Below are 108,301 nucleotides of genomic sequence, written 5' to 3'. Positions count from 1 at the left end.
TAAAAGACATTTACATTTCATAGGCTCAGGCTTACAGAAGCCAGACATTAAAACTGCATGTAAAAAATGTTAATCCCGAGGAAAAACAAGGAGGACCAGAGGCAGCAAAATAATTATGCAATGTTGCGGACTATAGACTCCTTACTTCCACCCCCACCCCCACCCCCAATCACATATTGTTTGCTGCAGATGTACCAGACCTTTTATTTAGGTCAATCACAAAAGCTGCCAACGTTACTACAGTACTGAGATAGAGTTATGGGTAAGAAATTAGGCCAACGAATAGAGTTAATTCTGTACAGTAAAGGGATGAATAATAAAGGGGAGTGCTCTAATCAGACTGCTTTTTATGTTTTCCTTTTCATAGGTTGCAACAGGTCTCCGTGAACCATGAAACTAAATAGGTAGCAACTAAGCAACAAGACTTGTATTTAAACAAACGACCAACAAAAGCTTTGAGCATTGCGGTGCCCCAGTTTTTCCCATTCTGTGTATGTTTTAACTGCATGGTGCTCTCAGCTTTCAAAATACCGGGCACATAAAGTAAAACTCCCATATTCTACAAATCAAAATCCAAGGCATTAAATTACCATTAAATTCTGCACACTTAACTTGGTTTGATCAGAGCTTAGGAAAGCAGTGACAGTACACAGAGTAACGATCAGTGTGTAGACCTTGCTACTGCTCTGGTAGAAAGCCCAACTGCTGTAACCTTTTCCTCATCGGGGAGTTGCTCCACCTACTTTAACATTTTGGTTGCCATTTCCTGAACCTTTTCCTGCTCTATGGTATCCTTTTTGAGGTGCAGCAACCAGAACTATACCTATTATTTCAGGTGCAGCTTTATTTTCAGTGCTTTCCCCAAGGTTCCCTAGTGCAGAATTTGCCTTTTTCTCCACAGCTGCCACACACTTGGGTCAACATCTTCACTGAGTAGCCAATTAAAACCCCAAGGTCATGTTCCTGCTTAACTTGAGTAAAGCTCATGTGCCTACACACTGTCTCTTAAATACCACCTTCTGTTTTCACAACAAAAGTGCTGTGTCACTTCTTAAATTTAGATCTTTTAAGAAGTTGTGTGAAATGCACATAATACTTTACTCACTTGGACTTTTTGAAATCTTAATGAATTAACACTGGAAAATAAACAACCAGTTTAATGAGAGCCCATAAAAAAGTAGTAGCAATCCCCACGCCCACCCCCATAAAGCATTATAGTGACATCTACTGGCCAGTTATGCAATTGTACATTTTCATACTTAAAGTGTCTGGTATATTAACACAGTAATAATAAAAAATGTATAACAAAACCAATCTGTATTTTCATATAAATCCCAATTTACCATTCTGCTAAGTTCCTTATTATTTTTCTTAATCACTGGACACCAAAACAGTAATAAGAACAACTTCCAAGTGAGAAGGTTTGATTTAAAGGGAAGAAACTGTGACAAGAAATTCAAAATTTTCTTTAAAAACCTTTACTTGCAAAATTAAGCAGCATGCTATGATTTATACCTGAATTTAAAAAGGCTAATTAGACTGAAATAAAAACCTAAGAATGGCATTTCTATAAATAATGGGGGGGGGGGAGTCTCCACTAGACTTTAAAAGAAAAACATTTGGTAATTAAATACTTGCTACTTTCCATTAAATTGATGAACTTTATTAGCATTCAAACTATAACGAAGTTTGCCCTAAAACATATTTGCAATGCAAAATTATTTTCACTCAAGGAGTGTCTAATAAATTGAGAGCTATGAATTACAAGCAATGCTTTGAAGCAGGCTCGCACATGTATAAAACTTTTTACATCCTTTGCTTGGACTAAGGTATTTATACTACTCAAATCAAACATGCACCACTTTCATACACTCCAGTTTCATGATTTATATTACATTATGTGACACCATATTCCCCACAGCAGCAGCAAGTTTGTCATACATTTGCTCCATTTTCTTTGGATTTCTGATCTTCAATCTTCACAATATCCTGTAGAAAAGGAGGAAATACACTAATGAAGGGTTATATCAACTGAAGCCCTAAGTAATGTATAAATTCATATACAGCATTATTCCCATGCTAACAGCAGGTACTATTTTTTAATCACCTGTCATCAGCCACTTAGTGATTAATAAGAATGGATCCTTGTGTCTTGTGCTTGAAGTGCCAAACTATGACACTATACACTTAAAATGAATACCTGAATACCTAGGAAAACCAGATTTCAATAGTTGCAAATACTAATACAATTTCAAATACTACTCTTTTACATAATGTGAAATCACAGATATTTGTGGGTTAAAGCCTCAGCGCCTAGGACTTGCCGATCGAAAGGTCGGCGGTTCGAATCCCTGCGGCGGGGTGCGCTCCCGCTGCTTGGTCCCAGCGCCTGCCAACCTAGCAGTTCGAAAGCACCTCCGGGTGCAAGTAGATAAATAGGGACCGTAAACTGTGTTTCCGTGTGCGGCTCTGGCTCGCCAGAGCAGCGATGTCACGCTGGCCACGTGACCCGGAAGTGTCTCCGGACAGCGCTGGCCCCTGGCCTCTTAAGTGAGATGGGCGCACAACCCCAGAGTCTGTCAAGACTGGCCCGTACGGGCAGGGGTACCTTTACCTTTACCTTTAATATGCTAGGAGACAAAAACCAAACCTACTACTCTTTTCTCCCTCTTCTTTCCCTCTTCCTCACTTCCCCTCTCCCTCCCACATACACACTTTCAATGCCAGGGCTGGCAAGAAAGTAATATAACTGAAGCAATATTTCAATTTCTTGAAGTTCTTTTGGGTGTTATCTTCCACATGACTCTAAAGGATATTGGCTCTAAAGGATATTGATTATATTGTTCCTCTTGCAATGTGGCTTGACTAAAGAACCACAGTGGGGTCTCCAAGTAAACAGTCAGTGCCTCTTTAAGGCTTGTTTTTTGATGGAAGTGGGTATTCATCATATAAACATATGAAGAGCCCTGCTGGATCAGGCCACAGTTCTGCATCTTATTTGCACAGTGACCAACCAGATGCCTAAGGAAAATCTAAAATCAAGATCTGAGTACAACAGCACTCTCTCTGCTTCTGATTCCCAGCAGCTGGAATTCGGAGGCAAGCTGCCTCTTAAGAGTGGAGGGGAACATAAGCCATCAACAGCTCTATTTTCCATGCATTTTTCTAATCCTTGTTTAAAGTCATCTGAGTTGGTGGCCATCGCTACCTCTTAGGGGAAGAGAGTTCCATGCACTGTGTGAAGTGTTTGCGTTTGTCCTGAATGTTCCAACGTTTGGCTTCGTTAGAACCCAGGAGTTCTAATATTATGACAGGGGGAGAAAAAACTTCTCCTGACCCAGTTTCTCCATGCAATGCCTAATCTTATGCACCTCTTTCACAGGGATGGGGAACCTCATGCCCAGGATCCAAATACAGGCCTCTGTGTGGCCTTCATGACACCCTCCAGGCCACAGCACCTCTATGGTTAGGCAAAGTTTAATAAAGTGCAGTTTGTCTGGTTGCAGAAGCAGGCCTCGCTTTGCCCATGCAACAGATTAGTTGAATCCCAACCAGAATTAGAAAAACCTTTACCTTTTTAAGAACACTGTGTATTTCATCCATAACTGTAGCCAAACTTTTGATTGTCTTATTCAGCTGCCCCTCAAACTGCAAATTTGTATCTTCTGATGCCTTCAAATTCTCTTGTAGCTGGCCAGCATCTTTTTTGACTTCTTTAAGTTCTGCAGACAGACCTTTATTCAGATTCTCCAAATTCAATATAGTCTTTTCATCTTCATCTGAAAACCCCCAAAAAAGATTTTAAAACACTCTCGGTTTTTCTATATTCCTTCAAGCATTACAGAACAAATAGCGTTAAAGATGCCATGTAACTAATTATACAGCTGTATCACCCAGCAGAGCTAGTAATGTGATTTGGTAAGATGTGTCCTCTTTATTCAGGCCAGAAGACCTGAGTATTCATACACTCCACCCAATTCATAGGAATTGTAATTGTTCGGCTTTAAAGTATTTTTCTGTTTTAATAATAAACCTTTCTGAATGTGTGAAGCAATAATTCAAATCTCACTCTCTTACCTGTCTTTTCTTCTAGTGACTGAAGCTTTTGTTCCATCTCAGCTCGGGCTTTTTCACTCTTCTCCAGTTTCTGCAAGAGACTCCCTACATCCACCATAGCTCCATTGTAAACAATGAGGCCAACGTTTTCTTCTGAGCTTCTTGGTTCTTGTTTTATAGCAGGTGATGGTAGCAGCAGCCTGTTTCCTATAGGGGGTTAAGAAATATCATTAAAATCAACGTCACCACCAGACATGACTGGTGAGTTTCAAGACTCCTACAGTAGAAAATTAGCAAAGTCCCACGTTTTCTCAAGAATTCCAGTGTACTCGCATAGTCCAAGAGTGAAACAAATGTTTCCCTCCCCCACATCCTCAGTCCCAACATAAGGAGCAAAATTCCCACTCAGAAAACTTTCAGATCGTCCATAGTGTTGAGATCGTCATGTTGGCAAAATATGGAAAAAACAGGATAGGATCCAAATAGCACACAGGGACTTCAGCTCATTCAAAATGGTCCCCTCTCTGAATTTCACTGCTGCAGCCTTTACTACCTACCACATTGAAGAAAGAGTACATGCTATTAAAGTGACGCAGGTAGAAGATATTTCACCATACATAATGGTAGACATGTCTTCATAGCTAACAAAATTGTGTCACCTAGCATTTCTTCCTGTGGAGTTTCAATTTCTTCTTGATTTTCTTCATCTTTAGAAGTATCTGTCAGTTTTCTATAAAAGCAAGATTCACGAAGCACCACCTTATTAAGCAGCTTCTTAACCTAAGATAGCAGGAGACCAAATTCACATTAATGGTTTGCTCAACAAAGGCATGATTCTCATGCAAAATATAAGCAATACATTTCTACAATACCTTAAAAAGGCAAAAAAATAAAATAAAAAAAATAAAATCTCAAAGCTTGAAATATTTTACAGCAAGAGAGTAATTTTACGTAAATTATTGACAATAAAATTCTTCTGTATGCATGTGGACTTCAATCATTTATCATTTTTTCCGTCATGAACACCCCCTTGTTTCCTCCCTTTTCTCTAGCAAAGAAAATACATATGTATAAAAAGTGACTGGACAAGTCTTATTTCTCTTTATTATACTGCAGTTAACCACAGAAAACGCCCCCAGAGTGATGCAGACTGAGCGCTTCATTCCCATACAGCTTTAGCAACAAACCTGAGCTCGTGAGAGATGCAGTCCAAGTGTGTACAGTATCTCTTCCAAATCCTTTTCTAGAAGGTATCCACAATGGCATTGATCAAAATAAACGAAAGCCATCAGAAGATCGCGGTTAACAGTTATCATCTGTGTTTTGTCTCTTTCCTAAAAAACACATTTTGTAACAATAAGGCTTTCCCCCCTTTTTTATTATCCATTAGTTATTTCAGTATTAGAAAATATGTGAAGTACAGCTTCCTTAAAGGAATATGCATATATATCAATTTTCTAAAGCGCTTCAACACTAAGCACTTTCAAAGATGGTTATACAATTTATGAGGACAAGAGATAGGAGCAGCAGGATCTGACAGAAGTTTTTTCCAGGAGTTAGTTCCCACACTGATTACAGGTCAGAGCTACTAGTATATTACATAATATGGAGAGAGTTTTCACTTCAATTGATTTTTGACAGTATCTCCAGTAAACAAACCCTTCAAGAACTTCAGAACTTAAGACTGATGAAGACAGTTTTGGCAGACAGGCTATTCCTTCCCAGTTCTCTAGCGTCTTCATCGATTCACAGTTAGAAACTCACAGCACTAAATACCTTATCTTTAGAAGCTCTCTCTTTGCAATGCCGGTTTCCCTCTCTTCTGTCATCTCGTCTGTTCATTTCCTCATCATCCCTATCTATGGAAACAAACATAGCATATTCATATTACGTTAGCGCTTTATACTGCTATTATACATATCTTAGAATGAAGATGCACACAGCTCACGTGATGTTAAGGGCATCTTACAACATAGAAAGAAACAGAAGAAGTTCTGTTAACACGCATGTGCCAAAGATATTACTTCTCTTCTGGACCACTTTGGTTCAATAATCAAGTAATAATTGTAGTTTTATAGATTGGATTTTCACATCAAAAGGTACAGAAGTATAGTACACAGTCTGTTAAAGGTAAAGGTAAAGGTACCCCTGCCCGTACGGGCCAGTCTTGACAGACTCTGGGGTTGTGCGCCCATCTCACTCAAGAGGCCAGGGGCCAGCGCTGTCCGGAGACACTTCCGGGTCACGTGGCCAGCGTGACAAAGCTGCATCTGGCGAGCCAGAGCCGCACACGGAAACGCCGTTTACCTTCCCGCTGGTAAGCGGTCCCTATTTATCTACTTGCACCCAGAGGTGCTTTCGAACTGCTAGGTTGGCAGGCGCTGGGACCGAGCAGCGGGAGCGCACCCCGCCGCAGGGATTCGAACCGCCGACCTTTCGATCGGCAAGCCCTAGGCGCTGAGGCTTTAACCCACAGCGCCACCTGCGTCCCTACACAGTCTGTTACTCACTGCAAATTCACTAGTGTAAATCAACACACATAACTGAGGGCTCTACAGTTTTGCCTTTGTCTGCACCTGCCACCTTTTAATTAGAGTAATCATCCCCATATACCATCATCTTCATCTTCAGCATCCTCTGCTTCCATTGGATCGTATTCTTCCTGGTTATTGTCATCTTCCATTTCATCTTCATCTTTAGCATCATCCTTCCTCTTATCTTCTCTCTGTAATTAGTTCATAAATATTAACACAATCCAACAACTGGCAGCAGTAATTTAAAAACCTTCAAACCACACAAATTGGGGGCGATATCCAACTGTGTCTGCCCGACTGGGTAATCCGTTTCTGCTTGTGTAATGTGACTATCCCTTCTCCTCTACCCTGTTCTCCCTTGTATATCTCTAAATCCACTCTAGAAGAAGTCTCAGCCCTCTGGAGCAGATTCTGGAGTGCACAGAGAGGAGAGGAAGGGGGAGTCCATTCATAAAACACTGGATCTCACCCTTGGTGCAAAAGGCTCTAAAACAAATCACAGAGATCTGGGATTCAATCCCACTCCCCTAGCAAGAGGACGTGAAAACGGATGATATTGCTGAAGTTTCTGTATTTCCTATTTGCCCTGAAGAGTGAACCAACAATCAGAAAATTATTAAGCTGAAGCAGTGCTCCAGTTGTTGTCATTGTCTGGGGTAGGGTAGGATTTATTTTTTTTATATAACAATTTGAGCTCCTTGTAAGGGGAGGAAATCAGTTATAGAATTCCTATCAGGCAAGATCTGATAAAATTAACCAGCATGAGAAATAAAATTAAAACTGATGAAATGTAGTAACAAGCCCATCCTTCACAAACCATTCTTAATTTATCAGCTGATTAGTTCTTTCTTCTAATGGCCACTAACCTTCCTGTCATCCCTCTCATCTTTTCTTTCTCTCTCATCTCCAGATTTTCTTCTTTTAGGCTTTGGGTCATCATTTTCATCATCTCGCTCTTCCTTTTTCTCTTTCTTCTCATCTTTTTTGTTCTTTTTATCTTTTTTATCTTCCTTATCTGGAAGCGACAAGAGGGATCTGTATATTCGGACACCAAAGTCCCTTTGAAGCATTTCATTGAAAAGTTCAGCAAATAATGAAACCTGCACAGGAAGCAACAAACTAGAATTAACAAAGCACCGAAACAGAATTACAAACAGTACACTCACATTATTTTTGTTAAAACGTAATTAACTCTGCTTGTACTTTCGTACATTTCATTTCCTTCTACCTCACTTTGTACTATGCCCCACCCTCAATATACCTACAACGCAGGATAACACTTTATACATCTGAAAAAATGGACTACTGTCCATGAAAACTCATGCCATAATAGATTAATCTTTAACATGCCACAAGGCTTTTTGCTGGTTTTGCTAGAAGTGATTAACACCTGAGAAAACAGTTACATAATATTCAACTTCAATACAAGCAGTAATATCAAAATCCCTGTTCATTAAAAGAATGCAGAAATAAAAAATCAACCTTGTTCTTGAAATTCTGCAGGTTTACAATCTTTTCTTTTGCTTAAACAAAATTCTAGTGAGAAAATTCACCGTATCCTCATTTTACAGAAAGGCAGGCTGAAGTTACAAAATATGGAGTTGCCCAACTATATCCCCTGATTCCATGGCAAAGTTCAACTTTCTTATAAAGTAGGCCCCCACTTGAAGATCACTAAGCCACTGCATGTATGGTGCCAGGCTACAGTAGAAGAGAGGCATACAATTGTCATAATTTATTTACTGTAACAGGAGCACAGAAGTCTAGCTTGGTGCAAATCCAATTCAAATGAATGGAGGTTTCACAGCTGTACTGCTGGTAAACAGTGTCCTTTTTTCTTAATCTGACGTAAGTAATTGAGCTGGCCCTGTCTCATTGCAGAACCAAGATGGGGGCATAAAATCAAAAGCTTGAAGCCAGAAAGGCTGCACTCTTAAGAGAACAGGGGCACCTTAATTCATTGTATCCAATGCCGTGTGATCAGAAGGGTGATCACGCAAGTAGTTATTCAGAAATAGTGAGGGGAGAAAGTTAAGTGAAGAGATGACCTCAAAAGAATGCTCTTTGTTATCCTCCAGCCTGTAATCCAGAAGAACACTAAGAGACATAATACTGCAGTCAAACTTTCCGCTTTTGGCTGCCCAGTTAGGATGCACAATGATTGCTGGCTCATCAGGCAAGATGTATCGCCTCTCTCGACGTTGGCGTTCCACTTCCTCTAAGCGTTTCCTTTCTTCTTCCTAAAGATTTGAAAAAAGGAATTTGGAGTGGAGACATCAGAGTATGAACTTCAAATATTTACTTCTTGAGGAGGGTGAAAAGGCAGGGGGAGTGGGGAGAGCCACATACTCAGTTGTTTACTGGACACTTCTATTCCCTTCCCCTATGTGAATGTTATATGCATGCTAGCTGGGACACTCCATGACAGAACCTGGAGAGTCAGCCTAGTGTGGGAGTGACTGGCGAGACCCAGGTTCAAATTTTCACTCAGTGATCAAGATCATCGGGTCAATTTCTCTTACCCTAAGACACCTAAGAATAAGGAGATGAGAGATGATGTAACCAGCATTTGAGGAAAAGGAGAGCATACTTCTTATCTACCAAGCAAAGGCCTAACCAGCACTACGTTGTGGCTGGAAATTTATTTAACTCTAATGTAACTTAACAAGCCCTGTTATTTTGTGTTCTTAGCACTAGCAATGTTTATTGCAACAAGGAAGATGCACATATAAATAGAGATGAAGACATAAATGGCTTAGCAGCTCCTTCCCATGCTACCACCACCTTTCCTCAGGGGCTAGGTAACACTGGAGACAAAACCCTGTAGCTTTTGGATTGGTATGGCAAGAAGTTATGAGAAAGCAGCCCCCCACAACTACAGTATGCATGCATAAGATCAGTCCTAACTCTCATTATGAAGATCTTCCTATCACACATAAACACATCTGAAGTTCAGCTTAATAATGAACTAAACATTTACTAGTGAACATTTTCTACCTAAGTACAGTGGTACCTCGGGATGTGAATGGGATCCATTCCGGAGCCCCATTCACATCCTGAATGGAACGTATGATGCGACGGCGCATCTGCGCGTGCATGGGTCGCGTTTTGCCGCTTCCGCGCATGCGTGTGACATCATTTTGAGCATCTGCGCATGTGTGAGTGGCGAAACCTGGAAATAACACGCTCCATTACTTCCGGCTTGCCACGGAGCGCAACCCGAAAGCGCTCAACCTGAAGCACATTCAACCCGAGGTATGACTGTAAATCCACTAGACTTCTACCTCTTTGTCATCTTCAGATTTCCTCTCTTCCTCCTCTTCATCTTCCTTTTCAGACTTCTCCAATTCTTTCTGTTCTTCCTTCTGCTCTTCCACTTTGAGTTGCTTTGTTAGTCGGGCTATCAGCTGGGATTTCAAGCCCTTTGAGCTAAGAGTTCGGCTTTCTAATTCTTTGCGCAAGTCATTAACCTAGTTGATAAATATTACAGTGAGCATTCAATTCACAATTTAGTATTTATATAATCAAACCTATTCAGAGACAAGCACATCTCAAATTACTGAAATATAAGGCAAGCAAAACTTGGCAAAAATCACAAAGCTTCATTTTTTTAAAATTCATGATACATTTGCCCCAATATAATGTGTATCAGTGATTTTCAAAGATTTCACTCATTTAAAAAGATCAAAGCAACACAAATTCTCAATAACTGCACTACCTTCAGAAAAGAAACAATACTGCAATATTTACTAGACTTTGTAATGTAATACAAACATCCTGAAGTCTTCAGCTATGGTTACCTTCATTGCCTTTGGGTCAAGTTTGGACCAATGAGTAGGAGTAGAAATCTCTTTTGCTTCCCCATCATCCTTCTCCTCTTCATCCTAAAAAATGAAATAAAGTCATCATCCTTCAGAAAGCTTCAAAATGAATATGATTCTTTCTTAAATTCTGCAGCTGACCTGGGCAAGGCCACAACTGTTTCATCAGACAGTCTTCTCCTAAAGTTACCATTTCAACAAAGCCACATACACACATTCTACTAGTTTATAACAGTGCCTCTCTCATCAGCCAATAAGAGCCATCTCTGTGAAACACAAAAGGGTGATAAAGAACAACAACACAAAGATCATCGGGGACACACAGACACTGCTGGTCACCACCAACCACACAGTGTATGATATCCCCCAATTTTCAAACCACCCAAAATACTCCTCATTTTGTTAGACCTTTTTACATTTACCAAGTTGCCAATCAGCCAGATAAGATTCTTTTCAGCTATGTTATTTCAATGTCTTGCCTATTTCAAAATACCATTATTAATATTATTTTTTAAAAGGCTAACACATGGGAGAAAAAATAAAAGTTTTTTGTTTTTTGGTAGAACGGCAAAATGCTTAACACAACTTTTAAAACTGAAATCTTAACTCAATAACTGGTCCCAGATTCCAGCAACTAGTTCTAAGATTACAAAGATTTGTGCATGGAGCGCACAGCTTAAATTCCACTTGTTGCATCAGTATACACTTAAGTTGGTACACTAGCTGTAATTAAACACAAGTAAGTTCTACACTGCTGAAAGCTGGTTTACCAGTCATTGTTACCAATTATGTTCCTCCTAGGTATGTTTGCGGTGTAGCATGTGGTGTGCATTTTGTGCCTGTGTTCCTGCGCCTGTGAGAAGCAGAAATAGAAAAAGGGATTAGCGTTCAGTGCCTGTTCTCCATCAGCCTCCTTGCGTTCACCCTGAAGCTTCTCGACCAGCTGCTGCTTGTATCCTCGGGAGAGGGTTTCCCACTCTGAGCGGGTGGGAAGGCAATGCCAAACATCCGGGAAAAATAAAACCACTGTCTCCACATGAGCTGGAACCGTACGCCCCTTGTGGGTCTCCTCAGGGCGATGGTAGCGAATCTCTGCAAAACGGTACCTGTTGCAAGGGAAGAAGCATGTTGGAAAAAAAATTCTACAATACATTTTACAGAGCCTAGATCACTGTAGCACATCAAGTAAAGCAACTTTGCTGCGACAACCTGAATTTTTTCTAAAGAAAAAAAATATGAAAGCCATATGTTCTCTTTGAAAAACTTGTGTACAACGCATCATAAGACATCTGCTAGGGAATAAATTTAATACTAAAAAAGCTGAAGGCAATTGTTTTTGCACTTGGCACTAAAATGTGCCATTTCATCTGACTCGGGAGGAAATAAAAGATAAAAGTTGAACTCTTTTTTTGTATTTATTGTTGGAAGGTGCTCATTCACAAAGCGATCGACAGCTGATTAACACAAGTAGTAAATTGACCAAGAGAAAATATGGCTGCCCCAAACATCTAATTATTTATAAACACGAGAATAATGAAATGAAGTTTCCTTGGCGATCTCCTCCAGCTATGCGTGAAATGAAAGAATATTTTAACATACAAGCATTGCAAAGTTCAAACAACAAATACAAACACATTATTTAAAGTGCATTGTTCTTCAAACCTTTTGGCACCAAAATCACATTTGCGTTGTCAACTAGGATATCACTTTGAGTAGTTTGCCTGCACAGCTACTACCAGCTGCTGATAAAGAAGTGGTTGATTTTGCCCAAATCATTTCCATGAGGATTTTAAGCATGCTGCTATTTCATCAAAATGTTTTTAAGAATGTAGTACTTACCATTGTGTGCATACACTTAAATCAATCCCTGTTAGAGCCCTGCAACAACGGATGGCAGTTTTAATCAGCACAGATGGGTCCTTCTCCGGCTCAGGTCCATCCAGTGAAGGAGACCAGTGTCCACCAATAGCCATGGCTTCATCTTTACCTTTCATACCCACTAAAAACTAGAGAAGAAAAGGCTACTTAGCACTTTCCTTCCAAGAAAAAAAAGATTATCCAAACTGCAAAAAAAGGGTAGAATCCTATGCTGCAATGATTTCCGACTGGATTCCACTTTCTTCTTCTGAATGCCCTACAGCAGGCTTTCTCAACCTTGGCCCTCCAGATGTTTTTGGCCTACAACTCCCATCATCCCTAGCTAGAAGGACCAGTGGTCAGGGATGATGGGAACTGTAGTCTCAAAACATCCGGAGGGCTGAAGTTAAGGAAGCCTGCCCTACAGTCTCCCAAAACCCTGGAGAGTGATGAAGTCCATTCTGCATTGGATACAACCCATTAAAATTACACATACCTGTTTGTCAGTTTACATGCCATCACAAGCAGTTATCCCTAATCTGCAAGAATGACAGCACAATTCTATACATGACTACCATGGGCATAATCCCAGATAAGTGAATACAGTTTTGCAGCCTAAGTCTTACTCAAGAATGAGTTCAGTTTCGTTTTTCCACATTGCATTTCAGTAATGGAATAGGTTTAAACATCATTACTCATTCATTCTGCAAGACTTCGGAACAGTCTGTCATCATATAAAAATGCTTTAAACAACAGATTAAAATAATATTCTGTACTGTAAAATCAGGGGCTTATAGAATTGTTCAGTGACATAACCTTAAGAGTTTAAAAGTATTTTAGACAGAAACATAAGAAGGTATTTTCTTGGAAGTAGGTTCCAATGGAGAAAAGGAGAACTTGCTTCACAGTAAATATGCATAGGATTATACTGATGGTTTCATGGTGTCTATGGGAAACCCGCCCCCCCATTTCTCGCAAGGTGATGTTATTTGCTTTCAAGACGCAAAAAACACCGGACTAGCTTGGATCTAAAGATTCTGTTGTGTGAACAAAGTCTCACGGAAGATCCAGAGCAGTTTGGGAGCAGGGGGAATTGGCGAGAACCTTCTCTCCTCCTGCTCATGCACAAGGAAAGGGCTTTCTCCAATGCAACAGATCTAAGCCCATTTTTAAAAATGAAACTAGTCCTGTGAATGGTTTGCAAGACCACATGCTTCAGCAGTGCTGAGAGCAAGAAACATGCAAACCATGTTAATAATTTGGATGGGAGACTACAGGGGGCCTCCTGTAAGAATAATATATAAAACACATTTCAAAAGTAATTATTTGTGTCCATATAGGGATTCTATGTCCCCAACATAAAGAAAACTATGTGGAAAGCTTGTACCTGCATCAATTTTCCAGCAAAATTTCTAAGTTTATGTTTGTTTGCTAGAAATGCATATTTTTACCTTTATGAGTCTAGCGGGATGTTGAAAACCATCCCGGAGCTCTTGTGGATCTTCAGCAAGAGCACATGATTTGTGATAGAGATCTTCCATGCTAGGACTGGCCATGAGCATCACCTGTTAAAGTAATATGACAAAAAAAAAAAAAAGACAAGACAAGACAACGTAACGAAGCTATGATTCAAAGCTTGGTATCTTACACTTAACTGCTAAACTCAATAGGTCTAGAATAATGCATAAAGTCAAAAAAAGATACACCTGTTTTGAAGGGTTAAATATCCAAAAATCTCAATGAAATCATCACTTGATTTTAAATTTCTAACATGCCCAAAGCACAAAATAAGACTTGTCTAAATTAGCAAGTAGCCTGCAGATCCAAAGCTTCTTGAATTGCTACATACAGTTCGTTGCAATCTTTTATGCACACACAACATGAACCAAGGGCCCAACTAAAGAATCCATGGAAAGATGTCACCCACTCTGGAATAAAAGAGTTGAAACCGAATCTGATCCAACTGAACTTACTGTTCAGTCAAGATTTGCGACAAAGGTAACATCACTGAAAACCTATGCACAGAAGACAATGGGAATCCCTTCAAAGAAGCATTTCCAAACATTTCTATGCAAGCAGGAATGATTTCGGTTGTTGGGCATACCTTTGCACTGTAAAGATGATCGGCATCTGGTGGATCCAGTACAGAAGTGTTTTTATCCAAAGGATCTACCTCTCTATGCATTACATAGAAATTGCAGTAGTTTCCTAGCTGAAATGGTCTTGACATAGGAAATGCATCCACCCATGTAAACTGAGCATCAAAGAAGTCACTTGGGATGTACAAGTTCTGATATCGCCGTCTCAGTTCCATCATATCACAGCTAAGGCTTTAAACAGTAAGAAAATATATTTTACAACAATAAAAAGAGCTGGGGCTTAAAAGCAAATTAGTAGCAAGATGCAGAATGAGAACTGAGCTCAAACACTCTTTTTATAGTTTTGCTTCTACTTTTGACATTACTGAAAAGCAGCTCAGAGCCATTAGTGTCATCATCTTGGAAGAAAAATACAGTAACGTTATTTTGGGCAATTTTTTAAAAAAAATTTTTGCTTGTTGAAACGTTCTCTGAAACAGAACATGCAAATTTTGAAACAAAAATCAAGACTCACAAAACTTTGGTTCAGCCCTTTGTGGAAGCTACGGTACTTTTTGTCATAGCCATTAAACTTTTATCAAGTATCAGAAATATTAAAAAAATGTTTTAATCAGTCAACAAACAAACAAATAAACCCAACCAACACCATTTTTTGTTTTTAGGGTAAGTTGCTTCTCCAGAAGCTGTTGAACAGTTAGGCAACTGTCAGAGTAAATGGAAATCACTACAGTCCAGCCCTGATCAGGCTTTAGCCGAGGTACAGACAGGTTGGGCAGAAACTCCCTGTTTTATCATGATAATCTGAAAGTACACTATTAAGGTGTATACCCTTAATGTATCATATAATAAGGTACCATAGATTTCTCAAAATTCTATAGTCTATACCAGTCATGAAAATACTGCATTCACATTTTCAAGCCTTTGTTCACCCCTTCAAGGGTTAGAAACATGTTCTTTCAAATTAAAGAGATTCTGAAAGCACTGAATTCTGCACCCAACTTGCAACATCTTACAGATTAGCTAATGCTTTATTGCCAGGTAAACTGTTTCAGCTCTCCACTTTGAAACATATCTGGCTCCAAAATTCCTGTACAATGTCCACAGCCACCCCACACGGTTGTAAAAATGTGTAATACAAAGAGGGTCATTGTGTAGCTGAAAGTTTAAAAAGCACATCTCCTTAATTTACACAAAATATTCTGTCTACAGTGGATGGAGGTGGGTGGAGAAAGAACAACATTCAAGTAAAACTGAGTTACATTAAGTAACTTTAAAGTCAACAAAAATGAAGCTATGTTTCAATCTCTTGGGTTTATTTAATGCATCCTTCTTTTATAGCAGTAAGATACCTTCCACAGAAAAATATGAAATCACAATTTCACACCAAGATAACATACCAGTCTAATGAGAACTTGGAAAACTGGACCGTGTAACGGGGTACAACACGTCGGGGTCTTCGGGGTGATCGTTCCCTCTCTCGCCGAGGTGATCTTTCTCTAGAGCGTTTTCTCTGGGGTGATCTTTCCCGTGACCTACGTCTCTCACGCTCCCTTTCACGACTTAACCATGTGTGAAATATAAATGTCTTGTTTTAGCGTCTACCATTATGAACACAGAGCTCACATGCCTATAACTCTAGAACCAATAGCAACAAACATCAAAACATACAAAACTTCCATTCTGAAATCATCATTAACAAAACTGAACAGTACTTACATTCAAACTTCAAATACTTAAATTATTTCCTGTCTGTAATATGTACAGAAAATTGAGAGGAATTTTTGTATCACACCTTCTGTCATCTTTTCTGTTAGCCATGGGGTCTCCTCTGTCATTTCGCCCGGAAAATCTGGGTGGTGGATCTAATCTCCGTGCTGGCTGAGGCTGTGAAACTATTCGAACAGGGGGCTGTAGCAAACCAGCTAGGAGGGGGAAAAAATCCCACAAGTTCTTAAGAATTTCATATCAGTAAGCAAATTATAACACAAAAATGTAGCTTATTTGTTGGACTATCCGTTTTCATGCTTTTTTAATAGCATAGAACATTTGCTCATTTGTTTTGCAGAAATGAATGTGGCAGCAATCCAACAATCTTTTTTAAGAATAATTTTTTATTAACCGACCAATCACATCAAATCAAACCAAATTACATAAATTCCAAATTACACAGCCGAATTTTAAATTTTTGTTGGGGGTACCCATATTTCAAGTTTCGAAGGGGATCTAATCAACTTCTTGCTTCTTACTGCTGTTTTAATGTCCACAAATCTAATCTTATGATGTTCACAGTACTGTCCAGTCCTTTCTTACTGTTTTTCCACATCTCTTGTTGTTATTTTCATATATTTTTCCTTTCTCTTGGTGACCTCTGATAATCTCCGCAAGCTGGTTAGAACAGTTTGTAATCCTGCGTGGATTTTTTTTTTTATCCAGTAGCTGGCTGAGGCTGTGAAACCAGACGTTTTCCATATAACATCACTTCCATACATCAAAACAGTCTTAGCGTCATTAATCTTCACCAATCTGCATCCTTTCTCAAAACCTCTGAGGAGATTCACTAGGAATGCAGTCTGAAAACAAGTCCTTTCTTCCTCCCGGCTATAAATCCTTTGGCAAGATGGCGACTCTGAATTAATTGCTGCACCATTCCCAAATGCTCTTACTGCTTCTCGATCTTCATAAAGCATACTTTTGGTTAAAGTTTATCTCCACACAGACCTTAATCATCCTGCTTGGGTCAGTTCAACCAACGATTCTAATGAGGAGGGTTTCTTGTAAATCACATAGAAGGAAAGTAAAAAAGGTTCCTCCCCCCCATTCAGTCCCGTCGTTGTCAACATATCCAGCCTTTGGTGTATCTTCATCGTAAAATATTCCTGTTTCTCCAACCCGTCGTCTTCTTTCGCAGAGGTCACTTAAATTAGCAGACTTCACTCACCTTCTTCACTTGAAATATGTGCATTTGCTTCTTTTGTAATTAGTTATTCCAAATTGCTGCAACTAGTGCGCGATCAGAGACAGCGTCCAGGAGAGCCGAGGTCCACACGGGGACATTCTGCCTAGGGCCCTCACCCCCTTCTTTCGAATTAGGGGGTGATTTATGGGCACAGCAGGCAAGGGCAGTGTTCCCCATTTCCTTGGGGCAACAAGGGAGGCTGCCTACTCCCATAACAGCCTCTTAATTACCCCATGTGGGTCGGAGAGATGGTATTGTCGGCCATCTTCCAATGCGCCCCCTAGTGGCCCCCGCAATCCAACAATCAGCTAATAACAATAGGTATAAGCAACATAAGGTTTCTCATATTTAATCCAATGGGATGCATTCATTTAACTCTTCAAATTATATAGGCAAGATGATGAATTTTTCTTCCTCAATGCAAGCCTCATCATACTGGGATATGCAGCTAGTTTCACTTTAACAGAATTCAAGGGGAGGGACACAATTCTGAACAAAATGGTTCAAGAGAACATTATATTGATTGAATGCTTTAAACCTACATTACTCAGAAAATATTAACAGGCTGGAAGATTTTGACTCAACCATTCAGTTTCCAGCAATGTGGGGTGTAAATCAGTGTCCATTTCAACAAAATACTGCTCTTGGTGTTTATTCTGAAGGCCAGTCCTCATTTTGAAGCTGTTTGTCCATCACACGCCCCCTGCTTAACACTTCTCAATATCTGATAGGGAAGCAACTGCACGTAATCAGGCAGTGACTACATGCTGGAGAGTCACTGCTAACCAGTAAGCATGCAGAGACATGCAGCTTGCCCTCAAGCATTACAGTTGTTCAGAAGAACACACAAGATGGGGGGAAAGGGCCACAAATAATTGCCAAGTAGTCTGAACTGGCCCTCAAATCATCAACAATCTATTATTTCTGTTGCTATAACTCCACAATGATTGCCTCATTAAGCACTGTGAGAGGGCAATGCCATAAACTACAACATGAACAACAGATAGAGGTTACTCTCATCAACTGGGCAATCCACAGTTCCCTGCAGCAAAGAAAAAGAGGTCTAGATTTGACTCAAGCTGTAGGAAAGAAGACTGAGCAACAGTACTCAAGAAAATGTCTACCAGAGCATATAACAGCAAGCAATTGTGCCAGATGTCACACAACAGGATGAGCCTCAGAAACAGTGCAAGCAAATACAAAGTCCACAGAGCAGAAGGAGGCCTAAGAAAGAACATGCGGGCAAAACAGATTTAAAACCAAACCAAACAAGGTAACTTCCCCTTAGTTCAGATTGCTCAAGTAAAGTCCAAAACATCAACAGTTTCTATGTAGACACTAAACAGGTTCTCTTGAAGGTTAAGGCTCTACATGAATGACACCCATATTTTTTATTTACCTCTTCAGAAACCACAGAACTAGTCAATTTACCAGCCCTAATGCCAACCTATTTTATGCAAGAAGTAACCACAAAGTGATTATGAATTCTGGTGCTACAATGTTTTTTTAGAGGTACCTTGTTCTTAATGGAGGGGCTCACTTTTATTCTTTAGAAGGATGAAGCATGGTATTCTACAGCTGATGTTAAAATGCATATATATTATGGATACTAACAGGCAACACAAAGTTTAGACTATAGTTATAAACAAAATCATAGCATATCCACGGAGAACCTTGATTACAAAATGTGTGGCTGGGTTCTACATTCCAATGCTATAATAAACCAGTTTAACATTATGAGAATGTGCTATGGTGATTGTCAGGTTTATAAGCTACATTCCCACCTTTTGCACACAAGGTTTCCTGTTGCAGTTTGCAACAAGGCAGTTTCCCATTTCATCTGAATATGGGAATGTGTGGTTTATACATATCATAGCTAGTTAAATGAGAATTGAACTTGGTTAAATAACCATGGTTTGTATAAGCAGTTTTCTGTACTGGGATAAAATTGGAAATTGTGGTTACAAACAGCAATTGGAAGCTTTAACAACTATACCCTGCGTGTGCGGGAATACGCAAGCCTGAAGTTCCCATCACAAGAAATCATGGTTTGTTCTGACTTCAGAATGCAGCATCTCTCTTGCACTTCAGCTACAAGGTAAACTGAAGACCATATAGCCTTGATACTATTCAGTCAGTTATATTCTTCTACATTTTTTTTGAAAAGAAAACTTCCAATATATGTCAAGTATTGAAGAAATACCTTTCTGCTGTGGCTGTTGTAACAAAGGCTGTGGTTGTGTCTGAAGCAAAGGTGTAATAGAAGCCGCTGATATCTGTGCCTGTAGCAGCGACTGTGGCTGCGGCTGTGGCTGCACACTGAATGCAGTCTGCTGTGCAATAGGCTGAAGTACAGGTGGAGGAGTCTTAAGTAAAGGCTGGGTTTGAGTCTGGTTCTAACGAGGAGGAAAAAGGGAACAACTTGTGAATCAGCTTTACACTAAAGGTGCCGACAAGAGTCAGACTGAGTGACTGTATATACCTGATTTGGTAGTGTCTGAATTCTCTGCGCATTCCATTTGAAAGGCATATTAGGGTTATATGTTGCTTCTACCAAAACTCTGTCTCCTACTTGAGGACTCTTCCCTTTCACAGCACTGCAAAATGAAAAGAGTCGCATTATTAGACATCACACTACCATAATTCTCGATAAACTTCTTTCTCTATATTATTTCTCATGCATTTTATCAGTATCACCACTTGTCCACGTATGGTAGAATTAAGTTACCTGAGCTGGAAGAATACATCTTCATCCACAAAACCAAACGTGTCATGTAGCTTTGTAACTACTCCAGTAAAGACACGCTGCTTCTGTGGTTGGCTCTGCTGCTGACTTGACCGAGGTGCTGGATAAGAAACAGTTATCTGTGCTGCTGGCTGAGGAGTAGATAGGCTAAGGCTTGTTGGCAGTGCCACAGCTGGCTGCGTGCAAAATAAAACATGAAATTATGTAAGCATTGACAATCTTCTAAATAGTATAGCTGAAATAATGATAATAATAATTTGTATTTTTTCAGTTTATTACCCATTCTTCACCATCAGGTCCCAACAATTTAAAATTCAGTATTTAAAATGTTTTTAAAAATTACATCCACAAGAATAGGGTGGGGTCTGAAAACATGTCTCAGGTGTCAAAGGCCACACACTCTGAAAAATTATTTTGAACTAAAGTTGCATTGTACGAAGTGCAAAAAACTATACCTTTTTACATTGGGGGAGGAAAAAACAGATAAACCTTGATTTTTCTCCTATCAAACTGCAGTTGCACAAGCTGGTTCAACCAATATATCAAAAACCCCACCTGCTTATTATGGTGGCCATTTCTTCCAAATCATTTCCTCAAACTGTAGGCTTATTTGTATTTCTATAAAAATAACCTCAAACATGAAAACTGTAAATGCACATCAGAACACAGAAATGCCTTCAGACTAGCACCAATCATGATCTGGAAGCAGAGATTGTTTTTCAGTTGCTATGTAATTGATGTTTTCCAAGAACATTTCCAGATTTTGAATTTTGCTTCTATTATTTAGTTTGTATCAATGATCTTTTCGGCAACCTATTCTTTCCTATGCTATATTTTGACCTCCTTAAAGTGGTTATGCACATTGAAACATATGTTTAAAACGTTTTCTGAAAGACTAGCACAGACAAAAATATGAATATCTTACATTGCTGCAAAATGTTTCAGAATTTTCAAGTGCAATATAGGCTGCCTTGCCGGGGGGGGAGGGGGGGGAGGACAGACTGTATGTACCTTTTGTCCACTACTTTTTATGAACATAAAATAATTACTTTCCTGTCCTAAGAAAAGTCTCTTCAAATATCTGTATACTACTTACAGCACAATCCTATGCAGGTTTACTTAGAAGTAAATTTCATCATATTCAATAGAGATTACTTCCTAGTAAGTGTGCACAGAATGGCAGCCTAAGTTTCTAGTCTTAACCATTGGTGTAAATATCAAAAAACTTAAAAGCATCAACAGAAGTCTAAGAGAAAATATGCATTAGAAATACCCCTTCTAATGACATGAAATTAATATCTCTCTATAACAGTAGAACTACAAAGGCACTTATATTTTGGTTTGGGAGGGGGAGGTAATCAAAGGGATAAAGAACACATTGGACTGAACTACCAGTTGTCTGTATTACATGAGACATAATAAAGGTACCATTATGTTTAAAACTTTAAACAAAAGCAGAGCTGACAAGTGCACAGGCAAATTTATTATACAGTGATGAAAGCTTTAATAAAACTAACCTGGGTTAGAAGAGTTTGCTGAGGTTGCTGCAACTTAAAAAATACAAGACCATGAATTACTTTTTATGCTTTGTGCAAGTCCAGCTTCCTCTTTAGCCATATTTAGCTTTGAGAAATAGCTGCAAAATGTTTTCATGATTGCCTATACCTGCATTCTATACAATAGCTGCTCTTTATGCAGTTTTGGCGAACACTTAGCTTTCCACTCTTGCAGAGTAGTCCAAACTCCCTTTGTGCTAGGCTTAGAGGGGATGAATTAGGTGGTGCCCCTCTGCTCAGCAATACTGGTCTTCCACCGGCTGCCACCACCAGGAGGACAGAAGCATCACTTTGCTGCCAGAATGGGTGTATGGAAGGAACGGTGTTTCCGTGCGCTGCTCTGGTTCGCCAGAAGCGGCTTAGTCATGCTGCCCACATGACCTGGAAGCTGTCTGCGGACTAAGGCCAGCTCCCTCGGCCTATAGAGCGAGATGAGTGCACAACCCCAGAGTCGTCCGCGACTGGACCTAGCGGTTAGGGGTACCTTTACCTTTTACTAGCAAGACCCCCACCAGCAGGAGCCAGCCGAAGGTCCCAAATTGGAGTATTCTGGAGGTGGGGTGGGCTGAGCTGGCCCAGGGTATGTTGGATCCTGAGCAGATATCATTACCATTGTGTGATGGCATCAGGCTGCGTCAAGTTCAGGCTCCTGCAGCTATCACCCTACCCCCACAACTTTTGCTCTGGCATGGTAGGGCTGTGGATACAGCAGTGGCTCCACAACTCCATAAAACCACACAGACCAGTGGCTGGGGTTTGGGATTTTCCCTTTTATGTAATACGGGATGAATCAAGACTAAAAATGGCAATGGCAGGGCAAGATCGCCATGTATCAACAGCAGATGTCTATTGTCCAAAGATGAGTCCTTGAAAGCACATTTTCCAACACTACCAATATAGTTATCCCATCCACTAATTCTAGATTATAATGTGCCTCTATTTTGTGGCTCATTCTGAATCGCCCCAGTGGCTGAGGTTCAGGGGGAAGATGTGATACAAAGGATAAGGCAAGACCAATCCTCCCCCTTCTTAGTATCCAAGACAATATATGAGGGTTGGGGTACATCCACTTCCCTCATTACCATACTCAGACCAACTTCTGTCTCCTCATTACTCTTCTCAAAGAACCCAGCAAATGAACCCTTTTTTGACAACAATATAGATCAGTTTCATCACAGCAGAAAAACAGTTTCCAAGATTCCTTAGTTAAGTCACTACGGTTCTGTAGAGATTCAAATATAAGGGCACAGCAATTTGCACACATAGGGTTGCATATCACACTGCATTTGCAGAGATCTGCTCACAGTGAGACTTTCCCTTCCTCTTCGTCTCCCCACATGTCCTCAGAATCTGCTCTGAATTGTCTTTCAACCCTCTGGAGCAGATTCTGAGGTTGTGGGCTGGGGAGGCTGAAAGAGATAAGAGGGGAAAGTTCCATTGAGCAAGCAGAAGTCTGCGGTTGGATACAACCCACTATGATAAGGTAGCTATTTGGGTGGGGAAAATATGCTGGTGTGTGTGTGTGTGTGTGTGTGTGTGTGTGAGAGAGAGAGAGAGAGAGAGAGAGAGAGAGAGAGACTCTCTCTCTCTCTGTGTGTGTGTGTGTGTGTGTGTGTGTGTGTGTGTGTTTTAAAAAATGTACATGGTCTTACAGTTTGTTAGCATATATTGAAATTGCTCAGTCTGATGTGACACTGGGAGGAGGAATATAAGACTTCATTGTTGAATCCTCCACCACGTTATGAGTGTTGGAGGATATGTTAAAGTGAGGCTACGTTAAGTAGGGAGGTATATTGGTGGATAAATGGTTTTACATGTCAGTTAATGTGAACATTTCAATCATTTCTGTATTTAACGACATAAAACAAATACATTTTTGGGCTATCACCCAGAACTGGAAGACTATGGACCAATTCAGACAGAGCAGATAAGAGACTGACAATATGCACACAAAGAGGTGAACAAACCTGCTGTTGTACACTATAGAGGGTCTGCTGTGGTTGTGAATATTGCTGAAAAACAGAATCAGAATTGATAACTAGACAGTACTCCAAAAAGATATATCTGTATACTACAATCTCAGAGAAATGTAAATATGGCAAAACCAAACTGTAGAAATAAAGTTTAAGACAAAAAAGACGATACTTGCATTTCTATTATTTCATCAGCTGAACAAAACAGTATTGTATCTTCTCAGAAAAGCATTTATTGTTTTTTAAAAATCAGTCTAGATATTACAACATGAACTAAATTAACAAATGCCGAGTACAATCTGCTATGAAATATCCATAAGCAAGCCTTAATGAAATGAACAAGAGCTTCGCAAGATCACAACACCCAGTTATGCCAGCTGCAGATTAAATATTCTAGTTCATTAACACATCCTAGTTTGACCTAATTTGGGTTAAACCACAGGGGACAGATATGCTGTAATGATTTTATTAGTGGCAAGCAAAAGGAGCCCTGCATGAAACTTTTCACTCCCTGTGAAGAGTGCCCCCTACTTTTCTGCAATTATTCAAACCACTTTGCAAATATGTGAAGGTGAATTAGGCCATCACTCCTTCACTCAAATCTATTTGCTGTTTGCTAGTTATAAGAGAATGTCCACACATTTGGAAACACATCCCATTGAAAACAGTGGCAAGGACAACATCTGCATACAGCTGCAGTTGATCTACACTACAGTATCAGTAGGATGCACATTCTCATCTATATTCTGTTGCAACTGGTCACACATAACTATGAAAGGTGGGGTACAAATTTAATATATAAATAGAACTGGATCAGGACACAAGTCATTGCTTGCCAGTACTGTGCATCAAGAAATCACCAGCATCGTTTGGCTGGGAACAGACTAATTGCTTTCGCAACAGGCAAATGTTTCTTCTTTTCCTCAAGAATAAAAGCAAAGTGAGGGCTGTGGTACTTTCAGTGACATCATCACGTAGCCAAATCCAATCACGTTGCTATAGTGAAGATCATACTGTGAGGAACGAAATTATGCTATACCAGCAGCATATGTTTGAGAGTTTTGTATAAAGCGACTAACAAATAATAATAATAACCACGAACATACTTAAGAACTAGGGAAAGGCACTAAGGGGTATGTGAATGTGTTTAGGTACTTGCCAAATCCCTTGAAAACCTAACTTTCTCCAAAAATGTTTTAAGCATTAAAATCTGATGCATCACTAGTTTTTACTCTAGTTTACAGAATTGTGATTTAGTGTTTTATTAGCTTTTCCAACGTCTTTTTCGGTACCCATTGTTAGAGAAAGACACTAACAAATAACATTTGTCCCTACTAAAAAGATTTCCCTATTTCTGAGGGTATGTGATATTTTGAGAACACCAAACAGAGGCTCAGTGTAATTACGACAAGAAAGCCCTAGACATGACAGACTACATAAAAACTATATAGCATTCAGTATCTAAACAATAGTAAAATCATTTTACAAATAAAAATCTCAAAGCAGATTATAAAGTTTATCTGGACCTCGGCTTGTTTTACTGAAGTTGCCACTCACTGGCTGCACAAAAATAGGAGTCAGCAGATGCAGTTCCATTTACCTGCTGTAATGCGGCTGCTGCGGCTGCAGCTTGCTGTTGTAAAGCAGCTGTCTGACTGAGCTGATAGTTTGTTGGTGTCTGAGTACTGAGGCCTGCTGCTGCTAATGCAGTTTGTTGTGTATATATTGTAGGAGATGCTCCAAGTAAGGATGGTTGCTGAACACCAAGAGCAGCTGAAAATGTAGGATTTAAGCATTAGGACATCTTAGTTTGGGGTCGGTGGGTAGTACAGTCTCATCATGGTCAAACATGGGGTTTAACAGCACTAAGGATTTCCTCCTGTAAGTCAAAGCTTGTGGGGAAATGGCTCTTCCTTGCACCCCAATATACAGCACATGCACTTTTTATATAGGAGCTGCTGTTCAAATGCAGAAAAGGTTCAACTTTACTTTAGTTTAGAGCCAAAGAATATTATAGCTCATGTTTACTACATGGGGCTTAACACACACAGTTGGCAGGATAGATCCAAAGCAACAAAGCAATGGAGTCTTCAGCAACTCTTCACTTGGAACATAAAACTGAGAGCAATAATAAAAACCTAGCCTTAAAGCTAATAGGTATATTCAGTTATAGGAAATTAAGGATGGAGTATGCTTTATGCCAAGACTTCTTGGTGTGCCAGATCACAGGCCATTTTCAAACCACATTACAGACTTAATGATCTGATGCTAAATATAGATGAATTCTGGATCTTTTGAAGCCAAGGAAGAAACATTTTGAGGAAAATAAATGCAATACTGGCTGATGTATCAAACTGTAACTTAAACATTTAAAGATATAATGTGCTACTTAACAATTAACAAAACAGTATATGATATAAATCATTCTGCATTTATTCAAACAATTGTTACAAAATATATGAAGAATAAAAATGGAGCTGACAACTGATGCACCATAAGAGTATGCAAGCACCTGCTACTGCCAGCTAATAGATGCAGCAGGGGAGAGGGAAGAAGAGAAACTATAACATGGTAAATAACATGGTATATTATTTGGGCTTAGTAGCAGCATCTAAGCCTCATCATGATCATGGAAGAGGTGCTGCACATGCTTAGAGGGGAAAGCCCAGAAATAATTATGCAATTAACAATTTCATTTCATTTCAGGCCTCACAGTTAAAACTGCTCATTCTCAAATTTTACTGGTCCTTCAAGCTTCTGTAATTTAGACCTCATTCAATTTTATTTCCATTTTACCTAAGGGCACTAACAGAAAGCAAAATATTATTTGTAAAGTGACCATATATTAGACAAATTCTGATATGTTCAGCTAAGCATTCTTAGCCTTGAACTTCATGTTCCAAACTCTTAAACACTTACAGAAACTTTGAAAACAGAGTTGGAAAAATACCAGCTGAAGGCCCAAGTCTGTAAAAATTATCAGGTTCTTCCCTTTTAAGCAGCAAAAAAACCACCTTGGGAACAAGGAAGAAAACCATGCTTCTGAAGAAATGTAGCATTCCTGTTTTAATAACTTGTTTGAATGTGGGATACTGCAAAGCATAGTTGGCTCAACAACTAGCAAAATATGCTACTTACTATTTCAAGCTAAATCCAGTCTCTGTATAACAGGGGCACCAATATGTATTCAAAGCATGATGTATTCAAAGCAAATTTCCTGCCCTTTCCATATAAACACAATGCTACATTTAAGAATTGCTGAGTTTTAGGGATGTCACCTAGATAAAATTATTAAATCCACATATATATGCATATGAAAAATAAATACTACTAAAGAAAAAAGCACACCATCTTTATGATAATGCATATGTGTGTGGCAAAATCTTAGAAGAAGCATTCCTCATCTGTCACATCAGAATAAATTATTCATTTAAGGTGTTTGATGGCATGCATTTTTAATGAACTTATTAAAACATTTTTTTTTAAATAGTTCTGCTAATTAAACAGGATCACCTTGTTGGCTGGACAAAGCATTTTAATCAATCCAATTTATCAATTAAAACCCTTTGAACTATTTATTTTATTTTGGTTTCCTCTGACAAAAAGTATGAAACCTTGAAGAATGTCAGATTGAAGCTAAGGCAGTGGTTACTGGTTAAAAAGAAATATAAACGCTGACCTGGTTGAGATACTGCAGTGGCTGTAAACTGGGTAGCCCAAGGGGGATTCTTCTGTCCTCCAAACTGAGCCATGGTGAGCGACAAAATTCTTTTGCTGTTTTAGTCTTCTACAACTGTGACCTATCAAAATAAATAACTTTATGAAAACCACACTAACACTTAAATTATTTTAATGCAAGTCTATTCCAGATTAGACAGACTGGTTTTCAACGCGTGATGTGGCAAATAACGTTTTAAAGTAAATTAACAATAGTACAATTATTAAACTAACCTTTGGTTGGGGAGGATTGCACAAAAGTCATAGGCAAATAAACACCTGGATGTTCTAAGTAAATGCATTAAAAAACCTGGTTTTTGACAAAAGTTCAATACGTAGCTGTAACAAAGACTTCTAGAAGCTCATCTTTCAAGGTGTGGATGCATCTGCAACATAATATGGCACCTTACCAAGAGCAACGCTATCGCTTTGTTCACAGAAGTTTAATTGACTTGCAGACTTTAAAATGGCACCGCAGTTAAAGAACAGGTCTTTGCACTGTAAATATCAGCGATTGTGAACCTAGGGGAGTCCAGCGACTGGAGCTGCTGTGCGAAAGAGCAGGGGAAAATACCAGGTATACTGAAACACTTAGGCCTGAGACAGAAACGGAGACTGCATTCCAAAGCAATATGTATTCGGAGAATAAAGATGAAAAGCAATCTCTTGAAAACGGAAGTTTCCCGAGAAGTTAGCGCGGGAGAGAGAAAAAGCAACGTCCACTAGAAACCTGCACGTAGGCAGACTGAGGTCGCGAGCACCTGACAGCCAGCTTAACTGAGCTCAGTCCGACTCGCTTCTTAGCAATCACACGTCCAATTGTCCTGTGTGAACCACTTGCAAAGAAAACCTCACCGGCAGGATGGAAGATATATTGTATTTAATGGGATACGTTGGTGGGGGGGGGGCGACACAAACAAGGCCTACAAATAAGGAACGAGAGAATGCGAGTGGAGGAAATTCACGGAGTGAAACAAAGAAGTAACTATTGGGTGGCTCTCGCGCTCCCCATGCATGCGAGGCACGCGGGGTGGGGGGCGAGAAGAGGTGGATGGAGGGCGGGCGGGCGGGGACACAGACAAGAGGCCTTTGAGGGCGAAACTGCCAGCCAGCTCTCTCGCTCTTCCTCCTCAGGTGGAGGGACAGGGGCGCGAGGAGAAAGCAGAGCGGGAGACGCGCCTCCTCCTCCTCCTGCAACAACAATGAGGGGCAGAGGCCTGCCTGCCTGCCTGCCGCCGGGGAGAAGAGCCTCCCTCTCTCGCATTGCCCAGCCCGCCCAAGGGCCGCTGTCGGAAACCTCAAGGCTCGTCACTTCTGAAACGGCCAACCCGGCCTCGGCGCCTTTGACGCGCCTCAACCCCGACGACCCTTTACCTGGCGCGGGCCGAATGAGGACTCACAGGGGCCATTTCAAACTCCTCCGGCACATTCCCCACCCCCTCCGACACCCCGCGCACACGGATAATCGAGGTACGGCGCATGCGTCGAAGTGGAGCGCGAGCGAGGACGGGTTGGAGGGGGCGATTCACTCGGGCGCCGCGCACCTCGGTGACGTCTCGAAGTGAGATTTCTCCGCCCCTCCCTCGTACACGTGCTCCGGGAAGATGGGGTCGCCGTCTCCAAAACAAGGAAGGGAAGTAACGGCGCGCATGCGTCAAGGGAAGCCCCTCCCTCCCTAACGATCGAGAAGCGAAGAATCCTATGAGGAAAGCCGTCATTCGATTTGCATTACGTCGTATTCCGTCGCCACTTTGCTTGGCGGGTCATAACAGCAGCGCCATCTTACTGTAGAGTAGGCACCTTGAGGGAATGTCGAGGTTGAAAGGTCCGGGCCTAAAGAAGCGCCTCAGATTCTGCGGTGCCATGAGGCAAACAGAAACGCTTCCTGACGCCCGCTGCCTACCTGAAGCTCAGAATGCACCCCAAGCGTTGAAAAACCACGAGCCCAAAATAGAAAACGAAATGTTACTGCTTTAATATTTATATGTTTGGACCAATCTTACAAATTTCCAGTGCTCAAATGCGCAGTGTCACGCCACGGGAATACTTCACATTTTCTCTCCAACCGCCAATACTGTAGTTTAATTATTTCAGGTACAGTTAGAAATGTCACTTTAAATGAAAGCTGGTGGGTTATCCAGTGTTGAGCGTTCCGTGGACTAAATAAACAGAACTAAACGCCACAAGACGACAACAAAAGAACAAACCACACTGATTTCTGCCACAATATTAATTACTGTATCAGCAACAGGAATACGGTTTTATTTTGAAAGCACTTAGCTACAAGAGACACACATGCTTTTCCCAAAACAAGCATTAGTTGCGAAACGTGCTTATTTTTGCCAGCTATTTAACTCTTTAACGGCAGAGGAGCTGTACCAGATGAAGAAAAAATCTCAGCCAATATAAATGCCACAAAGCATAATAGTACAGCTTTTCAGGACAAGCAGCTGGTTCATCTGTCAAAGAAGTCACCCTTAGGGAATGAACAAGGTTTCAATTTGTGGTTTCCTCCCCTAAAATAATCCAAAATAACTGATCAATTGTGTTTAGCTTCTGTGCAATAGAATAGTGCAAGTGTGAAAATTAATTAAGCAATTAAGACAGAAGAGAACATTGTTAATCACAAACTTCCAACAGTGAAACCATATCCTGTCTTATCTTTCCAAAGCTAAAAAACAATTTAAATTAAAATATTTAAAGAGTGGCATACCATGCAATAATCCTGTTGATTCTCCTGAACTTTGCATTGGCTTTTGATGGGTCAGAGTTTGGAAAGAAGATGGTGCTAGAGAGGTACAGTTCCACTTATTGCCATCTATTGCTATGGGACCTTGCACTGTTCTGCCATGTCTCCCAACATGTTTTGAGGTGACTTCAAATACAGATGACACTCATATCTATTTAGAAATGTAGAAAACTGCCTGGGTGAGTAATATTTTACTAATACTAGTAATACTTCACTAGACTGGGCTTCACTCCCTCAAAGAAACAAACTAGAGTCTGGGGTGCTCCTTGACCCATCTGTGTTTTTGGAGGTACACACTGCCCCTGTGGCACAGTTTGGAACGATAACAATATCAGGACACCTCTATTGTAGCCGCTTACATGGACAGAGATACCCTGACCTCAGCAATCCATGCCCTAGTAACTTGATTACCTGCTAATAACAGATTAATGTGCTATAATATATTGGGCTCCCTTTGAAGACTCTTTGGAAACTGCAATTAGGCTATAATACATTATACCTGGAAAGCATAAGTGCTGGTTTTGATTTCCAAAAGCTTGGTTCCAGGATACTTTAACACTGCTTGTTTTCACATTTGTCTGCATGTATACCAAGATACTCAACTGAGGTGTGGTGGCACCTTAACTGCAGCATGCTTTCCCCAGGAGAACTTGCCTGGTGTATCATTTCAGCACCAGATGAAGCCCTTTTAATTTTCCCAAGGTTTTAAATAGTCTGCAAATTGTTTTTAGGCTAATTTTGTGTTTGCTTTATTTCTTATGTCTTATGTTTTAATTCTTTGTTTTTTAAGTTCCTAAAGTAATTGTGCCTTTAACAGGAGCTTCAGATGCAGAAAATACAAGGAGTAGCTTCCACTCCAGACACTGAGGTGGAATTTAGTTGCATCTGCTAATGCCTGCAGATGAAACTGCTGTTAAAAGCACAGGAGCAGATAAAAGTGGGGAAAGGGCAATCTTACCTGTAGCTTCAAGCTATTACTAAGATGCATTTGTATGAATGGATAAAGTGCTCCTTTGCTGTGTGTACTATCCTTCAGAAGAGAAAATGCCCAAGAAATATAAAAAATAAAAAATTAAGACAATCAAGTGCAAAATAGAAGTATAAAATTTATTTGAAACCATCCACAATGTTCTGTGTTATCAGAAATGATACACTTTGTAATAATTTTTTTTTTTTTTGGAAAAAAAATCATGACAAAAATTTAAAATATATTTTCAATGACAGCAATTTATCTTGCCTTTTTAGGACATTTTTAAAGGAACATTTAAAAGTTTAAACAGATATGACACATACAAGAAAAAAACCAAGAAAAACAAAAACAAAAAACCAGAACAGACCATCTCCACAACAATAATTTTTACACATATGTTTCAATACAATTTAAATGCATCTTGCTACATAAACATGAAATAATGTACAACAACTGCTGTGCACCAAAAAGAGTAGCTTAGTAAGATCTTTCAAGTAACATGCAGTCAAAACATACGTCTTCAAGTACTGCTGGTAAGCGTTCCCTTGTCTGCAGAGAATATTCAAATATATTTTCCCCCACCCAATGAAATGAAGTAGCTTTAATCCTTTTTCCTGTAAGTATTGTGAAATAGTGAAGTGCTTTCCTCCCATTTATTAGTAACTTAAAATAATGGTAAATGATAAAAATGTATTTGCCTTTTCATTTTTCAACCACTAGATCATCTAAATACAGTAGAATGTTAGAGGGAAAATCCACCAAAATCAGAGTTATATCTGTTGAAAAATAAATATTGTATGCACCCCAGTTTAAAAAAACAACAACACACTACACACAAGAAACAATACAATACAGGGAATATTAGTCAACAACAGCTCAAGTTTCTTCTGCTTGAGCATAATGCATTTTCCTATTTTTGTTTTTAGGCTACTGAAACTGAATTTTTGAACATGTCTGCTGTGATTATTTTATGTATTACATTTTGGATACAATCCGCTGAGATTAGTCACAACTAATTCTTAATGAAATCAATGGGGCATGCAACCTGATTATGCATTTTTAGTCAGAAGCATACTAGAAAGGAAGTCCCACTGAACACAATCTAGTTCACTTCCAAACAAACATGCTTAAGCCTATGCACATTTAGCTGGAAGAAAGCACCTTTTAACTCAATGGGGCTAGCTTCTGAGTAGATATGCATAAAGTTATTCTATAACCTCACTGATTTTATTGACACCAAGGCTGTAGTCCTGTGCACAATTTACTCCCGTGTAATCCTCATTGAACTCAGTAGAATTTAGTTATGAGTAAACATTTACTGGATTAGATTGCATAACTGCATTCTTAAATTTACTTAATTTAATTCAGTGGTACATTTCTGAATAAATATGCCTAAGACTGCAGCTTTTACTAGATTGCACCCTTGGTTTCCGATTACCATAGCCATAATATAGTAAACCCCTTTATTCACACAGCAGCATTTCTGCTTTTCTAAACAGCATTCCTCCAACTCCCCTACTCTCCTGATCAAGCTACTTTTGAAACTTGAGGCAAGAAGGTCCTCTATCACAGTTGTACTTCTGACATATTTTTGCAATGTGAAGATTTATTAAAAAAGAAAAAAAAGACAGCACTTCAAAAACTGGAACTATAAGGTCTTAAAATGTCTAACATCAAAATGTTTTGTTGCACCTACAATGAACATTAGATTTGTAATATTTTACAAAGCATTACCAGCCTATCTGGCTTCAACATCTTGGGCACTAGCTACATTCAGCATTGAAGAACACAACAGACAGAATCTCAAAGCTGCCATGTTTTGCTATAACTCTAAAATGGCATTCACAAATGCAAGAACATTGTATAGTCTTGCTAAACTGCAAACATTTATTAAATATTGATATACTATATAGCAGAAACCCAACTATCATAATTGCTTAATTAAAGCGTGTCTGTGTAGCTACATAGCATTGTAACACTAGGCTTCTTTTTAAATGATCTTTGATTACCCTAACATTTCAGGTGCCTCTCAAGCCAGCTTGTATTTGCAGCCTTTGCCACTACAACTTTTAATTCTCATTCATAGTGCTGTTTGCTAAATGAAACTATTTTTAGACAACTAGTAGATTTTTGCTCAATTTCATGATTACATTTTGAGGTTCTGAAATGATGGCTGCAATGGCCTGCACATAGAAACAGTTGAGCAAATTGCTAATTTGCTTATAGACAAACGAAATAGCCACTTCCTAGAGTTCCAATCACATAATTGGCTATAAATCCTTCATTTGTGAACTTTTACATATCACAACTACAGGTTTGGGCAATTTATTTTGTTTTCTAGCATCACCATGTTAAGGTGTCAATCCTATAGTTATTTGTGAACACGTGTTAACTACCACTGTTATTAGAATTAACTGAAAATTACCTTCTACAAATGCTGTTTGATTTGCAACAGGGAATGAAGTTGGGTAAAATGCTATTAAAGCTATCTCAGCAGGTCAAGGAGTGTGTAACATAGCTGTTCAATTAAACATTTGCCAAATGCTGAAATGATTCAGTCTTACCACATTCTGCTAGTATTATGACTCCTACCATCCCATGGAACAAATCAGTCAGTCATCCTGTTTTTTCTTACAGAAGGAATTGGGTAAGGTATGTCTACAGCTGCAAACCTATGTTCTGGATAATAAAAATATATTTATTTTAATATCACATTTTTCTTCTGTTACGGAACTCAAGATACTGAAGATGCTTCCTAGGGAGTCACCCACCCAAGCACTGACCAGGCCCAGATCTGCTTAGCTTCATCCTCAAATTTTCAAAACTGAAACCAACACATAATTGTTGTTACTTGGCCTGTAGTAAAAGAAAGAAAAACTTCAAAGAAAGAATCCTTGATTGATTGCAGAACTGATTTATTTTATTTTTGTTCCCTTGGAGGAATGCTTTTCATTTATACTCCAAATGCCCATTTCACCCTGCAAGACGGACATAAAGAACTGGTGTTTATAAATGAAAATCTGTCTTTATTTTCAGCTTTTGAGAAGAGGCTTATGTTCATTAAATTGAAGCTCATTACATTAGAGAACAATTTTTCATGCTGCAACAGTACTTGTGGTAGTCATGGAGTCCTACGTAAAGCTGCAACAGCACTATTTTGTGTGTGTGGTGTGTATTTTTGAAGGTTTAATTCAATTCTATCAATATACAACACTTGGTTAATTACACTTAAAAGGGGAGTAAGATGAAGATGTGGATTATAGGAGAATACATCTGCTTATAGGGTGAAAACTGATTTATTGTGGTAAGCTTTTGGGTAGACAAGAAGCCTCCCATACCTCTTAAGAGATGTTCTTCAATTACCTGACTTTGAAAGGGACAACTCAAGAGCCACTTAAGTATGACTCTGTGGCTCAGGGACTGGGTACAGCAGTAATGTCTGCCATGTCGATGGAGCGCACTGCCAGTAACTCTCCTGGCAAAAGTCATGTTTGCCTTGGCTGCTAGCAATACTCTCCTGGCATGGTCAGGACCACGGTTAGCTGTACAATTCTGAAGTCAGGGAGTTGTCTAGTTACTCGGATGATACAGCCTTATGGTAACATACAGGTAACTGTAGGGCTAAGTGAGTTATAGCAACATCTTTTTAAATAGTGCCTGGCATTATGTTGGACTTTGTATGCAACAACATGAGCTTCCATATCTTTCTCTAACAAAGAGATATGGTAGTCCTCTGCCAACCCCTCTGGGGAAAGCAGAGCTGGACTGCTTTGGCGGAACTCAAGGGAAGGGATCCCAGGGTGTGCTCTGCTCCTGGTAGAACTCTGACCCAGTTAAGCTTACTCCCTGTTCATCGAGCCTGGACCTGAGCTAGCCTAAGTTTTCTATAAAGGGAGCTTGTCTACAATGGTGGCATGTTGTTGCAAGATTGGCAGCTTTTGATTATTTCGTAAAGGATCTAGTTGCATAGCCACTAACTTGGGGCAGGGATGGGGAACATTGTTCTTGGCCAAGTGAGCCTAGTTTGTGCATCACACTAAGTCAGACCAAATGTCTGGAGAAAACTAAAGCATGAGCCCAGTTTTGGGTAACCTGCTAAGCCAAATCACCAATCTCTGGTCTTATATTTTTGATGTGGACTCAAATAAAATTGTAACAGAAGTCTCTATGCCTTAAAAGTAGGAGGACCACGTTAACAAGCTCAACTTAGCCAGTGAGTTACCCATCATAATTAGCTTCCTGTAATCATTAATAATATAGAGGTTACTGCTATTACAATATTATGTTAAGACACAGATTTATGTACTGATCTATACAGAGGGTAACACAGAAAAACGGGGGTATTCAAGGAGCCACTCAGATACAGAAAAATTAACATATATGGGCTCCAATCAAGGGAATGATGATTGCACTTAAATCCCACTGAAATCAATTTCATGAGCAACTTAACCCCATTAACTTTTAAGGGATTTAAACACTAATTTTTGCAAGCACAAACTCAGTATAATTTGTAGAAAAACCAGACACCACAAAGTAACAGCAGCTAGTGAAAACCACCAACAGTTGCCCGATATTGAAGGATCATCAGTCACCATATAGTGCTTCTGTTAAGATCCTTGTTAGCTGCTTCCTTGGGGGAGGAGGCTAAGAAGATTTCTAAGTTCTGACCTTCAACATTCCAGGAACATAGAACACTTTTCATAGTAACTGTCTGTAGCAAATCAAAGAAGAATGATTATGTGGGAAAGTGGGTCTCTTTTTTACACATTTAGGTGACCCAACTGCAAGTCCCGAATTTCATGTTTTAAGAAATCCTGTTCTAGATAGCATCCTGTTTTTAATTCAGATTGTTGCTGATGCAGGGATGCTTTCAAGTAGGAAGTTTAAGGGTGCACCAAGGTAGCAAGAACAGTTTGTGGAACCTTAAGCAAGATAGCAGTAAAAGCAAAAAAATTCAATGGAGAGACTTGATAATACAAGCAGAGTTTTTGTAGAGCATGGTAAAGCTAGGCTCTAAGCTTCCTAGTCTGAACTAGTAAAGGAGAACACACAGAATTTATGCACCTGAGACCCTCCCCATATTAGCAAATCAGCCAACTATACACCATGTACAAACCTCACTTTACTGCCAATAACATTTTTTTCCTGAGAAATCGGTTGGATGAGCTAGGAATTTAATAAAACAAAATACCACAATTCACAGGACCAAAATGTGATCTATGTATCTCAAGCACTTTGCAGAGCCAAAGCCACTGATAATTTGATCAATAGGAGTTATAGCAAATCAAGGAAAGCATGCATCTTTTACCATTCCATTCCTTTCATTTCCTTGTCTCTAGGCTCCTGAACTAGCTAGCATGGAAGGTCACCAATGAAAGCAATAGGGAGAATCTTAGACTAAACTGCTTTAAAAAGGGATTTGTGTTGCTACAGCAGTCTGAAGATTTTGCTGCTTGTTACAGCCCCAAAGAATCACTATTACAAGACAATAGTATTACAAACCTTTGTAGCTATAAGCTCATTCACAAAATTACATCAATTTCTATGTAAAAATGATAAATATTCTGAAATGCTACAATAAATAGCACACAGCTGTATATACAGTAAGTAGTTGCCAATTTGCACACCGCATGCATGGTTGATACCATCTTCTATTAAAACTGCAGTTAAATCAGATATTATAAAGTAGTTGGCTACATTGTATTCTATGTGTAACAGTAATAAGCAAGAGTATTTCATAAATTTATTAAAAAATAATTAAAATATACCACTGAAATCAGATTAAAAACTTTTATTTCTTAATTTCAATAATATATTTTAAATGTTTTGGTAACCTGATGAATCTAACGAAGTTTTATTAGCTGCTAAAAAGGATCATGCACTTCCATCTTAAACTCATTATATGGAAGGACAGCCCAATGAAATTAACAGGACTAATTAAAATCAGTGGGACTTCCAAGTAATGGATTTAGCATCAGGTTGATAAGTTACATTTTAAATACATATGGTTTTCCTATTTAGCATTGTCATTTTAAGACCTGCTTTCTTCTCCAAATAGAACAATATATTTTCCACTAGTAGCCATGTCAAAACTATGCAGTTCACCAGAGATGTGAAGAGATATCCTAATTGGATGGGTCTATCCTGCTCTTACGGACGCAGGTGGCACTGTGGTCTAAAACTACTGAGCCTAGGGCTTGCTGATTGGAAGGTCGGTGCGACGGAGTGAGCTCCCATTGCTTGGTCCCAGCTCCTGCCAACCTAGCAGTTCAAAAACACGTCAAAGTGCGAGTAGATAAATAGGTAGCGCTCCAGCGGGAAGGTAAATGGCATTTCCGTGTGCCGCTCTGGTTTCACCAGAAGCGGCTTAGTCATGCTGGCCACATGACCTGGAAAAACTGCGGACAAACGTCAGCTCCCTCAGCCAGTAAAGCGATATGAGCGCCACAACCCCAGAGTCGTTTGCGACTGGACTTAACTGTCAGGGGTCCTTTACCTTTTATCCTGATCTTAAGCTTTTGGTGATGTTTATTAGTTAAACCATCTAACTTTACATAAAGCGTGTGTGTGGTACAGTGTTTACCAAGAATCTCAGGGAAATTCATTCATCAATGTTGTATCTGTAGTAATGTGTACACTGCAAATTTTACACAGCAAAATTTACAAGAACAAAGATGTTCTTGCTATAGTAGCATTGTAAGCTGGGTTTTCTTTAAATTTCTGAACTGGGTAAAACTGTGGCAGACTGACATTAAAGTTCCCTATACAGTGGTACCTCTGGTTGTGAACGGGATCCGTTCCGGAGTTCCGTTCGCAACATGAGCAGAACGCAATCCGCGTCTGCACATGCCACGATTCGCCGCGTCTGCGCATGCATGTGACGTCATTTTGTGTGTCTGCACATGCATGAGCGGCGAAACCCGAAAGTCACACACGAGGTATGACTATATAAGCAGCTGGTAACCCTTTCAGGAAAGTCCTTTTTGCAGAAAGATTGTATAGACAGCAATACTAAAAAACAACCCAGCCTTGCACAGATGAATACTGGAGGAATTCACAACCCTATTTACTGTATAAACAGCTGTTATTTTTAATAACTTTTAGGCTCACAAAAAATATACAGATTTCAAAATGCAAATCTAAGGCACACAAAAATACCATAACAATTTAATGTTTATAGATATTCAAGAAGCAGAAAACTGCTGGTACAAAATGATGGTATAATATTGACTTTAGATTATTTACAATCCCTACATATCTTCTGTTTGAACTAATCATAATCTTTGAGCTAACAAAAATGCAGCATATGGGTGGTTTTTTTTTCTTTTTACAAAGTTTGTTTGCTTTAAAAATAGAATGACTGGGTTGAAATCTCGCTCTTCTTATACACTTTATAAGAATGTTATAATTCCAGCTGATTCAATGGGCGTAAAGATTGGGGAAATGGTCTGAATGGCATTGCCATGTGACCAACATTGCTGAGTGGTAGGTATGGGGGTATAATCTGAAATGCAATCATGCTGGCACAGTCTCAGAGATGTTCATAAAACCCCTCCAGGGTTTGCAGGATCATAGATTAGAGCCACAACTCTGAACAAGTTCGGCTTACTTGGGCCCCACAGAAATCAATGGGACTTGCTGTTTGCTAAATTACCACTGATTTTAAGGACACAAGTTGTTAACCCGGGCAGAGGAGAAAGAGGCCCCTGCATCTAGCACCCATTTTATACATAGTGCCGCTGTACCAGATCTGGATAACTTGACAACAGTTTTAATCACTAATATAACACCAATCACATTGGTGTATGTGTGAGAAGCAGGAGCCAGATGTTGTCCAAACACCCTGTTCTTGCTCCCCACTTTGCTTAACAAGTTCTCTGTACTATTGAGAGTGATGATAATCTGAAAGATGGAGAAATGGAGGAGCCCCATGAGTGCAGGGGAGGGAATTTCAGTTCTCTTCCAATGCTCTTTAATCCCTGGATTGGCATACACATCTAACATTTTAAAAAGTAGCTGCAGTGATATAATTGGGATGAATTCCACGTTTACATTTCTGTACGACCAGAATCATAGGCAACTAAGGGTAAACTGAAGAATTCACATATATGTAATTTTTTCCAAACCAAAAAGATTTTCAGATTGTACATACAACCATGGTAGACATTTTAAAAAAACAAAAGCACCATGTCTAGAGAATCTAGACATTATTTGTTACAGCACCACTACAATATCAAGTATGTTATCAGTAAAACTTCAAGCTCTGGTTAGACCTGTGGAATTTATATACACGGTGGAGAATCACAAGTGTAACCAAAAAGCTTACCCTTATGGCCTGCAACCATTGCTCATACAAAACATGATAATTCAGAGCCCACTGATTTGAGCTGACAGGTCCATACCAAAAAAATTCCCCATCTCTAAAATGTAAACTGCTGGTCCTTGATAAGCATGATCCTTATCAAGGCTGATATTTTGATTGTGGTTGGCTTAGTCAATTGAACTAAAATTGAAGGGGGGAATAGAGAAAAGGAGTTGGATGCTATAGTGTTCCAGATCTGGAGTGTCTACCACACCTAATGTTTAATTTACGATGCATTGTCATACGAAAAGGTAAATAATTTCTAAGGTTCAATTCACACAATCTATGTATGGGTTGTAACCTGTTTTTACATAGGTCTACTATTTAAGTAGGTGTGATCAGTCCCATCTGCATTCCTTCATCAGTACTGCACCATCAGTTGTTCTGAGAACATTCAGTGCCCTGTGGCACCCATCTATTTGATCTGTTAGTAACCCCTTTGTCTGGGCATTTCCAACAGTTAATGAAATCCCTGGCATCTAGTCACCAGAAATTAGATGCTGCTGCCTAGGAATCTGAATGTCCTTCTTCCAGGACTAAAAATCTGGTCATCTAGAAATTTGAAACTAGTTGCTAGAAATGTGAAGGTTTTTTCCCAGCTTTGCTTCTTGTCAGAGCTACTAGAAGAGCAGTGTGGGCCATTACTATCTAAGAGATTTCAGATATTTGCCAAGATTGCTTCAAGATTGCTTTGTAGCAGGTTTATGCCTATTCAAGGCTCTTAAGCAAACCAATCAGTTCAGCAACCATGCTTCAAGGATGAAATCAGTAAGCTCTGGCATAAGGTTTACAAATGGGAATTTGCCCTGTAGGACCAAGCGTCCACAGTTCCTGTGTGTGGCTGAACTTGTACCTGCATCTGTAATGTTTGGGAACGTACGTGGCCTTAAGAGAGCATATGAAGCAGACTTTATTTGTCACACTGCAATTGTGCTAGATGAGTAAGAAAGTGAAAGGGGGGGGGAGTGTACAGACCTAATGTGTAGTTTGAACTAAATATGCAACCTAAACCAAAAAAACTTATCAAGTCAAGAGACTGTAGATAGCACTAATAACCTCATAATGTAACGAGTAAGAGTGTGTTCATGCATTAAAGACCAAAGTGCATTTTAACTTAAGATTTTTTAGCAGGACATTGTACAACAATATAAAAACAAAGCCATACCAGCAGACTATTATAAAACCAGAATCTAAAGGGTTTGAATTCTTGCAATGTTTGTGGTACCAGTTGTTGCTAAGGAGGAACCACATGCATACACATGAAAACTGTCCTATTCAGGGAGTTCCAGCCCAACTGGGAAGGGATTTGTTACGTGTTTGCCTGGCAGTGTATTTGGATTTACTTTTCTGGACCTTATTTGGGTATTATATACACTTTAGTGGGGGTGGCTGAATTTTATTTAATTTTATTAAGGGTTACATTCACTTCAGCCATCCCTTTGAATCCACAAGCCAGCCACGAGTGTCACCCCCCCCCACTTGCTTGCATGCATAAATGCACATGTGCATGCATGCACACATAGACGCAGACAGTCCACCACCTGGGCACTTCAACACTGCCTTTTCTTTTCCTGCTGCCGAAATAGGTGGGAACTTAAGAGTCAACAAAAGCTTGCATGGTGGACTGAATCAGGCCCTTGAACTGGGGAGGGGGTGTGTGCTTAGCCACCCCTGCCCTATAGTGCATGAGAACCAATTTAAATGTGGTGTATACAGAACAGGTTCTATATGTGATTATTCTCTTTTTTACTAATATTTTCAATACATGGATAGAATGAGCTGGCATCCATGCATGTATCACGATGGCTCCTCCTGAACAACTGGTAACACAAACAATGCAATAATTTAAGAGGAGCCCTGTTGGGTTTAGAGACCAAAGGTCTATCTAGTCCAGCATCCTGTTCTCACAGTGATCGGCCCCCAAGCAGGGCTAGAGTTCAAAAACACTCTCCCCACTTGTGCTCCCCAGTAACAGAATTCAGAGACATCCTTCCTCTGGCAGCAAAGGGAGTACACAGCCATCAAGCCTAGCAGCCACTGAGAGCCTTATGCACTGTGAACTTGTCCAATCTCCTTTCAAAGCCATCCAAGCTGGTGGCCATCATTACATCTTATGACATCAGATCCCATAATTTAACTATGCACTGTGTGTAAGAGGGGAGGGGGGCATGACAGAGGTGTGAATTTATATGCACCTCTATCATATTGTCCTCTTTATCACCTTTTTCCTTAACTCAAAAACTTGGAAGTGTTGTAACCTTCCCTCATAAAGGAGTTGCCCTCTTACAGCTGCTGTTTGAGTTGTGACAGCCAGAACTAGTTTGGGGTTTTTTACATTCTGCTGGTGTGGCTTTGCTTTTATATTTTGCATAATTTCTTACAGAAGGAAAACTTTTTGAGACTGTCACACATTTAGGTCTTGGATACCCTCTCTTCTCCCCACACCATGTTGTCAGATTTATCAGTTGTTATCTACTGTCTGTTGACTATCAATAATATTTTGTTTTAGTTTGCACATCAAATTAACTGAGATTTAAAATTATTTCCATGCACTTTTCTCTAGTTTTGTTTTTGGTTGAGGCAAGATCATATTTCTGTTTTGTGTTGCTGCAATTGCGTCTCAACAAAAGTTATAATGCAGCTGGGCCCCAAAATGGAGACATAGCACAATACAGACTTCTGCCTACCTGAGACCTTGTTTTTGGCTGGAGATGCCAGGGATTGAACGTGCAACTTTTGGCATGCTATGGGTTCCTCTTTTGTGCAACGTCTGTGTGGAAATTAAAATGAGCCTGTGATCCTATAATTTCCTACCTGGGAGAAAAACCCAATGACAAAGTAGACTTAAGTTCTCAGTAATCACACACTGGGTTGGACTGCATGTTTATAAAACCCTTCATGTGTTGACAGCTAACAGCTGATGAAAATTCTGGAAGATTTAATGAACTCAAATATACTATAAAACAGCCGATACTGCAAATTTCTCTTGTAAATATTTTAGAGTCCTACTTTCCAGAATGCTAATAAGGCAACTTTAGGAGGGCAGTTGCTGATGCAATTAACAGTTCTACCCCCAAGACTCTAGGAACATTTGGTTGTCACATGTAGCTTGCAATGCTCTGCATGAAAGACACACATGCACTTATTGCTGAAACAAACTACAGCAAATCAATTCTGACAACAAAACACCGTAGCAATACAGGTATAGACAAAATGATCCTTAAGCTTATATTTGCAAATCCGAACTCTCTGTTTTATTAACTGAAACAAACCAAAAATTTCAAGGGAAAAAGGTGGGGTGGGGGAAGAGTCTAAAAACCAAATATTCTTAGTATATGTGTATAAGTGTACTGTTGTTGTAGCAGTATGGAACTCTACACAGTAAGAAAAATAACGATTTCTTGGTAGAGAATGTAGAAACCTTAGACAAATGTGATCCTTATACTATTTCAAGTTAACTTTAAAAATAGAAAGTGCTTTTAAATATATATATTTACAGGTTACAACCTCCAACCATCACTAGTGATATTGTTTGTGTGTGGATGTGTGTGGACCATACACGTGCACACACAAACCTATACAGACATGAAAGATCTGTACAAAGATAAATCATCATTGGTTTGTTATCCTTAACTTGGGCTTCACAGCAACGACTGGAAGATGTCGGAGCAATGGCACCATGAAGGAAAAAAAAATCAGCTTATCTTTAACTGTTTCTTGTGATTGAGCACCAAGAGCTGTGTATAGCTAATACTGTCTAAATTGATTTTACATCATAAAAGTTGAAGTATGTTAAAATCTTTATAAAAAGCCCATTTGTAGTAAACAGACAATTCAAAGCACCAAAGTATAAATTCCAAAAGGTAATAAACTGAATAATTCAATCAGGATTAATAACCTAGCCAAAATCATTTAACTATACATTTTTTTTTTTGCTTAAAATGTGCTTGAAAATCACCAGATGTTAAAATATATAAAGTCACAGTTTAAGGAAAAAAATCATATTTTTTTTTTACCTCAGCCTTCAAAATGGTTGAGATGAACAAAGAGTAAACCATACAAGACTTTGTTCTTTAACAGCACCTTTAGGGATTATTGTGTAACACTGCTCCCAAGGCAAGGTTGTACAGTTGCTATAAAAACTTATGCCCAATGGTTATACGGCCCGGCAACTCGAGTGAGGGCATAAGTAGACACCGTTATGATGTTATCATGAGTTACTGTTAATGCTCGGCGCGATGGAATTTGGTTGAATTCATTGTCTTCATAGAAAATCTCTCTCGTGGCACTGGCCTGGTGCACATTCCTGTCATTGGGTTGTACATTGGTATTTTCAGTGCTTGATTTTTCTGCTGCTTTCTCTTTTGCTCTCTCAGCCATCTTTGCCTCCCACAGTGCTATCCCATGTTTTGGCTCATTTAAGTTTTTGTGTTGGTAGAAGACTAATGATATCCGTGTGGGATGATTCCGGTTCGGCTTTTTAATCGGAGTTGTGGCGTGTAGCTCACGGCGTGCACATTCAATTAAGATGGAGCCGTGTGATGGTGCTACAGCTACCCCACCTATGTCATTATCCAAAAAATTATGCTCACTGTCAGACCACATTTCCTCTGCTTTTTCTTCGGACTCTGTGCGCTTTAAGAGCTCGCAACTTGCGTGTTTATCCACAGTGGCAGAATCACAATTTGGGTTCTTGAAACCACCTTTTTGCATTGGACACTCCTGGGAAGAACCAATTTCATTTCTGACTATATCTTCTGGAGAATTTAACGGCACTGAGTAATCACAAGAGCTAGCCAACTGTGAGGCAGGAGAGTTTTCTAACTTTATTTCACAATTTTGCTTGCTGACTACTCCTTGTTCAAGTGTGTGGGGCAAGGTATCTCTGAAGGCTGTGGATTCTGAAACAGTAAGGTCTTGAAGAAATGGGGGCACCCCATTCCTCTTCTCATCCAGCAAAATTCCAGTATGATCGCTGATGGACACATCAAAGATCTTACCTTTGGGTGTCACATGAGGTTTGTTACTACTGCATTGCAAATACCCGTAGGGAGTTGAAAAATCTTGTTGATTATTACTCACTGGCATTATACCACCAGCTTTGTGAGTTAATGGAGAGCAAGAATGTAAACTATCCAGCTTTAAAGGGGAGGAAGGAGCATATTGCTTTAGTACAGAGCAATTTTTAGTAGTGTCTGAATTGTGTTTTATTGTAGAAAGGTGATCACCACTCTCCATTTTTGTCCCAGGTTGCAATGAATTAGCTTTGCTCCCTAAGGAGAAAAGAACAAAATGTTTTAAATATAAAGCTCTACATTTTTCTGTATCTGGTCAATAAAAAAGCAAACTTAATTGTGAGAATATGAATTTCCCTTCAATGGAGGCTTATCGTTTCCAGCAGAGAAGAGGCAGCTGTATCCTGGGTAAGAGTTTTAGCAGTCAGCGCTGAGCTGGAAATAGCACATGTGTGTCTTTGGGAGGGGTGGGGGAAATGTGGAGACTGGTTGGATATGGGTATCCAAAATGTGTTAAAGTAGCCTGCCTTTGACTAAAAAGGACTTCCTACTGAAGTGGCTGAAATTTTAAAATCTCAGCTGATGAAGTGGCTTGCAAACTCCAGCAGACACAGCTCACATGCACAACAGGTATACATTCTCTAAATATCATGTGAAAATTTACTATTAGTAGCTCTACCCAACCTAAATGCAGTACTTTTTCAGGATAAGAAATTAACAGAGTCAACATTGGTCACCTTCCGCTGAGTGCCTTCAGCAACCTACCAATATAGAAATAAAAATAAAAATATTAATATAAACCTTCCTCCTGTAGGAGTCCAAGGTGATTCACAAAATTTTAAAATACAACCACCACAAAAAACAAAGCTTCTAAAATTACATTTTAATACTAAAAAAAAGGTAGCGCAACAGGTGATACTGAAACTCTTGGATTCCATTTGTGTCCCCAAAGTTCAGATGAAGGTGTCTTCGGTTGACACCTGAAGTTGCCAATGCAGGTGTCAGACACACTTTTCCAGGCAGGGAAATGCACAATTGCAGTATCAAGAAGCCCCTGCCTTGTGTTACTTCACAAGATGCCATACTGTTGGCAGGACAATGAGCATGGCCTCCCTCAACTGTCTCAAATCATGGGTCTGCAAGGTATTGGGATAAGAACTCCTTTAAATACAGGGCCTCAAAGCCATTCAGGGTTTTGTGTGACAGTACCAGCGCCTTGAATTGGGCCCAGGAGCTCACAGGCAAGCTGCGCAGTCCTTTAAGGATCAATTACATGTGATCCTACCTTGGTGCCCCACTTAATAATTTACCAGCTGCATTCTGCACCAGCTGTAGCTTTTGGACCATCTTCAAAGGTAGCCCATGCAGAGGGTGTTGCAACTTTAGAATTGTGAGACTGTCAGAATACGAATTACTGATGTCAGGCTGTCGCTGATCCAGGAACATCCATGGCTGGCAAACCAGCCATAGCCGGGCACAGGCACTCCTCACCATTGAAGCCACTTGGGCCTCTAACAACAGCTTTGAATCGAGAAGAAGTGCTCAAGCTGCACACCTGTTCCTTTAGACACCTGTTCCTCCACCCAGAACAGGTCGCCTCCCTAATTCCTGGATCTGAGAACAACTTACCCACATAGCACCTCAACCTTGCCATGATTCAGTCTGTTTATTAAATGTACCCTTGAGATTCTGATTGCGCTAACGTTTTGCTTCATCCCACCCTCAATACCTAACTTATTAGACACACTGAGAGCTTGATTGTTGATTTCAGATTCTGAGATTCAGCCCTACCTTTGATAAACAGATTTCTGTCAGTATCAGGTAACTTTTGAAACGAGGTTTATTGTACCTACCTAAACTTTTTGAAGCTTTATTGGTATTTTCCTGCACTCTGTTTTTTCCCTTTGCAGGAGTAGACAGCTTCTTCTCTGCTAAGGTTTGCTTCTTTGAGTCTGCTTTCTTCTTTTTCGTCGCTCTACGTGGCTCTGCTAGCATTCTTACTTCTCGTGGGAAAGCAGTAAGCACTTGGATTGCCCCAGCTTTTATCTTGGCTTCCAGACCCTCCTCTGTGCCAAATTCATCTGTTTGTGAGATTTTGTAAAGGGGCAGCACATGCAGCTGCTCATCATTGGGTATCACCCCAACCATGCGGTTATCTTCTTTTGTTAATGTACAAACCTAGCCAGAAAAACGGGGGGGGGGATATAATAAATCATCACTTATTTGTTAGTGAAGCAACTTTAGCAAAGGTGATATTTGGGGTGCTTGTGTGAAATATAAGGACATTCCCCTCTCCTTCAAACATCAAGCCACATGTCATGGTTTGAACAACATTGCATGATTTTAGAAACACTAACAGCACAATCATTCACATATCTACTCAGCTGCTTTTCACCTTTAAAAAGTTCTTCTGTCTACTGACTTTCACAAGTGGGGAACCCCTGGAGCAGATTTTGGGCAGCACAGAGGAGAGAAGTTTTGTTGCACTTGTGGAAGTTGTTCTCCACATGCAATGATTTGGTTCCCTTACCTCTATCAATCCATAAAAACTTTTAACTTTCAATCACGGCAACTTGAAGCGCCCCTTGCAAATTACTTCAGCTTTATAAAGGGGATTGCAACATATCCAAGAACTAGAGGTCTACTTAGGGCAGGAAGCCGATTATTTGTTTTGTCTTGCATTTGTTGCAGTTCTGAATTGCTTTTTATTTTATTTTATAAACGTGGCTTTTTTGCAAGAAGACTTTGTAAAGAAGAGCACAAACAATTAAGAACAAAAGCAAGTCTAGAAATAAGGGTGCATTCACAGCTACAGGGTAGCAACCTAAAGAAGCCAAGTAAATAAATTGTAAATGAACAAGCACTTGGGAAACTGAATCCCAACAATGTTGCATACCACAGTGCTTCCATTGTGCATGTTGTGTGTATCCTTATGGGCATGAGCACAAAAATCGATGCAAGCTGTGACACCAGAAAAAGGTCGGCCATCCTTAATCCCAAGTCGACAGTCAGGACCCAGGTGCTCATTTTCCACCTTAAAAAAAAAAATTATTTATTTATTCAATCATTAATTTTGTATACCACCCTTCATCTGAAGATCACAGGGAGGTTCACAACATAAAAATGCAAAATGAAAACACAAAATACATAATAAAATAAAAACAAATTAATAACTGCCCTCCTACAAATACAAATAAATCTTATCTGGAGATAACATTGTATCTCACCAAACACCACCAGCTTCAGGGACAATTTTTCATTTGAAATGAACAACTGGACTGAGAACACATAAACCCAATTTACATGCCATGGAATACCAAAGGTCACATAAGCATGAGATCACTCCTTTTTTGCCCCTTTCTTTAGCCATCAGGAACTAAAAACCACAATTCCTGGCTTAGCATTACTTCCAAACTAGGGGTTGTGGTTTGTTTTGCTCCAACAAAACAAAACTTGCACACTCTAAGAACGAACCTTGTGTTCACAACGTGGTTTGATTGGAGCAGAACAAACTATAACTCCCAAGGATTATGGTTTGTTGCTCTAACCCACTAGAGGAGAGGACTACAGTAAGAACCATTTGCACACTCATGGTAAACCATTAACCATGGCTAACTTGTTAGTGGTTTACCATGACATGCCAACACTGTCATTGTTATGCATTGCTAAATATGAAAGTAAATGCTTGACTTATTTGATGAGAATTGTGCTAAAAATCCTTAGATCTACAATCTAATTAAAACAACATCTGTCAGGATCTACCAACTTCATGCAATACACTGATCGGCAATGAGGATGAAGAATACAACAATTAGTTTTTTGACCCTGTTAGTAAGCAGGGGACACAGCAGCAGGAATTTGAAAGCTATAACACCAGCAGTGCATTTCTTTCTAGAAGTCCTACAGTGTTTAATGAGACATACTCCCAGTTAAGTGTGCATAGGATCGCAGCTTAGCTGTTCTTTCAGCTAGGCCAGTTAAGGTAACAAAAGGCCTTCAACTAACTTGTGCAGCTTTTCTTTCTGCATCACCAGTATTAAAACGATGATGTGTCATAATAGAGATAATGGAGTTTCTTTGATTTTACCTGGTTTTGAAAAGCATCAGGGGCTAGTTTCTGATACAGTGGAGCAACATCAGTGGCTAAAGTTTGCAAATTGTTTTCGAGATGTTCTTCCTAGACAGGGAAAGGAGTCATCATATCATTTTATAGCTTGAGAAGCAGACTAGTAAAACTGTGAAAGCAACATCAAACGTAGATTCAGTACACTATTTAGTCAGCTTCCTGTGGTTTTGGTTACTAACCCACATGTAAGTTTGCTATCATAATGGCAAAACATAGCAACATTCTTGAGAGTTGCTCAAAGGAAGGGAAAAGCAGTCAGCAAATTAATTGCTTGGCACTAAAAGAAGTTCACAAAAGATCCCAAGTTCACTTTCCATTTCCAAGAGAAAGATCTAATGGAGGTGTTGGAAGGGAGTTCACGTTGGCATTAAAATACAAACATATATTTCTTCTTCAAAGCAAGTACCATGTTTGGAAACCTGCCTCATAATAAAGAAAGTGTTTGTATGATGCTTTAGAGTGTTCCAAGCATTTCACACACAATAGACTAGTTCACATGTCAAATTATGCCAAACCATGGCTACATTCCTCCCTAGTTATTTTGCTGCTGCACCATACTGACCTAAGCCACAGTGTGGCTTTGGGTGTTGTCTAAACCAGCTTCACTGTTTAGCTCTCTTCGGACTAATAACAAGCTGTAACCAAGATTTGTTGTCTGGTTTACAATTTGTAAACCATGGACCCAGGTTCATGCTAAGCCAAACTATGACATAGCTCAACAAAGCACATAAGCAAAATAACCTGAGAAGAGCAAAGCAGCCCATGACTTCACTTTAAGCCATGGTCTGGTTTTGCAAACCAGACTATTATTTCAGTAATACTTACAACTGTCCTGTAAAGTAGGTCATAATTATAATCATCCTAATGTTGCAGATAGGAGCAAAGTGATTCAAATTAAGAGACAGGAGCATACATTAGGCCGCCTACTGAGTTAATAGGGGAGGTAAGTATGAGAACTCTCTGGGTGGATTTCAGTGATGCTTTAACACAATCATTGCAGCAGAAATGCTTGCCAGAGGGAAGGATCTCCCCTCCCCTCCCCTCCCCTCCCCTCTCCCTGCACCCTGTTCTCAGGGTTTGCCCAGCACCCCCAAGCAGATTTGGGGAGGGCATGGGAGTGCATGGGGGAGGGGGGAGACAAGGAGACAGTCCTGTTGTGCTAGTGGGACTTGTGCTGCTTTCCATTAATGCAACCACTTAGCTGAATCCTGCCCTCTGGGTCACAGCCAAGGCTATGGGGGGGGGGAGGGAAAGGGAAAGGAGAGAAGTGAAAAAGCAAACACACAAAATAAAAAACCGTTTTGTTTTAAATTAAAACATTACATTTGCTTAAAGAAAATTCACTTAGACCTATGCTAATTTGGCAAGCACATCTGTTTGACCAAACAACTATTGTTACATTTCTCTGAGCACATAGTGGATATCCTTTAGTTTCTCCTTCCCCACCCCCCAAAAGTTTTTTGTCTACTGTCATCAGTCATTCAGCAATCCCTGAACACTGAGCATGCTTAGCTCTCACTGGAGTCTCCCTCGTTCCTCCCCTAGTTTTTTACCCTCCCTATAATTTTTATACTTCGGCAAATCTCAACTTGCAGACTTCTCCAAAACCTTGTTGTGCCATTCTGGCTACATTAATCTATGGCCTGGACACTGAAAACAGAAGGCATGATGATGAATGGCGAGTGCCTTCTCGGTCTTAACGGAACAGTACAGAATACTCATTGCAATCACATTCTCCCAAGTTGATACATTTTTATGACTTTATTTAGGTTTTGCTAGTCTTGTAGTGGCTCAGTAGTTGAAGCAACATACTTATTTGCAAGACGCTCAGCATGACACTCTGATCCAGTGCGATGACAATCTCACTCTCTTCTGTGAGATGGGGGGAAACCACGCATATACCCCAAGGGATTCCTCTTTGCATCCGTGGATTATTCCCAGATGACACTCCTTGTGCACATGACACCCTCCCTGATCTCCCAAAGATTCCAGGGGATGCCCATGTTGCACAAGCATTAAGACGGCATCTGATGAAGTAAGACTAATCCAGGAAAGCTCAAGCCATAATAAGGGTGTTAATGTTTAAAAATGCTTCAAGACTCTTTGCTGTTTTTGTTGTTGTTACAGCAAAAAACAGACTGAAGAAATCTGGTCGCTCTTAAACGCATGCACAATACCATGAACTCCCACACACAAAAATGTTGCTATCTACCCAATATTTCTCTCTGACTGCATTCTAGCCGACAGAGATATCTGGCTTTATAAATCTATGCTACGTGCTATTCTTACCTAAAAGAACAATCTTACACTTCTTTACATTAAACCTCATCTCACTCCGTCCAGTTGCTCAAATGATCCATATCTGTCTGTACTTTGAATCTATCTTCTTCTGCTTTTGCATTGCTATACTTCCTAGATTTATGTCATCTGCAAAATGATCAATATTCAGTATTTAGCTAAAATAACACCTAATAAAAACAGTGACAGAAACAGAAAACAGATAAGTGATCCATCTTTTTCATCCTTAACATAAGAACTATATGATTTAGCACTTGCTTCAGCAGCACATAAGTATATGAAAACGCCTCATCTCACACCAGCCTGCTTGTTCATTAAGAATTGCACAGGAGTCCCTATTGTGGCCCTCTTGCCAAAGGTGATTCACAGTGCAGGGACACAGGGGAGGATTTTCTCTGTGATAGCCCCAAAACTTGTAACAGTCTCTTCTCTGAGGTGCATTATTCCCCTACATGGTTTTCATTTAGATGACTGGCAAAAACACACCTGCAGACCCATGATTTTGGAAGAGATGAATAACTAGCACAAGGAGAAGGTTTTCACTGTACTTTCAACTTTTTCCTGTCATTATTGTATTTTACAATGGGTTTCAGTTTGTTTATAGCTAAATATGGCTTTAATGGTTTTTTAATGTTGAATGCTTTCAGTGTTTACTGTGTGCCACTCTGGGGCACTCAGATACAGGAAAATTCTGGAAAAAATTAAAATAAACCAAAACCACTATCAGCATGCCCCCTATGCAAGCATGAAGTATTCCAACTTTTTTAAAAATTGGGACTATGGGAAATAAAAACTAATCAGTGGCTGAAATAACTGTTATTTAAACTGACACCTTGAATATGTTTGAGGATGTTCAATTTCTATCTGGGAGGGCACATACATAAACTACAGTCGGCTATGGGCTATTGGAGGCATGAAAGGATGGCATTGGTGAAGGAGCCAGCAAGTTAACTGCAAACAAAAGGGTAAATAAAATGTCAAGAAAGACCTTGGTAAACCAATAATGTATGAGTGCTTTGGCACAAACAGCACTGTCGTGGTGCTCAGTCTTCACACAGAATCTATGTAGTAGGGATAGAGAGGGGGAAATGAGGAGATTACATTAGGTATCATGCTGCCTTGAATGCTTATAAATGTATATGCCCAAGTGATCCAATTAGCAAAAAACCCTGCACCCTTTTTGCTTTTGGTCCCTAAAAAGTAAATTAGAAATTATTTTGAGAAAGGCAGGAAGGACACTTACTTGTTTGTGATCATCAGTGAGAAGTCTAAATTTCCTGGGGGCTTTGCTTCTGGCAAACTTACAGCCATTATAATACATACTCCATGAACAGCCAAATGAGAAGGATGCTCCACATGTCTCTGGATCAAGGCCTTGACAGGCGCAGGTACGACTGTGGAAGATTTAAACAAGTGGCAATCAGCCAGCAGTGCAGCAAGCTTCTATAAATGCATACCCCAAACATCTCTGAACAGAACAATGGAAAAACACACGTGTCATAGTTCATCAGCTGTTTTTGATAATGACCAATTTGGGTATAAATGTTACTTTTCCATTACTGTGTATAAGAGATTTCCTAGTCAATTGACCTTCTAATGGGATATACTAAGTTTATAATTTAAGCTATTTAGAGAAAGAGATCATGCTTGATAGGTTTGGTTGTCATTCCTTCACAGCATCAGAAGCAGCACAAGATGTGGCTCAAGTAAATTAAAATGAAGGGAAACACCTGTCTTCATGTAATTTCTTTTTTTGCCAGAGATGGAAACAGGAGGAGCAGAAAGCTCATTTTGGTCCTCCCACACTATACTCAAATTGGCAATTAAATGTTGGCTACATTCTACTCAACTACAAAATAACACTTTTTCAAGTTTTATGTACTAGGACTATAATCTGAAATCTTAAAAAGAATAATTATGAGTCACAGAAGTAAATTATGTGGGAGAATTAAAACTTTCATGCATCAAAATATCAGTGTTCTGGAGTGCACTCACTCTTCATTTAGTGCACATCTTCGGCTAGTTGGACAGCCATATTTTCTGAGGCTCTGGGTCAGTTCCTTGTATAGAGTGTCAGCCAGAAGATGAGGAATCCCCTCCCAAGCCAAAATAAGTATCACAATGACGGCATTTTGGCAGTGATGTCCTGCACGCTGTCGAACCAAGCAGAGCAGTTTTTCTTCATCACTACTTCTTCGTATCACCTGAAAAACAGGTTGAGTTGTTTGTAGATCAAACAGAAAGGATCTAAGGCACTGATGCCAGTTATTTGTTTGCAGACACCCTGCTGTCGGATTTCTTCTAAAGATCCTGTGCTGACCTGTGTTGGATTTCTTCTAAAGATTGCATATTGCTACCAACCCTTATTTACCAGAATTTTGTTTTATTAGTGTCTTCACCACTCTCTCTAAGTTAGCCACATCTAGAGGGTTATTTGTTACCCATCCCTGCCTCAAGGCACACCAGAACTCCATTTCCTTCTCCTCTTCATGGCTCATGTACAGAGATACATATGTGCTAAAGTGAAGAGGGTAAAGTCAGGTCCTACAGAGCTTCCTCCAATCATGAGCACAGCATCAGACAGGAAAAAGGATTGTGCCTCAAATTCAGTGTTCATTTTGCAGAGATGATGGGTTAGAATAATGGGATTAACTGGTTTGCACTGTGTTACATGTTTGAAAGCTTGTAGATTCTTTTAAATTGGTAGGCAAAACAGTAAAATAATTATTACTAATCTAAACCCACCAGTGTTGTCTTCCCAATGCATCAACTCTAACCAGGTTACAAAACCACAGTTGGAGATGGATTAACAAACTCCATAGTTAGTGTCAATACAGCAGTTATTGCTGAGCCACCACTAAAGCGGGAACGACAAGTCAGAATTTGCAACCAAGTGGAGAAAGGAGAGAAAAGAGCACAGAAACCCATTCCTTGTTCAGTGATTAGACATGTAACATTGGCACTTTGGCCTATAAAAAAAAACGCTTGATGGTAACATTCAATTTACACACTTACTCAGTTCTTCTTTGATAACAGTACCAGTAATGGAAGAGCACGCAAAGCATATGCAAGTCTGGATCTTAGGAAGTTACAGACCATAAAATGCAGAGATACCTACTCACAGGCATATTATGTCACAAATGTGAATGAAATGAAGCAGATGAAACAGAAGGATGTCAAAAGAGGGCTTCTGCTGCCTATACCTCCCCTCCCACCCAGCTGAGTGCCATTGAGAACAGCTGTGGTGCATCCCCAGTGGTAGGCTCCAAACTGTTTCTAGCTAATCAGCTGGGCAGTGGGCCTACAGGCCACACATGAAAGTCAGCTAAGGGCCCAAAGTGACTCACCAATTTCCCAAATGTGATCTACACCCACACATTTTAGCAGTTACTTATGATCCTGGAACAAAGGCATCACCAGCTCATTTGTCTTAGAAAAAACCTCCTATGCTATTTATTCCTTTGTAAAAGTACAACGTTGAAGTACTAAACAGAGATGGTCAGCACAAATAGATTCACAACCAATTTTAGCAAAGTAGCAGGTTCTGTATTCAACTCTACTAGCAGCAAGTTACGTAGCGATTATTCAATGTAAGATATCAGATTTAAACTGCTAAAATACACCAGAAGCCTTACGATCCAGTCTCTCACTGAGTTGTATTCCACAATGCCATTTTTTTGACCAACACAGACTCTGTATTTTAATAGCTGCAGAAATTCAATGTGAGCAGGTTTTCAAATCATTGCACATATTTGACAGCAAAAAGGCATAGCAATGAAATTTCTGCATGCCATGCAACTGTTGTAGGTTCTGTCGGGGAAGGAGGCACCCCTAAATTCAACATGTCTCCTCCAAATACATATCATTCTACTTAAAGTATTTTTGTTAAAACATTTGACGTTTCCAAATACCCAAGATTCCCAAACCACCTGGGGCAATTCTGAGTCACACTTTTAAAGACACTTATGTTCCTTTCTGGGCAGAGTGAAAATCTAAGGCCTATTGGAGAACAAACAACTATAATTCACTGTGGATTGCTTACTTGTAGGGCTGTACCTTTTAATTGGTTTAAATGTTGGATTGAGCCAGCTGTAGCTTAGCTGTTAGTAGAACTATGAGTTATAAGTGCATTTATTTATGTATTTATGGCTTTGCTAAAAGAATTTTATTTTTTGCTTGATGCTATGATTGGGAATGAAAAAGTATTAAAGCAGGTCTACCAAGTCTACTACTCTTTTTTTTACTGAATTTTACAGAAGGCATGCCAGAATTGTAACTTCACATCTTCAGTAATGAAATCAAAATGAATTTACCCTCAAAGTTCTCTTAAAGTGGTCTCTCAATATTATACGTCCTTCAATACTTAAAATGAAACCAGTGCTGATTTTCATAATATCACTAAGTCTATAAAAATAGTGGTATGATTGATTATTCTTGTAAATTTCAATGATAACAACAACAATAAGAAGAAGAATAAACCTTTATTGTCACCACACCAACTGTGTGCAGTGAAATTAAACTAATTTCTCAGAATTTCTATTATCACCATCACATTACAGTGGTACCTCAGTTTAAGAACAGATCTGTTTAAGAACGATTCAGTTTACGAACTCCGCAAAACCGGAAATAGTGTCCCGGTATGAGAACTTTACCTTGGTTTAAGAATGGAATCCGAAGGGTGGAAGGGCACCAGCGGCAGGAGACCTCATTAGGGAAAGTGTGCCTCAGTTTAATAACGGTTTTGGTTTAAGAACAGACTTCTGGAATGGATTAAGTTCGTAAACTGAGGTACCGCTATATACTGGAATTCGCAGTACTGCCTACTATCCCAGTAACCACAATGTTCTGCAAACTTCCTGGGTAGAACAGTTGTGGAGCTGTATTGACATAAGGTTTTTATTTTTGAATTTCACCCTACTGTAAATCAACAATGTTCAAACTTCAACATGTGACTGCAGATTAGGTTATTCATCCTTTTTTAAAAAAAGTTTATATCCTGCCTTTCTTCCATGGGACTCAAGGTTACCTACAAAATTCCCAAGCAGTGTACCATCCAAGCACCAGCCAAACTGAGATCAGTTTAGCTTCAGACTGTCTCTATATGCAACATGCCTATACTGCTCACCTTTACAGACATACAGTTACTCACAGACTCATGCAAAAAGTGAAACGTACGTCCCATTCTTAGGAATCATTCTTGGTAACTTAATTGTTTCAAATCATGATGTTGAACAAATCCACTTACATCTTCAACATCTTCAAGCAAATGAGAATTTTTATTTGGAACCACAAACAACAGAATAACTGAAGACATTCAAAGCACTATCTTTCTCATTCTTAAAAACATCAAATGCAGAGGATCATGAAAGTATACGATCTCCCCCTCAACTAAAGTTTGAAATGGTACAGTACAGGAAGCACTGAACCATGTGCTACTTCTGCATTTTTTAATTGGCTTTTTAGATTGTCTGCTTTTCTGCTAAATTACATGCTAGAGAACCTGCTGTAGCCTGAATTTATCTCAAGGATGTTCTCCTTTTCCTACACACTGGGAACTCCTGAATATGAAATGAGCAGGTAATAGATGGCATTTCAACATACTTCAAATTTGAAATACCTTCCCACTATGTTGGTGTTTCATAATGGCATATAATCAGCAGTCATTATGCAGGAGTACTTTTAGGATCTTGCATGATCAAATATTCTAGAGATACTTAAATCTTCCAATGTTATTGACTTGTATATGTAAAAGACTATTCCTTAAATAAATTATTAAAAATATCCGTTTTTACAAAACCACATACCCCAATGTCTAGAATGCACTTATAAAAGTTAATGCCATGGGCAAGCATACTTCCTGCAGCAGTTTTAACTGCTTGGGTTCTACTTACTTGAAATATCTCTTTTAGATTGCTGAAGCAACTGTCTCAACCCTTGGCAGGAGCTCTGGAATAAGGAATAAGTTCTCTGTGAATAAATATTACTTGATGTAGATTGTCCCTTCAACATCAGCCAACTAACTAATATGAACGTGCATGGGTTCACACACATATAAATGATAGAATGAATTGCACTAATGTGGAATCCAAACATAAGGTAAAATAGCTTCTCTCTATGGCAGTATAGATTAGGGCAGTTAATTCCAAAATGGAAAATCCTGCAGACAAGATTCCATCTGCCTGCAGTGACAGACAGCAACTCTAAGAAAGACTGCAGAGCAGTGGCTTACAATGCATGCAAGACAAATGGAACCCAGAAAAAAGACTCCAGTCAATAAAACACTTGAAATCATATCAGTTTATAACAGCCTGGTTCGCACAAAACATTAAGCCACAGTTTGTTTGAATATCTGGACTCAGCCCAGCAGTCTAACCATGGTTTGCTTTCGGCCAGCAAACCACAATATGAAGCTGTGGCTTGTTATTGGCTTAAACATCATGTCTGGTTTTAGCATTATGCTTGAACACAACCATGGAATGCTTGGCACCCCAACCCAGATACTCAAAGGGACAAGGCAAGAGGAAGCAAGCCAAGGTTGGGAGAAACAAGTCATGGCTTAGCATTATGTGCAAATACACCAAGTGTGTCACTTCCGCCAGTATAAAAAGCAACAATGCGGCAAAAACTAAATAGGAATTGAGGTATGCATTAACCAGCCCCAGGGGAAGAATGTAAATTGTGGCAATTTATTTGAACTCTGACACATTGCTCAAACCTTCATGTAGCAAGATCTCTAACCTATTATTCTTCCATCACCAAAGATACTACCATGGATTTAAATTTTCTGGATGTCTAGTCCAATCACTACTGGAATATTGTGACATGAAGATATAACACAGGTGAGAACAGTAAGCTCTAAATGAAATGGCACAGTGCAGATATGCAAAGTCAAGTCTCTACTGGTCTGATATGCACAACGCTTTAAACCACAATTACACAAAACTGTGGTTTTAAGGTGAACATGAAGCATACATGTCTCTTCTACCCTGCTCTTATTGCTGGCAGGAGCTAGGCAGCCATGGTCTGGCTAAGTGTTACCTCTGAACTTGAGCTTGTGATTCATTTCCTCCAAACAACCTTAGCTCCCAACAGGGGTGGAAAACAAGCAAAATGGCCATGGTTTCAGTAAGGTGCAGCCGCATCCTGCGTGTTACTCTTGAAACCATAGTTTAGTTTAACTACGGTTTAAAGGATGTGAAAATGAGACCACTGTCTAGAATGCAGGAAAGTGCTGAGCACTTCAGCTTTTAAAAAAGATCCTAACTGCAGCTTTGTTTTCTCTCTTAATTGTACCCTGTAGCTTCTTCAATGCACTATAATCCTTATCACACCAAGATGACATTTAAGAGACCAGTCAGATATAGACTGCAGAAAAGACCTTGTGGTTCTATCGAACAAGGGTCTATTGAACAAAAACACTGATCTTCCACACTTTCTTTACAGCGTTAAATTTTATAATTTAAAATTTTGACAGTGGAACAGACTTCCTCGGAAGGTGGTGGACTCTCCTTCATTGGAGGTGTTTAAGCAGAGATAGGATGGTCATCTGTCATGAACGCTTTAGTTGAGATTTCTGCATTACAGGGGTTGGACTAGATGACCCTCAGGGTACCTCCCAACTCTACAATTCTATGAGAATTTGAAATTGGAGAGAAACTATAGGAACAGCTCAAAGCCACATGACAGAAAAACAGGATGAAGCTTTTAGAAGATGGTCAAATAAAGACTACAGTGGTACCTCGGGTTAAGTACTTAATTCATTCCGGAGGTCCGTACTTAACCTGAAACTTTTCTTAACCTGAAGCACCACTTTAGCTAATGGGGCCTCCTGCTGCTGCTGCACTGCCGCCACCGCGCGATTTCTGTTCTCATCCTAAAGCAAAGTTCTTAACCTGAAGCACTATTTCTGGGTTAGCGGAGTCTGTAACCTGAAGCGTATGTAACCCGAGGTACCACTGTACTGAGGTTCATCTCCCTGCTTTAGCAGATCATTACAGATAATTTCCAAACTGTATATATTACACTTTTCCCCATTCTCACTAATGTTATCTATTCTTGAGACTTTTCATTTCCGTCTTTTATAGCTTGGGACCCAAGTACCTAAAAGAGCACCTCCTCCAATATCATCCACCTCAAGTCTTACAGTCAGTGGGGGAGGCCCTGTTGGTGGTGTCCGCCATCTTGTTAGTTCCCAATTTATGGAATGCTTTCCCTGGTGAGGTACATCTCCCTTCCTCATTATTAACAATCAGAAGGAATTTAAAAGCCTGTATATTCACCCAGGCATTTGATGGCTGAAATATACTGCTTTCTGGCAACCTTGAAATTATTTAGGTGCAAGGATATCTGATTGTTTTCAAATGATTTGCATTGTTTTTAATTACAAAATCAATATAAGTGCTTAAAAGTTGGGGAGAAATGTCCCCAATAGTCTAAATACATCCTAAATCATTGTAATTTATTCTCTCTCTCACTCCTGATATATAAAGGTAAAGGGACTCCTGACCATTAGGTATAGTTAAGGACGACTCTGGGGTTGCGGCGCTCATCTCGCTTTACTGGCCAAGGGAGCTGGCATACAGCTTCCGGGTCATGTGGCCAGCATGACTAAGCCGCTTCTGGCAAACCAGAGCAATGCACGGAAACCCTGGTTAACTTCCCGCTGGAGCGGTACCTATTTATCTACTTGCACTTCGTGCTTTCGAACTGCTATGTTGGCAGGAGCAGGGACCGAGCAATGGGGGCTCACCCTGTCATGGGGATTTTAACCGCCAACCTTCTGATTGGCAAGCCCTATGCTCTGTGGTTTAACCCACAGTGGCACCCGCATCCCTCCCGATATATCAATATATGCCTCTTAATATTTTTACAATTCTTTAACTAGTGTAAAGCATAAAAACAATATAATTACAACAAAAATAAAGCAGTAGTATAAAAGCATCATGGATGACTTTGTTGGCTACAACCCCAAACCAGGAATTAATATAAAGAAAAGCAGGATGAGATTCTTATGGGTCAGGGAAAGCCTGGGCGAAAATATCTGACTTCACAAAACATCTGAAACAACTGATGGTTGCTGCTTCACTTACAGCAAAGGGTATTTCTTAATGCAGGGCAATAACAGAAGATGCCCATTTTCATATCATTACCCTATGACATTCTGTAGGGTACAGTACTACAAGAATTTCCTCAGATTATCTGATTGATCCTACAGGCAGGCAGTCTTTCAGGTATCCTGGTCTGAGTTGTTTATTTATATGTTAACAACAAGACCTTCAACATGGCCCAGTACCTGATGGGCAGCCAGCGCAGTTTCCTCAGCACAATGTAACACATGCCTGTCCAGGTATTCCACACAAAAACCGGGGCACAGCATTCTGCACTAGCTGCAGCTTCCAAACTAATCTCAAGGGAAACCCCACAAAGAGCACATATTTAACACCAATTCAGCAAAAATATAAACTATATAAATGTCAAATATTAAGTTTGGCGTTATAGATGACCACAGTCTATAATAACAGAATACAATTGTTTCAATCCATCTTGTCCATTGTATGCTTTTTAATTTTTATGTACACAGCTTGGAAACTTTAGTAATTCATTCATATATAAATACTTTAAACATTTTTAAAAATGCAGGAAAAAATCTTTAAAATTTAGTTTTCTTCAGTGTTGTCTACCCTTATATTGAGCACAATGGCCAATGTTGGTTCTCCAGTGTTTGTTCTATAAGAACAAAGCACAACATATTGCCATTATTGTTTCACCTTAAATTAGTTCTTAGCACAAATTTGAAGCCCACACTTAAGCCAGTGAATCTCTGTGAATGACATAAGTTTTCCTACTAACACAGAAAATAGCATAGAGTTTACCAGTTCACAGACAACTCTGCTCCAAATAAGCTATTTCATTGTGCTATCCTAACTGTGCAGCTTAGGTAATGCCGCTGAATTAAAATGGAAGAGAATCAACACAGGCACTCACTTTCAATACTGAAACCACAATACAAAGCTCAGAGCAAAATAGATCTTAACCTATGTGCATAGTTATATAAGAAACTGACACCGAACAAACCTTAATTTGCTCTTAATTTTCCAAGAAGAGAAACAGGGGTTAGTTTAGTCAGAAATTAATTTTATTTGAGTGGTGTAAATACCTGCATGTGAGAAGGGATAAGATAATGGGAGCAGTGGCATTTACTTTAGAATGCTTCATTATCAGTTCAGGTACAAACAAGGGCTAAAAAGCACTGCAGAATGACTCATTCCAACAGCTGTCACATTAAATGGTTTATTGGTAAGGAATAACAAATTGATATTCCATGTTCAAAATCAGACACCAGATTTAAGGCACATAGCAAACGGGAACACCTGGTTCTTGCATTGTTTTAAAATGCAGAGTTCACATACAAAGACAGTACCTAACACCCACACATACACTTGTGAGGAAGGAAGCATAGTATCATAGTTTAGGACCCCAAGCTGGTATAGTAGATGCTACAACCCATCCTAGGGATTAATTTGCTGATATCCATAATCTTCAGAACAAAGCCATTTAATAAAAACTGGACTAACTATTAAAATAAACCCAATATGCCTCTGAACAAGGTGTGGCTTACAGGTGGCTGGTGTAACATAATGGTTAGTAACATAAGCTGTGATCTGAGAAGTCTACAGCTCATATCCCAGCTCAGTCATGAACTTACCCATTCAGCCTCAGGCCTCTTGTTTGTATTGTGACAGTAATACTGCCCTGTCATAGAACAGCTGTAAAACTTACCAAGATTAAATCCAGAGGTTCGGTGTGCAGTGACACCAGTATGCTGATAATACCCATGCCACCCTGCATTGTCTAGGGAGACAATAGAAGTCCTCAGTGTGGGATAAGGCTAAAAACCCAAGCAAAACTTCAGTCCCAATAGTACCAGCCACCACTGAAGTAATTTCTGTCTTTGGATGATCTACTGAGCAGCTTGTAAGCTTTTTCCTGCTGGTTTTTGTTTTGTTTACTGTTGCTGATTTTTAATTCAATTCATTCATTCATTCTTGGTTGACTGGCTTAGATTTGATCATTGGTCATATTGTGCAACCTTTTTGATTCAAAGGGGGTAACAAAATTATTTTAAAGTATAAATAAATAGCGCTTTGATCACTAAGAAAAAAACACTTCATGGGCCTTAAGCACCATAGCTGCAATAAAAAAATGAATTTCAAGAATACAAATAAAGATATATTACTATAAAACAAAAACTTACCCACTTGGCAATTGGACACCCTTGGGAGCTTTTTCCTTCTCTGCCTGTATACACAACTACCTCAATTCTTACAGCACTTCCTTTTGCTCCATATCTGTAGAAAGGAAAAACTAGTAAGGATTATGAAATATCCTAGTAATTAATTCCGTTAACAAGTAGAGAAGCAACAGGCTACTATTCTGCTGGTGTCGCCCAGAGTGGCGGGGAAAACCCAGCCAGATGGGCAGGGTATAAATAATAAAATTATTATTATTACTACCCCTTCTGTGGCACTGAAATAAAAAACCACTTTCCCCATGCTCCTTTTTCACATGTTGTCCAAGAGATCCCATTTTCATTGCTAGCATACACTACTCTGACTATAGTACTTTAGAGAATCATTCCTATCTTGTCCTCTTATTCCCAGTTCTTTCTATCCCACCCAATAACTGCTACTAAAAACTAGGGCTGTCATCAATTATCTTAGATGATCATATGAACTGTAATTCAACCAATTAAATCTGCATATGTTTGCACATTAATATAACAATGGTTTTATCAAATAAATGTTATAGCAGGAACCTTTAAAAAGAGGCATTCCCTCCAGAGAGAGAGACCGAGAAAGAGAATGTTTCTTCCCCATTTGCAACTGAATGAAAAATGCCCTTATAAACATTTAAGATCTGCTTTCCATGTAATTGTGGCACCTTTCCAGCCAATTTAATACATTCTGTTAATCCAACCAATAAATTTACTAAATGTGGGAGCCCAAAGTAAAACATCTACACTTTACAAACACACCAGATCTTCAATGTAACCACACGGAGAACTCCAACAAAATAAGAATGGGATTAACCTACATCATGTGCCCTCTCACCAGAAGTGCTGTGCAATGACTTCTGCTTGTGCAATGGGGCTTCCCTCCTCTTCCCATATGCCCCCTGAAATGGGCTCAGGAAAACAGAACAGCATGCCGGGGGGAAGGGGGGTGTCATTCCATCTGGCAAGCAGCATTCAGAATGTCTGGAATAGCATGATGATGCAATGCACCCTAGGACTATAGTACTAGATTCATCTGACAAAGTGTCCATGAAAGCTTGGGCCGTACTAAATGTGTAAGCATGTTAAGGTGACCTCAGTATCTGGAGTATGTGGAAAGCATATCATGATGCAGCATGGGATGCTGTACTTCAAAGAAACATTCAAAGAGAGCAATCAGAAGTCCTGACGGGCATCTACAATTCCTTAGGTAAAGGTAAAGGTGCGCCTGACCATTAGGTCCAGTCGTGACCGACTCTGGGGTTGCGGCGCTCATCTCGCTCTATGGGCCGAGGGAGCCAGCGTTTGTTCGCAGACAGCTTCTGGGTCATGTGGCCAGCATGACTAAGCCACTTCTGGCGAACCAGAGCAGTGCACGGAAACGCCGTTTACCTTCCCGCCGGAGCGGTACCTATTTATCTACTAGCACTTTGACGTGATTTCGAACTGCTAGATTGGCAGGAGCTGGGACCGAGCAACAGGAGCTCACCCCATCGTGGGGATTCGAACCGCCTACCTTCTGATCAGCAAGTCCTAGGCTCTGTGGTTTAACCCACAGTGCCACCCGCGTACAATTCCTTAGGCACACCTAAGAGAACTCTGGATTGTAGCTGATGATAAGCAACTGCCAATGTGACTTGGCTCTGAAAAGGAAAGCATGCACCTTGCAACTCTTGTTCAGGAAATCATTTGGCCTCTCTCCTCTGTCAAGATGGTATCTGAACTTCCCTCAAGCTCTAGCTGGCTTCCAGCCCAGTACTACAATTGGCCACGTTGTCCTTTATTTACCTCCTGTGACTGACCATCTGCCTTGGATACAGTCCTAAGAAACCAACACAGAAGAGATGACTCTTCCAGACCTCAGCACACCATGTCACATACCCACTTCCTGTCCAACTCCCAACACCAACTGTCTTATGAGAGTCTCAACCCCTTTCCTGAAGACAGAGTCAGCACTCAAAAAGCAGCAGCATTCTAGTTACTGCAGCTCAAATACAGATAGTGTAGTTCCGACCTAGTATAATCAGGCAGGGAGACCGTAGGTAAGTACCGCAAGAAAAAAAATAAGTTATAAACCACTTATACTATCATCATATATATTTGATTTATTTTTTTTGGGGGGGTGTATAGCGCTGTGCCTATATTTAATCAACTTTTACTCACTGATATGTATTTTCTCACCTGTCTTCCATTATTTCCCTGACTGCAGCAACACTTGGTCCCGTTCCAAGGTGTGTATAATATGGCCCTTCATCCTTCTCTATAATTTGCTCTACAGAAATAATTAAAAATAGCTGTTAAAATTATTTCATGTACCGAGTACACACATACAGTTGTGGGTTTTTTTTAAAAGAGGAGAAAGATAAACATATACAGTAAAATATTTATTAGGCATGTCATACACTCCAGGCTGGAGTTAAAAGACTTGGTGGAGCTCCAAGTCTGAGAAGGCTGAGGAATATTGAAGGGATTAACAGTGGGGCCTTTATCAAAACAGAAATGCTATGGAATCTTTTGAAAATGTTCACATTTTGAACTAGAGTCAGGTTTATTATTGTTAACTGGCTTATCATTAATATAATACTTCATTCCCTTTCAGATACTGAAGAACAGGAGCCAAATGCATATATACACATCAAAAACCTGGGGGTGTCCAATACACGGATAGTGGCATTGGGGGGGAGCGCTGCGCCGCCAGCCAGCTCGTTGGTGGGAGCGCAGCTTCCCCTGATGCTGCAGCGAGAGGGGATCAATCTGGAGGGTGTTTCCTGCCTACGGGCGGGGGGGGGGGGGAGAGAGAAGCTGTGCGCCACCAGCCACCTGCACGGGAGCACAAATTCCCCCAATGCCGCGGTGCACAGCGGGTGGTCCCTGGGTCGTTTCCTGTGCACGGCGGCATCAGGGGAGGTTGTGCTCCCAACTGGATGGCTGGCGGGAGTGCAACTTCCCCCAATGCCGCTGCACACGGGAAATGATCTAGGGAGTGTTTCCTGTCCGCAGCTGCGTGGGAGGAGAGGTTCAACAACTATGGGCCATCTCCCCTCATTTTCCTAAAATTGACTCCCCAAAAATACGGGGGGGGGGTGTCTTATACATGAGGGCGTCTTATAGACGGAAAAATACGGTAAATAACATACTGCTTTTACCAAGGACACATTGGAATTCAATGAGACAACCAAAGAGAGCAGTGATAAAGATATCCCCCCTGTATTATTTATAAAGGTTGTTATTCCCTAATTCTCAACAAACCAACAAAACAATTTTCCTCCCTGTTTGTTGCAGAGAAACAGGAAGTCAGCAATTCCCTGAAGTGCAGGGCTGAATAAGTATTTTCAACTGATAACATCACCTCTTTAGGTAACTGGAAATTCTTCCACTACTGTTGGAAGTCACAGCCAGATGGTAAATTCAGGTAATCAAGCAGTTACTTGATTAGTATATGGAGTGATATAGAGTCATCTTTTCACTTATGTGGTGGAGACTTGGAGACTCACTTCATCAGAGCAGGCAAGAGGCAACATTTGCAAGATAAAAATTCTAAAGGAATCCTCAGTGAGAAAACTTTCAGAACTCCATGCAAAATGAACCAAATTACACTTACCAACACAATCACAGCTTGGAAAATCAGTCTGTCCTTTCTTTGTAGGTGTATCGATTAGGTTCTTTGTAGGGGTGTCCAAGAACTTCATAGGCGATTCAAGAAAACTACTGAGTGTATTCTTTGTTGGAGAACACCCTAAGATCCCTGTTCTCTGTGTGTTCTCAGTCTCCAAGCTTCTTGATGTTGGAACTGTAACTTCACTTGCACACTCTGCTTTCCTGAGAGCCTGCAAGGTTTCCCCTGGGGAGGCTAAGCTACAGTTAATGGACATGGTTTGCAATTTCTGGCCCATTTGTTGTTCCACAGCACCGCACTCAAGTTTTGCTTGGTTTTCCTTGCACATTTCATCTGCTCCTTGACCAAAGATCTGAGGCAAAGGATGCATCTGAGCCATGTTCATTGTTTGCTGTACCTGAGAATTCTTGTCTTTTTCTGTAAACAACTGTACATTTTCACTTCCTTGGTTCAAACAGGATTTTGCTTCGAAGTGAGGGATAGTCAGAAGACTATTGGAGAGTAGGCCACTATGGTGCAGAGCAGCTGGGGCAGCACCTGGAGGATTAGTGCCCCGTGCCTCATTGGAGCCCATAGTTTTTATGTGCTCAGGCACCATTTCAAAGCCAAACAACTTGTCTTTCACTTTGTCTTGTGTTGAAGCAGGCAAAGGCCTGTGGTATATTATTTGAGTTTTCGGAAGAAATAATGCAGCTGCTTTTTGTTGTGATGACAAAGTATTCCGATTCCATGCCTTCTGTACTTTGGCTTTAGAAGATCTTTTCCCCAAAGCAGTTAGTTTCGAATCCTGTGACGCGTTACGACCCACCTTGCGTAGTTTAGAAGGCTTTTTCGGTATGTCCTGTAATTCACTAAGATGGCAATCTTGTTGTAGCTGATTTTGTTGGTCAGGCATTACTTGAGGCTTCTTTTTTAATCTTTTTGCCCTCGGTACTGGTTTTTCATTTTTCCGTGTTGGTTGCCTTTGCTTGACTAACAATGGACTATAATTGTTCCTTACAAATACAGATTGTTTCTTCTGCAATAGGCACTGGTCCTGTTTATGTTTTGGTTGCATATCGGGTGGTATTCGACTGAGAAGCGATGTCTTCTGGTCTGGGCTTGCTTTGCTTGATTCAATTATTGCTGCAAGTTGAGTTAATTGGGTGGCTACCTCTTCCTCATCCTGGCTATGAATATTTCCCCTAAATACAGAATTACTTTTTGAATTTGAGCCATGGACAGCCTTCCCCTCCCACTTTCCAAGCATGTCTACTCTGCTCCTCCGCTGTTTGACAACACTTGAGATTTTGGAGCATGGCCCAATGGCAGCTTTATGATAAAGAGGGTGTTTCTTGGTAGTATGACCTGAAGTTCCACCAGACACTAACGCAGATAAAGACTTGGTATCTCGTGGGGAGAAATGTAGCCTACGCAATAAGCTAGATGGACCAGTGGTTTTACTGGGGAATTCAGAAATAGCACCTTGACCATTGTAAAGCAAACTCTTAGGAAAGATTCTTCTCTGTGAAGCACCATGAGAAAAGAGCTGCTGGTCTTTCTGTGGACAAGCCCCTTTGATTGCTATCAATGCAGATGACGTCAAGGGACTTTTAGGAAGGGTTCTTCTCTGCAAAGGAGCATGAGGAAAGAGCTGCTGGTCCTTCTGTGGACAACTTCCTTTGATTACTTTCAATGCAGATGATGTCAAGAAACATGAATTATCCTTTTTGTAATTGTTAAGTGAATGTGAACTTTGCTCTTCTATGCACTGAACTCTTTCTGGTTTAGCTGGTAAGGGAGCTCCTGGAGGGACTTCCGACAAGCGTGTCAATGCCTCAATAGCTACAACCTGTTCTACAGTTAAATTTCGGTTTTTAATCAAAGATAAAAAAGTTGACTGAAGTGACAAATCTTCAGGTTGCAAATCTTTGCTTGGAGCACCATTTGAAGCACCATCATCAAGGCAGCCATCTTTGTCATGCACGGGAGTGCAAGATGGCTTGTCCTGAAGATCTAAAAGTGAAATAGTTTGTAAAAGTGAGTTCTCAGATTCCTGAATGGCATTAGAGTTTTCTGTCTGCTGCGCTAGAACGCGATCCTTCTTTTCTGGAAGAGCACCACATGTTCCAGTTGTCAAAGTGCTGATATTGTTCAGTTGAGCAGCGCAACCCAAAGATGCATCCAAGTTGCTTTCTGGGCAGCTGTTTGCCGGATCAGCACCTGTTTTTTTCAGCAACAAGTCACATTCTGCTGGTGAATAAGGAATGCTTTTAATGCCATTTCTAACAGTTTGTGCAAGCAACTTTTTGGGGTCATCTAACACGTTGGAAGAATGAACAGCTTTTGGATCCTTTTCAAAATGTTTCGAGTTCTCATTCCTTGCTCTAGCTCTACAGAGGTCACCGTTCACATGGACGCTAAGTGATGGCTTCTCATTCTGTGCCCACTTCTCCGTTTCTAAGCCAGTCATACTTCCCTTTTCATCTGCCTGTACATTTTCCCAAGGCAGCAAATGGCTTGGTTTCACCTTGGGTTTTTCGCCATGGCCGTGGGCAACACAGTCCATGAGCTCTGGTCTGCAGCCATTGACTGGTTTGTTTTCTAAGTCTCCCTGAAAAACAACACAAAAATAATTTTAGCCAATACTGTTATTCCTGAATATACAGATGCATCGGAACTACCCTAATTAACCTTTTTATGGGCAAAAGTATTTAAGCATCAGCAGTCCAACACTGTAGCAGCGGTAGTGTGAGAATGCAGCCCAAAGGAAGGTGCTTGCTTCCAAATAAAGGAGATTTTTCAAGGGTGGAGGTACCAATTCAGTGATTTCCACTGAAATAAAAATTATGTTTAGAAAAAAAGTTTAGGAGCAGGTTATATAAAGTTTTGGTTTTTCCCAATATAGAGAGAGTATACAGTAACTGTAGGTAACACTTGCACCCTGAAGCCTAACTTTTGCCTAACTGAATGTGTGTCTTGGAGTTGGTTCAGTGGTCTGTGACTGAGGAAACACTGTATACATATTATCAGGAAAAGGGAAGAGGTGGACTACAAGGTATGTTGAGGAATATTCCACCTTATCAATTCTACATTTGAGAGCTATTCAAACATCAGAATATTGCCTTTACCAAACATCTTATTATGAATATTGGAGTACAAACTCATCCACATTTTTCTATAATGAACAATAATCTGCCTTTTGCCATTTTAAAGTTTTATTACACTATTGTAAATTGTTCATCGGCCACATATAATGGGGTAGAAATTTTACTGGAAACAAAGATCATCAACCAGAGTCCTTTTAATTGGACAGGTCAGCTAATACTGTACATTCTGAAGCTTTGGTGCTTTTTTTCTGGAGATGGAAAGAGAAGTCTGGATTTCAGACTTGCAACAAAGACAAAATCAACTTTGGGACCACACTGCATATTGTCACAGGTATGGAACTGCATTATTTGCAAATGGAAGGAAAGGGGGTTGACTTCTGCTATATAAAACGTGAAGAGGTAAAACACCAGTATACTGAGTCACACAGAGATTTACCTTCACCTATTAAAAAAATTAACATAAATGGTTTTCATACCACAGCCTACATTCCAATTTATCTTGGAGTAGTAAAATGCCCCTAACCAAGGGTGAAATATCTGGGTAGGTCTGTTTTCCCCAAATCAGTTTTTGTTTGAAAAACCCCACGGAACGTTCTTTTATCCCAATATGTTAACGTTAGCTAGGACAAATAAGCACACCAGTGGCAAAAATCAATCAATTCCTTTTTGTCCCAGGCTCTTTAAGTGTACAGAAAGAAAAATAGAAGTAAAGTAGTTAAAATTTGGGGGACACTGGTTTGCTGCTGTGCAGGTGACATAGTGCTTAGCTGGGGGTGCTTTCTATGAATGGGATATTATCAGGGTGATAAGAATGATAGTATGGAAATGTGGCACACAAAGGGCAAAGGCCAAAGCTCAGTGGCAGAGATGTGCATGCATAAGATCCCACATTAAACCTCCAGCATCACCAGATAAGGCTGGGAGAAATACCTGCCTGAAACCCTGGAAAGCCACTGCCTGTTAGTGTACAGAACAATGCTGAGTTAGATGAACCAATGGTCCAATCAGGTATAGGGCAGCTACCTAAGTTGCAACACATAAACACTTGAAGGATATTTATGCAGCAGGAACACAGAAGACAGACTTACTGCTGGGGACAGTTGTCTAGGACCAAAAACGCTATGTTTCCAAGTGCCGTAAAGCTTTCAGTGGTGATATTCCCGAAGATTCGCATTCCTTAAAAGTGTTTCCTGAAAAGGCAGAAGCTCTGTACTACAAATCCCCCACCCCCAATTTTTATTCATTTTTGTATATAATCTCTAGCTTTGACCCAGGAAGAGGATGAAACTGAGCCCAAAAGCCGAAGTAAGGCAGCCGTTTCAACATTTGCTCCAGCCTGCGCTGTTGCTGTAGAAACAAAGAATCAGCTTCCCTGAAGACTGTGCCTGAAAAGCAACGAGCTCCAGGAATACCCTTTATGCCCCTGCCCCACAGCCAACCTCTTCCCAACCCCAACTCACTGTTTTAGGCTCCAAGCCCAACTCTGCATTGCTCCCTGCTACTTCATCACTCCATCCGACTCAAAGTGGGAGAAGGTCAAAAGGGTATCAACCCAGTTCAGCTTGCCTGCTGCCAGGATGCCAACCTGGTCCATGGGTGCTGGTGCTTCTTTCAAGCAACACTGTTGCATCCAAGGGCTTTCAGTTTTATTTCCCCTCAGCCGCTGGCTGATGATGTGCACAAACAGCCGGCTGATGCTGCGACTACTGCCGTCACTGATTCCGTTCCCCCCAGCAACACCAGCAGCCAGTGTCTGGGCTGGTCCTCCACTGTAGCGTAACAGCAGCCGGGAGCCCAGCACTCACTGAGCTGGAGTTAACTCCTTGCAGGCCAGATACAAGTACAGGGAGGCAGAATGAACAAAGAAAAGCTGCCTCCAGTACAGAGGCAGGCAGGCGGAAAGTCTTGCTATGTATTAAAACAGCTGTAAAGTCAAATGCAGCCAGTTTGCAAAACAGTGTTGCGTATAAAACCATTCAAGTCTGCTCCTTGTCAATCACCCACTTCCCCTGCACCTCAACTTCTATATCAAACTGAAACAGATGCTAATCTGCAGGTTCACATGCAGAAAGTCCCAGCACATCAGAGTACCCTAAAAAAGATGGAAGGGAAATCAAGTCAAGAAAAAAACATGTTCTGTTTTGCAACAAGCTGAGCTTATCTCCTACTTCTCTGCATCCAAAAATGGAGCGGGCTGGCTCACAAGAGGTGGATTAAGTCCAAAGCAAGCTATTCAAGCAATGGTTACAAGTGCATTTGAACCAGGGGTATCAAAGCACAAAAGGGTAGATCGAAGAAAGTTATCCTCTTTGACCCAAACTTCATTCAAATTGGCCACATGCTCATGCTGCAGTCTAGACTTCATCTGAAGCGACATTCTCACTATAGCTACGAGTCGCTGCAATACAGTTCCATTCTGCACAAATCAGCAGTGGCAGCGCCGTAAGAAAAAGGTTTGCAGCCTTCTTTTTAAAATGCGTAGTTTATGACTCTGCTACATTTTGCATGCAAAAAGTGCCTTTCTTTCAAATATGCTCAAGGTGCCATGAATTGACAGAGGGGGAATGCAAGCTACTTGTCTCAGAAAGCGCAGACCCCTCTTGGCCTCTGCCCCCCTTTAGTGTGATGTATACTACTCAGGTAATATGTGAAGCTCCTCTGGGTCCCATGGAGGAACAACTGCTCCTCTCTGCTCTATAGGAAACAAGAATGACATGTGAAATAGCTCCAGCGTGGTACAGCTCAAAGGGTGCCACCCCACAAATCTTAATTGAAAAGCAGGCAACTGAGTTCAACCATCCACAAAGCATTGCTTCCACTACCTGTCTCACACATGGTACACACCATGGAAGGTATTGGTACTGTTTGAAATAGTCATTTAAGTTCAACTTGAATGCCAAAGTCTCCTGCAGCTATCATGGGAGTTGCTTTGTTCTGTTTTTATGGTGTACTGTATGTTTTAAATGTGTTGTAAGTCACTTGGAGACGTCTGGGTAACAACCAACTGGCAAGTCTAATAAATAACAGCAACAACCTCAGTCCTGAGTGTTCCTGGGCTATTCCTGCCCTATCTTATCTGTCCCAGTTATGGCTCTGTTAGGGTGGGAGCAGGAGAGTGCTTGTGACTTCTGGCTAACACATTACATTTGTTTCAAGATTAAAGCTAAAATGTCCTTTTTCTTAAACTCAAAACACACTGTTCACTCTATGCTTCCTCAAACTATCATATTTGAATCTTTGTCCCTCCATTCTTCCCACTGCAGACCAGGGGTATCCAACATGGTGTTCTCTCCAGATGTTGTTGGACTCTCAACATTCCTGACTCTTGGCAACACTAGCTGGGGCTGATGAGAGTTAGTTCAACAACATCTGGAGGGCACCATGTTGCTCTATGCTACTCTAGACCTTATTTAAACGGGATAGGCTCAAACAGAAAACAGTATTGTTTTATCAGATCCCTCTTTCTCTCTAAACAAACTTTAGGTGAACCCCCTCCCACCCCAAGAAGTGAACAACCAGAGACTGGGAGGGTAATTGCAATTATTTTGTTGTCTGCAAATAGAGAGAGGGGACGTCTGCTTACTGTTCTTGGTGCCACCCATTATGAAAACTCAACAAAGTAATACTTTTCTAAAAACAACAACTAAAACAATCTTGATCAAACTGAAGAGTCCAAATGATAAAGAGGCAACTATTCTCCTGCTGGGAGAGAGCTTCAGCGGATTGTTAAGTATATTTATATTGTAAACCGCCCCACAATCCTCGGATGAAAGGTGGTATATAATTTAATAAACAAACTAATGAAATGAAAGTTACCAAGCAATATTATACCAACGATTTATAGCTTTTGTTAATGCATAGGGGGATCAGCAAATGAATGGTCAGTTATCCATTACAGTGGTACCTCGGGTTAAGTAGTTAATTTGTTCCGGAGGTCCGTTCTTAACCTGAAACTGTTCTTAAGCTGAAACATCACTTTAGCTAATGGGGCCTCCTGCTGCCGCCGCGCTGCCAGAGCACGATTTCTGTTCTCATCCTGAAGCAAAGTTCTTAACCCGAGGTAATATTTCTGGGTTAGCAGAGTCTGTAACCTGAAGTGTATGTAACCCGAGGTACCACTGTATTGGATTCTGGCCAAACCCTCCCAGTCATACAGCCAGGTCTCGGTATCAGGACATACAGTTATCCAGATGCTGCAAGGTGCATATTCAGAAAGTGTCTGTCTAGAATTGCAGGTACGGAAGAAAAGTGAGGGATCTGTAAATTCTAGAGCTATCATACAATTAATTACCTGCTGAAAACCGAGATCCTCTCCCAAAAATCTTGGTCAGAGTCGTAGGCAAGGCTGACCTGCCCCTCAAGAGGTATGAAGCCAATTGGATTCTAGAACTCTCAAGAGGATAAATACATTGATCCTTATGGTTAAGTTTCCAATGGCCTGACCAAGCTATCAGACAACAAATTGGACTGCAACACATTGGCAACGTTTGTGGGTACCAATAGTCAACAGCCTTGGCTTAACAAACCACACAGTGCACACAACCTGATAACTCCCACTTTGATGATCCCTTCACAAGAGATGGTAAAAACCACAAAAGGGATACCATTATCTGAACCTATGATAATTGTTTATCTCTCTCTAACAAGCCAAAAATCACTAGCTAGCCTTAAAGCAAGGTTTGTCATTGGTTTATAAACTGTATTGCTAGGGAAAAACCACAATTCCGGATTCAGATATAATGTGATGTTATGCCCTTCCTGGTTTGTTTACCTGCTCATTCAAAGAAAGGAGCAAAAAGTACACAACTCTGTACACAGTGCACAGGCACTCTACTTGTGCAAAGTATCGTTTGTTAAAGATAAACCAAGAACCTTGGCTTATCATTATGTGTAAACGTGGCCAGTGGCATGCAGGAATCATTTTCCATTTTTTTATTACTGCATATCTCCTTGCCTTGAAACCCAAAAACAAAAGGGGATATTTCAGCCAAATCTGTTATTTGGTTTTATTTGCAAAATGGCATTTTGAAGGCTATACTGAAATCTTCCTTGCCTCTTACCAGTGCAATGCCATCCTGCTAACCACCTCAGAATTATGAGAGGGCCTGTGAATCCAGGATTTCACCTTACAGAGATTAAGCCATCTATGACAGTTGGGATGGGTTTCCCCATCTATCTGGCAAGAACAAGTCACTTGCATTTGGTTCAGCCTGGGACTCTAAACTGCATTTGAGATGTCAAACTCAGTCTTGCTTGTTTTATTTGGATCAGTTTCAATTAGTCTCATTTACAGATGCAGAGGGCATACATTGAAGTGGGCCCATGAGCTACAAAACACAATTTGGATCCATGCCCATCCTAACAGATGAAAGCCAACAGGGCAATGCTGTGTTCCTTATTAGCTGGTATTACCAATGCACTGCTCAGGGAAAGCAGAATGCCAGATGGTCTCAAAGCTATACCTATTTGTACCCTGCTAAACAAACATGAAGACACAATGCCGCTCATTGACTGCTCTGCTTCCAGCTTTTTCCTTTATGGAAAAAGGCTGTTGAGTGGGCTGCCCAGCAGCTTCAGGCACATCAGAAAACTATTACCGATAATAGTAGTCAGAACTTTTACTCAGAGGGAACTAGAAGCTTTGTAGAGGAAACTAGTGGTAGATCTGGTCACATACATCTCCAGCAAGGGTTCATTTACCCAAAGATACCCTTTATGTACCAAAGCATATTTAGTTTGCCTTATACCAGGAATGCATTATGAAAACTTCTGCCAGTTTGGTATCAGACGCAAACTTGGCTACCTCATTGCTTGCCCCCTAACTCAAGTACATTTACGAACAACTTAAAAAGCATGGGTCACAGTATTGATCCTTCTACCTACTGCATCCTTCCCTCTCTGCTTCCTATTCCTTAGCCATTTACAGATACATGAGAAGATAATCTCCAACTACTGGCCATGTTGGGTGGAGCTGATGGGAGTTGTAATCCAGCAATATCTGGAGGGTACCACATCAGCAACGCCTAGGATAACTTCAGACCCACAAAGGATGCTGTTTCGCAGTAATCAGCAAAATGTTAAGAATAGAAAATAACAGAATGACGATCCTTTGCAAAAGAATTTTTAATTAAATTAGGGCTAATCATTCAGGTCTTGCTACAAAAACAAATACACAAAGTATTTTGTAGATCCAGTGGCAGCTTATCAAAACTGTGCAGCCACATAGGATCTTTAGTGCAGAAATTCAAGTTTATAAATGGCATGTTATTATGGTGAGCTATTAAAAGAACAAAGTCAAATGAAGGCGTTCCTTCCTCCAGCTCTACCTCGAAAACTACCACCCAGGTGTTTTAACACCTAACACAGGGAACACAGAGAGTTTAGAGCAGTGTGGATGTCCTGGTTCCCACCCTTGGATAAAAGACTCTTAGATAGGGAAATCCCAAAAACTTTACTGATAAAACCATGGCCTCATCATCAGATCTACTAACCAGACTTTGAAATTAGCAGGGCACCAGGCGCATTTTGTACCTAAAGATTCTCCATTTGCGAACTCCTCAAAAAGTCTGGGTGCCATTTTTTGCACCTGGCTGACACTCAAGGATTATGGAAATGTATGGGCTTTGAAGCCTCAAAGTATATGTTAAGGATAGGCAATATGTTAAGGAGTTTAACAATAAAGAGTAGTGTGTTTTGAAAACTGAAGTATGGTATCAAAAATTTTAATGTAAACACCAAATTAAACATGTATTAACAATTTATGTTTAAAATGTGATGTTAACAATGTGTAATTTATGTGAATTGTGTATTAGTTCATGCTCATCAAAATAATAAATAAAAAGTGTTGCCACCTCTCCCAAATGGTGACTAGACATTCTGTTTTGGTGCCCACAACCCAGGTCCTAGGAGCCATTTGGCTCCTATCTCAGTTTCTAACACTGCTATTAACAGTTTATAAACAGAGTTCTGGGATACCTGGCTAGGCATAAGCAAAGATGTTGTCCCAACACTTGACTCACCTCTCCTGCTCTGCTTTTAAAGAGAAGGACCACACAGTCACAAGCGACAGCTCCTGGTGGTGGTGGCGGCAGCTGCTGGGTCTACTGGTGCATCCTTGGCAACAAGACCTGAGCCCAACCCTCAAACTCTCCCTATGTCTCCAACTCAGCTGCCTCTGCCAAATTACCAGCTGCCTCTTTCACTATCTTGGGCACTCTGTACCCAGGAGATGGAGTAGGAACTCGTCCAGCTAGCAACTCCCCAGCTCCCCCCTGTCCCTTACAAAAGCATCTCTTCCTCAACCGCAGAGTTCTCGTCCTCTGACAGATCCTGCCATCGCCACCCTGTCCCAGCTGATGCCACAGGACTCATGGCAGCAAGAACTGCTGGTGCACCTGCCTCTGCCCTCTACCCTGACCCAGCCTGTTTTGAGCACCTGCTAATGTACCTACTATGGATGCAAAGTTGCTTAAAAAGAGAAGCAATAAGGAAAGTGCTCTTCATTGTCAAAAATCAACACCGAGGAGTCAGAGCACCATTCGCCTCAACAAGGCAGCAAGCTGCTGCAAGAACTGGCACCTTCATGGCAAAGGCAAGAATTAGTTAACTTTTAACAGCAGGTCCTTTTACATAAGAATGTTATAGCCCAAAAGGGCAGGAGGCAGGTGGAGGGGCAAGGAGTGTTGAGAAAATAGTTGTTTGAACAGAGGTTACACACTTCTCCCGCATACAGAATCACAGAACTGTAGAGTTGGAGGGGACCCCGAGAGTCATCTAGTCCAACCCCCGTAATGCAGGAATCTCAACCACAGTCAATTATACTTGCAATTTGCCTACTTGCCTGTGACAAGTAGCCATTGCCCTGAGCAGATAACCAAATAATAAACTGCACCTGCCCAATGTGGGGCACTTGCCAGAAAAGGCTACACATACAGGTTCCACAGTACAGTATCACATTACGGTGGCAACACACATAGCAGAACCACCAGCCCTAGGAACCAGAGGGAACATAGTTCCACAAAGCTGCTAATACTACCTACAGTAGACACCTGTAAGGTGTTTGGGGAAGAGAGCTCTGAAAAGCTTGCCAAAGTGCTAAAACAGAGAGAGTCAGTAGGGAAACTGCTCTGGAAAAAAGGAAGCAAACATAGCTTACCAAGCTGACTGGCAGGTAAATGGAAGTGAAGGAGTGGCTGATAGCCCAAGAGAAGGAAGGCAAAGCTTGCCTCCCCCCACAGCTTCCTAACAAAAAGGTCTATCAGTTCTTTAATATTACAGGATTATTCCAAGATGCCTCCCCCAGTGTGGTGTAGTGGTTAGAGTGTCAGACTAGAACCTGGGAGAGCAGAGTTCAAATCCCCATTGAGTCCTGAAGCTCACTGGGTGACCTTGGGCCAGTCACTCTCTCTTTGCCTAACCTAACCTCACAGGGTTGTTGTGAAACTAAAAGTGTGCATGCCACCTCAGGCTCCTTGGAGGAAAGGTAGGACAAAAGTATAAAAATACATAAAATAAATGTGAGCACACTGTTGCTTGGTAAGGTAGGACTGGGTCACCTCTACTCACAGCTTGGGCTCTTCCTGCCTCTTCTAGCCTTAAACGGCAGTCTGTGCTTGTATCCAGCTCATTGCTATTTCTGTGTTTAAATGGGCAACAAATGTCCAGCAGTGCTAGAATCAAATCTACCAGGCAGAACAATAATTTGGATAATCCTATCCTCACAATAATTGCATAGCTATTTTTGCAGTTCAGCATCCCAAACACCCAATGTCATTTTTCGTTTCAAGGAGGAATTTTTTTTAAAAAAAAGTGTGCGAAGAGGGCAATTACAATATCAATAAATATAGAAAAGCTTGTTTTAAAAAAACCCAAAAATGAAATCGATTATTTCTTCCTTCTTATGATGGCATCTGGAAAGACTGCAACATTAATAGGAAAAGTTTGGCGATATTGCAGTGCTGAAAGAGGAGAGACACTGGAAGGTTTTAGTCAGCAGATGTGTCCAAAGTTTGTTGCAACTGTTGCATGGGGAAAGACCAATCAGCAGCTCAGCTTTATATATTTTTCCCTACAACAAGATGCCACAGGGAAAATAACCAAGCAGGGCAACTTAGTGCCCCTACAGCAGCTGGTGTAGGCTGGGGATGATGGGAGGTCCAGTCCAAAACACATCCAGAACAGGTTGCAGCAGGTTGGAGAAGCTGAACTTCAGGGAGGCTCTGCTCTGAGACGCAGAGCCATATATGCCACCTTCAGATATAAATGTAAAAATCAAATCAAAAGCATGAAGGACATTTTGAGCCCGGTTCTTCCAAAGATCATAGTTGTCTAAAAAATCAAGATATCATGTTCAATGCCATAAGTCCACAAGCACCGGTGCAGCACAAAGCAGGGACAAGTAATACACAACTTCTTGTTTGCTCAGGAAAACAGACTCAAATATTGAGAAAATGCCAGGAAAAGCAACAAGAATGTGTGTGCTCTATCTCTGCTCTATCTCTATCCCTTGCTCCTCCAGTTTTAGCACCCTTCACAGGTCTGTTGCCCCCTCAAAAGACTGCTCTTTCTGCCCCTCTGCTTGAAATTACCACTAAGATGACCGCAGTGATGCCACCTCTTATTCTATTCAAATGCCTCCTTAAAACCTATGTTTTCTGTGAAGCCTCTTGCTCAACATCCCACTTTCCCATTCCCTACTGCAACTAAGCCTCTAAACAAGTCGAAGTACACAAAGCTGAAACCAAAGCACACTGCTTCCCTATCTGCCTCCCCTTCTCTCCCCCTTTCATTTCTCAGTTGTTTCTTCCATGTAAGATTTTAGTTTGTAAGCTCCTTGGGGCAGGGACCTATCCTCTTGCGCCCAGTGCAAGGATGGATGGCATTATATAAATATACAGTCATTCCACATGGGAAACAAAACATTTTGCTAACTTGCACTTTAAAACGCCACTCATACAAGAAACAAATAAAGCAGGAATAGAACCCAGTATTTATTTTAGACATTTCCTGCTTTTGCTTAGAATAGACCCGCTTGTGTTTATAGAACCTAACAATACTGGCTGTGCTTCATCTGACGCACGAAATAATGAATTATGAACAAACAACTGTGAGCACATCCAATGGAATATCTGTGAGGCTTTAAAAGATGAGACAAATTCATGGAGGACAAGACTAGAAACAGTTACTAGTTATGATGCCTACCTTTCTACCTCCACTGTCAAAGGTAATATGACTCTGAATACCAGCCGCTGGGATCTGCAGGTGGGCAGACTGCTGTTGCACTCAGGTCCTGCTTTCAAGGCTTCCCAGACATATGGTTGGGCACTGTCAGAACAGGATGCTGGAGTAGATGGGCCACTGGCCTGATCCAGTAGGCTTGTCTTATGTGCTTATGAGAATCAACTGAATTTTAAAGCAAACGTATGCCGTCGTAGTACTCCATTAGAACTGCGCCTGCTATTATGGATTCTAGATCTCGTTTACTGTTCCTGCTTTTTAACTCCCGCTGTGCAGTTGGCCTCAACAACCTCTTTTCCAAAAGTAGATTTGGCACTTTTAGAACTTACTGAAATGACACGGGACTGTGCCACTTCATCAGCTATTATCTTGTTTATCTGATCATTTTCTGATTTCTTTGAGTGCCCTCTGTACTAATAAATATAACTCTCCCTATCCCAGTATGCCACCATATTTGACTGTTACATTTGACCAGGCATAGGCAAACTCAGCCCTCTAGATGTTTTGGGAATACAATGCCCATCATCCCTGACCACTGGTCCTGTTAGCTTGGGATGATAGGAGTTGTAGTCCCAAAAACATCTGGAGGGCCGAGTTTGCCTATGCCTGCATTTGACCATCCAGTTCATTTAAGTTACAGAAACATTGTACGTCATGTAGGGCCAACTCACACATTTAAGGCTGAGGTATCTGCCCAGCAGCATTACTACCCATTTTCTCAAACGTGGAGCCATTTTTAAAGAAAACACTCCAATATGGAAATTACACAAGTTAAAACAATGCAATGACTTCATCAGCTCAGATATCAAAATATGAGTGAAGCCCAAGACCAGTGATACCAGGTTATATCCCAAACAATTTCATTCAATTTGTTGAAAGACGGAACTGTGATACACCATTCTACAAGGACTTAACAAATTTGTCCCAGGCAGAAAGTGAGTTTTTAAATCCTGTCTGCAAAGTACTTAGATCAATGGATCAGATGCACCACACAAGTTAGTCTTATTCTAAGCAAAGGAAGCCATATTGGTCTGAGAATATTTTAGGATGCTTCAATTGGCCCTAATAAAAGTGTTGCCCAACTGCAGATTCTTGACTTCACACCAAATGCTAAGCATGGCTTAGCATGCAGAAAGCAAACATCAAAGTGTACTTTATTGCATATTTCTATGCATCTGTTGTGCCTCTTAAAAACTGGTGGATGATACACTGCCTCTGCCATTAGCTACTTTTGCAATAAGCCACACATCTCATATCATTGTATTGAAGTAAATGTTACTTTTGGTAGATTTCATTGAAGCTGTATACAGATATTGAATTAGTAACCCAGCAAGATGGGCAGCATGTAAATATAATAATTATTATTATTAATTTACCAATAACCTTTATTAGATATGCCTTTTACTTTCTATAACCACCTGCCTATTTTAAGTTACACAATTATATTAAGAAGCAATGCACTAGTAGCGCTTTGTGAACGTTATTTTATGGATAACTTTCTCAACTGTTCTTGAAGGTAGGAAGGAAATGTCAGTTGTAGGGCTTAAGGGAACTATTTTATATTTTTCAAAACAGGTATGTTTAACTTTTCTGTATGCTTCTGGCAACTCTTTCAAGGATGGAGGGGGGGCAGAGAGAGACAGCTTTTAGCGATTCACATTGTAAACTCATTTGAACCACTAATTTACTGCAGCGTAAATCAGATATCATCTCTACACTTTGACCTCATGTCCCTCCAATTCACTGTGTGACACCAAAACCTCTGCTTTGCTCCTTAGAATCTCCAATTCACTTATCCCTCTTGGAGAAGTTTAATCATCCTTTGAGATTATCTAGAGGGCATAAGCTAAATCCAACTCCTGGGTAGCATTCTTATACAGTGTATATTAATAAATGAAGTGCTGCCTCCATGGACACCTATATCCCATAAGCAATTGTAGGATGATACCTTCACCTAGCTTCATGATGATTCTGTTCCTAGTTACATTGTCTTTCTGACCTGACAGCTTGTTCTCATCTCTTCCATACCTGCCACTACTCGACAGGTGTGATCTTGTTAATATTCCTTTCATATTAAGAGGAATCTCCAATCCTCACACATCTATTATCCACTGCCAACACACTGATTTAATTCTAAACTTGCCAAGGGCTAGTCAGTACGATGGATGGTATTTTCTTTCCAATACAAAATTCCCCTTCATTCCTCCAACCTCTTGAGTTCCCTCTCTGTCTGCTCCACCTTCTTGCTTCTATGTTCTCCAATGTAACAGAGGACCTTCGCAGACACAAGTGTCACGGCCCAATGAGAACCATTAGCCCAGCTATGGACCAGCTGCTAAGTGCTATGGGGGACTTTGGATGGTGCCGTAAGCATTAAATCCTTAAGTTGCCAACAGTAAACTTTCTTAAAAATCACTTTTACTATTTTACATATGGCAACTTAATGGTTTGTTAGGAGCAGACGTTTTCTACATGTTTGTGAGATATATTAGTGGTTTATTAATTTACATTTGAAGCATTGTATAGGGTGGCCAATAAACTACTGAGAAGTTGCAAAGTCCATTAAAGTGTAAATCGGTAATAACCCTTGAAATTTGGAAGGGAAAATTCCACAGCTATCTGTACTGTAAACCTCAAAGTCTGAAACCTGCCAAAAGTAAGCTAACCAATTATCTTTGAGTATTTAGGAAAAAGCATTTGCATCTGAAAGCATTACATATTCATTTAGATTTTTAAAAGTGGGTTTTTAAAAAATACCTAAAAACCCCACCCTGAAACAGAGTACACCTAACAATCAGCACAGATCATTAACATGACTAGTGACATGCTATGACCACCTCTAAAACAACAGAAATAGAACAGCATGTTTGTGAGATAGAGAATACAATATGTAGTTTTAAAATCAGACTTTCCTTTTTTAAAAAAAGTTAAGATGCCCTACAACAGGGGTCAGCAACCTTTTTCAACCATGGGCCAGTCCACCATCCCTCAGACCATGTGGTGGGCAGGACTATATTTTTTGGGGGGAATGAACAAATTCCTACGCCCCACAAATAACCCAGAGATGCATTTTAAATAAAAGCACACATTCTACTCATGTAAAAACACCAGGCAGGCCCCACAAATAATGCAGAGATGCATTTTAAATAAAAGGACACATTCTACTCATGTAAAAACACGCTGATTCCCAGACTGTCCATGGGCTGGATTGAGAAGGCGATTGGGCTGCATCCGGCTCATGGGCTTTAGGTTGCCTACACCTGCCCTACAATATGCGTGCACAACAGAAACACCCAACCACATATATCCCATTGAAGAACATTTTTAAAATTCCCACTAATGTATTGCACAGAATCAATCCAGAGGAAGTTAGGTCTATCTTCCTGTCCGCCTAAATCCCAGTGGTATTAAAGAATTTGAGAATTATAGGCTAAAATTGATAAGATTTATATGAGAGTTCAATATGCCCAGCTTTCTCCAGATTGAACATGAAGTCAATCCGTCTTTGTCTATGTTTATCAGTCCAGATAAATGTATAAATACTCAGGCAGCATAATCCTATACATGCTTCCTCAGAAGTATGTCCCTCAGAGTTTAAAGTGATTTACTCCCTCATGACCATGCCGGAAATGGCAGCCTTAAAAGTTCAAAATGCTTAATGACTACTATCTCTAGTCCTCTTTGAACAACTATAAAGGATTATATGCATCCCAACTCCTCCCCATATCCAGACCATGACTGCAGAAGTGGATGAAAAGGACAGCTGGGTATTATGACAGTAAATCCCAAGAAAGTGTGCAAAGGATTGGATTGTTATGTATGTCTGGCAAAAAAGGCACAGTCTAAAAGAATACACTATATAACAAAATACTAATGCCTGGTGGGTAACACAGACATTTAAAATCTATTATTAAATACATGCAAGGGCTTATGGATTTCAAAACAGTGTCAGAAACTGATATGAAAGCTAGGAGCTAAATAGCACCTTGAACCTAGGTTATGGGTGCTGCAATGGACTGTCTAGGCACGTTTTTTTTAAAAAAAACTAGAATACAAAGTTGAAAATGAATGAACTGCAACTAAAATATTCTGTTCATTATTCACATGGTCTAGTCCTTTCCCTGCCCACCCCCCTAATTCTTAAGAGGGTCTCTTCTCCAGCCTTCAGAGAGTAGCTGGAAGTGGGGAGGCAGAAAAAGGTCCTCCTTTCCTTCCACTCTGCATTTTTAATTTGAAATCTTAGGTGCAGCACTGTGCCCAGAGATCAGAAGCTGCTTGCGCTAATGAAATTCCCTGTCGCAAAATGCACCTAGAACAATGGGAGTTTCGAACACTGTTTCCAAATGAGAGAGAAAAAACAGGAGGCATGCTATGACACCAGATTAGAGCAGGGAATGTCTTATGTGCTGTGTTCTTATCTCAAAACAATAAGGAAACAAAATTAAATTATCTTTTAGGGCAAGAAAGATGTCACATAGAGCTGAGAAGCCAAGGTACGTGGAGGAGGGAAACAGAATATTAGGAGTAATCGCAACATACAGTAACATGCCCTCATACAAGAAGAATCTAACAACATGAAATATAAAGAACCCAGTGCTACTTGGTCTGATTTAAGCTTGCTCTAAAATTAGCAGATGCAAATCAAACTATCTAGATTAGGGGAAGCCAATGTGGTACCCTCTCAATGCTGCTGAACTGCAATTGCCCTGAGCACTGACCATACTGGCTGGGATTGATGGAAGTTGCTCTCCAGAACAACATGAGGGCACCACAATCATTGATCTAAACTTAATGCCACTGTTAAACCTTCCGACCCATTTAAGGAAAGACCAACACAATAAGCAATCAGTTTTTGGAAAGCACTAATGATAAACAGCACAGTGGAACAGAAGCCCTGGGAAAGCCAACTGGTGGCCCATAGGCTGCAGCAGAATTCCATCCTGCCAGTTTGCAGCTCCCTACCTCAACCCAGGTTGGAGACAAGTGCCTACCTGAATCCCTGTCACCTAACATGGGATGCTCATCATGCTGGAAGCGATGCACACAACATACTGGTTTCAACCTGGCAAGTGTCCACAAAAAGCAATAAATGTGCTCCAGGGGCCTTTAATTTTGCACTGGGTGCCTGCCAGGTTAGAGGCAGCATCAGCAACTAACTGGGTGCAATTTCTAATCCAGCAAGTGCCCCGAGGGCCTCCACAATGACACATGTGAAGTCTAGATTGCACCCTTTCAGCAAAGTCAGCTAAGTGCCACTATCCTCAATGTAGTAAAACTGAGACAATCCACTAGGAAGCTTTTCCTTATTTATTTGCTATTAAGGCTGCCTTCCCACAGCAGCTGAAAATAAAAACATGCATGAATAAATAAATAAATAAATAAATAAATGATGCTAGAAATGAATGAGAGCCACACAAGAGTACAATGGAGCTAAATGAATGGCAAAAGAACATCCCAGTAGACTATGCCCAATAAATTGATTGGTTGGCTCCATTGTAAAAAATAATAATACAATTGCTTCTTACATATTGGAACCATTATCCAAAAAGAAACTTATATATTTGAATTTACAACCCATTGATTTTGATGGAACTGATGTCCAAATCAGACTGCAACCTAAATTTTTGGGTTGTCAATTAAAAATGCCAACAAAGTGATTATTTAACTTGCAAGCACACAGCACTGCAAACATGACATTATTTCTAAAGACATAGAAATCAACCATGTATTTCAGATCCAAATAAAAAAAGACATAAAATGCTCGCACTTGGAAGATAATATGTTAAGCGCAGTGCAAATAAAATTATGAATACTTTTTTTCAAATGCAAGTGTGTCCACACACGCAATTCAAGTATACTTTAGCATCCTAAACACAAATCCAACCATAGCACCTTCAAGTAAATAGCACAATCCCATGCACATTTGCTCAGGAACAAACCCCACTAGGTTCACTGGGTGCTCCTGGATAAGTGTGCACAGGATTGCAGCCTAGTCTATCAAAGTGGAGATTTTAAGGATACTTAATTTCCTCCTAAAATCTACTTTAAGTCTCTATAGGTTTTTATTTTTATAAAATAATTATCTTTATACACAACTGCTTTGTTTAAGGACCATATGACTAGTTTCTAAATAAACTGAAAGCTATCGCACACAGCAAAATACATGTTAACTATTACTACACTCATACCAAGTATTCTTACCACAAAAGAATAACATCCACAGACCTTCCAGCCTGGTCACAGGAGCTAACGCATGGTGTACCAGCGAGTTAGTAAGTTTGCCAGGACTTCAGTCACACTACAGAACATGCCGCTATGTCAGAGTTGGAGGCAAACACCCCAGTACAAATATGGCAACATAAACGTGCAATACATTTTCACTTTCGAATCCTGAGACTAAACACATCCGCCATGATCCAGAATTCTGGAAAGCTCCAATGACATTCAGCACTCTGCTTGTGTGGGAGGGGCCCTAATTCTCTACTATGGGATGGGGATTCCCCATCGTAAACAGGGATTTCCTCTGCACGTGTACAGGAATTCCCTGACTCACTGAAGAGAACAGGGTTGCCATTTATATATGCACAAGAAACACCGAATATGCACTAGGGTTTTTCCCCCTCCCGATTTTTGCTTCAGCAGCTCCACACCACACCAAAACACTTATGGAACGCCGCCCGATTTAAAAACCATTTTCAGATCAACACACACTTATTGAAGAAAATGCATACCTGTAGTATTTTTTTAATTACCAATTGCAGGCCACATTTACCTGAATATGTCAATTTTACAAAACAAGAAGCAATTCATTTGGGAGGGGGGAATGCAAGAACAGCCAACATTTAATACTCAGATATTATCATTCTACGGTTAACATACACACAGCCTGATATCTGTATGAAGACAGCCCTCCTCCAAGAACCAAAGGGTCACTTTCAGCACAATTTCTAAACACATTTACTCGTAAATAACTCTTACTGAATTCAGTAGGACTGACTCCATCATAATAAGCATATTTAGGACCACAGCCTTTAGGAATCAAGGATGACACAAGTCATTTTCAGTGCATTGCAAGTAATTTAAAATTCTATCCTGCAACTCTGTGCACAAAGAGTTAAATCTCTACAAAACACACTTCATCATACTGAGGGAAAGACAAAAATGTTATGAGCTTTTAATATTCACCATAAATATGAAAATCAGGAAACTAATACTTTCTAGAATTTCCACCCTTCTACCACCTATTTCACAGCCAAAAAAAAAAAGTGTGTAAGACAGGTTGGGGTTTGCTTTTCTGTAATTATTAATAAATTAAATGATCCGTTATTACCTTTTGAACTCTTTGCTTTCTCCTCTGAGGCCTTTTGTTTTCAGTTAGCACCTAAAGAAAGACACCAAATTGCAAAGTAAGCCTTTGTGAATAAAGCAAATATTTATTTTTAAGCATTCCCCCCCCCCCGCCTTGTAACATTAGAAGACTTTAAAGCAGAACCATACGGGCTTTTCTCTCTCTCTCTCTTGCTGCAGAACTTAAGAAGGAACTGATGAGTAGACTTTAGGCGTTGAAGTCACCGGAATCAAAACAAAAAGAAAACGGGGGGAAAGAGGGTTAGCGAGGAAGGAGGGGAAAAAATAGTAGTAACCTTCCCCCCCTTCAGAGTCAGGTTTAATTAGGCTCTGCATTCTTCACAGCAAAACCCACAAGGTAGCCATCTTGCTTCCTTCTGCTGAAGAACCTTCCACAGTACAACACTACTTCACGCTGCTTTTTGAGTATTATTATCATGGTGTTTTTAAAAGGAACAGCAGCGGCGGCAGCAGCAAAAAGCAGCACAGCAAGCCCTGCCTGCCAACACTGGGGACGTGCTGGGCATGCCTCTCGAATATTATTACACAGACACACACACACACACACACACACAGACCAAAAAAAAAATCCACCACAAAAAAAAAATATCAACCACCAGGCTCTAGAAAAGGACCAGCCAATAGCAAAGCGAGGCCAGGAGCTTCCAAAGCGCTTCTTCCCTTGCCTAGCCCTTCCCAAACAAAGGGTCTCCTATGTGGGGTTTTTACTCGGAGCAAGAGGACACAAGGGGCGGGCGCAAGCTGCGACATGGACTCCTTGCGACCGTGGATCCGGCCGAAGGGTGGGGTGGGGTGGGGTGGAAATAGGGGTTGGAAAGCTGGAGAGTGGGGGTGGGCTAGGCGGAAGCGAGGTGTGTTATTTATTTATATATATATTTTTAATGACTGGAAAAGCAAAGCCACCAAACGCCCCCCCCCCAACTCCTGGTTTGCCTGACTGATTGGTTTAAAGCTGAACGCGAAAGAGAAGACAGAGAGGAGAGATCCAGAGCAAGGGAGGAGGAGGAGGGATCAATTGAGCCCCCCGGGGGGGGGGAAGAGAGCCTGCGGACGCTGCGCACACACGCACTCACCAGGAAGGTATTGTGCATTTTGACTTTATAAGGCGAGGGCTACATATTAGTGCTATTTTGTTTTTTGGTTAAGAGGGAGGTTATGCGAGGACACCGACTCCGAGGCGGCTAATGCCTCGGCAACCCCCCTTGGCCACGCCTCGGCGGCAATTAATAGCTAATGATAAGGAAAGCGGAGAGAGACGAGGCTCTGGCTGTCATCTTCCACCTACTGCCACTGAGAGAGAATATTGCTTCCTCTTGTATGCTCAGAAAGGTGCTAATTTCTTTATCCTTTCTTTAGCTTGTCTAAGGTTTGTTTGTTTGTTTGTTTGTTTGTTGAATCCCAAAAGACTGGGGAAGGGGGGCAAGGTCATGGCACCATTCTGGCAGGGGTCTCCATTTTCTACTGATGTGTGTGTGTGTGTGCGCACAAATGTGTGAGAAGTCAGTCCTTATTCACAACAGTAATCAGATTAAAGGATGGAGTAAGCTGTCTGCAAAAAAACAACAACCCACCAACCTAGAGCTTGTAATTGAGTTACCGATGAGCAAATATTTCACATTAAATGAAAACTACACAGAGAGGGGGTGAGGAAGCAGTTTAACCAGTTCAAATGGCTTTGGGAGTTAAAGTGAAATGCCGCCTCCACTTTTACCTCCATTCAGTCTTCTCTGTTCTAGAAATGCCACCTGTCATCGGATGGTACTGCTGCCCTGGAGTGACTAATCATGAGAGTCAAGGGGCTTTAGATTGTGTTCCAGAGAAGCTTATTGGAGGTTCCTCAATGTGAAGATCAGTTAAGGCAGACATGCTGCCCTCCACAGTGGCGTAGCGTGGGGGGTGCAGGGGGGGCCAGCGGCACCGGGCGCAACATCTGGGGGGGGGGCATGCTCGCACTCAAGTGCTAAATCCATGGGCTAGGGGGCGCAAATTACTTGCCTTGCCCCGGGTGCTGACAACCCACGCTACGCCACTGGCCCTCCATTACCAGCCCTCCTATGCAATGCTCAGCCTCAGGGGAGTGGGGGGGCGCTTCATGTGAGAAATAATGAGGCTTTGTAGGCCGGGCCAGTTGGCTCACTGTGAGCAGGCTGCGCACCTGACCATGCCCTCTCTGAATCCCCTATGAATTTGCAAAGTCCCATGACAGATACACAGTGGGGTTTTTGAACAGATGACTTGTAGTTGACAAAGTTCCTTGAAGGCAAAGAGTTTAAAAACCATCAATGTAAGCAAAGCCCCTTGCTTGTATGGCTCGTATAGCACAGTGACTAAGAGACTACAAATCAGCTGGTTTTGCCTCCACAGGAAACTCACTAGGGTACACACCACAGCTTTAAAGTACATGGCTTCCCCCACAGAATCCTGGGAAAGGTTGCTATTTTAACAAATGACAGTTCCCAGGATTCTTTGGGGGAAGTCATGTGCTTTAAATGTATGGTGTGTACACAGGCTAAGTGGCCTCCCACAAGCCTCTCTCAGCAGTCTCAACTCATCCATCTGCAACATGGACAATAATAATAGTGATGTACCTTACAGGGCCACTGTAAAACAAGTGTGGTGAACCTGTGGCTCCAACTCCCATCAACCAGCATCTTCAGTGGTCAGGAATGATGGGCGTTGGAGCCTGTGGCTCTCCAGATGTCACTGGGCTACGAGGATCAGCTAAATGCTGCATGTGGAGTGCTCAAAACACTTGAAAGTACAATAGAGAATATAGAAGTACTATAGAACTCTCCCAGCTACTTTATGAACACATATCATCTAGCTCACTCAGTTCACAACAAATATCCATGTATTTATATTCTTCTTGTCCTAGATGCTTCAGGGCATGCTAAACTCACACTGCCCTTTCCAAGCCTAGGCAGAGTACTCTTAGCAGCAAACACACACTGACTACCAACTCCAATTTAGTCATTCATTAATTGCATTTGTATCCCACCTTTTCAGCAAGGGGCCTAAGGTGGTGTACATGGATCTCCATCTTCTCACTTAATCCCCACAACACCCCATGTGGTAAATTCAGCTGAGAGGCAATAACTAGTTCAAGGTCACCCAGTGAGCTTCATGACCAAGTGTTTTTCAAACTTGGGTCTCCAGCTGCTGTTGGACTACAGCTCCCATAATCCTTAGCTCATAGGACCAGTGGTCAGAGATGATGGGAGTTGTAGTCCAACAGCAGCTCGAGACCCAAGTTTGAGAAGAACTGCTCTAACCACTATACCACGTGGGCTCTATGATTACAAGAGCGAAAGGGAAGTACCTGCCATTTCCCATTCTTCAGAAATGAGTGATGACTTCCATCCCACCTAGAAACAAAGATGTCACTTGTAGCATAGAAGGAGATTAGTTACTGCTAGATGCAGTGACTGCATCAACAGTCCAATGTGGTTAAATACTGGTAAAAGGTCAATTTCATATACTTTCAATGCAGGCTTCTGGAGTAAGAATTGTAATTGCAATAGTGGATGACTGCAGTACATGATCTTTTGTACATGATGCAAGATTATCTTGCTCTTGGGAGAAGAGAAGTAGCAGGTGTCTTAAACCCAGGCTGCTTCTGAATCTGGGATGGGAATTAGTGCATATTGGGAGTTACTTAAACTTCCCCCCACCCCCCAGAGAGCTACTTCACAAGCTATGTTTTTCTTAAAAAGAAACAAGCATATGTGAAACGTATGTATACACTGACACACGCAACAATTGCGTAAGTTATCTTTTTGCATTTATGCACAGACTCAACAAAATTGCATCTATTAGAACATAAAGTGCATCTGAAAAACTTTCACCCATTTTCTGGCATTGCATCTACTAGTTGGCTTGTCAGATGAAAGATAATTAGGTAACAGTAGGAAGTCTTGATGTTTAGACACACATAATTCAGTCTAAGTGTAGAGTATCAGCCAAGATTTCTCTGTCTATCTATGCTACATTCCAAGAGCTGATCATATCAGCACTGCAGAAAAGATACTCAATTTCTCACTTTCCATGTTGCAGCAGGAACGTATCTTTGAAGACTATTTTGCTTAGAATTTTCTACCTCTGCTAAGATGATACAATATACTTCTCTGCCTGTTTGTCCATTGTACTGGCCAGAAACAGAGTTTACCGATACAATTGTCTAGAATTCTCAAGATGAAAAGTACTTGTTGCCATACAAACTGAGAGCATTATGTTCAACATACAAATTGTGTGTGCGCGCACACACTAGAAGTGCCCAAGAAAATGAAACTGACAGCGAAAAAGAAGTTAAAGAATAGGGGGTAGCTCATTAAAAAAGCAGAGAGAAGACTTAAAGAAAAGGGTGAAGAAGCAAAGCTGCTATACAATGAGGAGGTCAGAAGAAATCAAAGGGAGGCATGTTTAGTCTGGGGAAAAGATTGACAGAAGAGCTAGAATTCATCCTTTGCTTGAACTGGCCTCTGCTAAAACCTTTTTTGCTCCTTGCCTTAATCGCTTCCTGTCTTAGCTCCCACCATTCTTTTCTGGTGACCTTAGCAGATGTCTGCTTTGCTCAATAATTAAAAATACATAAGTACCCATAATATTGCAACTACAATGCTCCTGTGAAGAGGGAACTTGCTTATGTACTCAATTACATTCCTGTGTCTGCTTTTGATCTTTGGATTAAAAACCCACCTGCCTTTACTGGTTTTTAGCCTTTCTTCATTCACTTAGTTTTGGCAGGGATCCTCACCCAACTATCCAAAAGTAAGTTATTTGCCAGCCTGAAAGGACATAATCTGGTCCTGAACCTACTACTTTGGCCCCAGTACAGCCAGAGAGGGCCCAGTTCTCTCACTCAACTCCAGTGGGCTCAGCGTATGCTTCAAGGTGCTGTCTGAGGCCCATCTGCATTATACATTTAAAGAAGTTTAATACTACTTTGGCTCCCCCCCCCTCGAATCCTGGGAACTGCAGTTTGTTAAGGATGCTGAGCGTTGTTAGGAGATCCCCTATTCTCCTCAGAAAGCTACAATTCTCAGAATAGTTTAATGATCAATCTATCTTACACGGGAACTTCAGCTCTGTGAGGAAACTAACAACATGCTTGACAAACTACAGTTCCCAAGATTCTTTAGAAGAAACTAAGGCTGTTTAAAGTGGTGTGATACCGCTTTAAATGTCTAGTGCAGATGGGACCCAGCAGACACAGCTTCACTGCTTTCTGGGCAGTGCTTCCCTTTAAAGCAGCAATGTAGGCCAAGCAACAATGGAGAGCATGGAAGACTACTATGTCCACAAGGTGGCAGCACAGAGCCTCTGGCTGCATACACATCATAAAGTTAAAACAACCCCTCTCCGACCACAAAAAAGAATCCTTAAAACTGTAGTTTACCCCCTCACAGAGCTACAATTCCTAGCACCCTTAAACCACAGTTCCCAGAATTCTTGGAGGGGTAAATGTGCTTTAAATGTATGGTGTATACAGCCTCATTCTCCAGATCTAATTTGTGTGGGGGACTTCCCCTCTCTCAGACCTCAAAATTAGCGGGGCGACAGGCACATTTCGCGCCTAAAAATTATCCATTTGCAAACACCTCAAAAGGTCTGGGTGCCGTGATTTGCACTTGGCTGTTACTCAAGGATTATGGAAATATATGTGCCTTGAGGCCTCGAAGTATATGTTAAGGATAGACAATATGTTAAGGTGTTTAACAATAAAGAGTAGTGCAGGCTTCCTCAACCTCAGCCCTCCAGATGTTTTTGACCTACAACTCCCATGATCCCTAGCTAGTAGGAGCAGTGGTCAGGGATGATGGGAATTGTAGTCTCAAAACATCTGGAGGGCCAAGGCTGAGGAAGCCTGGAGTAGTGTGTTTTGAAAACAGAAGTATGGTATCAATATTTTTATTGTATACATCTAATTAAACACGTAATAGCAATTTCTGTTTAAAATGTGGTATTAGCCATGTGTCACTTATGTGATTTGCGTACTAGTTCATACTCATCAAAATAATAAATAAAAAGTGTTGCCGACCCCCCACAAATGGAGACTAGATATTCTGTTTTGGCACCCACAACCCTGGTCCCAAGAGCCATTTGGCTCCTGGCATTTCTATCCCAGTTTCTAACACTGCCCTCCCTTCCTCCTCCACCAGGTTAGCAGGAAAAAGGAGCCATCAAGCCTCTACACCATGGGGGCCCAGATCCGGCCTAATCGCCTTCTAAATCCGGCCCGCAGACGGTCCAGGAATCAGCGTGTTTTTACATGAGTAGAATGTGTTCTTTTATTTAAAATGCATCTCTGGTTTATTTGTGGGGCATAGGAATTTGTTCACCCCCCCCATATAGTCTGCCCCCCCCCCCAAGGTCTGAGGGACAGTGGACCAGTCCCCTGCTGAAAAAGTTTGCTGACCCCTGCTCTACACAAACTCGACAGCAGCCCTGTGTCACTTGCTTTTGCTCCAACCAGTTTTGCTTCAAAAGGTGTTTATCCCCCCCCCCCAACAAGGGTTATCTGCCTAAATAATGTTATTGCCAAATAGGTCAAGGAAGATAAACTGCTGGAACAGCTTGGCCACAAGATCAAAGCACAATGCTTTGCAAGAACTCAGCTCCTCCACAGGCTAACTAAAATAATAAGCCAAGCTATTTAACATTCAGCAAGATACCCTGTAAGTGTGAGTGTAATAGAGGACGGATTTAGGCTATTGTCTTATCCTTCAAATATAGCCATAGAAAGCAGGGGCTTTCAAAGTGGCCTTTGTTGATGACCACAGGCATGGCAGCTAATATACTGTACATGGTGCAGCCCTTCTCATCAGTGGTTCACCCTATCCAGAGCTTTCCTCTTTGCCCTTAGAACTCTAGAGGGTCGACTCCCCATCACTAGTTCTGCCGCACTGCTCACTTCTGCCCCTGCTGCTGTCAGCTTCTGCTCTTGTTGCTGCCATGCCCTTCCTGACTCTTTGCTCCACCTCTTTTCTTCCTGTTTGCCCCCTGTAACTTAGCAATTGCGCCAAACTACCCTTGAGGTTGCATCTGGGAAGCCATCGTTTGAAGGTGTCAAGCATTTTGCAGCATGGTCCTAGCAATTTCTACTTGCAAACCTACTTTGCTAAAGAAATGATCTAGTGCTACTATGTATACTATCTATTTAATATAAGACAAAATGAATACGGGGCAACATGGTGTAAAAGAGGAATATACCACACACTATACCTAAATCGGCCCTTGCCTTGTTTTGCCTTTGTTCGACTGTATCAAGCAAAAATTGCTGGGCAAATATTGCTGTGTTTTGCAGCCTGTAAAAATTACATTATCAATTCACTAAACAGCAATGAAGAAATTTTCTTCCAGCTCAAGTTCAAAAGCCTTGCCCAAAATTGTAGGGTGCCATGTTTTCCCTAATTTGTCTGAAAAAGCATGCCATTTAATTCCCAGCCTTAGCACTGAACTTGATTCAACTGTCGACTGAGACTCTCTTGTGCTGCAAGCCAATGTAGTCTTGTCAACGCTTATCTGCCATAATTTTTGTTTGTGTTAGACGCTAGATACCAGATGAGACCAGACTCAAACAAGGTAATGTTTATAGATCACGGAAACCATTTTGAGGAATCAGTATGTAATTTAGGATAGCAATGCTGCTGCTCAAAAAAAAGTAGAGGTCACTATGTTTTCCTCTCTGGCACTTCAATTTTAAATAATTTTTTGGGAAGTTAAGTGTACTGATTCAACAGCCTGTTCATACATAATGCCTATTGTGAAGGAGGAAGCATCCTGGTACTCCACCCCCATTCCTGCTGCTGCTATGCAGCCAGAAATGAAGCTGTAGAATGGCTTTGCATTACATCTGAATCTGGACCTCTCTCCCCCAAGGACACACTTTTTTCTAGGGATGGCTGCTCTTTTATCTTCTATATGTACCTTTATAGTTAATGATGAGTTAAACCTTTGTCTCACATTATTGTCCGGCTTCTCTTAATGCTGCACAAGACTTTGGTATTTTAATTGCACCTTTATGTGAGTCATGATAAGCATTCACAATCAGCGAGTCAGTATGCTGCTGCCAAACTTTATTCAATTATCCATGTTCTTGAATGTAAGGAGTAACTGATACTTTCCCCAGCTTTCTTCCACAGCATATTGAAAACTGAATTCTAACAACACGCACACTTAATGCAAAATATACTCCCAGGCTTACAGGGTCTTAAAGTGGATCCAGGATCCCTACATTGGCTGTTACATTGTTGTTGTTCTAAAACACCCCCCCCCCCAACATAAAGGAGTATCCCCTGCTGAGAAGAAAACTTCCTAGGAATGCTATCTGCCATCCAGTGGAGTCTGGCAGCATAAAGAAAGATAAGATATGCAATTCAAGGGAAGCAAACCATAATCTACTTCTAAATCATCATGATCTGAGCAGAATAGTTTTAGAGCAACTGAAGCGCTTCTTTGCTAGCCTGTTGGCTTTCCTGTAGCTCCATCCTCTGGCTAAACCTGAGAGGCAACACACAGGCAAAATTCCTTGTTTGACACCAGAAGTTCACAACTCACTGCAGACTCAACAACTGATCTGCCACAGTAGCAAAAAGGGTTTTAACTCTTTCCATTTGAATATAGCTATTTTCACTGCTATGCTACCAGAAGCATGTCCTACACTTCCTTGTAAGAAAAGGGATTAGAAACCACAGCTGAGGCTGTTTGCATTTGGAGAGATCAAAGCTTTAAAAATGCAGCAGTTCTATTCACAGGGGAAAATTCAGACCAAGGCAGCAAGAGGAGAAAAAAATCATCCCTTAATTCCACTAGGATGTTGATATTCTCAGGATCCCTCTGATATATACGCCTGGCTGTGATTTTCTACCCTGAAATGTTACACACACAATGCCCACAAAGAAACAAACTCTATGCAATTACAGTGGAAATAGGAAAAAAATATCATGAAATTTACTGGTCATAAATGAATGAACTCTGTTATTAGAACTGCAAAAATCTAACAAGTATGTATCTACCTTCAGCACTACTTAGAACTTAGTATTAAACCAGTCACTGAAAAAAAAATCACAATGCTTGAGGTTTCCTTTTATATATGTATAAAAAATGGAGATGCACTAACATGGAAAAAAAGATGCCCAAAGTCATACTTGTTTTCTGGACCTCTGGTTCCCATGCATATGTATGGTATTTATATAAAAATAAGTTCCACTGGATTGATTTCAGTGGGCATAAATGCACTTAACACAATCCTGGACTGAGGTCTGCATCTTTAACAGTGCCAGGATTTAGTAACATTTAAACTAAGTTACATAGTATTTTTTATTTTTTATTTAATGACTTTATTTAATGACTTTATTTATTATTTTATTTAATGACTTCAGATGTCATTGGTCTATAATTCCCATAATTTATTGCCCACTGGCTGGGAATGATGGGAGGTGATGCCCAAATACAGCTGGAGAGCAGCAGGCTGAATAAGGCTGCGTCATGCACATTTAATGAATTGTCTTTTTCCTTACCTCTGATGGTACGAAGGGCAGCATTAAGGGCGGCAGTGGCAGTGGAGGCTTCTTCAGTTCTTCACATTTTCTCTTTTTACATATCCTGTGACTAGTTTTGCGTTTCCTGCAACAGCTGCATTCTTCACAGTTAGTTTTCCGCAAACATGGCTCGCACACCCCACATCGCCTTCGCTTCTTCTTTTCTAGCACAGGTTGCAGAGATGCAAGTGAGACAGGAAGGCTGCCAGTTGGGTTCCAACAGGAGGCAGTCTCTGAAACTGCAACTAGATTAGCACCACATTTCCCGTGAACAGAGTTCGCAACAGTCCCACCACTTTCCAACTGCAACAGTGGATCCTGAGGTTTTGGAATGGATTCATCTAGCACAACTGTCTTGGTATTAGTACCCTCTGCGGCAGCAGCTGGAGGCCCTGAATTAGCATCTTCAGACAAGGTGGGAAAACTTTCCTTAAAGGTGTCGCTGCTTACCAGAATGGAATCTGCTGTACTTTCTAGGTTGAGGGGTGCAACAGGCACAGCACCTGAATCTAAAGTGAAAGTTTCTACGGCGACCTTTTCAAGTGTCTGCTCAAGATCTCCCAATATAAAACTAGTCAAAGAGGTATTAGAAACCTGTTCACACGCTAACGTGCCATTTGTTTGGTCACATTCTAAATAAAGTTGTCTGGAGTTGAAATAAGAATCAAGTGCTTTACTGCTTAGCTCCAGTTCCAAGTCCTTTGGTAAATGAGATTCCACACAAAGGCCTGGATCTTTTAAACAGCCTTCTGATTCAGAGATGCAGCATGAGGCAGGTTCTACTTCTCGAATGGTAGGCTCAGGATCCTGACTGAGCTGAGACCCTTGTAACACACATGGGTCATCTAAATGCAATTTCGAGATCAATTCAGAGGTAATCAAAACGGCAGCATCAGAATCACCATCAGTTAGCACCAAATCACAGGTAGTTTTGGAGTGAGCATCTGTGGGAAACTCTGACCTTTCTACAAGTTCCTTTGAGTAGGTTTCCGAAGAAAGACTTAATGCGGAATCGGAATGTGAACAGGTATACTGTTTGGGGGCAGGAGACACATCCAAACAACTCTCAAAATGTGATTTCACAAATGCTCCCGAGTCATTCTCTTCATGTACCTTTATAGAAATAGCAGAGTCAAGATGAAAATGTGCAGGGGCAAGTTGAGTGAATTTTTCTTCACAGGTACTCGGAGGCAAATATTTCAGAACCTGCTCTGTGGGTGCAAGTTCCGTACACTGGCATGCCTCCTTTAATATCTCTGGATTTTGGGCACCTGGTACATCACCATTAGAAGCAGAAATACCATCTTCAGAAGGTGTCTCTCCCTTTTTGGCTTGACTATCACATTCAGAGCAGTGGCTTTCTGGATCACACAGATCCTCCTCCTCCTTCTCCTTCTCCTCCACGGGAGAAGATAATGCACCAACCTGGTTTAAATCCTTTCCAGCCTCTTCTGCTTCCTTCCTTCCTAATACACAGGAGGTTCTTGATTCAGGCTTCTCTCTTCTCCTCACACTTTTCTCTGGGCCAGCTTTAGTTGCTCGCGTGATTGTTGGCGTCTGGAACAGTCTATGGGGAAACGGTTTCCTGCGGAGAGTCATGGTAAAGCCATTGTAGCTCAAAGGAGGCTGGTTACGCAACAGAACATTATCGGTTAACCCCAGATCCATCCAAGGTGTTCCAGACAAGGCTTTGGTGACGCTGCTCCTGAGAAATCGGCATGTTGCATTCAGAGGTGGTTTCTCTTCCTGTGTTTTTTTCTTGCTGTCATTCTTTTCTTCCAGGTGCTTTTTGCAGTTTGCTGAACTTTCTGCTTTTGGAGAAGTTTTCTTGGCATCTTTTGTTACTTGGCAAGATTTCTTTTTGACTGGGCTTGATTTCTTTTTGCTTATCTCTTCCTTTTTAACTGATCGTGAAGATCTGGCATCACGAGCCATCTCTGTCAAGCAGCAGATGTGCAACTAGGAGTGGACTTAAAGATCATGGAGTCTTGCAAATGTTCTTCAGTTCAGCAGAAGCTGGCATATTCACCTGCGCCGTCCTTGTAGAGCACAGAGCTGAAATAGAAGATAGGAGTTTAAGATTATTATGGATGATTATATTTACATTGTTGTTGTTGTTGTTACATAGAACCCTGAAAAGCACTATCTTTGCATTATTTCTCTGCATTCTTACAGATTGGAAAGAGGGAAGCTGAGTGACATATCTTGCCTAATGCTGCCTAGAGAGTTCATGGCACAGAAAATTTGTTAGCCAGGGGCTTCCTGGTCCAGAGCTCAGTCTGTTTGGCCACTATGCTACAGTAGCATAGTGTCTAAAAGTCACTAACAAGTTAGCATTGTGAGTGGAAAGTGCCATAACTCAGTGGTAGAGCACATGTTATTGTTATGTAATCAAAAAGTCCCAGCTTCAATCCTTGGCATTTCCAGGTATTTCTGGAAAGATTCCTGTCCAAAACCCTGGACCTCTTCTGCTAGTCTGTGGACAATATAGAGTTAGATGATACAAGGCAGCACCTTATGTTTAAACAAGTTTATTCAAATGCTCAACTAAAACACAGTACACTTGTAAAACAGTTGCCACATTCTGTGTAATATTCCAAAACTGCTTAGAACATTTTGAGTTGTCCTTGAACTTTGACCTGTTTGCATTCGGTATTATATTGATTTCCTCATACTACCAATACCAATTTATTCAAAATAGTCACATCCAAAATTTGACAGACTAGTCCCTCAATCTGGGGATCTACAGTAAGCTTGCAATTAATATGCAGGTTACGTTCTAGAGATTGTACCTAAAGCCAAAATCGTGCATACTCAAAATACATTGGGTATAATGATGGATGGGCTTGGCTCAGCTTTTTCCTGGATTCCCACCCCCTTTTATTTATTTTTAAATTGCCAAGCATGTAAAGCTGAATGTGTACAAGTTAAATGTGTGTTAAGCTGCTGGCTCACTGTATTTCATTTCCCAAATGTGTCTCTTTGATCTTAGCAACATTTCCTTTTGGCATGGTCACTACATTTTCAGATCTAAAACAAGTTTGAGCTGATGCATGTTTACTCATAAGTAAATGCCACTTGAACTCATTGGAATTGCTAGCAACTAAGCATGCAAAGGATTGTAGACCTAAAATCTTGTTCATTCCCCCAGGATTTGTTTCCAGAAATTATTAACTTCCCTGCAACCTCACCAACAGTGATAAAAATCCCTGCACACTTTGAAGAAAGCTAGGGATATCCCTGTTGTATTTTAGGCATGCTCTTTTGTTTGGTTTTGTTTAAACCCACTCTAAAATATGTGCTGCAGTGATTCATTGTGATGGGAAGCAAGACTCGGAGGAGTTTGGAAAAGTATGAGTACATTTAAATAATGCCAACAAGAAAGATTAAAGGGAGGAGGGGAAAATGTAATGTATCGTCCTATCCAGCTAAGTTAAATGTATTCTAGAGTCCAACAGTGCAATCCTATGGAAACTTATCAGAAAGTCTCATATTATCCTCAGTGAAACTTGCTCCTGAGTAGACATGTACAGGACTGCATTGTAAATCCAACTTATCTGAACAGGATGACTGGGTATGCAGGTTACAACTACCACATAGTCACATAGTCACATCTACCCATTGATTTGTGTGCTAACAATTCATCTGGTGTTGAGCTTTTGATGGCTCACCATGCATAGCCAATGACATTAAATACCATTACAAGCCTCTTGTGCATCAACATTTGCATTAATAAAAATCACTCCATGTGAGGAGCTGCCACATCAAGAGTCCTAATTTGAGAGTAATTTATAGTAGCTGCAATGTGGTAATTATTATGCTTGCTCCAACCATCGGGTGTGCAGAGCTTCTTTTGGATGTGTCAAGGAATTGCACATTTCCCCTTATTTTTCATATTGTTTTCTGCAAGAGACTTTTTCTTGCACAGTTCTCTCTTCAATAGCTGAACCCTTCCACATGGAATTCACAAACGCTCATCACATGCCTTAAAATACGATGTACAGACATATATATGCATCAACTTTATGTTGAACAAAACCGTTGCATTTCCACCTACAGATGTTGAGGACAAGAATCCAGCTGTAGCTGACTCCCAAAGAAACAAATATAAAAGGATACATAGCACGATCTTACGTAGGAAGATAAGTCCCACTGAGTTATCTGGAAAAAATGCAGCTTTTCCAGACTGAGCAGGATGAAGAAGAGGAAGAATTGCTATGTAGCCAGTAGGGGCTATAGATTCGCAAATGCCCTCATCTCTAATATACAGTATTTGTCACCTAAAATACTATTCTTCAAAGCCCTATTAATCACCCATATTTGAACAAGGTACTATTAGATTTACTCAAAAGCGTTGCAATCAATGCTGTGAACTGTTGAGAACTGACACCGTTTTTGATAGCTTTCCCAACTTGAACACATCTTCTGCAATTGCTATGTGTCGTTATGACAATTATTCTTGCATCTTTCTAATATAGGAAACTGTCTTATACTGTATCAGACCATTGGTCCATCTAACTCAACATTGTCTACAATGACCAGCTGTGGTTCTACAAGATTTCAGGCAGCAGACATTCTCAGCTGTACCTAGAGATGCCAGGGACTTAATCTGGGTCCTTCTGCATGTAAAAGAGATGCTCCAACAATAAGCTATGGCCCTTCCTCATGCAATGACCACTTTCAAACAGTACAATTTACAGGATCACAATCCATTGCAGCTTGACACAAATATTAAAGAATTATGATGAAGACGAAGACCACTTCCCACAACCCTCCATGCTGCATATGTGCTTTTGGCTCAGCCTCAGACACATCACCCATGCATTCCAGTGCCAAAATTCAGAAGCCCTTCAAGTGTCCAGAAAATGTGGCAGTCCAAAGAACAAGAGAACCAGAACACTGGTCTGCAATATGACAAAATTTAACAAGAATTTAATGATGCAAACATTTATTTAATTAAGTGGGGGGGGGGAAATACAATTTCTCCCCCTTAAATAGAAGAGCACTTGAACAATGAAGCAAGACACAAGGGGGTTGAGAAATCCCCTTCCTGTAAGAGTCAGGAACTGCAAAGATAAGAAATCTCTAGCTCCAAGGCTACTGAAGTAGGAAACAAGCTCTTGTCCCCTTCCAACAAATGGATAACTCTCTCTCATATGTTGCCTTTTTGTATTACAACCTGAACTACGTATTTCATATGCACACCCAGAATGATTTCCAGTTGTATACAGCATTAAGGTGGCTAGGAATTTAATGTAATACTTCCCAGAGTTTGGTGGAGGCAGTATAATCCTGGCAAATGCTTATCTCATCAAGATAAAAACGAGAATCCTCCCTATTCTTGAGGAACTTTCTCGCAAGTATAATATTTCAATGCTGCTTAGCAACTGTTTATAGGTAGGCATGCATAATCCGGAATATCCAGATATGAAAACAACATTTATTGCTCCTTCCTTGCGCCAGACTAACTGCTTTGAGCAATGCACCTACACTGTCCTATGCCCTGACCTCGATACGCTGGCCCCAATTCAGCGTATCATAAATTCAGCGGGATCTTATGTATGCATACTGAGATGCTATCAAGGATGCTGCTCTACTTCAGATTCTGTGGGGATGGATGTGTTGTTTAAGTAGCCATACATAGTCTTACATGGGACGCAGGTGGCGCTGTGGGTTAAAGCCTCAGCGCCTAGGGCTTGCCGATCGAAAGGTCGGAGGTTCGAATCCCTGCGGCGGGGTGCGCTCCCGCTGCTCGGTCCCAGTGCCTGCCAACCTAGCAGTTCGAAAGCACCTCCGGGTGCAAGTAGATAAATAGGGACCGCTTACCAGCGGGAAGGTAAACGGCATTTCCGTGTGCGGCTCTGGCTCTGGCTCTGGCCAGAGCAGCGATGTCACGCTGGCCACGTGACCCGGAAGTGTCTCCGGACAGCGCTGGCCCCTGGCCTCTTAAGTGAGATGGGCGCACAACCCCAGAGTCTGTCAAGACTGGCCCGTACGGGCAGGGGTACCTTTACCTTTTTACATAGTCTTACAGTAAAATCCTAAGCATGTGTGTACTTTGAAGTCCCATAGGCATTAACAATGCAATCCTCACGTTTACTCAGATGAAAGTCCAACTGAATTCAATGGGGCTTGCTCCCAGGTAAATGAGGTTAGGATTGCAGCCTTAGTCTCTAATAAGAGTACTTAGGCAGTGCGATCTTACACGTGTTTATACATAAGTAAATCCCACTGTGTTCAACTGAGTTGAAAGTGTATATGTATTAGATTCCTAGATGCAGAACTTCTAACATAATTGTGGAGAAGTCAAGAGTTTCCCAAGTCTGACCAGGAAAGGGTTAACCTACTGCCAAGAGAAGATGCCACTGATAGTAACTATCAGAGGCACAGGGCTATGCTATGCTTAAGCCAAAGTCACATGACCAATTGCCTAAGAAAAGGACAGGCTAGGCTTAAGAGAGGGATAATTTTTTTTAGAAAGAGAGTTGTATTTGGAGTTGGGGGAGGGGGGAAATAGAAAAGGAGAGTAAAAGAGAACAGAGCTTCCTATGGGGCTTAAGGAGAAAGGGATCATATATTCCCCAAATGTAGCTAACCAAATTAAAAACAACACTGAATTTGAAAGGGGGGGGGAAGTATCAGGCACTGAATAGCAGAAATTGTAATTTTATGCACAACCTGTGCAAGTTGTCACTTCACACTCTGTCATTTCCTCAGAACATACAGGCTTCACTATCTTGGTACCAGAGGTATGAATTAGCCTTAAAAAATGAGTTGGGGAAGGAGGGGAAGTGGGCAGCCAGGATATTAGTTTGCTAACAGTGAATCCTCTGCATTCTTGCTCAGAAGTAACTCTGGATTACCAAGGCTGAGTGGGATTTGGAGGGGGGGGGGTTTGGGGAAGGGTAGTACCTCTGGTGGGGGGAACATGTCATGTTCCTCCTGGGGTAGTTTGTCTACCTTTGGTCCCCACCCTGTACTCACCCGTGGCTCCTAGAAGCTGTCAGTGTGTGACAGCAGCCATGCCCCCGGAAACGGCTTTGACTGGCCAGCTAAGCCAGGTAAGGGTAGCCAATAGATCATTCAGTGAGTCTGGAACTTTCCCTGCATGCGAAGACAGCCTCTGGCGAATTGAGCGGATGAGACGCATAGTGGGACCAGTGGTCAAGAAGGCAGTTTCTGCACATGCTGTAGAGGGAGGTGAGGAGCAGATGGGGCTTGTCAACCAGGAAAGGTAGCCCAAATTCTGACCATAAACCTTGCAGGATATCTTCGTGAGATCAAAATGGTAAGGAGTAAACCCTACACAAATACAGATTACAGTGGTACCTCAGGTTACCTCAGGTATGCTTCAGGTTACAGACTCTGCTAACCCAGAAATATTACCTCGGGTTAAGAACTTTGCTTCAGGATGAGAACAGAAATCGGGCGGCAGCAACGCGGCGGCAGCAGGAGGCCCCATTAGCTAAAGTGGTGCTTCAGGTTAAGAACAGTTTCGGGTTAAGAACAGACCTCCAGAACGAATTAAGTTCTTAACCTGAGGTACCACTGTACAGTCCCTAAGGCAGTTGGATGATGCCTCGTAACCTCCTTCCGGCAGCTCTAGCAGCCAAGCTGGTGCCAAATGTATTACTCGGCTTTCCTTTGGACCACATCAGCAAGGCTGGACAGCCTAGGATCTCCATACACACTGCCCAGACTTGCAATTTTGGTACTGCTAAGGCAGCGGTTTGACTTCACCCCCAGAGGTGCACTCCATTGTCTCTCGAGACAGATAGATGCCAACAAGAACCACCAAGGCTGAGAGAAGGCTGGCTCCCCTCAGGTAAACAAGAGAATTTGTGGCTGATGTGAGGTCAAGACAAGGAAGGCCACCTAGACCTTCTCCATTCTTCTGGAGCCAGGTAGGTAGGTTGGGGTAACTGGGCTCACTAATAATCACCATCCACTTAAAGCAAACTTTAGCAACTATGAATTTCACAGTAAAACAAAAACAAAAAACACCATTCCTAGTGAGTGCTGCCATGGTGCAAAAGCATGGAGCCAATTCACAGATCCTTACGGCTCCTCATAATTTTACACAGCCTCCCCCCCCACACAAAAAAAATAAATAAATTGATTCATTCATCTGTGTCTACATGTGTCGTGTGATTTGTTGGTAGTTTTGTTGGTCCCCTGTGCAAAAGTCATGAAAACCCATGGAGGCCCTGGAATCAGTGTTTTTGCACTAGAACTGCAATTTTTTACTATGTGCCAGTGTAAAGCTGATGGTGTATTTTTAGGAAAAACATATCAAATCATGCTGATTCAAGAAGGTAACATTTAATTCTACTGGAACCGATTTTTACTCAGACCCTGTGGAAAAGCAAAAAGCATGTGTGGCTAGGCACATTTTCTATCTGTTGGAAGAGAAGAGGGAGTAGAAACTCTGTCACTTTCTCAAAATTCCAAAATGTGTCCATGGGCCCATAAAGACTGATGAACTCTGAACTAGAAGCTAATGAGCTTCTCCCTCAAGCTGGCTTCATCACAAAACATATCTGAGGAGCTGCAGGGGCCCACCAGTGATATCTACTGTGGGATCCCCTTTTAAAAATAAAATAAAAAATCCAGCACTCTAAGGTCCAGGCAGTGGTGTCAAGAGTTTATTTAGACTCATTGCTGCTGACCGCTATTGTTGCCGCCAGTGGAGGCACCAGAAGGCATTTTGCTGTGGGTTCGCTGAAGCTCAATGCATCTGCTTGCATAAAGTGAACAACTTACAGGCACAAGTGTGTTTCAAACTGACATCGACTCTCACAAGGAAAATCCTAGACCAGATCAAGCCTAAGAGAGATGTTTTCCTTGGCTTTATGCTCTCTCTGTGGCCAAATACAACCCTAGTTTCATCGGAATACAAAACTTCCAGTAAATCTACACACTGCTTCAAGATTTAATACAATTACTCTTCTCACTAAGCAATGCTTCAGTACCAACATCTCTTTTCTCACTACATCCAAGCAATCTATGCACAAAGCCATTACACATAAATTACTTAACGATGGACTGTGGGCTACACTGACAACTTTTTTAATGGGTTCCGTCCATTTTCAAATCGAATGTAAATGATCTTTTAAGCCACAATGACTGAATCTCTCGAGTTTCACAACTTGCTTATTACATATCTGTGTTTTTAGAAATGGAACATTTTCATTTGGCTTTGGCAAACGAGTGCTTGTCAATTCAACTCCAATCAATCCATTTGTTCCCACAAGATTTTAGAACCACTTTGCGCTTTATGGGAATGTCCAGGAATAAACACAGTAAACATGCAAGGGAGAGACACCTTTGGGTGTTCACCCTATTTAAATGTGCCAAGAAGAAAATGTTCAGAAATGTTATTCATCCTGCACAAAGTGCAACATATCAAAAATCCAAGCAGCTGTAGGACAGAGCTGCTCCAAACACTTATATTCCTGCTTATATCACAATTAACAAGCTAATGCAAATATAACATTTATTATGTGATCGGCCAGTAAAAGCTGCTTTATACCAGCATTCCAGCGGTGTCCACTATGAGAAGCACATACAGTGGGAAGGAAATACACACGCCTCCAAACATGCGGTGCGCAAAAGGGAACAACAGCCAATCACAGCTCCCCTACCCATTTCCCCAAGCGCTTGAGGACACGTGTCTCCCTGTCACAATTCATATTGGAGTAATATGGACAAGTTCAAACAGCAGTTTCCTCTGCAATAAATGCAACACTTGGGTATTAAAACCAGGAAGTGTATACCTTGAAAGCAGCAGGGATTTTCCCTGGTGGGCTCAAAAGCGCAATTCCAGACACTGCGCACTTCTTGCAATTGCCGCTGTCTGTGATGTGTCAGATAAGTCAGCGTGTGTGCATTTACAGACACCGTGCGGACGGCAGGGATCGGATGCACATCTGCCCCCTTTTCAAACAACTGAAAGGCCCACGCCTTTCTGCAAGGAGAAATGCAACAGTCCCCCCCACCCCCGCAAAATACAAGAACCAGTGTGTCTTGCTAAAAGCCTCTCTTGCTGTCAGGACCCTTCAGGCTGAGGAGATTCTGCAGCCCCCTGCAGATCTGGTTTTTTAGGGAAGCAGAACAGAGAACTGCTCGCTCATGACCCAGGCTTATGCAGTGTGACAAGAAGACTGGCTTCCCTCCTGACTTTTTGCATCTGCACGTACTCCAGGGGCAGTTGCATTTGCAAGAGGGTTCGTATGCAAATGGACAGCCTCCTGCGCTCAAATGGTGACTCCGGAGGCAAGTATGCAGAGGCAAGCCTCCTGCCCGCTTCTCCTCCGAACTGGCTTTTAAACAAGCTGCCCTGTTGAGCAATACTACTGACAGATAGAGAAACTCATCCCCCCCCCCCCAAAGCGAGATATCAGCAGAGAGAGGGGGAAGGGGGAGGACCAAGCCGCTGCCTCTGCTCTTGTTTCAAGCAGATGGCTTCCTGGAGTGGGATTTATTTCTGCAGGAGGTAGAAGCCAGCGGTGGCCTGCAGCTCTCATTGTACAACTGCTCTCACAAGGGCTGCCGAGGAACCAAACAATGGGTTAAATTCGATTTTAAATTGACGACAGTGCGATGATTAATTAACTCTACTGAGATCAGCCAAGATGCACTGCTGGGAAACCGAGATATACAGCAGAGTTTAACCCATTGCGTGGGGTTTTTTTTTGCATTTAAAAAGCAATAGTAATGCAGTTTAAGCAAACAAGGGGGGGGGTTAAAAAAGGCCAGTTCGAGAAGTTGCTGTTTGACCTTTCCTTATCCCCAAAAAGCAAATGCTTGAGAAAGAGAGCCAGTTTCGTTAAAACTGTCTCGCCCCCAACCCCTTTGTATGCAGATTTGAGGCAGTTTTGCTTGCCTGGCGGGTTTTTCCGGGCAGACTTGGGCTGCTTCAAGGCAAACTTGCACTAAGGCGGTCACAGGTCGGAGGATTTTGGGGGTTTTTTTTAATTAAAAAAATATAAATGTGGGGATTTTGTTTTTTCCCCTTTCCTTTCCCTCCCGCAGCCAGCAGCAGAAACTTCCCTGGGACTTTTCTCAGGGTTCCACCAACTTTTAATTGCATTCCGCTTCTCCACGTCTATCCTGGAGGAAAGTGCAGCCAACTTTTCGGAATGGGCTCTTCTCGCCAGCCCGCTGGGCAGACAAGGAAGGTTCGCGTACTAAGCGAGGCTGCTTCTCCAACCATCCCCTCCCCACCGCGACCAGCTTCTCTGGGAACAGATCCCTTAATACGTACCAGGCTCGTTGCGTTGTCAATAAGATACTAACAGGAAAAGGCGCTCCGTGCATGACTTTGCAATCCACAGCTGCAAAAAAGCAAGGAAACTTTCATGGCTTATCCATGAAGGAAGGAAAATAAGCACCTATGTGGAACATGGAGACCCCCCGCACCCAGCAATGGGGGAATAAAACGTGCTCTTCCCGGAAGGTTAGTATCTTCCCCGGACAGACCCTCCGAGAGGGAGGCTCGGCTGCGCTTTGCTCTGGAGCTGGACGGAGCCCTCCTAGTGAAAAGTAAGACGCGAGCTGGATCGCCACTCCGGAGTCGGATTGCTTACCTCTCGACCCCGGACTCTTGGGGCCACTGACTAGCGCAACTTTAAAAGTTTCACTCAAGACGCCCCTGCACAGTATAGTGCTTAGGTCAACAAAGGTGGGAGGAAAGAGGAAAGAAGCAGGCATAAAACTGATTTGAAGAATCAGGCATAAAACTGTTCTATGATTCAAATGCATCTAATAATGCAAAAATTTGGCTAGAATATACATTTGGCTTATTTCCTGCAGTTTAACACTGTTCACATGTGGGACAAATATTCCCTAGTGCTAAATGGCCTCTAGCATTCCGCAAACTCCAAATATATCAATTCTTATTAATAACGGTGATAATATTTGTTACTCGCTTGTTGCACACAAAACTTGCAACATATTTAAAAACATAAGCACGAGTAAAAATACACTACAGAAAGAACAGTCACAAAAAGCACATGCCATTTCTACAAATACTCAAAGCCACCCTCCAGCAGTAAGCTTTTAATGGCCTTTTATTTAAAAATTAACGTATGCACACGATAATATTCACTCCAAAGCTTGATCTTACGCATTGTTGGGAATGATTATTCCTATTTATTTAAACTGATTTAGGCGTGCCTAATTCTTCTTAAGAACAGACTGTAGAAGAATTAGGTGCTGTCAGTGCTCAAATTATTATTGCCTACAACAGAAATTTGATACATGTCATTGGGAGATAAGGAAGGACCTCTCCCTGTAGCCACCCTTCTTGACATAGGCATGCCAGCAGAGTATCCAAAGCAGATCC

The 108,301-nt window shown here is 41.0% G+C and overlaps 2 protein-coding genes across 5 annotated transcripts; both read right to left on the bottom strand.

The window, feature by feature from the left end:
• Positions 1-1,141: 1,141 nt before the first annotated feature.
• On the bottom strand, positions 1,142-28,849 carry CCAR1 (cell division cycle and apoptosis regulator 1). Of its 4 annotated transcripts, none has more exons than XM_079976241.1 (25): positions 28,716-28,849; positions 27,278-27,398; positions 25,199-25,371; positions 23,593-23,637; positions 21,587-21,619; positions 20,052-20,245; positions 19,806-19,920; positions 19,527-19,719; positions 16,160-16,289; positions 15,765-15,926; positions 14,373-14,598; positions 13,720-13,833; positions 12,251-12,417; positions 11,307-11,517; positions 10,391-10,474; positions 9,875-10,060; positions 8,639-8,830; positions 7,457-7,690; positions 6,670-6,781; positions 5,833-5,915; positions 5,244-5,390; positions 4,716-4,836; positions 4,078-4,263; positions 3,574-3,779; positions 1,142-1,989 (listed from the first exon to the last, which is right to left on the bottom strand). In XM_079976241.1, exons 2-25 carry the CDS (start codon positions 27,348-27,350, stop codon positions 1,936-1,938), a joined length of 3,441 nt encoding a protein of 1,146 aa, XP_079832367.1. In that variant the 5' UTR covers positions 27,351-27,398; positions 28,716-28,849; the 3' UTR covers positions 1,142-1,935. The 4 variants fall into 4 exon arrangements, with proteins under 4 accessions (XP_079832367.1, XP_079832365.1, XP_079832368.1 ...); XM_079976239.1 differs by having other exon boundaries at positions 28,690-28,846; XM_079976242.1 differs by having other exon boundaries at positions 21,587-21,613; positions 28,690-28,846.
• Positions 28,850-31,157: 2,308 nt separating this feature from the next.
• Positions 31,158-107,408, bottom strand: TET1 (tet methylcytosine dioxygenase 1). Its single transcript, XM_079976205.1, has 12 exons — positions 107,222-107,408; positions 95,935-98,010; positions 86,379-86,429; positions 65,709-68,316; positions 64,289-64,379; positions 62,090-62,183; positions 52,831-53,039; positions 52,079-52,229; positions 48,499-48,588; positions 47,308-47,445; positions 46,265-46,589; positions 31,158-44,669 (listed from the first exon to the last, which is right to left on the bottom strand). The coding sequence occupies exons 2-12, from the start codon at positions 97,888-97,890 to the stop codon at positions 43,540-43,542; spliced, it is 6,843 nt and encodes a 2,280-aa protein (XP_079832331.1). The 5' UTR covers positions 97,891-98,010; positions 107,222-107,408; the 3' UTR covers positions 31,158-43,539.
• Positions 107,409-108,301: the final 893 nt, after the last annotated feature.

This window comes from Podarcis cretensis, assembly GCF_951804945.1.
Source record: "Podarcis cretensis genome assembly, chromosome: 5".
In the NCBI taxonomy this organism is placed as follows: domain Eukaryota; kingdom Metazoa; phylum Chordata; class Lepidosauria; order Squamata; family Lacertidae; genus Podarcis; species Podarcis cretensis.
The sequence above is the reverse complement of the archived record's forward strand: the minus strand, read 5'-3'. Positions and strand labels throughout refer to the sequence as shown.

Bases quoted from the DNA above. Each gene is read 5' to 3' on its own strand.
- CCAR1 (XM_079976241.1), bottom strand. From the start codon at position 27,350: ATGGCTCAGTTTGGAGGACAGAAGAATCCCCCTTGGGCTACCCAGTTT. The intron at 16,290-19,526 runs GTATTTCTTCAA...TCCCCCTCCTAG, and splicing joins ACAACAGCCACAGCAGAAAG to CTGGTTTGCTACAGCCCCCT. The intron at 12,418-13,719 runs GTAAAAATATGC...TTTCTTCTCTAG, and splicing joins ATCCCGCTAGACTCATAAAG to TTTTTAGTGGGTATGAAAGG.
- TET1 (XM_079976205.1), bottom strand. From the start codon at position 97,890: ATGGCTCGTGATGCCAGATCTTCACGATCAGTTAAAAAGGAAGAGATA. The intron at 64,380-65,708 runs GTAAGTGTAATT...TTATTTCTGTAG, and splicing joins TCCAAGCTGTGATTGTGTTG to AGCAAATTATAGAGAAGGAT. The intron at 53,040-62,089 runs GTAAGTTTTTGT...CCTGTTTTTCAG, and splicing joins GGTGTCCAATTGCCAAGTGG to GTGATACGAAGAAGTAGTGA.